General features: G+C 54.5%; 5 protein-coding genes across 5 annotated transcripts; 4 read left to right on the top strand and 1 right to left on the bottom strand.

Annotated features, from left to right (window-relative positions):
- Positions 1-22,331: 22,331 nt before the first annotated feature.
- ADAMTS10 (ADAM metallopeptidase with thrombospondin type 1 motif 10) lies at positions 22,332-67,074 on the top strand. Its single transcript, XM_082010802.1, has 24 exons — positions 22,332-22,443; positions 28,221-28,585; positions 33,400-33,559; positions 35,718-35,935; positions 37,198-37,281; positions 37,662-37,807; positions 40,822-40,865; positions 42,072-42,177; positions 42,344-42,490; positions 44,260-44,401; positions 47,967-48,074; positions 50,996-51,141; positions 51,557-51,620; positions 52,493-52,595; positions 59,115-59,248; positions 60,116-60,239; positions 60,790-60,870; positions 62,295-62,458; positions 62,876-63,002; positions 64,258-64,387; positions 65,050-65,254; positions 65,487-65,663; positions 66,363-66,519; positions 66,900-67,074. The coding sequence occupies exons 1-24, from the start codon at positions 22,356-22,358 to the stop codon at positions 67,007-67,009; spliced, it is 3,330 nt and encodes a 1,109-aa protein (XP_081866928.1). The 5' UTR covers positions 22,332-22,355; the 3' UTR covers positions 67,010-67,074.
- An 8,162-nt stretch (positions 67,075-75,236) lies between these two features.
- LOC309413699 (unconventional myosin-If-like) lies at positions 75,237-87,674 on the top strand (the record flags this gene model as incomplete). The annotated part of the gene is given in 31 exon segments (XM_082010895.1): positions 75,237-75,266; positions 76,321-76,458; positions 78,416-78,505; positions 78,974-79,068; positions 79,736-79,823; positions 80,024-80,113; positions 80,277-80,408; positions 80,484-80,618; positions 80,694-80,826; positions 81,177-81,373; positions 81,507-81,587; positions 81,813-81,899; positions 82,040-82,126; positions 82,406-82,573; positions 82,663-82,748; positions 83,142-83,223; positions 83,328-83,434; positions 83,764-83,862; positions 83,935-84,079; positions 84,227-84,341; positions 85,006-85,175; positions 85,298-85,443; positions 85,740-85,886; positions 85,966-86,118; positions 86,367-86,411; positions 86,413-86,444; positions 86,584-86,618; positions 86,620-86,792; positions 87,091-87,196; positions 87,198-87,258; positions 87,350-87,674. Coding segments are annotated over 31 exon segments (3,330 nt in total). The 3' UTR covers positions 87,427-87,674.
- Positions 87,675-94,127: 6,453 nt separating this feature from the next.
- LOC309413835 (zinc finger protein 414-like) lies at positions 94,128-97,787 on the top strand (the record flags this gene model as incomplete). The annotated part of the gene is made up of 8 exons (XM_082011053.1): positions 94,128-94,323; positions 94,756-94,857; positions 94,937-95,044; positions 95,290-95,395; positions 95,617-96,152; positions 96,514-96,564; positions 97,260-97,418; positions 97,711-97,787. Exons 1-8 carry the CDS (start codon positions 94,254-94,256, stop codon positions 97,785-97,787), a joined length of 1,209 nt encoding a protein of 402 aa, XP_081867179.1. The 5' UTR covers positions 94,128-94,253.
- A 3,996-nt stretch (positions 97,788-101,783) lies between these two features.
- Positions 101,784-108,452, bottom strand: LOC309413610 (acidic leucine-rich nuclear phosphoprotein 32 family member B; the record flags this gene model as incomplete). The annotated part of the gene is made up of 7 exons (XM_082010794.1): positions 101,784-102,164; positions 103,028-103,082; positions 103,506-103,627; positions 103,955-104,153; positions 105,168-105,290; positions 105,743-105,892; positions 108,399-108,452. The coding sequence occupies 7 exons, from the start codon at positions 108,450-108,452 to the stop codon at positions 102,076-102,078; spliced, it is 792 nt and encodes a 263-aa protein (XP_081866920.1). The 3' UTR covers positions 101,784-102,075.
- A 13,781-nt stretch (positions 108,453-122,233) lies between these two features.
- On the top strand, positions 122,234-131,944 carry ACER1 (alkaline ceramidase 1; the record flags this gene model as incomplete). Its single annotated transcript, XM_082010855.1, has 6 exons — positions 122,234-122,326; positions 128,311-128,425; positions 128,805-128,943; positions 130,102-130,239; positions 130,821-130,958; positions 131,776-131,944. 6 exons carry the CDS (start codon positions 122,234-122,236, stop codon positions 131,942-131,944), a joined length of 792 nt encoding a protein of 263 aa, XP_081866981.1.
- Between the last annotated feature and the right edge of the window lie 7,598 nt (positions 131,945-139,542).

The following is a 139,542-nucleotide window of genomic DNA, read 5'->3' on the forward strand; positions in this document are numbered from 1 at the left end:
GCTGCTCAGTCATTCCTGCTTTGCAGCTTGGCAGCTCGTCCAGCACTGCCCTACCTGGGACCCTTCCAGCAGCCCCAGGCAGAGTCCAACATGTCCCATCGACTCCATCCTGCTGCAGTGCTGGTGGAGATCTGAGCGGCCCTGCCAACAGCGGATGAACTAGAAGGCTCAATGTTCTGCTTCAGGCTTTTCACTCTTGTGACAGGATTTTCTCAGTCTGTGTCCAGGAAGGCTTTAAAATTGCTCTTGTCTGCTCTGTAACCTTGCTGTGCTTCAGTGCTCTCAGCTGGAAAACCTGGCAGGTAGGGAGCTATTCTCTTAAGAGCCAGGACTGTTCCCTGTCCCGTCAAAGGTTTTACCTCAGGTTTTGTCCAGGGTGAGGAGAACTTTGGGCCTTGAAAACGCCCAAAGGAGCGTGCCCTTGAGGGAGGCAGAAGAGCTCATGCCATGGTAATACCGTGGGCTGGAGTCTCCCAAGTAACATGCTTGCTTTAGCATTATGCTGCCTATCACGGTAAGCACACTGCATGTCTAGGTGATCTAGGATGGGCCTTGGAAAAATAGTCAGTTTGTCATCTTTATGTATGTTTTATTATGGCCAGTGAGGCTCAGAACTGAAGTTTCTTGTGCTGTTTTAAAATCCCATGGAATTTGCAGAAAAATACAGCATTATGTGAAGCCTCTTGCCCTTTATTGTACTAGACCCCTAAATCTGTTTGAGTTGCTGCAATAACTGTGTGTTGTCTCATCTCCTCAGGGGCACCCAGGAGATGAAGTGATTGTTTTCTGATGTACTTTAGGTTCATTCAGAATAAAGAGAGCTATATATATGTCCCAAGGTACAAGTGACAGGTCTTTCCTAAAGTTTCGACTTCTATAGCGTTCATACTGTGTGGCTTATGTGCATTTGCCCCTGCTGAAGTAATTCTGTCATCAGCTCAGAAGTTTATAAACCCTCCTGCCATCCCTTCAGGTCTGGATTAGCTACGCAGTTGCTCAGCTACACAGCTTCAGTCCTGTGAGGGTGGGTTTTTTGCATTCTCAGGAGCAGTGTCCAAGTACTGGGTTGCTGCGAAGGATCCCTGTGTTCTGATGCATCTGCAGAAGGTCTTGGGTAAATTGGCTGCTCAGCTCATGCAGGGTCTGGCTAATGGCATGGAGAAGTGTTTAGTAGCTGTTGCTGCCTTTAACGCTTAATGCCTGCAAAGATACTGCATTAGTATTGTACTGCGTGATGGCAGCCAGATATTTCCAGTCCCTAAGCCAGCCCAGATATCTCTGCATGGTGAACGTAGTGCGGAGGCCGGCATTGATCAGCAGAAATGCAGAAAGTCAGCCACCCCAACCCTGTTGGAAGCCAAAGGCTGTTATCCAGGCTGGCTTAAGAGGCTTCAGTCCTTTGTGAGTTATGAGAGAAGGTCTTTGGCTAAGCTGCCCTGGTATGAACTGGGAGATGATGGCAATTAGCAACCCTGTTCCTTTGAACAGTCAGAAGCAGTTTGAGGTCATGCTTCACCAGGGTCTTCTGAAAAATGCTCTGTTGGGTGATAAATTTAAGGTCCTCGCAGTTGTTCTTTTTGACACTTGCTACTCATTAAAGTAGCCACAGGGAAGTGGGAGATGGTTCTTGTAGTGCCAAGGGCATGTTTAACATCCCAGGAAGCAGAAAAGGGCCAGAGAAGCAGTAAGCTACACTGTCTGCTTGGAGCCAAGTGCACTGCACTGGCAGACCTGGCAGCTCCTGGCTTTAAGGTTATAAACGAGGCAAAAAAAGTAGAAAGACAGCTCAGAGCCTAATAGTCACCTGCAACTCAACAGCAAAGTTTATTGAGCATCAGTTGTTCTGTTTGGAGTTTTAAAAAACAAAAGATGGATCTGAGCTTGAAATCTAATCTGCAAGGAAGGGAATTCTGCAAGATCCAGCTGAGCTTCCAAAAACATGGGTGTAAAGTACTGTCCTCATGGTTAGTGACAGTCTTGATAGGTCTTCATCAGAGTGGGAGCGTGAAGTTTGCTTCATCGCTGTTGTTCAGGATTTCTTTGAACACTATTCCAAGCAGAGTGAGAATACTCCTTGTGTATGTTATGAGGATTAAACATAAACTTCAGACCGACAGGATTGACAGGGCAGTCATAGGAAATTCCTGAAGAGGAAATTCTGAAGAGGAAAATTAAAACAACTGGAGGCAGGGGAAGGTAAAGACTTGGATGTCAGCAGCTCTGCTCTTCTTGCAAAAGCTTAGTTGCTCTGAAGGGTAAGTATGTGTTTGCATGTGACCAGCATGTGTTTAGGCAAAGTGTGTGACTTGCAAGTGGTAGTGGAAGCTTGCACTCACAATCAGTCATTTCCTATGTGAAAAGGTCTGTTCTGAGTGTTGAAATGCTCCACTCGCAGGCAGCTTACTATCTTTATTTTCCAAGTATAAAAATGAGGCATGGAGAAATAATGGGCTAGATCTACACAGGGCTTTTTGTTTATTTTAAATAATAGCGGCAAAGGCTTTTTGTTCCAATATTTGTTCCAAATATTATTTTTGTTCCAATCCTAAATGAATAGGATTTAGGGAAGTAGCATTATCTACAACCTTAGTTCATGCTTCATCCTTACTACCTCCCTTACAGTGGCTATAACGTTGTTTGTGGCTCTGTATGGAGTTTGTAGAAAGCTGCCCATACTCTCCATGGCCCCTGGTATCTGTCTTACATTCTGGGCTCTCTTCAGCCTGGTCCTGGTCTCTGCTGTGCCCATTCAGTTCTATACCCAGCAGGGCCTTTCCTGGCACCTCTGGGGATATTGCAAGACTAAGTAAGAACATTCAGTGATCAAAACTATGTTTAAAAATGCATATTCCTGCACCTGTGAGGGAAGAACTACAGAAGTATTATACTTTAATTCCTAACCTAATCTGTTTGATATAGCCCACCTAATGCTACCGTATGAGTTAGCAGAGATTCCTGGGAAAGCAAGATTGTGGGACTTTAGATTACTTGGTAACAGCTATCTGTATTTCTGTATTTCCAACACTCCAGATTAATTTTCTGCATTGCCCCTTGATAGCACCTGGCCTACTAACAGCTGTTTCATGCTTCTTTCTGTTCCTGGTCATGTTACCAATTTCAGACCCACACAATTGTTAGGGGCGGGGGGAAATCATCACAGTGGCATCCTTTGCCATTGGCGTATTTGCTTTTGTGCTGCCGATCCTGCCTGTTTGGCGTTCGTGTGAGTCAAAGCTTGACTTAACTGACACATCTGTTGTCCTTTCTGACCACACTGGGCCTCTCAGACTCTTGCTGCTCAAGCCAAATTCTAGGTAGCTGGTTGAGTAGGCTTAGATCACGTACAGAGCCTTGTGCTTCAAAGTTTTTCTGCTCTTTGTGAAGCTGGTTGCCTTACAGTGCAGTACAGAGACTGTGACATAAGCCTCACTATCTGAGAGTTCTTGGGAAACCCTCTTTCTGGTTAAGGTCTTAATGGGAATTAACTTTTAAAGTCACTGAACACCCATATGCATATATGTGTGGATTCTAAATACTGCTGTGGCATCATCTATGTTTCTTTAGGAAACCTGTTCCCAGGAGCATCAGCAAGCTTTTCAGAGACTTGGTCCTTCCTCAAGAGGACAAAGGATGATAAAAGGTTGAAATATAAAAGTTGTAAATATATCAGAAAGCATAACTATGTAGATCAGTTTGTTCATCCCCCTGCCAGTGAAGGAGCCTTCTGCCTGATCCCTTCTCCAGTCCCCTCTCCAGTTCTGCCCATGTGATGGGTTTCCCTTGCGTCCCTGCGGCGTTTATTCCACAGTCTAATAGATCTGCCCATTAGGAAATGTTTTCTGAGGTTTAATCTCAACTTTCCTTTGTTCTAATTTATTCTGTAACACCAAGGACTGTGCTTGAATTGATGTGACTTAGAAATGTGCCTGTTTTCACTGAAAAGTGCAGAGCAATAACAGACAAGATGACAAAGAAATTAAAGGAAGGAAATGTGAGTTTGCCAGAGGCTTCAGTTTTTGGGTGTATTTGCTGTTGTATTTGTCAGTAGGAAATCTCTTAAGTCCTTCTCAAGTATTTGGAGTATTATTCAGCAGGTGCCAGTTAATCCTAAGTCTTCTCACATTGCCACTGAGGCTCACAATGCCGTTTAAAGAAACTTCCAGAGGAGAGAAGTTTTGATGGCATGTCCAGAGGTAAAGATGGCTGGTCCTGAATATTGGACTACAAGTCATCATTTCAGCATCTTCTGACCTATCTAAATCCCCCTCCAATTTCAAAAAGGATATGATGCTCCCTAACCGACACCATTTTTTTTCCCTGAACCAAAGGAGTAATTAGTAGGAAAGCTAGAGCGGTCGCAGGATGAATTAATCTGGGCCTATTAACACCAACGTTTAACAGGATCTCCCCTCCTGCCACAAAATCCCCAATGCTACTGGGGTTGTGCAGAAAGGTATGAGACAAGGAACAAAGCAGCCATGTTGTGTAACAGCTACTGAAGATACCGACTTCAAAAAAGTGCCTCTTACCTGGTCTGCAGATGGGCAGAATGTCTTGTCGAGGATTTGTTACACCAATTTTGAAGACAGAAAGGAAGGAAGGAAAATGTTCTTCAAGTGAAAAAGTGTTGATTTTGGAAGATGAGAGGAACAGACTGCCACCATCCAGTGAGCTGTCTGGCATTCACTAACCTCCGTCTACTGGTTTCTTTGAAATGTGACCTATTTCCGTGTTGCACAGGAAAGGAAAGAAGAGAAAATAAAAGCTGTGTAGTTCTGAAGAGTGAAAGAGCTCTGAGACCTCCTCAGTGCCAGGGCATGGGTCTTCTGTGGAAGAAAAACAGATCGGAGGAAGGTGGTGAAGAGCTGTTGTTATTTAAACAAATGTGTTGGGGGAAGACATTGCCTGAAGAGCAAAGTGCTCTTCCCCATTGTTCATGGAGCAGTAAGCCTTTTTGCACAGGTATCTCTGCCATGCCGTGGCGTGTCCCTTGGAAGTCACAGGGGTGTAAGGAGAGCTTAGTTTCTTTGGATTTGCCACATCCAGGCCAAGGCTGCTGAGAAAGGCCCTCTGATGTGTTGTGATGGTCAAGACTTATGGCTCAGTAATCCAAGAAGCCTCTCCTAGACTGTTTTTTCTGTTTTGCTTTCTGATTACCTTGTTGTAGTGCCAGAATGGCAAATAACACCAACAGCTGGCCTGGGAACCATTCAACACCAGTCCCACCAAATGGTGCTTATTTTTGGCAGGGTTTTTAGCTGCTCCTCATGGACATGTCTCCCTTTCCCTTTCCAGCAAGGAAAAATTTCCATGTTTCATCACCAGCTATGGTAGAGATCTCACTGCCACTTGACAGCTCATTAACCTGGAAGAGATGGGTAAAGGGTGAGTGTTCAGTGCCAGCTCTTGGTGACGGGGAGAAAGGATACACTGCTGTGACTTTTCTGCTGAATGAATGCAAAGAAGTGCCCCAGTGAGATGGATGGGGAATCCCACAGTGTCTTGCTGTTGCAGGCTTCTACTGTAGAAGTTGGGTCTAGGGCCCTGATCATGTTAGGCTGAGCTTGCTGATGTTCAAGACTGATTGGAATAAAAACATACAGTAACAGGGTCAGAGATGCAAAATGCAAGCTATCCTTGAGCATTACTCAACTGTATGGCATTTCATTGCCAAATCTCCCTTGAGGAGCTCTTTGTTTACATTTTGACATGGAGCTGTACATGATGCTTACTCAGAAATCCAGATTAAAGGTTTTTCCAAGGACCAGGTGAGATCCTGAGATAGAAGGGATGAGTCACTTAAGCAGTTTACAACAGTGAAAATGCAGCATCCCAACCTTGCAGTACAAGCAGCAAGCTCTCAATCCTGAGCCCTCAGCAAGGCTCACCTGCACATTTGTCCTTTGCCTAGATTTTGTTGGGATTTTGGGTGATGTACAGTGACCTTCATAACAGCTTTGATGGATGTCAAAGCTAGCAGTGGCTCTTTCAAGCTGGAGTTACCATTTGGGGGGACACCAACCCAATTTTATCTGACATCTGGGATTAATTAAACTGAGTTTTACATTTGGGCAATTAGCTTGCATGTGTCTACACTAGTGGAAAAACAAACATTTGTTTACAGCTGGTTTCACTTGCAGGTTCTCAACCTGCAGTATCTGGGCTACAAACAAAACAGTAGTTTGTTTATTACAGCAGTAGCTGAAAGACTGAATGGTGTGTTGTTGTGTTAGGTACTGTACAACCATAAAAAGGGTTAGTCAGTGGCTGAGTTAGCTAGTCCCAACATGGAATTGAGGCCAGGCTAGGACATAGAGCCAGAGCTGGGAACTTTGCCCAGGCCCTGCAGTTTAGACATAGCCAGAGAGGGTTTCTTTTCTTTTTTTATTCTATGCACAAAATGGTTATACAAAATTGCTGCATCAGTCCTCAGCATCGTTCCCTGTGTGTTTTAATGGCAACCAGGACAGAGTTTGCAGCCTTACAAGCCTTAAAATGAGCACTGGCCTCAGTGTCATGCAAGCTGGTGCTGCAGCTGGGCTTGCTGGATGCATTTTGAGCATCGGCCAGCATCACTGAGAAGTGATGGCTCCAAGTTTACGTGGAAGCATTGCTCTTTGTGCTTCCCCAGGGTTGGGTACATCATCCCTTTAGGGTTTCTAGCAGCCTGGTGCTGAGTGTGGACCTCGCAGGATCTGAGCGTGCAGCCTCTGCCATGTGTAGCCACAGGAGGGTGCAGTGTCACCAGGCTGCTGAGCTTCAGGGAGTGGGTCCTGGTGCTGTGCTAAGAACAGGGCTCCCCTCCATCCCAGGAGTGAGTGAGGATGCAGGGGAGCCGGAGGAAGAAGATTGCAAGCGTCGCCCAGAACTGCATCATCCTTTCTTCATCCTAGAAAGAGAGGAAGCAACTGGCTGGCACTGCTTGGTATTGGAGATGAATTGCCTATGAAAGCCTTTTTTTTTTTTCAGGCTGAGTCCAATACTGTCTGCCTCTCTTCTATGACTATCTGATCCTTTTACCTTTATCCATTTTCTGGGCTTTTGCGAAAGTGATGGAGACCTTGGCTTGAGAAGGTGTGTGCAGCGCTGAGGTGACTCCATGGCTGAGGTGACATGACACGGCCTGGTACATGTGTGAGAGGGTCCTCAGAGCAGTGCTGCTTTTGGGTTACAGGGCTTGGGAGGGTTGGCCCCAAGCACAGATTATGTGTCCTTGTATGTCAGGAATCTCTTAACACTATATTTACCATCCAGGAGGGACTGGAGACCCTGCACATCAGGGAAAAGCAAATTTCCCTGGGAAGGGAGAGGAGGAGGCAGCACTGAGCTGCTCGCTGCTGAGCGGGGAAGATGGGTGTCTGCAGCCTCCGTCCCTCTTCATTACAGGCCAAGTGTGTTTGGAGACAAGCTTCAGCAGACAGAAAGCCCCTGGTATGGCACTGGGCCATGCTTTGAGCAATTAGGTTTTTTTCCCTGGCCAGAAGCGGCACCATTCAATTAAACCCCAAATACTTTGTTTAGTTGCTCTTTTATGTATGTGCTTTGGGGTCTCAGACAATGGCTAGCACGGCCTGGGGAGGAAGGAAACTGCTCTTTCCACCCAGCCAGGGAACCAGCCAAAAATCCAGCCCAGCAATTGCAGTCCCTTTGAACTCTGTTTTCAAATGGAGAGCCAGGCCTTTCCAGTCTGAACGCCTGTAAGGACAAGTGGCCCTGTGCTTGCCTGGGGATGCCCCGGGGGCTGGACAGCACTGGGAGTGCAGCTGGGGGCTGTGAACTCTTACCATCAGGTATCTCCCTCTGGGAGCAAAGGATGTTTTCCCTTGTTTTCTCAGGGCTGTTAGGATGAGCAAGCCTACCAGGCAATAATGAATACTTTGAGACCAGTGGAGGCTCGCAAGGGTCCTCCTGGGCATCTCCTGCTCGGGTCATGCTGCTGCCCCATCTGAGGAGTGGAGTTCAGAGGGCTTCAATAAGGGTTTATGCAAATTCATGGAAGAAAATGAATTATGGCTGTTAAATACAAAGATAAAACTTCTGGCTTAGGTTCAGCCCTGCACTTAGTTTACTGGGAGCAGAGGATGTAGGAGGATATACTGCAAAAAGCACCATGGCTTCTTGCTTTTTTCTTAATCCCTTTTCTTAGGCATCCCGTGGCCAGCTTCTGGCCAGTCCTAAGTCCTAATCAGGCTTTTGTGGCTTTTCCTTTCTCCATTCCCATCTCAATGGTCAGATGGATACAGACTAGTGCTGGGTCAGCCTGGGTGGCACCAAGCACCATTGCCAAGAGCCCTGGCTGCTCAGGCCTGCCCCAGAGCCGGATCCTGTGGATTTGGCAATGTACGTACCTGGAAGGGCCACGGCAGGACACGCAGTCTGGAGAGGCTGGCTGTCCTGCAGGCTTGGCACCCATGCCACACTTCACAGGGCTGCAAACCCTCTAGCCCCCTCCCAAAGGCCCCTCTTGCAGTCTGTTCCTGGGCAGAGGGGTCTCATGTTCAGGGAGCTTGATCTAAGATTTAGCTTAACATCATCCCCTAGCAACTTTTCACACCCTTACTCTTCATTTAAGTCCCCTTATACTAAAAGGCTCCTTGGACACTATTTTGGGGTCCCTCTGTCCCCAGGGATGGGCTCAGGCTGGAGGTCCACTGGCTGCTGCTGCCATCCTTGCCCTGTGTCTTTCCCCAGGACCGCTGTCTGTACCCAGAGAGAAGCAGAGCAGCACGTGGCAATTTGGAGGGGTCTGTTGTTACAATATTTGCAGAATTGCCAGGTGATTTCTCTCTTTACCAAGACTCGCGTATTCAGCTTTCTAATCTCAAAAATGACTTACGAAGGAAATGAGTTCCTGCCTTTTGTTGTTGCTTATTGTTTTATGTGTCCTGAGAGGGCTTTGTTTTTAAACAAGCAGTATTTTATTATTTGCAATGTTTATTCTTTACTTTAGAAATGTATTGTCCTCTGTGGGACACTCCACAGTAGCAGCAGAACAGGAGATGTTACGGCATCACGAGAGCCAGCAGGGCAAAAATGATGTAACTAACTCGAGTGGGAAGGGACTTCTTAAAACATGGGCAAATTCTTGAGGGCTCTTTTAAATTTAAAGCCAATATCTAACATTACTGTGGAGCACAGATGCTGTTGTTAAGGCCATTTCATCAGACATGCACTGGCTTTTTAAAAGTATTTTGAAAGCTATGGTTAAAATGAAGGATGGGAGTGTTGTTCGTTGTTGGGACAAAACCCAAAAATCCTGGCTTGCTTTATCTGTTTTGTCTGCCGTCTGCCACTGTCAGCACGACCTTTGCTTTATCGCTTTTATTGGGATGTATCGCTTTTATTGGGATGTTTTATCAGCCAGGGAGCCGCCTGCGTTGCCTCTGGGGCTCTGCTTGCAGCCGGGGCTGCCCAGGGAGGATCGCTGCCTGCTCCTTTGCAGAAAGGCTTAGCTGATTAGTTTTATACTCTTGCAGGCAAGACCTGCCTTCTGCACTGATGTCAGCAGTCAGGGCGGGACTTTTACAGCCTTGTGGGTTTGAGGATTTTTTTTTTTTTTTGATAATCCTGGCAAAATTCCTGAGCAAAGTTTTTTTTTCTCTCTCTTTTTTTTTTTTTTTTTTTTTAGCAGCCCCTATACATGCTGCCTCCGAGCCGCTCTCTTATTACTGCTCACTTCCTGAAAGGAGACTTTTTAGCACAGCCTCTAGCTCCAGTGCTGCCTGGGTCTGACAGAAGAAGGTTATTGAGGAAAGCGACATAAAACCTCAGCCTGGAAACTTTCTGACACGGGCAGGACTGAGGGGGAAAGAGAAGCTTTTGGCTGCTGCTGGAAAAAAGAAAAAAAAAAAAAAAAAAGAAGCTCAAGGAATTAAAAGGGGAAAAAGAAGAAAGAAGGGAAAACACTAGAAAAGGTAAAACACTCTTTAAAATAATTTTTCCAGAGAAGATTCTTTGAGGTTGGAGTGGGGTGGTCTGGGGTGGAGGGAACGCGAATGTTCTTTGAAATCAGAACCGTCTCCCTGGAGAAGGAATGAGCCCGAAGAGCATTGCACGCTGGAAAAACATTTATGAGAATGAAAACCATGTTCACCCTTCTCCAACATTCAGAGTTTCCATAAAAACGCAGCGTTGTGTTTCAAAGTGTCTGCAGACAGCAGGAGTCAGGCATCTGCACTCGCGCGCTGTCTCCCTCACCTCCCCCATCCCCACACCGCTCCGCTTTTTTTATTAGATTAAGCCATCTGATCGCATGTTTGCTGCTGTGAAATACAGTTCTCTTACGCAGAGCTGCTGTGGGCGAAACCCTCAATTACAGAAAGCAACAGCTATAATCTCTATTTCAGAATTATATATTCTTTGCTGTCTTTATTCCCCAGAATAAACACATATTGTGCTCCCTCTCCCTCTTTCGCTGTCTCTTCATCTTCAGGAGCTGCCAATGCCTCTTTCCCTCCTGTATGATGTGGTCAGAGGATTATAAACTGTCTGCACTGAAAAAGTTGCAATGTCATTAACTTCATGTGCATGACCAGGCATTTGGCCCAGCTGCACTGGTCATATATTTCTTTGCTTTGATTATATTTTAATGTGGTTTTTTTTTTTTTAAAAAAAGATCAATTCCTCAGAACATGTTGTTTTAAACATCAAAGTAAATATTAGTGATGGTGAAATGCCAGAAGATTATCTCATTAGAGCTGAAGGAGCTGTACTATAAATAGAAAGGAGTTTATAAAATAACCTTGGCAAATATCTTCCGGAGGGGGAGAATCAAACCAAGAGGGAAGCGCAGAGCCGTGCTCCAGGGCAGGTACCCTGCTTCGGCGCTAGCCACGGCTGTGCGGCAAAATTTAAAATTGAGGCTTGTTTCTGGGGTCATTTTTGGTCAAGTGTACTCAGGCTGTAAACCTCAGGGGGCATTTGTTTTCCTGTTTCAGTCCATGCCAATGCCTATATTGGCTGGAGGTAGCTCAGCCACACCAGAGATCTGTTTCTTACTCTGTTCATTAATATTCCTGTTAGCAGAGCTCATATGGTGACAGTGTGCAATCTAGTGCATGACGGGTGATAGCAGGAAGATTTTTGAAGTTGTTGTTCATTTCTGGTCTCCCCCACATTGCGGATGGTAGGAGGGGAAATGCTTTGTCAGGCGCCCAGGTAATTCCCCAGCCGGCACAGGGGTGTTCCCTCTGCTCTGCTCACTATAGCTTTGCCCAGACTAGTCTGAAAATGCCTCCGTCAGTGAGGCTTCCTCCAGTTCTTGGGAGGTTGTTCCAGTGTCCCAAAGTTTCTCCATATATGGAACATGCCGAGTGCTCCGGTTGCTCCATCCTTGGCTTCACGTTGTTCCTGCTTCGCCCCAGGGCAGCACCCTCTCCTTTCCTGCTGCTCCTTGGATCCCTAAAACCTCCAGCGCTCATCGGTGCATCTCCAGTTGCATTCCCCGAGCAGCTGCTTGTTGGGTGGAATGGGAAAGGTCCTGTCATCTCCTGTAAATCATGCTTTTCCCAGATAAGACTCAGGGGCTGAACTGTTTCATTTGGCAGAGGAAGACCCTGATAAGCTGCGATTGAGCAAGCAGTCGGTGAGGTGAAGTATAGCCCTAAGGGGACATATTGCCTGTTCCACATAAACGGTGTCTGGTAGTCATGCAAAAGGCCTTTTAAGTACCAATGTGCAAACCTGTAACGTGAGAGGCTCTGTTATCACTGATGGCTCAAGGCCACCCAGAAACTGTTACGGGGAGGAGTAAGTGTGCTTATCACCACGTGAAGCCCTGGTCCAGAGACAGCTCTGGGCTCAGCTGCCCAGAGGAGCAGCAACGTGGAGAGCTTTTCAGCGCAGGTTGAATCGGGCCCACCCAGAGGATGATTCTGTTCTAGCACTTATCTAAAGCTTATCTGAAACCCCCAACTCCAAAAACCACTGTTCTTGCCAAGTTTCCAGCAATTAGTTCATTCTAAGCCAGAAGCACCGCAGGATGTGTTTGTCACGTCCTGTCCTGCCTAGATCTCAAGCTAACACAAATGAACTTAAAACAAACCGAATTTGGACCATATTTGTCAAGTTTTCAGAAACAATTTGCTAATGATTTGGATGATGTCAGCTCAGATATGCTGAATATATGCAAGTCAAAAAGATCTTCTCTTGACCCCACCACCATAGGAAATGTTTGCAGGGCGAGTAGTTACAAACATCCTGGGAATCTGTAGGCACATTGGATCTCATGCAGCGATTGAGGAGTGAGAAACATGGAAAACCACCAGCCTGAATACAGACTTACTTTTCAACACTGAAGGTGGTTTTAAAGGGACACCATCAAAGCAAACTTTCCCGTTTTGGTTACTGTGAGTGCCTTCAATTAAGTCTGCAACCAGTTCAAGAATTGGGAGATTCTCCACTGAGAAACTCTGCCAAAATATTTTAGCTCCATCTGACTTCAGCAGAGCAGTGTCAGTGGCATGTGTTAAGTGCAGGGTCTGCTACTCTCTTACCTTCTGCATTCTCCCAGGCTGGGAAAAGAATGCTTGGGGTGTGCCATTTCTGACTATTCAGTGTCTTTTACACTACTGTTTATCATCCCAACCCACTGTCACTGCTGTTTTGTTTCCTGCTCTTCCATTGTAGCTTCATTTTTAAAGGGAACATGAATTAAAATGAGTCTATTCCTGTGCAGTTCTGCAAATCCTTCTGAACTCTAACATTCATAAATGTTAGCTCCAGCTGAGCTGAACTCATGGGTGAAATCCTGGCCTCCTGCTGTGGGAGTTGTGCCACTGACCTCAACAGGATCAAGACTTCACCCTGAAGTAGCTTCGGTCAAAACTGCAGTGCAAACAATGAGTTCAGCCCTGTCGGGGTTAGAGACTCTCTGTTCTGTGGTCATGATCGAAGGCAGCTCCTCCACGGCCGAGCACAGAGAAACGTACTCAGTGGCCTTTGGGCTGCAGCTTCTTTGATAGGCAGCCATACATGCTTGTGAGTCAACATATTTTCTGTTGCACCCTGCCATACCCCATCAAATCCAAACCATCTGGGCCATCTGTTTCCCTGAACAGAGAACCTGCGCGGAGGGAAAAAGGGCCCATAAACTCTCTGCACGGCAGATCTCATGGAGTTCGCGTAAGGGAGCCGGAGCCTGGAAATGATCTGTAGATCTTCCAGATCTGTGAGCGCTGGAGGGAGTCCATAGCCCAATGCTGTCTGCAAGACTTCATCCCACTGCAGAGCTCCCCTGGCACATTCCTCTATTGTAGCATGTCTTGGGGTCTGTGGGTGCTTGCTGTCATGGCCACACTGCCTTGCACGAAGCAGGCCCCAAGGAAATTGCATGGGGGGCCCCCCATGCTCTCACACAGACTGCCTGCTTGGCTGTCACCAGATCACTTCTCCGCTTGTCTTGGTCTGCCCTGCTATGAAATGAAGCCCGTAGCATTCACCTGCTTGCAGGGAGACTTTGAAAGGTGGGGAGGCTAGGCTGTGTGTGCGCGTTATTGCGCTCTCAGTGCCCTGGGGGGCTGCAGGTTGCCTGCACATCTGCAGAGGGTGAGTCTCGGTCCCGAGGCGCTGGAAGCACACAGCCAAGCAGATAGAGCAGATCAGGACAAGCCACCTCTCTGGCCAGCCCTGAGAGGGCTCCTCTCCCTTTTTCTGTGTCAGCAGGATGCAGCCGCTTCTCTGAAAGGATGTTTCTGATTTCGTGGAAGGACAGCGTGGTTCAAACTGACTTTGCTGCTTTAGGGTCCCTCTCTACAGGTCACTGTGTTTCCTATAAGCCACTTCTGTATGTGATCCTCTGAGACAACATGGGTTTTGTGATCCAAACCTAATCTAATGTCAAAGTTAACCCTGTTCTGAGTGTAGGGTGGGACCAGAGATTTCCTCAAGTCCCTTCCAATCTCAGTTATTCTTTCGTTCAGTCTGGCAGGACCAAATCAGCAACGAGTGCTGGAGACAGGTAATGCTGTGGATCCCTTTCCCTATCCAGGACTGTGCTATTGCTGGGTGCAGCGTTAGACCCTGCTGTGCCATGGTGGTGATAGAAGGAGCTGCTGATCTCTGTGCTCACTGCAGGTCCCATGGTACTTCTCACAGCCCGTCTGGGTAACAGGAATCACCTCAGATGCTCTTCTTGGGAAGCTCAGAGGGGCTCTCTTATCCCTCCAGCTTCAGCATATGAGACTGTGTTGTACCGCGGATGCACGTGCTGTGTCAGGCGCTGAGAGGGGCTGTAGTGGGGCTCTGCCCTCTAGCATAGCATTTCCAGTCAGGTGGCCGGACATGTCTTTGTCGGAGGGTCCCAGCACAAGTACAGCACTACAGATGTGTGGGGTATGGCCCTGCCCTAAGGCCAGGTTGACAAAGGAGCCAAATTCAAGGTGCCACACTTGGTGTGTGAGCTGTGATATGTGTTTAAGGTATAATTGCATAAAACGTGAAGTGGGACAAACAGCACGTCCCTTTCTCAGACCAGATCCCTCCTGGAGAGAGCCCGTGGCAGTTATGCAGGTGAGCGGAGCTCAGCGTTGGCACAGGAAGGTGTTTGTTTTTATGGAACCCTAGGGCTTGGTGCCTTGTGTTGCTGTGTTGTGTAAGCACAAAGACTGCTGAAGGGCTGCTGCGGGAGCCAGCTCCACCGCGACGGAGATGGCTGCACCAGACTGTTGCAGTGGCTGCATCTGCTTCCCTGCCTGCTCAGAGGTGTGAGTGCTCCTGGCCTTTCCGAGAGCCTGGGGCAGTTTCCCGGCATCCCAAGCACACCAGAGCCGTGTTGCTTGCTGCATGCTGGTGCAGGGGGAGCAGTAAGAGCACAGGGGGGGAGCTGCTTGTGCAGAGGCCCAGGAGATCTAGATTCTCTCCCAGCTGCCCTGAACCCCGCAGAGACAAGGGGTGGTTTTATGAAGGCAGAAGGCAGTCACACAGACAAGGAGATGCCAGATACAAAAACAGCATTCGTGCATGGCATATCCAGAGGTATCAGCAGCGCATGATCGTATGTGGAGGGGCATGTGGGTACAGAACACAGACCTGCCTGCAGATAGTGTGTATCCTCATACAGGTAGTGTGTATCCTTGTGCACAGCCGCACACAAACCGCTGCAGTTGTGGTCTCCATGCATGTGGATGACGTGCATACATGGATGGTGCATGTGTGTAGTTGGCAGGGGCACTGTATGGTAGGCGAGTTGCAGTTTCTTTTAATAACTGCTTGATCGTCTTTTTAATTCTGCTGTTTTGTGTGTGGCTGAAGCCAGCAAGGAGAGTGGTGGCAGGGGGCCAGCAAGTCTGGGTCACATGGAGCGGCTCCAAACTATTGCATAAGTCCTGTCTGAAAGTGGACCTGCTTGGTGGAGTCATCTCCTTAAAGCAAAGGAAGTCCAAGGCTGGGAGCACTGGGTTACTTGGTAGGCACCTTATATCTGGCTGAAGTTGACTGGTCTAGCAGCTAGATCTGGGCTGAGCCCTGGGGCTTGCACTGCCCCGTGCCGAACACCCCTCCCTGATGATGATACAAGCTGGCACTTCTCTTGTGCTTTTCTGTTGAGGACCTCCGAGCATTTTACCACACTTGGAGAAATGCAATGACCCCAGCTTTCAGATAGGGCCAGATCCTTATGTAACAGAGAGATAGTATTTCCAGAAAGCAAAGCCAGTTGGTGTCAGAGAGAGGTCGGTGCTCCCAGCTCTCCACTCGTATGCCCTCGCTTTGTCATAGGTTTCTTTTGCCTCTTTGCTGGTGAAATTAAAGATCCCGCTGGATTTTGGAGAGGAGCAAGGGGGCAATTCAGTCCTTTCCTCACTAAGATTGCACTGAATAGACTTGACTGTAAAACAATTCTTGTGTTTAAAAAAAAAAAATACTCCCACACAGTACTGGAGTGAGCCCAAACCCCTGTGAAGCTTGCTTGTACAAAGGGATGGAGGGTGTGCCCAGCTAGAGCACAGCAGGACCCGGCGCAGAGTCCAGCAGCGAGCCTGTTGGAGGGAGCTGGTGGTCCGAAGGCAGCGAGGGTGTTCCCCTGCTCACCCGGGCTGGTACCAGGGTGCTGGCAGGGGCATGGAGACCTGGGCTCAGGCCCCTCACCTCTCAGGTTCAGGCTGGCACATCAGTCTGGATTTTCCACATTGCTTGTGAGCGCCTTTGGATGGGGTTAGATCTTTTTTAGCAGTTGTAAAAGCAGCATCTCTCCTCTGGGCAAACTCTACATTTGACCCTGCAGTCACTGGGATGGCTGTCTGCAAAGAACTGTTCTTTGGGCGAAATGAAACAGCCCTTACAAGCGAGGTGGGCTGCAGCGAGGGTTGCAGGTCCCCTCTCAGCCTGCTGGATGCCAGCAAGAAAGGGAAAGGCAAAAGCCCTTGTCCTTACTCCAGTGCGGGCTTGATAACAGGAGGAACCAGGGGGATGGCGAGGGGATCCTAAAGGGTTGCTGTGAGGAGTGTAGGCAGTAACCATCCCATGGCTGGAGGCTGCTGTTTTCTGGTGAACAGTGATAACTACATGCTTCTAATTCTTTGCTTGCTGTGCCCCCAGAGAGGCCAGGCTTGGAACAGCAAAGCAGATTACGGTTCAGGCTCTTGTTTTCAGTTCTGCAGACCTGTGATTTTAACCCATTTTTCATGTTCTGCAACCGATGCTCCTAGCAGTGAGCTGCTGATTAGTTAATGCTGATTTTTTCTGTTTTTAACCCATAACGCTAGTCTAGAGCTGAGAAATGACTTCCCAGTGGAAGTCCTGTCATACTGGCAGGATGACTGCAAAAAGACTTCTGCCATCTGCAACTCAGCATGTTTTCAACTTAGCATTCCAGCCAAGTATTTTGTTGGGAATATCAGGACAGTTTCTTGCTGAAAGCCAGGGAGGTCTCGGGAAGCTTTGCATCCACTCGCGTGCTCACCGCCCGCGCAGCCTCTCACCCCCTGCCGCAAGAGGTGCAGCATGGCCGGGAGGGAGCAGCGCTGTTTACTCTGTCCTCAGGAACGTGCAGGAACCTGCCGGGAGCTGGGGTGGTGACTGGGCACGTGTGAAACACCCACCGCCCCAGGGGAGCGCAGTGGGCCAGCAGCCCCCAGCCAGCAGCAAGCACACAGCTGCATTGGCAACCCAGCGCCCGGAGGGAGGGACCTGCCTGTTGCCATACCCCGGGATGCACAGAGCCGAGGTGGTGAGGAGGAGGAGGAGGTAGAAATGGTGAGAAGTGGTTCGGGAGCAGTTTCAAGGAACGGAGGCAGGAGTGTCGTCGGTGGATTTCCTCATCCCCCGCAGCCCTTCCCTTCCCCTCCTTATGCTGTGGATGGTGAGGAGAGGCCGGAGGTGCTGGTGGAGATGGGAGAGCTGGCGGTATGGAGAGTGGCTGGGTGCAGTGGTGGAAGAGGAAGGACATGTCCCCTTCGGCTGTGAACTGCAAACAGGTCCCGTCCATGCCTGGCTGGAAGAGCTGAGCTCTGATTTCTTGCTATGCTAGTGACTGGCTGACGTTGCCCCTTCCTCAGACCTGGACCAAGAAGCCTGCTAAATTAAGCATGCAGGTTGGCTGCATGGAAGTTGACGTTTGATGGGCTTGGTTAGAAGTGCAAAAAACCAACTAACTTTCCTTGAAGACACTGGTTTTGGTTTTGTTTTTTTTTTTTTTTATATGTGGCCAGAGTCATCTGGCTGTGTGTGTTCTTATGCCAAAAAGGCTGGCCTGGGTCACCAGGGGTGGCTTTCTGCTAGGAAGGCCTTAGTGCCAGAGGTGGCCACTGGCACATGCAGCTCCCTGCGAGGCTGATCACACAAAGGTGCCATTGAGTTGTCTCTGGAGACCCAGACAGGGCTGCCATCAGCCACTGCCTGGCAGAGCTCACCAGGGCTTTGGATTTTAAGATGTTCCAGGCCCCCATAGAATGATTTCCTCAGCCCTCATGCTTTTTGTGAGCCCTGCCACGTGCTCGTTCTCACAGAGGTGGAGATGGGGCTGGTGGTCTGGGTATCCCCTTGCTCTGACCCCGATGGCGCTCAACTCCACAGGTCAGGCAGTGACAGGCACATGGTGGTTTTCGGAGCATCCCCTGAGCAGAGCAGCATAGGCTGGAACCGGGACAATCCCCGGAGACCACGCGCAGGAGTTATCCTTCTGCTTTGCGGCAGTATTTGGGAAGTAGATTTCAGCCGAGGGTTTACAGCCAAAACTTGTGGGCCTCCATGAAGGAGCGAAGCAGGTGAGAAGGGGGCTGTTTTTTCAGAAAACACGGTGACTTTAGGATCAGCATCCGCGATCTACAGGCACTGTGAGGTTTGCCATGTGGCCGCAGTGGGCAGCTGTGATAACAGGTAAGAGCCCACTGTGCGGAGCAGGAGGCCCGAGCCGGGCCTGAAGCTGGCCAAGCTGTGGGACGTGGGTATCACAATAACCCTGGCATGGTTAGGAAGTGCTTGTACCCCGTTTTACAGAAGAAAGAAGTAGTAACTGTCAGGGCTGGTGACTTTCATTCGTTCATTAACGCTGTTGCTAATAACACAGCCCAGAAATGCTGTTTGGGGTGAAGCAGTGTGGCCGTGGGGCACTGCTCTCGCTGCTCGCAGGCGCTGCATGTCGGGAAGATGTCGGTGGAAGGGCTAGGGGGGGTTCGCTGCAAGTATTTCCTCCCACTGGGGAAAGCTGGAAGCAGAAATCTGTGTTTGTATTTATTTCTCTCAAAAAAGGGAAAAGGACACCTGAGCTCATAATTTGCAAAAGTTGGATGAGAAACCTGGAACTGCCAGGCCCTGCATCTTTAAAAGCAGTTAAATTCCTCTTCTCTGCACTAGGAGGCACCTTGAACCTTCCTCTTGGCCCCGAGCAGAGCCCATCTGCTTCCTATTACCTTCCCATAAAGCTGCCTCCCCGGCCAAAAAGCCGGGCTTTCAGGGAATTCTGTCTGCAGCCCCGATGTTGAAATTAGTAACAGTTGTCATCTGTTTTTCTTTTTTCTCTTCTCTTTTTGCTTTATTCCGGCTTGAATTTTAAACCCCTTCCCCAGCTCCCTGCTTCTCGCGTGTTTTTGGTGTGGGAAGAGGTGACCTCAAAGCCGCGATCAGCTCCAGCGGCATCGGCCCCCGATCCCCTCATCCCTGCTGCTGCTGCCTCCTCGCGCGGGCGGCCTGGCCAACGGGTTCACGCGGCGAAAGCCACCTTGGCGCGGGGAGCGGGGAGCGTCAGCCGCTCGCGGGGCGCCTGCCAAGGACAACGAATTCCTCGGGAAGGAGCAAATCAGAACCGGCCCAAGTGAGGGAGGCACGAGACCGGGGAGGTCACCCCGTGCCTCCCCGCAGCCCCTCCATTCCGACCCATGAGACCCCTGCGTCCCACCGCGCCCTGTGAGGGCCTGGGCTCCTCGGGCTTGTCCGCGGCTGCCAGTTGCTCTAGCTCAGAAAGCAAAATCTGAAAAGTGAGGTTATGGAAAACTTATATGTATTGAAGCAGCCACAGAGCCCGCGCGCCTCCCACTCTCCTCCTTGTTATGGGTCCTTCTCTTGCAGGAGATGGGCTCGTTGGGGTCTCGGAAGCGAAGTGCCGCTGGGAAGGGGCCATCTTTTCCTTGCTGTGTGTGGGGAGGAATCGAAGCTGTGCCCTTCCCCCAGCCTGGCTTACGGGAATTTTGCAGCTGTAATTCCTGACTTGTGCTGCTCCAAATGTGCTTCCTTCCCCCAGGGTCGGGGCTGCGGGGTCTTGGCGCCTGCAGCTCCCTCCTGGCCCCTGTTCCCGGGGATGCCGAGGAGCTGAGACTGAAGGAGAAGGGCAGAGGGGAGACGAGGGCACCAGTCATGACTGCTGCCGCTTAGGGTCGCGGAGAGGCGGAGGAAGGACAGGAAATAACGACAGCCTTAAGGAAGCGGGTTCAACAGCTGGAAAACAAGAAAAATTAGTAGTGTGAAGCCCAGGAGAAAATATACTTCAGCTGAGTGGCTTTCTGTCCGCAGACCTTGGAGCTGTGACAGGATTTAAAAGCTGGAATCTCGAGCTTTAATAGATGCTGAAAAATGCTGACTTAGGAGAGGGCCGCAGCACGCCCGGCTTTCGTTTTGCCTTCTCCCTTTTCCAGTTCACTTCCTGCAGCCCTGGGGGGAGCAGTCACAGAGTAGCTTACAGGATCCATGGCACTTGGCCCTGGCTCTGCCCTCTCTGTGCCCCCCTGGGGGGGCGACGCTACAGAGGATGCTGTCACCAGGGGGACATGGCCTCATGGACCAACGGTGCTGATCTCAGAGTCCTCATGTTGTGGTGGAAGAGGGAAGAAGAATTCCTACCCAACCCTCTTGCCTGTGCTGCCTCTTCCCTTTACCTGTCATGGGTGAGTGGAACAGCCCGAGACGAGATTTAGACAGTTTTTCCCCCATCAGGCAGTTTATTCTTATGGTTGCTGATGGAGTGCGCAGTCTTCGGGCTGCCATTGTGGGTGTTTTGTCTGAAACCAACCTGGCAAGTGGCATCAGATGTGACTGGGGAGGCCAGCCCGAGGCCTCGCTGATGGTCTTTGGCCAATTTTAACTGTAAATAAACAGTTAAAAATCTTAACATTTCAAATATGGAACTCCAAATTGTGATTTAAAGATGCATGATTAATTCTCCCAACATTTCTGTCTAGTAGGGGAAAATCATTAACTCATTTAGAGTAATTATTGGGGTAGGAATAATCTCTCTGATTTCTTCTTGCACTTCACCTGTGTAGTCTCTGGCCTGTGATGGTGGTTATTCCAAGCCCCCGCAGCACAAATAACATTAATTGCAGGGTAAAGATGGGAAAACAGAAGTAGAAATAAATTGCAGACTCCCCTGAGGACACGAGGTGAAGGGGAGCGTGGCAGACCGAGGAGGAACCGGGCTCTCCTGCCCCGCAGTCCAGCCAGTAGTTAGTCTTTGCTATTTAAAACACAGAAGAGCAGAGTGAGGCAAGGGTTAGCAACCTTATTTTCTTTACGGGGATGAGGACCGGACACATGCCGTGGCTATTGACACCTTTGCAAAGAGCACCATCCTCCCATCTCCAGCCAAGCCTCATCTTCCCAGCAGCTCAGGGGCATCTGTCCTGCCTTTCCCTGCCGTGCTCCAGCACCGTCCACTGCTGTGCAAGTTGTAGCTGCATCAACCAACCTGAAGTCAGATTTCAGTATGTATTTTATCTGTCACCTTCGCAGGAGCGTTTGCGTTTTGCTGTGGGACTGCTCTCGAGCAGAACATCACTGTTCAGATATTTGGGATTCTCCAGGCGGTAGTTAGGTATGTGCCATATTCATTGCGTACGTCATCTAATCGCTGGATAGAAACAAAAACCACAGGCTTTATGCAACTCTCCAGCACTATGTGAGTTTTGTATAATTGCCTCAGACTGAGTGGAAATTATCTGCAAGCCAAAAATCTTTCACTAAAGCAATTAGCAAATCATTTTAAATAACAAATACAATTGGAATCTCATGATCCATTTGTGGATAGAGCTGAGGGTAAGGGTGAGTTCACTGAATAGGTCCTTTGTTTTAAATCACTTTTTTAGGTTTAGCTAATACGGTGTGAGAGCAAGTGCTCTTCTCTCAGTGCAGCGACAGTCACTGAAGTGTATTTTGAAGCCAGGGAAACTGGAGTAGAGAGGATTTCTAGGTTGCTGCCCACTACCATCCTGCTAATGCTTTTATTTTGTGCTCTTCTTTAAGAGATCAGGTAACTGAGACCAGGTCACTCTTCGGTCTGCACTTTCTTGTGGGTGTTGCCAAAGGACAAAGGGTTCCCATTTATTCTGAGCTCTTTTCCTCGAGTCTAAGGTATATACCAGCTCTTTAGTGCTGCTGTCAGAGCAGTGCAGGGGCTGTGCTGGGAGCAGAGTTTGCCCCAGGGAGAGCACCCAGGTGTGGGGCGACCCCACAGCAGGCTTTCCAGTGCTGCAAATCGATGTGGTTAATTGCATTTGCATTCGCTTCCTATCCTTTTGTCCCCTCTTTCTTTCTTTCCATCTCACTCTTCCCTTCTGGAAGATGGGCTTTCCTCATTCACCCGGCATGCCTTTTTCTCCCTCCTGTCCTTCTCCTCCATTCTTTGTTTCCCTGCTACCCATCTCTCCAGTTCACTCATCCCCACCTTCTCCTTTGCAGGGGCGATGCCACCGAGCACCTGCAGTTCGAATTAGCCCATGCTGACCCCACTGCACCGGCCCGGGCACAGCACACGGCAAAGAGACCATCATCAGCCTCGCTGCTTTGGGGAGAGCATGGAGCAGCTGAGGATGCCTGCGGAGGGACCGAGGACTCCTGTCTCTACATAAGCAGTGGCCGAGGGAGAGACATGTTGGGACAGCGCCCTTTCAGCTGGCACAATACTCCCTGTACTGAGACAAGCATCGCTAGCCATGGCAATAGCTTGGAGGCTTCTCATATGGACTGTCATTTTCACTGCGGCTGTGTGCAACTTTCCTGGTTACACATTCCAGTCACAAGGTAGGTATCACTGTGGGGAAGGGAGCTGCATCCACCCGCCTCTGCTGGCAGAAACCCTATTGCTGGCCCCAGGGGAGCTATTAGGGTAATGTTGTGCTGAGGAGTAGGTGGAGACACCTCAAACTCTGCTCTGCTCGATGTACTGCAGCAGAGCTCCTCCTGCTGAATTTGCAGGTGTTTTCCATTGACCTCTGTGGAAAGGATATGTTTTGCTCTCAGATGTTATGCTCCTTGACTTTTTGCAGACTTCGGAGCAGTAGGGTCTGTGTGAGATGAGAGCCACATACAGGCTTAGAAAGTGAAGGAGATGTGGTAGCAGTAGAGGAAGCTCCCCTTCCACTTGGGTGGAGTGATGCATCCTCAGATGAATAGAGGCTTTGTGAAGAGGAGGGCAAGCTGAGCCTGGACAGACACATGCTGCTGGAGGAGCAGTTTTCGCTTGTACACACGTTTCTGTAAGTGCTACCATTAGTAAATGCTCAGACCTGCTCAGGTGTGAGCACTTTGTACCTGTCTTGTATGTCTGTGTTTCTAATGGTCTTGTATTTAAATACAGCGCCACAGATGCAAGTGATTGCAAAGAAAGCAAAATGTGGGTCTCTATGTACATAGATTTGTGCCTTTGTACATGATTTTATTCCAGGTTAGGAGTGAGGGACTGGAAATGAGGTGGGCTGCCTTGTACCCAGCCTAGAGTACAAATACAGCATGGGCAGGTAACACGGGGTAGTTAAATTGCTTAATACTAATTTGCTTTTGTGACCATTTCTTATGAAATGGCAATATGAACACTCCCATCAGGCATCAGAGGTAAGAAGAAAGAGTTCTGATGTTAGACAATTGTCTGTGCGAACCTCGGCAGCGTGCTTATGCAGCCATGATCCTGAAATACCATGTGTGCCCAGATTAATTGCAGCAGGGCCAAAGCTGGCGATGTACCCGGGCTGTTGAGTAGTGCAGTGCCATCGGACTGTAGTTATGGTGGCCGTGGGTTGTCTTACGAAGCAGAACTGGAAAGAGGAACAAAGGCGACCGAAAGCCATGTGCCATCCTGGGTCTGAGCATCATCTCCTTGCTAAACGTGGGGCACTGCTGTACTGCAGCTTGCGCTGGGTGAAAGGAGAGGCAGTCAGGCTCAGAACTGCGTGCTGTGCAGGCACTGTGCAAACGTGTAAGGTCACACAGGCGGATTTTCTTGAATCTGAAACAAACATGGTTTCTGGTCCTTTTCGCCAAAGCCTCTGGCAATGTCTGGGGTGACTGTTCTGGGCCTCCCGCGTCCATCAGTTCACACCTCCCTCCATCTGCGGCACCGCGTTCACGGCGGAGCAACGCTCTGATGAGGACTTCACTGCCAGATCACCTCCATCCTGACTCACAGCAGCTCATATCCTCCCTCGCTCATGAGTCCCCGCACAATTTGCTAATATACCTCGATCTAAAGCCAGGGCTCACCGAAATTACAGTTAATGCATTTGTGCTCTCTAGATGCTGCCTTCCCCTGAACAGGCCTGGGGGATGAGTCTCAGCCCGTGCTGTTGCTGGGAGCATGGTGCTGTGGGAGCACCAAACCAGGGACTGAAGCGTGTGCCTCACCAGTCCCTGTCCAGCCCCAAGGGTCAGGCTGCCCCATGGGTCCCTCTTGCTGTCAGAGTGCTTTTTTAAGCTCCCTGCATCCAGAATGGTTGGCATCAGGCTGTTGATATAACTCAACGCTTCTCTTCACCACGCTGCTGAGATAGTAAGTACATAATCCTCACAACACCCTTTCAAGAGGGTGAAATGCTGTTATCTCCTCTTAGCAGTTGGAGGCATGGAGAATAAAGGCCAATGTTTTCAACAAGCCACTGATTTTGACCAAGTGACTTGCTCCACTTAGCAGTGGAGCAGGATTCATGTGCCCTGTGTGCACAACTCAGATCAGTGTATTTGTTTTATGCAGGAAAAAGATTAAGGTATCATAGTCATAAGCTGTAATTATCTTTGTGGGAAATAGCAGCCCAGTGCTGAAGGCCAATTCAAGCCAGCAGAGATGTAACGAGATTCAGATGTAACGTGTACACTCAGGCTGCAGTTTTTAACGGTGCAGGGACCAGCAGCTGAAACAATTGACCAAGGATTCAGCACACACTCATCACTGCTGAATGGTTTTTAATCGAAAGAAAATTTTCTGCTAGCACCTTAGTTTAACTATAGTGATAGATCAGATACTCCCTGTTTTATAGAACGTTACATGAGGCTGATCTCGCTGCTCCTGGCTCACAGGTAAACCAATAGACCCTTGGAGGACGTAGTGAGACTTCCACAATGCCAGGTCAGCCTGGAGCCATGGGTTTCCATAGCATTTTCCGCAGCCATCTTTTAGGAATCATGTCTGGGCTGCAGCTGGGGCTCCTCTTTGCTCTGGTGACAAGACCAGAGCAAACATCTGCTTCCTTTTGATCCTTTAAGCATCTCTGTAATCAGAGAGGCAATGGTGAGCATACAAGGAGGGAAAAAAATCATCCCTCCTCCGCTTTCACCTTCCCTCTCTTCTTCATGTTGTTCAGCTTACCCCTCTGTCTCCCCTGTGCCCTGTCCCTTCCTCTGCTGTCCCTGCTCCTGCAGGTGTGTGCTCCCTTTCCACCAAAAATGGGGCAACGAGGTACCTCTCCCCACACCCCATCCCTCCTGCTTCCCAGCTTTCTCCCTTACCCTCTCCGGGGGGGTTTGTGGTCCTTCAGGGGTGCCCAGTGTCCTGCATAGCCATGGGCAGGTTTTCCTGGAGAAAGGCTTTTTATAGCACCTCTTCTGAAGCAGTTTGACAGCTCTCTGGAAACACCAGGCTGCTTATCACCAATGCAAGCCCTTCTGATACAGTGGGTGCAGCACTGCACATTTAAGGGCAAGATCTATTAATACAGCGTGAAGTGGCTGAGAGGTCAGAGGGCACATGATGGCTTTTCTGGAAGGAAGGGAGGAAGCGCCAGACAGTGCTGTTCTTGCTGTTGGTAGCTCCTAGTATGGTCTGTAATATGGGGAGCATGACCAAGGCAGGGTGAGCAAATGAGGGAACTGGGGAACGTCTGTGATGTTGGGTGGAGTACACAAGGTTAGGGAGAATCACAGAATCATTAAGGTTGGGAAAGACCTTTTAGATCAAGTCCAACCATCAACCTAACACCACCACGCCCACTAAACCATGTCCCCAAGTGCCACATCTGCACATTTTTTGAACACTTCCGGTGATGGTGCCTCCACCACCTCCCTGGGCAGCCTGTTCCAATGTTTCACCACTTAGTAAAGAAATCTTTCCTAATATCCAATCTAAACCTCCCCTGGTGCAACTTGAGGCCATTTCCTGTCATCCTATCGCTAGTTACCTGGGAGAAGAGACCAACATTCACCTCACTACAGCCCCCTTTCAGGTAGTTGTAGGGAGCGATAAGGTGTCCCCTCAGCCTCCTCTTCTCCAGACAGAACAGCCCCAGCTCCCTCAGCCCTCTTAAGACTTGTTCTCCAGACCCCTCACCAGCTTTGTTGTCCTCTTTTAAGTAAAAGTAAGTAGAAGAGAGTAAAAAAAGAGTAAAAAGAGTTTTTTTAAAAAAAAAAAGTAAAAGAGATCTTAATCTAACCTTTTACATTTTTAGAGGAGAGGAAGGAACCAGCTGTAACACTGCATGAAGACACTGCCTTCTTCCTTGTGTTGAAATTCTCCATTATTTTTTCTGTTTGTGGCATCTCTACCCTAAAGCATCACTTCCTAAAACATTGATGTGATGCAGGGCAGTGCTCTTAAGTCTTTCTTCCTGCGCCTTAGTTTCCAGAGTGCCATTCCTGAGGGGACGCGTGGTAACCAGCACTACACCAAAAGCAGGTTCTCACACACAACCTCACCCCCAGGCTCTGGACACATTTTTTCCTCCTGGACCGTACCTTCCAGGTCAGGATCAGAAACTGCAGCCCAGGGTCCCAGGCCCTTTCAAGCTGCTGTGTGCACAAACCTCTTTCCGATTCACTATTTTGTAAGCCCACGTGGACTGCAGAGGGGGAAAAAGAAAAACAAGACACTTCCAATAGCAAATTTTTCCAAGCCTGAGGTCATTGCTTAAGTACAAATAATCACTCTTGTTTGCCCGGCTGCATCACACGCAAGGCAGTGTGATATAGGAGAAGCTGGAGCACAGGAAGTTAAAAAACTAATAATTATTTCTGGCTTGTCGAGATAAGGGAGAAGTGCCAGAAGTGCTTATGGTTTGGAAGGATGGGAGCTAACCCCTAAACCCAGCTGGTGGGAAGGACTGTCCCATTACCGGTGGCCAAGGAAACCACTCTGTCAGGCTCCCATACTGGAAAACACACTAGAAGAAAAGGAAACTTTCCAGTTGCTGCCATGTGGTAAGAGTGTAATTTGGAGTCCAAATTTATGATGGCTGAGAAGGCTTTGAAGATGGGTGCTGTGGAGTCAGGCAAAATGCAGCCACCCTGGAGCAGCCTGGCCTCTCCTGTTTGTTTAGGAAACAACTACAGATAGAATGCAGAAAGCACAGTAGTAATCTTCCAGAGTGAAAAGAGGGCAAATCCTCTCCTACTCCATTAGCAAACCTCCAGCCACGAGAGATTCAGAAGAACACACTGTGATGGGGGGCAGCTGACCAGTGCATGAGTTTCTTACATCTTCTGCTGAAGCGTCTGATACTGAGGGCTGTCAGAGAGAACTAGACCTCCGGTTAGATCCAACCTGGTGGTGCCTGTGACATTTTGCTTGGAAAATGAGAAATTTCTGTCGCTGCAGAGTGCCAATTTCTTTGACAGATGGAAGTGTTGCATTACCATGTGAATGCAGGCAGACGTTTTGGACAGTGACCTTGTCAGAGCACATTTCCTAAGTGGTATGAGACAAGCTCAAAAACTCCAGTGCCCCAAAAGAAGGTGCTAAGCCAGGCTGATATGATAAAGAGCACCAAGCTGGTGAGCTGGGAAGGCAGGATGGTGTCATAGACAGAGACCTGGCTGGGGATTTGGGATGTCTGACTTCTTTTCTTGCTGCCTTTTCAGCACAGCTGGGGAATTCTGGTTACCCTCTTTCTTATTTTGTTTGCAAGATTGGCATTGCAAGGACATTGTCTTTGTGCCCCTTAGGAGGGTGCCCAGTACCTAATGCACTAATGCAGCTGTGATCAGGGAGACTGGTATGGTGCTGTTTATTACACGGGTTATCAAAGCAGTGTTAGGTGGTCCACATGGCAGCTGGAGTTCTGAAGAACTCCACAGTTCCTGAGCAAGACTGTCTTCTCCCGAGACATTGTCGCCCCAAGGCTCGTTCTGGCTCATTTTGAAGAGACCTTATTGTTAGCTTTGTTACTGAAAGGATCCCAGTTAAAATAACCCTCCAAACCACAGAGTATGACTCTGCACAGCCTGGAGTCCCTTTGTCCAGTGGAGATGCAGAGATAGGGGATAGTCCAGGTCTAGAGCCAGAATTTGGGTGTCCTGAATGGCCCCTTGGGCCAGTCTCTTTCTCTCCATCACCTGCAGAGGAAGAAGATTACGCTCCGTAGACTCAAGGCCTGTTGATACCCCAAGGCTCTGTAGGCTGAAGGCCTTTTGGAATACCCCAAGGATCCCGCAGCCTGGACAGAGCAGACCCTCTGTGTCAGGACCCTGTCCCTCCACCTTGTGCTGACTGCAGCTCAGTTGTGCTCAGGCGCAGCCAGCTCTGCGCTGAAGTCACTGGGTGTTTTACTCTGACTCTCTTTGCAGAATGTCATTCCCCCTGTGTTTGCTTTCCCCCCCAGAGGAGTTCCTCTCCAGCCTCGATCACTATGAAATTGCATTCCCCATCCAAGTGGACCAAAACGGGGACTTCCTCACCTTTGACGTGAGAAGCCAGCTGAAGCAACGTCCTCGGCGCAGTCTGGGCTCCTTGCCCTACGAGCCATCGGAGCAGCAGGTTTTCTACAAAGTCTCTGCCCACCGAACCCAGTTCCTCCTCAACCTGACACTGCACTCCAACCTGCTGGCTGAGCACTTCACTGTCGAATACTGGAAGCGAGATGGCGTGGACTGGCAACATGATTTCCACGAAGACTGCCACTATGCAGGCCACTTGCAGGATCAGTACCTGAACTCAAAGGTCGCCATCAGCAACTGCAATGGACTGGTGAGTCTCTGTATTTTTCCCAGCCAAGGGCAATACTAATAACTAGAGCTGACCATAAAGCAGAGCTGATTGCAGCCTTTTTGATCTTTGCTGTAGAAGTACAACCCGGTTGGAGTCCCAGCAGGTGGGTCCATGGTGGTGGGGAAGGAATGGGGTTGGTGTCAAGCTAGAATAGTGCACACTGGCATCAAAAGTCAGCTGAAGGTGAAGGCCACATCCCTTCATTACATCCATAGGCATTCCTGATCCGTGTTTGGCTTGTAGTTTAGTTTCTACCAAAGTCAGTGGGTATTTTTCCATTGATTTTAATAGGAATAAGATAATCTAGGCTCTAGACCATTATTCTGTCCCTCACGGAACTCTCCCTTCCACTTCCAGCAGCAACAGCAAAAGATGTTTCTCATGTGCTAGTGATGAAGAAGTGCAGGAGGGCAGGAATTTCACAGCACAACTGGGAATGTCAAAAATGCATTCAGATCCTTACAACCGCAGATACATTCCTGGGGTTCCCAGTCATTTCTATCCAGATTTCAGGGCTAAAAATGTGACTTCTGGGAGAAAAACTGAAATAATCAATTTTTTAATATGAAAAAGAGAACATCAAGAGGGGACAAGATGGCATTCCTCAAAAACAGCAAGGCTGCAAAGAGGGTGGGAATGATTGGTTTTGTGTATCCTAACAGCTAGGGCTAGACATCATGGTTTTAAATATCAGCAAGAAAGCTTAATGGTAGACATTAGTGGTAAGGATAGCTGAGCTCTGGATTAGATTGCTTGGAGAGTACGTGGCCCCTACATCATTGGAGATCTTTAAGAATAGGCCAGACAAATGCCTCTCAAAAATACTCCAGGTATGATTCATTAGCTCTTCCAGCACTGGGAATAGACTAAGGACTTCCATCCTTATTTTTCTGTGATTTTCTGATATTTCTGGCTCACAAAGCACATTTCATGACCTGCCAGATGGAGGGATGGAGCAAACATATCCGCTTAACGAATCCCAAGGATGATGGCTCGCTTGAAGGGGTAACATGTAGAAGACGACTCTGTAGGCCAGATTCATATTTATGCTACAGCCCCACCTCTTAGCAGTATTCTGGCAGTGTGGAAGAGCTTCCAAATGGGAATGAATTCACATTTGATTTATTGCTAAATTACACTGCCAGAACAGTGCTGTGGGTTATTAACAGAAATGAGAATCTGACTCATTTATATCATAGAGTCTAATGTTTCTATCTCACAGCCAAAAATCAGAGCTGCATAAACTCGTGGTTCCCTAGTTAGCCCTTTGTTTTGATATGGGAACTCTGCTGAAGTCCTAGATAGTTTACTGGTGTTCACAAAAGCACTGAAGAGTGAGCTGGACAGTGCTGGCTCAGAAGGGATCTGGCATTAGCCCACCTTCTCACTTCAGGGGGCATCAAGTCCAAGGCAAGCCATGGCCTGGCAGCACTTGGACCGGGATAATTTAGTCCACAGGCTGTGTTTAGCTCTGGAGAGATACCAGGGGCTGTCTGGAGGAAAATGCAGCCAGGCACAAAGAGGGACAGAGGGTCATCGAACAACCTCTCCTTTTCCTGAACTCTGTCCTTCTGCCCTCAGGAGCTATGGACATCAGCAAGGCGGGGGAAGGGGTTAGTGAGGATGATACGGTCAGGAATTTGGACAAGAGGAATCTGGCGTCTTTTTAGCTGGCAGAGTGGGGGCTGTACTTGCCACCGGAGAAGACCTGTTGCAGAGCTCTGGTCGATCCGTAACTGCTGATCCACTTGTGCCATCCCTCAGCTGCAGCACGCTCCCCTCCAGGCAGGCAGCAGTCTGCTTTGGAGGGACAGGTAGGGACAAAAGAGTGTGTCCAGTTGCTGAGGTCTCAAGGTTCAGGTTCATGCTGACACATGCTGGGCGGGGGACTACACACAGTGACTCACATTTGCGCAGACCTGACTCGCTAATGATACAGAGGGGGGTGTTTGTTTTGTTGCAGAATGGGTGCAAGCAGGGACCGGGTGCTGATTACGGGGTGAGCTGTGCGCAAGGTGGAAGGAAAGGGATGATGGGTGTCCACAGAAGCATCCAAAACAAAGCGGTGAAAATGGGTAACAAGCCCCAAGCCATCCTCCTGTCCTCAAACTCCCGCATTCCTAAGCAATTTCTGTGTCTGCATGGTGTACTGCTGTAAACAGCTTTGTTTTCAAACACCCACAACGAAACTCGTACTTTACATCACCCCAGCTTTGGACTGCCAATATCTGGGCACATTCCCATCGATTCACCTTCCTGGTCACATGTACTGTCACCCCGGCCTGAGTGCAGGCAGGCAGTGTGGCTCACCCCATGCATCTCCCATGGAGGGCGGGCACGCCGTGCTGCACTTCAGGCTAAGCAGGGGGAAGGTCACCCAGGCTTAAGTTGTCAGCAGCAAAGGGCAAAATGGTCCGTTTTCCAAAACAGTGGAGCCATGGCAGGTGGAGCCTGCAGGGAGCGGCCCAGGCAGCTTTGTCTCAGCCTGGCCAGAGGCTGAAATCCCTGTCTTAAGCAAAGACAGCAATTTCATCCACTGCATGAGTTCCTAAGGAGCCATGTCCTACCATCAAAAAAACCACAGTGAGGACAAAACAACTTTAGGAGAGAAATGACACTGTCTTATCTCTTGTCAGAGTTCATCAAAGGACAGTTTAAAGGCCAGGTTTTCAACCCTGTGTGTCTGTGCTGAAATTGTGCTTTCACCTGAAAAGCCCTCCTGAAGTCAGCATGAACATTAAATGCTTGGAGCAAGGCAGATGGTCCCGCTGCTGAGGCTAACATCGAGCTGCTCATGTGCATGTACGAGGAGGTGGAAGAGCTGAATTGCAGTATGTGGCTCTGCTTTTCTTAAGTGTGGTTATAATCTAATAGCATAAACCATCCTTGCTCTGCAGATGACCTGGATGAATCATAGGCAGGATATCCAGTTTAGCTCCCCCACAAACCACAGGGATCTCCCTAAGGGCTTCTCGTCACCCCTTTTCAACAGGCTTGTGTCACGTCCAGCGCCCAGACCTTAGAGCTTGGTCTTTGGGGTCAGCGATGGGGCAGTTTTCAGACTCGTGTGACAGCCGAGCGTCGTTGCCAAAGGATGCCAGGCAGGCGGTGGAGCCTCCTGCCTCTTGCACTGTGCACAGGCTCTGGGTTTAAGAACGGCCCTTTTCTAGCGGTACGTGGTTTTTCGGCAGGACGTGCTCTCCTCTCCTGCTGCTCTGCCCCAAGCCGGTGGTGACCTCCTTCTCCCCATCCCACAAAGCCAGCAGCCAGCTGGCTTTGCAGGCCGACACTCGGCTTTCCGCCGGAGCCCTCGCCAGGCTAACCTCACAGTACCTCGCTTGTGTTTGAAAAGGTGGAGCTGAGCCAAGAGCAACAGAGCCTGGTGCAGGAGGAAATCCCCCGGCACTCTGGAGATGGGGACTTCGCTATGCACACACTGCCCTGATTCAGCTTTCAGGACAGGGAGGAAGAGGGGGAGAGACCTATTACAGACGCAGCATCCACCCCAGAGAGGGCTCTCCCCTACGAACGCCCAGGCATAATGCTGTTACACGGGTAACAAGGACCTCAAGATGTTTTAGAGAGACCTGCTTCCCCACTCCGCATCCTCTCCCTCTTGCATAGAGGGGAGATGGTAAAGTGCTGTGACACTCAAAGGACACCATTGGTGCAGAGCTGATGTCAGGACAGGAGCATCTCTGCACCCAGAGCTATGCTTGCACACAGGGAGTGGGAGAACAGCCAGGTAACGTCAGGCTTTAGGCTTTTGGGATACTCCTTGTCCTGCTTGAGCAATGTTTCTGTGATGTTTCTGTGCCTCGGTTGCTTGCTGGTAAAGTTCAGCTGATAGCATACCCAGGTTTCTTGGAGTTAGGTGAGATTCAGTGCCAGGAGTTGGTACAAGCTTCTTACTTGGATCATGTTGGGCTGCCAGAAACTTTTTAGGTTGTTTAGAGCTTTTAGGTAGAGGGAAAGCTTGCTGTGAGCATAGGACCCAGCTGCAGAGGAGAGATCTTGCAAGCACCTGGTGGATTTGGTTGCTCATCTTGCTGGAGAGCAAAGTCTGGGCTCACAGCTGAGATTCATTCAGTCAAAGAATAAAATAAGGGAGAACAACAAAAAACAAATAAGGGACCAGAAACATCATCTGACTGAGGTGCCTAGTCAGAGGTGTAAAAGGGTTGGTGATGCTTACAGGGCACAACCCAGGCTTGAGGCTGCAGAGAAAGGTTGTGGCTCCTGTTGATTGCCTCACTGCTAATTGGACTTCAGATTTTAAAGATTTCAGTGCGTTTCTCAAAATCCTCTGAGCATCTACACTTCTCTGCAGCTCTGTGCCTGAGTTTCCCAGCTGGTGGTAATGGTCCTGATCTGCTTTCAAAGGTTCTTTGCTGAGGTTGAAAAGTGTAGGAGGCCTATCTCACTGCTGAGTTGTGCTGCTATTTGAAGGTGTGGTATTTAAGATCCCACAGACAGCTCTTAGTTAGGCTGAGTGGGTGGAATAGGAAACAACTTATTCATAATTTTGCAAGGAAAGACTGTGATTTCCAGAGGACTTTAGTGAACACAGATGTCTCAAGGCATCAAACCATCTGGCTTGGTTTTCTCTGATCTGTAGGTTCATATAGTTCAGTGTGCGTAAATGAAGGATTCCTTCACATTCTCAAAAGTATTTGTCAGTCCCCAGAAATTCAGTGTTTAATCATCAGAAAGCTCATTATGGGAAGCCACCAGTATGTCAGCCAGTTCTCTCTCTACCTCCTTTATTGCCTTCTGTCTCTTTCCTTCTGCAGCATGGGGTGATCGTTGCAGATGAGGAGGAATATTTCATTGAACCGCTGAGCCCAGGAGCCAATGTCAGCACAGGGAGCGAGGGCAAGGGCAGCCCCCACGTCGTGTACAAGCGATCGTCTCTCCAGTACCCACACATGGATGCAGCCTGCGGTGTGCTAGGTATCTGTACCCACCAACACATCCTCAGTCCATCCCAGTGCAGACTGGGAAAGTCCCGGGAGACCAGGCTTTGAAGGTCCACACTGATCTATATGGCAAAGAACCAAATTTATCTCCTGCATTGAAGAAAGTTTTCTGTATTTACTTTTACCCATCTTAAGGATTTCTGGTGGTCAGGTCTTCGGAAAGCTGTTGTACTCTCTTCTTCGCAGCAGGGCTTTTAAATTTGTAAATAGAGCATGGAATAGAAGAGAAAAAAACTGCCTTTTATTGTTCTTAAGAAAAATCCTCACAGATTTGGCCAATTTACAAGGTATTGAGAAATCATAACTTACACATGCTCAGCAGAGACTTGTCTTTGGGTTTAGTCACTGAAGATTGTGTCCACGTTGACATACATCTGCTACTGTTAGAGACCAGGTGAAAGGATGACTTGTAGGGTGGGATGTAGGATCTGGTTAGTCACAGTGGGCACTGAGGGACATTTATAGAGAATGCCAATTGCACAACTACCCCATTTCTACGCTTGCAGGCCTTTGACTTCCTGAAGGACTCACACAGGTCTTCCTTAGCTGCTCCCCACATGCCTGTGCCCTTCTTGCCCTTGCTAGCAGTCAGTCTGTGTCCCAGAGTCTGGCTGAAACCATTGCAAATGTGCAGAGTTTCTCCATGTACCCAAAATGTTGCATGCACACAGGATGCTGCTCCCTCAGTTTACAGAGGCTTCCCCTGGCTCTGTAAGGGTGAGAGGAGATGCCATCCCTGCAGAGAGGCCAGCTCGCATTTTATGGATTAGAGTTTGTGGATGCAGAAGCAGAGCTGTTCCCAGTTGCTTGTGGCAGGTTTGTGTGCCAGCTCGCATTTTATGGATTAGTTTGTGGATGCAGAAGCAGAGCTGTTCCCAGTTGCTTGTGTCAGGTTTGTGTGTCACTTCAGGATGTTCATCCAGTGCCCCAACGGTCACCAGATGAGGAGTCACTGCTGGAAGGGGCATTGCCTCTGGAGACACTGGGGCACTGTCAGCCTCCTCTGAGCAGGCTCTGAGTGTCCTCAGACCAGCCAGCATCTCTGGAGACAACCTGTGCTTCCCTGCCCTGGCTCTTCCTGTCCCAGCTCCCAAAGTCACGTTGCACAAAGCGCCAGCAGACTCCCCTTCTGCTGACTCTTTGCCACATTCCCCAGCTTCCAGACGAAAGTAAGCCTGTTCCTAATTGCTTCTTGGAATGCAAAGACCATGCAGTGGGAGCCACAGGCCAAATACAGTTCAGAACAACCGCAGCGCAACTGGCCCCAGCAGAGCCGCCCCGTCCCCTCGCCCTGCAGGCTGGACCTGTCCTGACCTTCCCGGCATAGCTGGGCCCTGAGCACCCCCGCAAGCTCCCTCTGATCAGCCAAGAGGGGCTGGAGCTAGTAGGCTGTGGGGCTGCCTGTGATCTGCTCACCTTCCCAGTCTTGCTGGATGTTTGATGATCCAGCATCAGAGCAGAGGAGGGGGATTCAGCCGCCTCTCCTGACAGGGCAGGAGAGTGGCTGTAATCTCCCGGTCAGCTCTCCTGCCCTGTGATGGTCTCCAGGCCATGGATGATGGAGCTGATGGCCCTGCTGGGGACGTCTGTAGGGTTGGGTCAGCAGCACTTGAAGCCTGGAGAAAGTTCTACAAATCTGCTGCTGCTGCTTTGGAGGCTGCAGCCATTTCTGTGGAGGAAAAGCCAAGTCCTAAATTCAGGTCCTGGCAGGAAAAGGAAAGAGGAAATGATCTGCAATGACTTTATTTTCAGATTATGTCTGTGTAGTTTCTAAATCCACGCCGCTCTTCCCTGCAACAGAGGTGAAGGCAGGCCTTTGCAGCACGGAGGCAGTGAAGTGCATGGGGCTGCTGCAGCAGGACGGGCACACACCTCTGTATGTGGGGGCAGGGGGGCAGGCAGGATGCCAGCGGGGCCCGCAGGAGCATGGGGACAGCCCTGGGCAGCAGTAGGAAGACCTCAGCAGATCCGGCTGACGGTGGTGGGAGCATTTGCTGGATCTGCGTGTGGTGCATGAAGAGCCTCACAATGGCCCTTCCTTCCCTGAAAGCAAGCTCAAGCTGCGCTCCCCTCACCTCTGTGTGCCGCTGAATTGCTGTGGGAAGGCAACAGAAAAATCTTTCCTTCCTCAGATGAAAAGCCCTGGAAAGGGAGACACTGGTGGCTGCGGACGCTGAAGCCCTCACCTCTGAAGCCGTCGGGCAACCACAGCCAGCGAGGCCAGCTGCCCCTGAAGAGATCCGTCAGCACGGAGCGCTATGTGGAGACCCTGGTGGTGGCTGACAAAATGATGGTGGGGTACCACGGGCGGCGGGACATAGAGCAGTACATCCTGGCCATCATGAATATTGTAAGTGTTATAACCACATCATGAACCTTGGGGGACCTGAGGGGCTCACACACCCAGCAGCAGGGAGCAAGCAGGAATAAATCCTGTTCATCACCTCACATGTCTGGGTTTGGCAGAGAGTGCCACGTGCTTTTCTTGCAAGAAGACAAGCAGGATGGGAACACAGTGGGGAAACCAGATCTGTTCCACGATGGCAGTGGCTTCTCCCCATCCCCAGAGCAAGACGTTTGGGTCAAAAATCCTGACACACTGCTGCTGCTTATGGAGCCTGCAGGGACTCTCTGTTGTATAGGGGAGGCACTGTAGGAGAGGTAAACTCTGGCCCGTCTGACCATGCTACAGGCCAGATCTGGACTGGGAGAACAAAGCCTTTTCTTTGAACAGCATCTCTCATCTCAAATTAGCATTGCAAATAGGGCCAGCCAAGCTGAGAAACACATGGGAAAGCATAAGGACGGTGAGCTCTCACGCCTGGGGCTGATCAGCATGAGGGGTAGAGAGCAATACCGTCCTTCCTCCATACCACGCTATCCGTGTCTCTGGGTTACTGCAGAGACCTTCCTCTGCAGCATCAGATTTGGGTCATTGCTGGCAGCAGGATACCAGGCTAGATGCATTAACCGCCTGAATTGGCCATGCTGAATCCTCCTGTGAGGTGAGATAGGCTTGGAAGTTATCCATCAAACTGCTGAAAGCCCCTCTGTGATGGTTCTTTGTCCTGTCCTCTGCAGGATCTCTTTTCATGGCTTGCTCTGTTTGCATTTCTAAAGCAAATGCCAGATTTTAAAACAATACCGTTTCTAACTGTTTCATCTGCTGTAAAACACCCCTCGTGTGACGGCAGATTTCTAAAAGATGCTGTGTTGTTCCCTGCCCCATGGGCAGTCAGCAGAGCTTCATCCCTGTGGCTGTGTGATGCCAGGACCGTGGGGCTTCCCCCCCCCTTCCCCACCGTGGAGCTTCCCCCACCCTTCCAGGCAAGGTGCAGGTGCCATGGGATGTCGGCTTCACTGCTTGAATCTCCCCAGAAGGAGACACTAAGGTCTGAACATGGCTCTGCAATCCAAGTGGTAACGTGGAGTCCATACCCATTTCTGATATCTAAAAAGATTGTGTTCAGACCCTGAAGCCCATACTGACCAGTCAGCCCTGTTTTCCTCCACTGGGTGCCCAGCACATGCCAGCTCACCTGCCGATTGCACCATCACCCAGCCAGCGAGCTCATTTTTAAGACTCGTCTTTTCTTGTTTCTTGGAGGTCAGGTTGCCAAACTTTTCCAGGACTCGAGTCTGGGCAATATTGTCAATATACTGGTGACCCGGCTGATTCTCCTCACTGAGGATCAGGTAAGGTGGGCTTTGCTGAGCCACTTCTGTCATGCATCTTCAGTTCCTTTGTGGGTCTGTGTGTTCCCCCTAGATACCAGCCCCGGAGGTCCCCCCAGTGCAGTCTGCTCAGCACACCATACCCTCTCAATGGCAGCTGAGGACTGGATTCAGGCTCTGGGCTGAGGAGACCTCTGGGACTCTGAGGACTGTTTCTATGATAAGATGGCTTTAGGGAGGTTTAAGTAACTTTAGTCCTCCTAAAGTCTTGCTTTCCTATGGCCTCCAAAAAAAGGTGGGGGCATCTGGGCTCGTGTCAGTGCCCTGCTGCCATGGGAATAGGCAGTGCCTTCGTATTAGAGCTTTCCTAGGAACACATTGTCGTATTGCTTCCATTCCAGCCCACACTGGAGATTAACCACCATGCCGGGAAATCCCTGGACAGCTTCTGCAAGTGGCAGAAATCCATTGTGAACAGGAATGGCAATGGGAATGCTATCCCTGAGAATGGCATAGCCAACCACGACACTGCAGTGCTGATCACCCGGTAAGGCTGAGCCTGGCCCTGGCAGTGCTGTCCTCACAGCAGGTGCAGATGTCCTCTATCTCTGTCCAAGTGGTTCATCCGAGGCTTCCTTCCCATGCACTCCCCCGCAAGCTGCCTGGCAGCGGCTGTCCCTTAGGCTGGCCACTTGCCAGTTCCCTTGCAGTGATGCAGATTATTGCTGTTCAGATAGTTGTGGTGTTATTATTATTGTATACAATTATATATCTATTATTGTATACGATTATTATATAATTGTATTACTATGTTATTGTGGTTCATATAGGTGCTGCTCAGATAGTCATCCTCCAGTGTTTTCCCTCAGTCTTTGTTGAGCTCTCAAGGAGCTTAGTTGGCATCCACAGATACTTGTGCACCGGAAGTCAGTGGCGCGGTGTGGACAGCAGTGTTGGGCATGTGTGGGAACCCACCCCAGAGTCATGGAGCATCGGGCATCCTACTGAAATAGAGAGCCCCATCTGCCCCTGCTGTGAAAGATGGATAAGAAGATACAAGTGGGACCTGAGCGTCATGATAGTGGCAAGAGTGCCCCCAGCCAGTATAGGATTTGGCTCACCTCTTTTTAGGTGCCTAAATGTAGGGCTGAATTCTCTCCTTGGTAGCAGGTGGACACCCTTGAGGTAACGACTTCATCCCAGCTCCCTTAGGACAAGAGCAGTCCTGCCCGGCCTGTGTCTCTGCACTCCTGTAACAACAGTCTATGTCAGCAGCTTAATCTGGATGCTGAATCAGACCTCTAGAGCTGGGTGAAGGGGTCTGACCCTTCACATGCAGGACAAATAACCCCTGTCAGAATAGATGCGGACCTGAGCTTGGAGCAGCAGAAGATACGGGAGGGATGGCTGGAAGGACAGGTGGATGGTCAGAAGTGAAGAAGGTGCAGCGAGGGTGACAGGGACAGTGGAAGGAACAGAGGGGCAGCCAGGTGGACAGAGGGTGCTGAAGGGAGAGCTGAAAGGACAGAAGGCACCCGGTGGTGCTGCCAGCTGTGCCTGGAACACTAGCTCTCCACTGCCTGCATAAACCCTGCTTGGGCAGAGGGGCAGGAGCCTGCGAGAAGCCAAAGGCAAACCCAGGATGTGTTTGTGCCTTTTTTTCCCCCTCTTGTGGAGTGGAAGAAAGTCATAAAATAAAAGCGTTGGAGAGGGGAGCCTCCAAGCGGGAGCTGGTTTCGTTGGCACCGTGCACCGCTCTCCTGCTCCAGTTCCCAGCGGCAGCCCATGTGCAGCCTGGTGCATCCCTTCCGGAGAGCTCATGAGATGAGGGCCATCAAGCACCAGGGGAACAGTGAGCAAAAGGCCCCTTGGCCCCAGCTTTTCATCCTCCCGTGGCTGCGGCATCTGCTTTTTCTTCCCTCCCACCACACATGTGGGATGCAAACTCCGGCTCCGAGTTCTTTGGCCTCCCACCAGATGTTTGAGCTAACCCGAAGCGACTCACCGGGCCGGCTGCGCCAGGCTTGGACAGCACCAGCGCATCCGTCTCTAATAAATTCCCCATCTCCCGATAACATCTTGCTGAGCTGTGGGCTTTTTTCTCTTGCAGGGATGTGTCAAACCAGAGCCTCCGAAGGCTTTAACGGTATTTGCTCAAAACAAAGCAACAAATGTTTTTCACTCACTCTGTTTCCTGCCAGGGGTGAGAGGTTTGGACACTTCCAGAGAGCACCAGGGGCCAAAGGGACAGGAGCCATCACCAGCAACACGTTACGCTTAACCCGTTGTGTGCTATCAGCTTGCTTCCTCCCACTCTCGTCCCCCGGGGCCACCGGGGTGAGCGGTATTGGATGGTCCTGCTCGCCGTGTGCGTGTCCCCCAAACCTGCACTGTGGTCATCATCCTCGGTGCTCCGAGCCCAGCTCGCATGCAGGTTGAAATGCACCTCGGGGCTAAGGAGCAGTACCCCAGCCCAGCTCTGGGGCATCCCAGCCTGGCTGCCGCCTGTCCCCCCGCCTGCCCGCCCTGTGCGGATTTCAGTGTTAGCCTTGCCCCTTTCAGCCTGGATTTTACAAAGACCTAAATGTCTGGGGAGTCTCACCTTCTGGAGAAGGTGTTTGAACAGAGATGGGAAGGGCATGCAGTTCGTCTCCACAATTAAATGGTATTATTCGCTCTCTGGCCCAAACTGGTCTCTTTTGGAGCTGCTGCTGCGTCCCATTGCAAGGGTGCTGCATTTCAATTTGGAGGAGATTTTACTTTGCTGTCCTTGTTTAGCTTTTCCTTGTACACCGCTAGCAGTGTGCAAACAGTGGATTCCTTGATGTAATGGCTGGAAGTCGAGGCCAGGAACGGAGGGAAGAGTCATCTTGAATCAACCCATATTGAATTTGTTTGGAAAATTCTCAGTAAAGAACTAAACTGAAAAAAAAAAAAAATCACTTTAGCATTTTAATGAAACCACAGTGGGTTTTGAAACGGAACACATTTTCAAACTGAAATGTTTTCCTTATTTTTTTTTTTTAATTCAGAATTACCTATTTGATTGATACAATTTGCTGCAAGGGACCTGAGTTTACAGACAGGAGGCTGGCCCTGTCCTTTTCCACCCTGCACTGGTGGGGCAGATCTCTGAGCCCAGTGCATCCCGGCAGAGAAGTGCCCGGCTCTCAGGAGTGCACTGGATGCTAGTAAGCAGAGCTGGATCACACGCCCAAAGCCAAAGAGCTTCAAGGCTGGAATAGCATTGTATCTGCTGATTTACCACATTTCATGAAAACCAAACCTCTGACCCTGTGCAGCACTGCCCTGTAGTTAAGAGACAGGAGCTGTCATTAAAAATCCACAGTGAGTCTCAGCCTGGGGAACATGAGTGTTGTACAATACAGATCAGAGGTGTCTTACCTGTTACAGTCAGTACTTCTCATTCTGGAAGTGTTGCATAAGCCATGGGCTGTTTGGAAGTGTTTTGGATGTGGACACATCAGTAAAATGAAGATGCTCAATTTTGGAGCCACCAAAATTGTAAGTGTGCTTAATGCTGCCTTCTCTTCTTTGCAGATACGACATTTGCATCTACAAGAATAAACCGTGTGGCACCCTGGGTAGGCAGGATTTCGCTATCTCTTCGGCAGCGCTTCTCACCAGCACATGCATCTTCGGGAGCGTGGCGAGGGTGGGCTGTGCCATCCGCCTTTCCTAGTGAGCAGGCTGAGGGAAAGTGCTCGCCCAATGCTGCTGCGAGCACTGGCAGTGGAGCCAGGAACAGGCCAGTGGTTTCCAGCCCAGTCGACTGTGTAGCCTCCTTACTTCTGTAAACACTAAAGCAGCAACCCAGAGGACAGATGGGCTCTGGAACGCTTCTCCATTACATCCCTGGGTCAGGTCCAGCCTGATGATTAAGAACCACTCGCATCTAGGGCTGGTCCATAGCCTAGTGGAGTATTCCTGGCTTAGCAGAGAGAAATAAGACTTTTTTGTGATGACTATAAAGGGAGTTCTTTATTTAAACTGCTAGACACAGACAGACCTTGCAGCTCTCTCTGGCCATAGCTCCTAATTTGTCTTGCCCTGGTCTAGACTAAGCAGGGAGGGATTACTGCTCTGAATCAGTGCAGTTAAAAAGGAAAAGTTGGTGGATAACTGACCTGATGCAGCTGCAGATGAGGTGCCTGGGAGGAAGGTTGAGGCTGGAGGTGCCATGACGGCTTAATTTGTTCCTTTAACAGAGACTGTTTCCTTCCCTGGGCCAGTGCAGCGGGCACAGCCTGTGGTGGTGGGACAGTGGGTTGGGGGAATCTGTTGCCATCATTCAGGGGCGATTTCTGCATGATCCAGCCCTCCAGGTGGAGTCAGGCTGGATTCCTGATCATGGTGACTGTCAGCCAGAACCAAGTGCGCATTATTCAGTTGTCCAGGCTGCCCTGGCCGCGTTCAGATGCCCAAGTGCTGGTGCAGCTGATCTAAGGTTCCCCCACCAGCAGTGCCGGTCTTGTGACAAGGACTGCTCCCCCTCTGCACACAGTCTGGGGTTTGGATATTTAGAGGATCTTGACCCACTCTTAGCATTTCCAAGCCTATCATCATTAATTTAGTCAACAGTGCTGAGTAACTATGTGCCCAAAGCCCGTAAGAGTCATGGGTCCGTCCCAAAGCCCAGTGCAACTGCTGTGAAGAAACTTGTTATTGACAGCAGGCTGTGCTCAGTGTCAGTGAGTGTGAAGCACATCAGTTAGTCCCCAGATACCACCCATGTCCCCTATAGATGCTTTGTGCTGACCCTGTGTGACAGCTCTATCTGGTTTCACTAGGCCTAGCCCCTGTTGGTGGGATGTGCGAACGAGAACGAAGCTGCAGCATCAATGAGGACATTGGCCTGGCCACAGCCTTCACCATTGCCCACGAGATTGGCCACACGTGAGTACTGTGCTAGAAGAGTCCGTAGGAGTGGCCATCACAGGGAAGGACCCCTGTTGGTTTGTTCCTGCCAACAGGAACTGAAAAATCCTTCCTGTGGAAGACTCAGATGGGTCAAAAATGCAGTAGCTGATCATCTCTCTATTGCCTTGGTGATGCTTTCTAGATTTGGCATGAATCATGATGGGGTCGGCAACAGCTGTGGCTCCCGTGGGCAAGAAACAGCCAAGCTTATGGCTGCTCACATCACCATGAAGACCAACCCGTTCGTATGGTCCACATGCAGCAGGGATTACATCACTAGCTTCCTGGAGTAAGGAATCATTCTTACCTTGACCTTCCTTCTACCTTGCAACCAATACACACCTCCAACCTCTCACAGTTGCTTGTGAGGAGTGGGTAAACCCAAAGCGCGCAGTCCATGCACCTTCTGTCTTGTCTCCCAGCACCTCATCCTATCCTGAAGCATGTGCTTTCCTTCATTCCTTTAGCCTTTCCCATGGTTTGCTTGCCTGATGAAGATACTAACCCCATTTTACTTTGCAGCTGTGAGACCTTTATTTAGGTTCCCCACTTCCAGAAACTTCACAAATAAATCAATAGCTTCTGGAGGCATTTGGATGTTTCTGAACTTTAGCCAGGAACTGCAGAGAAGGGTTGGTGTGGTGGGGAAGGAGGATCTGGAGTCAGGACTGGGTCTGGATGGTGTAGGCAGCTTCTCCAGACACTGAGGAGGAGAGTTTTCAGGTGTGAACAAGCAACATAGGAGAAAGGTTTTTGCTTTCTTTCCAAAGCACCTTTAGGATTCAGTAGAAGGGACTTAGGCTCCTAAGTCCCAGAGTTTCAATATTGTCACCTTGCCCAAGTCATGCCTCTGCAGCCTGAAAGAGCTTCTGGTCCAGGCATCAGGCAGTCCCCAGGGTTTCTATCACAAAATGAGCAGTCAGGATCAGTTTTGGTGAGGTTTTTGGTAGGATCCGGGTACTACCTAACAGAAGGACTGGGTAGGACTTGAGTCACAATTGACAGAAGCAGATGTGTGGGGTCACTGTGGAGGGAAGTCCCTGGGGAGTCTGAATACCAGACCTCTACCAGTGACACTGCTGTTGCTGTTACGCTGCGAGAAGAGCAGCAAAGGCGAGCCTCCCTGAGGGGCTACCGCCTGCCCCACTGGTCCGCAAAGCTTGGCCACACCGTGTGGCTCATCACCAAATCCCACATCTGGCGGCTCACGTTTGGCCACAGCAAAACCTGTCCCCCTCGCTCTTGACCCCTGGACATGCACTGCAGCGAGGCACGTTGCACGGACAGTGCCGAGAAAGCACCGTGGCAGAGGCTGCCTTGTCCTCCGGTAACCCCGAGGTCTCGGCGGGGCTGGCGGAGGATGGCGAGTTCATGTTGGCCCTCTCTGCGGTTCATGCTGGCTGCCCCCCCCGCCCCAGCCTGAGCATGGCCCCGGGAGCCTCTGCCAGGATGGGGCCGTGGTGCATGCAAGACCCCAGGATTCGGGGCTGGGGGAGTGGTGACAAGGGGCCTTGATTTAGGGAGCGCTCAGAGAGCAGCAAGGAAGGGGGAGGGAAAGGCATGTTTCTTGCAAAATTTGGACGCTCCTACAAAGCTCTGGCATGCAGAAGGACAGGCTTGGAGAGCAGGGGCTCTCCGTGCTTAGCACCTCCGGTTGCTCTCGGCTGAGGCTCTGCAGCCGTGGGGTGAGAGGGCAGCCCCTCCTCGTACCCGCTGCCCACACAAGGGTCCTGGACACATGCACTGTCTACTGGCCCCAGAACCTGTTGGGACAGCCCGGGGCTGGTGATAGCCTGCAAAACCCTCAGACTAAAACTTCTAGAGTTACTTAGGAACCAGCGTGTGCTTCTCGGACGCCAGGGCATAGATAGAAAGACTTCAGAGCACTTTCTCAGCAGTGATTTTGCCCACAGGAGGCTGGTAGAGTTCTCCCTGCAAGCAGCCAAGCATGTGAGAGCTCAGCCCTGTGTGGAGCCAGGGAGTGCCTGCTGCTGGTCCTCCCCTGTGATGCTCTCCTACAAGCCTTTCTGAGCTCTGATTCTCATCTCTTGTTTCCAGCTCTGGGATGGGATTATGCCTGAACAATGCTCCTCCCAAGCAAGACTTTATCTACCCAACGGTGGCTCCAGGACAAGCCTACGATGCAGATGAGCAGTGCCGTTTCCAGTACGGAGTTAAATCTCGCCAGTGTAAATACGGGGTAGAGAGCCTTCCTGCTTTACTATCGGTTCCCAGGGGGTGGAGGACGGGGGCTACAAGGGCAAAGGGCCATGGGGCTGTTCCTCTGCTGCCCACATCGCTTTGCTGTCCTGCTTCAAATGAAGGGCACTGGCATGTTCCCTGTGAGCTTTTTGCCTTGCTTCCCTGTGAGAGGACAGAGGAGGTTGTTTCCCATCCACAAAGGTTGACCCCATCTCAGTTTCGGTCAGATTAGTCTTGTGAGAAGAGATCTCTTGCTTCTGCCTGATACCTTGGCTGCTGCTGGTCCCCAAGGGTTGTAGCTGAAAGCCAAGCTGCAGTCCCCTCATCCAGACTCAGCAGGGCTTTGTACACAGACATACTTTTCATAATCCTTACTAGAAGTCATTCTGCTGCTTGCACAAACTTAGGAGGAGAAATGTCTTTCTTCCAGGTGAGGTGGGTTGATGTGGTACGTCTCAGGGACAGCTGCCCATCCAAGCTACCCCTGCCACCATGCTGTCATCCCCTGATCTTTGAATCCAGGAAACCACTGAAAGGAAAAGTTGTTTCAGGAGAAACGACTCTTCCTGGATCTCAGCCTGATGTTTTGCTGTTCTTAACATAGTGGACATTGCCAACTATCTGAGCATAGCGGTGAGGGGGAAGCATCTGCACTGAAGGGCTAATTGAACTCCTTAACACATCCATTTTCCTCTAGAGAACACAGAGGAGCCAGCAGTGGAGATCCGTGGGCAGCTGTGTTGTCTGATGGACACACATGTATGTGTACCCACCCTACTCTAAGCCCTGGAAAGCTGTGAAGGAGGGACCATATCAGATCAGGGTTTAGTTTCTCTTGCAACCATGTAAGTGCAAGCCCAACGCTGCCATTGAAGTGACCCAATGTGAACCAGTTTATCACTCTGAGTGTTCCATCTATTTAGTACAGTTAAACACTAAACCACCTCCTGGTGTGGTCTCATCAGCTCATCTTGGTGAACAAAAGGCGAAGTTTGGCTCTCCCTGGTCCAGTGCTGTCTTTGAGCATGGCACAGGGGCCCAGAGCCTGCTGGTTATGGGGCAGACGCAGTCTCGTGAGATGCCCAGAGCAGCAGGAGGAGAAGTCTGGGTCCGAATAATGTGGACATGCTATCTGATGTCAGGTGCTACCAACTGCGGTCTGTGCCCCTCTTCAGCTAAGCCAGAGGCAGTGGAATGGAAACTTTCCACGTTTACATGCTTGTTTCCCAGCTAATTTTTAACTTGGGCAGACACTTCCTGTATATATACAAGGCTCAGAAAAGCACAAGATGTCCTTGTGATGACCCCTCTATAGCCCAGCCTGTCTTGCGTCCAGTTTGGGAGAAACCCAAAGAGCGTAAGGGCTCGAGTGTGTGCAGATAAATCTGGGTAAATATTTAAGTCCACCCATCCTGTGCCCCATATAAACAAAGTCCAGGGTGATGGTGCAAACACGGCAGCATGCCTTCCTCCATGCGAGTACAGAGCGGATGATTAACAGGTATAATGTGGACAGAGCAAACAGATGGCACTGGTTGAAGCTGTGAAGTCCTCTCCCTTGGTGACACAGAGAGAAGAAACTATACAGGAGCTCCTACTTCCCGGTAGTCACACTGGCTCTGCAAGAGCAGTATGGAGGGGTAGATGCCTTTCAAAGACTGAGAGGCTTCCTCCTTTCACTGGTTAAAGCCAGCTGCATCTGGGCTTTGGCAAAGGAGTTGGGAACCAAAATCCCATTGCATCTTGGAGCTGCAGCCCTTAGCGCAGACTCCGCAGTATTTTCCTTTGCTGCTCGCCCTGTGGCACTCTGCTGTTACAACTCTGGAAACAGGAGGGAAGCAGAGAATTCCCAAGCTCACCTTTTCGCCCCTCTTGGTACCAGCACAGAGGATTCCCAGTTGCTCAGTCAGTTTGTCCTGCGGGGGTATCGGTTACTGTTAGAGCACAGCCCTTGGCAGGGTGGAGGAATGCCTTGCTGGAAGGCTGAACCAAGCCTGGAGGCATGATGAACAGGCTGCTACCTGACTGGAGGCAGGCGGCCTGTGGGAGCTGTCTTGTAGGTCACAGTGCCCTAGGGGCGGGCGGGCAGGCAGGCAGGAGGCCAGGCGGTCGCTGTGCCGGCACCGGAGCATGCCGCGCAGAGCACGCCGGGTCTTTCAGCCCATGCTGCGGCACTGGCGTGCGCTGACGGTGGCACCGGCCTGTGCTGGCAGTGCATTAGCAGCAGCCATGGCTGTTCAGGCTCTGTTCTCCATCTCGAGACAGTTTCCTTCATTGACAATGTGAACCTGTTTAATACTTTCAAGTGTAACCTAAGTCACAGCGAGCTGCGCTCTGAAAAGCAGCAAGTTTTCCATAGGCTTGTTTCAGTAGGAATAGGAGCAGGATGGTGACTTGGCAGGACACTCAGCTCTGGATTTTAGGTGTTGCTTTACAGTTTGCAGGTGTTGAAGTCCAGCCTGGTTGATTTAGTGGCAGAGCACATTCAAAGGGCCTGGACTTTCTGATTAGCAACTGTGACAACTTTGCAGAGTCTCTGTCATGGACCTAATTTTTGAGTGGGTTCTGGAACAGCCAAGTGAAGCTTTTTGTTTCCTGGCACTCTTGAGAGGTCAGGATGGGCTGAAGCTCAGGATCTGCTGCTCAGGAAACATCCTAGAAAGAGGTCTGGAGTCCTCAGCCCAGTATCACTCAGTGGACCCAACCGTACCGAGCAGACACAGAGAGCAGAAGTGCCCACTTCTGGAGCTGCTCAGTATCTAGCATTATTTTGATTATTCTGAAAATGGCTCTAAATCTTCCAGAGGAGTCTTCCCTTTAGCTTTAGGACTGTTAGGCTGGCTGGAGATTGCTGGTACACAAGGTAGTCACACTGTGATCTGCAGTGCGGTCCTATAGCAGGAGGTGACAGATATGCCGTGTTGATGCTCCCAGGCAGTCCCAGCTTCCCGCAGAAGCAGATCTGGATCCGGATGGCAGATCTGGATCCGGATGGCAGATCTGGACCCACGTGGCATACAGATGCTCATGGCAGGTGCTAGGAATGGGCCCTTGTGCCCAGCCTCCACTGCACAGACCCAAAAAAAGAGAACAACCCTCAGCCTTGGGGAGAGGGGTCAGGTGGAGCACAGCGGGATTAGCTCAGGACTCACCGGGATGTCCAAGGAGATGTGTCCTCTGTGGCACAAAGACCAGGTTTGGCTGTGGAGGCTGGCTGGGGAGCCGGCTCTGTCACCTGAGTGCAGTGGAACCTCCCAAATCCAGAGAACCGCAGCTGCAGGAGAAGTGCTTAGGCTTAGTTCAGAGAAGGAGGCGAGCTGTCAGTGGCCTTGGGGTGACTGACGCTGGCAACACCTTGCAAGATTTGATACCATTTTCCCCCCACCATGCTGAAAACACTCCTGTCCCTGTGTCCCAGCCCAGCTGGTTCTTCTCAAGCACACCGGCGTGCTGCTGCCCCAGCCTCACAGCCCCTAGCACAAGCAAATCGTAATCTTGGCTTTGTTTCTTTGTCTCTTTCTTCCTCCCTCCCCCTCTCTCCCCCAAAATCTCTCTCTTTCCAGGAAGTCTGCAGTGAGTTATGGTGTCTGAGTAAAAGCAACCGCTGCATAACAAACAGCATCCCTGCTGCTGAGGGGACCATATGCCAAACCAACACCATTGAAAAGGGGGTAAGGAAGCCCGGGGCACCGTAGCGAGTTGACAGTGAGTGGCTGAATCCCTCTTCCAGCAATAACTGGGATTCTTGTTTGTGTTGGTGAGCACGGAGTTGATTTAAGAGCACCCGCCATTCTGTCTTCCCCTGCCTCCCAGAGCCTGGAGCCACCCCCAGCCCTCCCCGCCGGCACGGAGGGAGTCTGGAATGTGCCAAGGAGCCCAGGGGCCCATGATCACCCCAAAGTACAGATCATCTTGCACATTGCTGGAAATGCAGAATATGAAGTCCTTGCTCCAGTGAGCTTCTTGGTCTTGCCTAGGAGGCACAGTAAGGTGACCACAAGCAGTGCCGTATGCTTCAGATGAACATCTTGTTCTCAGGTCTGCTGAGGTCTCCTGGCTGTCCTGAGAGAAGTTATTTTTGCCCCAGTTTTCCCAGGAGGAACAATGGGTTTGTAACATGCTTTCATAGGAATTTGTGAAAAACTGCCTTGCCAGGCTAGCTATGATGAAACCTTCATTTTTCAGACTCAGCTGAGAGGAGGGGTAGGATTTTTCATGACCATATGTTTTGAAAGTGAATTTTGACTTGATTGATCATATTGCTGCGTGCCCTGCACCTCCTACACCTATTTGCGCCAACATAAAGTGAACATGTAGCACTGATAAAACAAAGTGCCTTTGCAAACTGAATAATAATTGCGATAATGGAGAATCAGGGCTGGGACACTCTCCATTAAATGGACATGTGTTTTTCCACTAGAGGAAAAATAATTCCCAAGAAATTAAAGAATAATTTTGAATCCTTAAGAAGCTGGAGAAGCTGATGTGCAGAACAGAGGATACCTTTGACAAATGCATTATTCTTTGCAAACAGTCATCTTGGTTCTACTGGAAATTAGATTGAAAAGGAGTAGACAGTTTGTGGGGCTGAAACGATGATTTGATATCCTTGGGTGAAAGAAGATGCACCTTTGTATTAAATTTCTGCACCTTCACCAGCTGGAGCTCCTGGCCAGTGGCTCCTGTGGTCGCTGGCCACGTAAGCCCTCAGACCCTTGGCTGGAGCAGTTCTCTGAGGTCTGCCCTGGCTTCTCCCTTTCTAGCTGGGGAGAGCAGAGGGAAGGATCAGGGTGTAGAAGATATTTAAGGTATGCAAGATTAAAGGAGAGATAGGATGAGTTTCTGTGCTCTGCCACCTAACTGGGGAAACAGGGCAGAGGGAAGACTGAGCCAAGCTCTGCTGGATGGCTGCACCCACATCCCAGACCTCTGGTTGTTTCCTGCTCCTAAATTCTCCCTTTTTTTTTTTTTTTTTTAACTGATCCCCTGTGGTTGTTATGGCTTCACCTGTCTTACCCCAAGAACCCACAGTGGGTGACTTCAGGCCTAGATCTGGTGGTAGTTTCTGCTGCCTTAGGGGTGCCCCAAGCAGCCCAGCTGCTCAGACAGCGGGTCCACTGTCTTATTGCTCCTTTCTTGCCTGTTTTGGTTTTCTTTTACCTTTTTTTGAAAATTTCCATTAATCCAAGCACTTGTTGCACAGGTTATAGTCAGTGCACCCTGTGAGGATGCCTTTCATTACACATCCTCCCTCCCCACATGCCACCAACTCACATCTGGTCTCGCAGCCAGCACATGTCTGTGCTTGCCGCAGGAGAGCGAGCCAGCGTCTGCTCCCGGCAGCCAGGGTGCAAGGGCAGAGCCCACCACGGATGCTTTCGGGAGCCCTGTGTGCATGGTGGGGGGTTTGCAGGGTCTAGTCAGACTCTTCCTGCAGAAGCAGCAACCCCAGTACCTCCAGTCTGGAGCATCAGCAGGGATGCCAGAAAGGCTGTGCCTGCACAGCATCTTCTCTGCATGGGATCACACCTTTGGAAAGGTGCTGGTGTGGAAGGAGGTCGCTAGCTGAGTGTCGTGGGAGGCCATGGTTCATTTTTCCCTGCCGACTGTGCTGCCTGTGGAGAGCCTGGCTCAGAAGAAGCTGGGAGAGGCCATGCCAGCATCTCCAGGGTGGGTTATCGGCCCCTGGAAGGAGCGCATAGTGGTTTCTTCCTTCCTGTTATTATCTCAGCCCCCGAGGCGTGGTGTCCGGCACCGTGCCTGGAGAACGGCAGCAGGTCTGGCAGTGTCCCGCTCCTTACATCACTGTTGACTCCAGGGGGTGCAGGATGCTTTCCAGGTCCAAGGGAAATATTTCATAGGCAAGTTTCTGTGAGCAGGTCGGGGACAGGCAGCTTCTTTAAGGATGCTCAGCAGAACAATGACACAACAATGTTGTCGTTACAATCAAAACTTTATTTTAACCTGGACCCTTTGCAGATTGGATCATTTTAAAACATTGACCGCAACTTGAGCTCACAGAACACATACAAAACTGACTGCATCCTGGGAGGGAGCAGCTGGTGGTGGAGGTATCTGTGTCCCCCAGGGATCCTGGCCCTGTTGTCCAGCGGCAGTAGCTCCAGTCTGAGTCCCACCTGAGACTTGCTGCCACGTGGTTTTGTAGGCAGTGAGGTGTATGCTCTTACATGTTCCTGTTCGCAACGTGTGTCACCCTGTTTGATCCAGGTGCCTGGGACCCCTTTAGAGAAGTGGGGATGTGACCCACTTGCCCGTGGCTGCCTGCCCCACAGGATGGTGCACCAGGGATTGGGAGTGGGGGCACTGGTCCCAGCACCCTTATGAACCCTGGGTATGCAGCATGTGCAAATTGTTGACAGCGTGACTCGGAGGAGAGGGTGCCTGGGGAGAGGTGAATGCCCTCTGCAATGGAGAGCTCGGCTCCCAGGTCGGCACAGCAACGAGTTCAGATTTCACAGGATTAAACCAGATCCCAGCCCTGAACCCACTGCCATGTCCGGCTGAGGCTGGGGAGTGCTCTGGGAGGAGGAGACCTTGTGCTCAGGGTGATTGAAGTTCTGTCTTTCCACAGTGGTGCTACAAGAGGGAGTGTGTGCCTTTCGGCACCCGACCGGAGGGTGTGGATGGTGCTTGGGGAGCATGGTCGTCCTGGGGAGAGTGCAGCAGGACATGTGGCGGAGGCGTATCGTCATCCATTCGCCATTGCGACAGCCCGCGGTAGGTGTACAAGCGCGTGGCCATGCCAGCATGGCCCTGCCTTGTCCTGGCTGTACAGTGTTGCTGTTTGGGTCAGCAGAGGAGGCAACAACTAGGTGCCTGTGCAGCTCTGCGCTCAGTTCCCGGGAGGGTCTTGGCTCCTGCACACAAGTCCCATGTCCTGCTTTCACAGCAGCACAGTGCTCTTGCTTTGGTGTTGGGTCTGTAGCCACAGACCCAAAGCCACTTGTACAACTCCACTGTGCACTTACAGCTGAGCATGTGGGGTCTGCGGGGGCACTGTGCTTCTGCAATAGCCCCTCCAGGCAGTGGAGCAGGGGTGGGAAAAGCCATGGTGCTCCTGCAAACCTGGGGCAGCCACCTGCTGCAAATGCAGGTCACTGCCCTAAGCTGGTTCTCATCCCTGGTTTGGCAGGCCCACGATCGGAGGAAAGTACTGCCTGGGAGAGCGGAAGCGGTACCGGTCCTGCAACACCGACGTGAGTACTGCTGGGCTTGGGGCGAGGAGCAGCGGTGGGCTAGCAGGGCTTTGCCAGCGAGGCAGGCAGCTCTGTGTCTCAGCGAGGAGGTGGGGATGAGCCCTCTCCGCGCGGATGTGGGGTGTTAGGTGCAGCCATGGGACCCATGGAAGGAGGCAGCTGGGTGGGGGTGAGCCACATTGTGCCGGCAGCGATCCCGCAACGGGGAAAGCCGAGCAGGACGATGCACGCCTGCACCGGCTGCGAGCTGGCTCAGAGGGTGGGTGGGCGGTACATGCCTGTGGGGCTTCAGCATCAAGAAGGGGCCCGAAAAGATAACGAAGCAAAGGAGGAGAGATCAGAGGCTTCCAGCACCAACGTGACAGCGATTGCCTCTCGCATGCTGCAAGTGCAGGCCTGGTCAGGCTCATGAAAATGCGGTGTAGCACCCTGCTTCCCAGGGCTGAGGGTTAAACCTCAAGGGGAGCAGAGAAATAACTGTGCTGCACAGAAGCTTAATGAAGCTTTGGACCTGAGAAATGGTAGCTTTAACATCCACAGGCTGGTGATAAGGAAAATAGATGGCTCCCCATTGCTTCCCCTGGGCTCTGCACCTAGCTTTTAAAGGATTGCTCACAAGAGCAAGTGTTGCATCTGCAGACAGACCAGCTGGGGCCCAAGGGCTCGTGTCGTTAGTCTTCAAATAGTGTCTAGCTTAGCAAGAAGGATGCTCCTGCCATACTGTAGCAGTGTCCAGTTGTCATGGCTGATGTCCATCTCCTCAAAGGGCTGGTGTTAGTCGCAGCTGGGAGCCCTGTAGCAGCTCCTGCCCTCCTAGGAGATAAGACAGGCCGCTCCCGCCAACACGCTGACCACTGGCTGTGTGGCTGCAGGACTGCCCACCGGGCTCCCAGGACTTCCGAGAGCTGCAGTGTGCCGAATTTGACAACGTCCCCTTCCGAGGGAAGTACTACACCTGGAAAACATACCGTGGAGGTGAGTGCTGGGGCTGGGCTGAGCATCCCTGGGCTCAGGTGGAACTGGAGCAGGGACATGCAGGGCTTTGCTCTCCCTCACTCTCTGCAGCAACAGGTCTCGTGGTCCAAGTGGTCTGGTGGGCAATTAGTCACTGTCTCCGCTAGCCCAGATCCCACAGGCTGCCCGCTCCGAGCTCCTGGGGCGTGCTGCCTCGCCCTCACACGACTGCAGATCGATATGCATCCCTCCAGGCGGCTGTCCTCAGCGCTGGCCCACAACCGTCCTGCCGTGCCCCCCATCCTGAGTCACTTACCCCTGTGCAATTGCCCGTTGACTTTGTTACTCTGCCAGAAACAATACCAGCGGCTCAGCTTCTTTCCTCAAGTTTGTTTCCTTAACTGCTGAGGGAGCAAAGAGGAAGACAGACAAGAAAAGGCAGTTGTTTGTGTCTGGTACCTAATGGGGAGAAAACAGGGCAGTCCTCCCTGCACAGGCAGGTAAAGCTTCCAGCTTCTGCACAGGCAGAAGGGATGCGAGCTGGTCGATGCTCCAAAGAGCAGCACTCCCCTCTTCCCGAAGTCAGTCCTCCTGTGTCCTGCAGAAGTGTCTAGTGAGGACAGGGGGCAGGGGGAGGCCTCTGTGGCAGAAATCTCTTAATAATGAGAAAGAACAGCGCGTCTCCTTCATGTAGTTAATGAACTTGACTGGGGAAATCCTTCGCAGCTGTGTAAATAAGCACACCTCCCAGCGGGGCTCCTGCAGCTGGAGCAGATGTGCTGAGGCTGCAGGGGATGGATCAATAAAAATGTAATAAAATTGCAAAGCAGTAAGTCACACAAAGACCCCGAGGAATGCCAAGGTGGAAGACAGCCCCGCAGGCTGGATCTGCCCTCGCTTGGACCTCTCTCTTCCCCGGGCATGGCCCAGTGGTTTGAGTCCGAGGGACAGTTGGCCAGTTGAACATTGGCCCTTGAATCATAATCTGGCCCTGACACTGACTTTTGCCTTGGCTTTCCAAAAAAGCCCCTTCCTCTCTCCCTGCTTCAGCATCCTCTTCCATAAAATAAGGTGATGAAACCCATCCCCTACCCAGGCGGCTGTGAGCATTGGCACGATCATGTCGTGAAGGGATCCAGGAGCTCCCTGTCTCAGCTCTCCAGGTTGGCTGTGGGTAATGGTCACTAGGAGCCCTGTTGTTTACCAGTTCTGTTTTGTTTATTGAGCATCAAAGAGTATCACTGTCTTTCTCTGTGGTGGCCCAGATAGGGAAACTGAGGCATGTTCACATGAGTAGAGAGGTGCTGGATGCTGCAGCTCCTAAGCCTGTTCTGAGAGCCAAGCCCCTGGCCAGGAGAGCACCCATCTCCCAGCTCTCAAGAAATCATGTGTGCTGACATCCACCTGCCTGGGACCTGTCAGCACGTGACTCCTGCTGGGATTGGCAGGGTTGGCTCTTCATGGCATGGGCTGTTCACACCGGACCCTCAGATCAGTTGGGACCATGGAGGTGGTAAGGTGCCATCACTGTTCCCCCCACCTGCCAACTTTGCCTGAGTCTGGACTCTCTGGAAGGATGGGGGACACCTGATTGCAGCCGTTCAGTACATAAAGGGAGCTTATAAGAAAGACAGAGACTTTTTACCAAGGCCTATAGTGACGGGACAAGGGGCAACAGTCTTAAACGGAAAGAGAGTAGGTTTAGAGTGGATGTAAGGAAGAAACAGTGTACGAGGGTGGTGAGATGCTGGAACAGGGTGTCCAGAAAAGTGGTGGATGCCCCATCTCTGGAAATGTTCAAGGTCAGGTTGGACGGGGCTTTGAGCAACCTGATCTAGTGAAAGATGTCCCTGCCCACAGCAGGAGGGGTTGGACTAGATGGTCTTTGAAGGTCCCGTTCAACACAAACCCTTCTGTAATTCCGTGACTATGACTTCAGCAGCCCATCCTTGTTGGCGGCCTCCTCCCTGGGCAGTCAGCCCCCCAGGTGGTACCATATCTGCTCTTCAGGTTGCTTTTGGGAATGTGTCCATGCTGTGGGAGCCGTTCACCACCCTGGCCCTCTGCTGAGCGTCTTCCCCTGCTCAGCTCAGCCACTGCCTTTGGCACTGCACCCTTGAGCCACTCCCTTGCCAAAAGGTGCGGCGGTGCAGGGGTGCCTGTACCGTTTGCCCGTCAGGCACCAGCCTCACAGCAGTTCAGGGAAATATCCCAAGCATGAAGCAGCCCCTCCTTGAAGACAAGGAGTCCCCACTGGCTTGGATGGGGATCCCACAGGGAATTTGGGAAGGGAAGGAACCACCTGCTGAAAGCCTGACTCCAGCCGCTGGGTCACTGGCAAGTTGAGGTCGGGTTTTGCATAGTGCCGGTACGGCGTGTTTTCCTGGCGGTGATTTATAACAGTCCTGGAGCCCAGACCCCAGGATCGCAAGACACAGCCCCAGCGAGAAGCGCTGAGCTCAGCCTTTCGGAGCTCAACAGTCAGCAGATACCTTGTGGAATGCGGCTTTAATTGTTTGTTTATTTTGCTTTATTCGCTAAGTTATTCATTTTACTATTGGCGGATGCAAGTGCCAAGGGAGAGTGGAGTAGCTCACAGAGCTGGGAGAGGGATGGGGAGGAGCAGGGGCTTGCAGAAAACAGGAGATTGCTCATCATAAATTGTAATGCGCTTTAATTCCTCCATGGGACAGGACAGGCAGGAGGAACAAAACATCCTCTGAGGCACCACGTAGCCAACTGAAAATATTCTGTTCTATTTTAATAGCTTTATCGAATATTAAAACGAGTACCCGTGGCAGACCTGGCTCTCACTGACCTTGGACTGCTCAGTCCAAAGTGAAGGGTGGGCACCTCTCTGTGGTCAATGCATGGCCGGGAGGTTCGCCTCTTTGGGGGCAGGGGACCTGCCCGGCGTTTATGGCAGACCCTTGTGCTCTTCGGGGCTGTATGGTCTTACCTGCTGCTCGTTTCCCAGTCAGGCAGTAACATTCACCAGGCAGTGGGCAGGCTGAGGGGGTCCCACTCATTCTGTGGAGGTGGGCTCTTTTTCTGTGGTGGTGGACCCACCTTGCACAGGTGACAGTGGGCACTGCAGAGTCTCTCCTGTCCCACCACTGCCAAATGCTCTACGGGCTTGCCCTGGGGATCCCAGTTGTGTCCTGCAGATGCAGGTATCACTGGGCAGCAGTGAGCCAGCCTGGGAGGATGCTGGGCACTGCCTTGCTCTGCCAGGCGTAAGGCTCCCACCCCAAAAAGCACAGCTCCCACCGAACCGTTCACATGCTGGGAGACGATGGGCTGGATCCTGGTTGCTCATGAAAATACTGTCCTTAATTCCCATCTTCAGGAATGTCAAGGTGTGTCATGCTGTTTGAAAGGACCTTTCTGGGGTCTAAAACTCACCCTGGCCATGGTGCTGTGGTCAGTGTTGCTGCCATGGGGACACACAGTTGTCACTGGTGTCACTGTCACTGGTGTCACTGGCTTTAGAATGGTGTCTTTTTAAGGCATTATCAAGGACAATGGGATGCCCAGACCACCTGAGTACCTCTTGGCCAGCTGAGTGTCGAGGAGAGTCCAGCTCCCGACAGACACTGGGCAGTGGTACCAGCCTCCCTTTCCTCTGGTCAGCGGGAGGGTGACCTGGCTGCCAAGGGCAGATCCAGCCTGGAAATTGTCACCAGGGAGTGTGTGTTGGGGGCTGGTCCTGGGCTCAGGGGGCCCAGCTGGTTCACTGGAGCAGCCACAGTCTGCAGATACCAATGCAGGGTCATCCCTCTCTCTCCCCCTTCATCTTTCATTCTCTCTTTTCCCATTTCTCTTCCATAAGACTTTATCTTTCAAAGGCAGAAATTCCCCAGCTTTTCCAAAGGCTAGATGAGGAGAGCCAGCAGGGATTTGTCCCACATGGAGCAGCAGCCAGGTGGCAGCATGACCACAGGAGCCCCCTGTCCCAGCTCCATCCATGGTCCCCTAAGTCCAGAACCTGCTGTCAGCTCTTGCAGGCAGGAAGGCGATGGGCACTGAGCTCCCCCCTGCTCAGCCGCTGCTTCCCAGGGTCCTTCTGCTCACGTGAGACGCTCGGAGCCACCAGGGTACGGGGCCTCTGTCAGCAGCGGTGGGCTGGAACCAGGGCAACTGTCCCAGCATGGGGGGCTTGCCTCTCTTCCATGCGCCTTCCTCCATCTCTGCTGACCTCACTTTGAAAGGAGGTTAAATCATTAAGGATTTAAGCGTACTTGTACACTTGTGCGCGCACGCGACTCCTCCCAGGCTCCAGCAAGGGGAGGGCAATGAGGAAACCCCCATGAACAGCCCTGGCTCCGCGATGAGCTGAGTTTGTGCACTCACACCATTTTTGCAGCCCTGTGACAAAGTCAGGGCACTTAAGGCAAAGGAGAAAATTTGGCCTCCTGCCACTGATCCCCAATATTGTATTTTCCCTCCTTCCCCCACCCCGCTTGATATGGTTTTCATCCCTGTTTTCCCCATGGGCTCTTCCGAGGCTGTGATGAGAACGCTTGGGGCTGCTTGCCGCTGAAGGAGGCCAGGCACCAGCCTGGGCACGGGGCAGCAGTGGTGGGGAGTAATGATAGAAAAGGAGGATCCTGCAGCTGCCTGGGAGCTACTAAAATGGAGCCAGAGCTGGGAGCGAGGTGGAAACAGGCTGTGGCAGGGGTTAGCTGACACCAGGGAAGCACAGCAAGGTGTCTGTCTCTTTTCCTTGTAGCTGGAGACAAGGAAGGGAATAGGGAGCGCATGGGAATAGGTTAGCAAACCCATCTGAGCGCCCTGAAATGAAAGCCCGAGTTTCTGGCTGTTTCTCAGCTCTGCTTCGTTGCATAGTCTGCCCTGCACTCCAGTGACAGCAGGAGAGAGCGCGGCCTTAGAGAGCTGCACGCAGGCACGGCCGAAGGGTCCCGCGCGGCCGACGGAGCGCACCGCTGTGCTGCTAGGAGCGAGGCCACCGGCAGGAGAGATGCTCCCAAGCCAGCAAGAACTGGCTAGATCACAGGTACATCTCAGGAAGTGCCAGCACAAGCCTCTCCCAGGTTGGTGGGACAGTTGCATGCGCGGGGTGTGCTTTTGCTGGTGGGGCTTGGTGGCATGGCCTCTCCAAGCTGGGGGATCCCACAGCCAGCTTAGGTCCCTCATGACTCATGTTTTCTTACCTCGCTGGTGATGTTTTGCGCCTGAGGTCTGGCTGGACAGACCTGGGGTCCAGGCATGCCATGCCTCGATGGCTGGCATGCCATGCCTCGATGGCTGTCATGCCTGCGCTGTCCCCCTTGGTGGCCCTGGAGCTCCATCGTCAGGCAGGGGAGAGCCCGGGGTGCTGTGGAAGGGGATGGCTCTTCAGAAGGAGGGTTGATCGAGTGCCTTCTCTAGGGACTTGCCCAGGCATCCTGCTTGACAGCATGCCTGCAAGCTGCTGAATTCCCCTCTCCTGTCTCCTTCCGTTCCTCCCTCTCCTGACTTTGCTCTTTCTTCCCCCCCAACTGCGTTGGGATGCTCCCAGGCACCTCGGGGCCACCCCTCCCCTCCCTCTGCCCCTTTGATGTGCTGTATCAAGTTGCAAGTTTTGCAGATTTCAGTTGCTCTCCGCTGAGGTGCTTCCCAGCTCTGGCACACGGCTCCCGACTGTTGCTGGTGCCTGCAGGAGTGAACTGCCACAGCTCAGGCATACATCTCTCTGCCAGGGTCATGCAGACTGTTGAGTCTCCTTGGGATGCTCAGTAAAGGCAGCAAATGCTGCGATCTGCACCAGCATTTAATAAAATCCAGTAACAGGTGGGAAGAAACTGCTCTGCTCAGGTGTCTCCTTCTATAACCAGTCCCCACGCCCTGCTCCCAGGCACTGTAAGCCAATATTCAGATACCACAGAATCACAGCCTGTGTTCCTTAGATGGTGCTCTTGCAAGGGGTGTTGGGAAGCGGGTATTTTAGTTATAACTTGGGCATCCTTCCTCTTTGTCCTCGTGCTGCTGTCGTCATCTTTGCTGTGAAGGACTCAGTATCCACCAGCTTTGAACAGAAAGAAATGGTTGCTCTGGCCTAGTAACTGGTCTAAAAGCTGAAAATCTTGGTTGCCCTGGTCTAGTAGCTGAAAAACCTTGGACAAGTCACTTAAGAGCTGCTGCATCAGTTTCCTTAGCTGTAAAATAAGCTTGTTGACAGCCCTTGTAAAGTGCCAGGAGACCCAAAAGTGACCAACACTAAATAAGAACAAGTCAGGTGGTTTATTTCCCCATCACATACAGCCCATGTTTCCCAGGCTGTGCAGAAGGGAGTGTCTCACCATGCGCCTGTGTCTGGTTCAAGGGTCTTGACTCAGTGCTGATCAATAAGGAGGGTGGCTGGGTCTCTCCGGGTCCCTCCGCTCAGCAGGGACATCCTCCTGGGCACCTGAAGCTGTGCAGCGGGCCAGGTGCAGGATGGAGGTGTGGGGAGACTGAGGGTAAGGCAGCAGGTCTGGCTCTCCACGTCTTTCCTCTCTCTCCTTGGTGGCATCATTGGAGCCTCTGCTTCTTTCCCAGGGGGTGTGAAAGCCTGTTCCCTCAACTGCCTGGCTGAGGGCTTCAACTTCTACACAGAACGAGCTGCAGCCGTGGTGGACGGGACACCGTGCCGGCAGGACTCCAACGACATCTGTGTCAACGGGGAGTGCAAGGTGCTGCTGGGCTCTGGGACAGGCTGGGGATGGGGAGGCAAGGGCAGACGCCCGGGCAGAGGAGTGCTGTCCTCCACCTGCCCCCACGGACACGGGCATCCCTCTGCCTGGGCACCCAGTTCACCTGTGAGAGCAGGAGCACCTCAGCCTCTGGGCTCGTGCCCGTCTGCTCTCCGTGCACCAGGTGCCACGCTGGCCTGCACTGGCAATGGGTCTCTGCATTTACAGCCCATGTGGCCCCAGGCACTTGATATTCCCCTAGAAATGGGATCTGGAGGGCTATAAATGTTTAATTATAGGAAAGCACTGTGGGAGTGGTGAATGTCCCCCAATGGGCAGGCAGACAAGCTCCCTCTCTGTCTGTCTCCCTTCCTGTGTCTCTGGGACCTTTTTGCCTCTATGGGGCTGAATATACTGTGGAACAAAAGGGGGATTTCACCATAGGTAGTCACAGCGGTGCTGGTGACCCACTTGCTAGCCCACGTACTGTGGCAGCGGGGCAGAGCTGGAGGTTTCACGTGGCCTCGCTACCACGATGCTGGTGCAGCGAGGACACATCTCTCCCCAGGCTGCTGAAGCTCCCTCAGCTCAACACAGACACCTGAACCTCTGCCTTATCCTGCAGAGCCCTGGGCCCTGCTTGTGCCCCCCGAGCCTTGGACAGACACCCCGGGGCTGTCCCTGGAGGGGGGTGGCAGAAAGATGGGGTTGGGCAGAGTGGTGTTGCTGAGCACTGCCTGGTGTACAGTGCAATGGGGGGGAAGTGAGGCAGGGCGCAGGGCTGGGCTCCCTGGGATGCTGCAGGGCAGCTGTGGGGAGGACAAGGCCCCGCCAGGATGGCTAATTCCCTGCTGCTCCTTCCTCCAGCATGTAGGCTGTGACCGTGTCCTGGGCTCTGACTCAAAGGAGGACAAGTGTCGTGTGTGTGGGGGAGACGGCAGCTCCTGCGAGACCGTTGAGGGCGTCTTCAACCAGTCCCTGCCGGAGGGAGGTAGGGAGCAAGCAGCCTGGCCAGCGCAGCCAGTGAACCCACCCACAAGTCCCTTCTCGACTTCACCTGCTCCTGGGACGCGCAGGACAGGCAGGGACATATGAAGCACCCCAAAGGGTAGGACCAGGCTGCAAGCAGGGAGCAAATCTCTCCTGTTCACTAACCAAGCCATGCCCCAGCCACTGTTGGCACCCAAGTCCCTGATACAGAGTGCCAAGCTCCTTCCCTTCTTCCTAGCTCACGTCGCCCTCAAGCCAGGCTATGGAGATGCCCATGGAGATCCCAGCTCCACAGCACCTCGCCAGCATGGCTGGTCGCATCACGAGAGCCCACACTGCAAAGCAAGCAAGCCACTGTCCTGGCGAGCCGTAGTGTTTTTTCCATTTAATTGCAGCAGGTGGCTGAACGAACACCTCTGCACTGACAGCATGTCATTTAGTGTTTAACCCATGGGGAACAGGGTAGCACACACCCATCCAGCCCAGGGCAGGGTTGGCTCCGGGCTCGGAGGCTGAGCATCACTGCTCACCGGCCCCGGGATGTCTCACAGGTTACGAGGAGGTGATCCAGATTCCCAAGGGCTCCGTCCACATCGACATCCGGGAGCTGAACCTCTCCATCAACTACCTAGGTGAGATGGGGCTGGGGGATACTAAAATCCCAGCCAGACACCCCTTGGTCTGCCATTTCCCTGCAGTTAACAGGGCGTGGGAAAGGCCCAGCAAGGAAAATCTCCCACTGCAGCAGAGGATGAGGTTGGGGGTCCCAGCTTGCGATTGGGGGCAGAGGAAGGCAGCCGGGCCTGCTGGCAGAGCAGCCATGTCCCAGGCCAGCGTGGGTTGTATCAGTGTGGCCCACACAGTCCCTCTCTTGCTGTGGCACTGCCTCCGTCCTGTGCTCACTGTTCATCAGCATAACCCTGAGCAAACCCCACACCCCGCTGTTCCTGGCGCTGTCTGTGGCTCCTTGGCATCCCACCCTCTGCCAGCATGTTGGGCTGGGGATTAAAAATAGACCTGCTCACATTTTCCTTGGGCTTAATTTTCCAGCCAGGCTGTGGCTCGTTTTTACAACGGGCTTATTTCTTTCCCCTTGTCTTCTCTTTCTGTCTTCCAAGCAATGGGCAGAGGGGTGGGCAGCAGTGCTTGCTGCTGGCTTGCTGCCGGGTGCCTCCACAGCAGCTCTCTAGGAGCAGGAGCCTGCCCGGACGCCGGCAGCAGTGGGAGGTCGCAGCGGGGCTCTCCGCAGCATCCCTCCAGGCCAGCTCCCTTTGCTGGGTTCAGAGATGCCAACACCCCTCCCTGCCCAGCCCACCTGTATTGGGGACTCCTCATGTCCATCCAGACTGGGTATCTGTGCACTGGCAGCACAGCCCAAGCTTGTATCACTGCTGCCACCAGTCCCTCCTGCTCCCTGCACCCCAGTGGGAGTGGAGGGAACATCCTCCATCCTCGTTATCCTCTCCACCCCAAAGCATCATGGCAATGAGGTTGTTGCCAGCAGTGAGGGCAGGAGCGATGCAGAGCTAGGTGCCAGTGCAGTGTCGGTGGCAGAGAGCGAGCAGGAAGAGCGTGGGAATGCGAGTGGGAACAAGCAAGTGAGCCGATCCCCCTCTAGCGACTCGCTTGGGCAACCACAGCCAGGCTCCTGGGGACCCACCTCCTCCAGTAGCCCCAGCAGCCAAGACCCAATTTGCCCAGCTGGATTTGAGCCTGGCTTCATGGCCACAGCTTGTCACACTGCCAAGTGTCCCCATCACCACCCTGGGCAGCTGGCTGAGCGCCCCGCAGCATCCTCCTGCCACGGTGAGGTGGCAGGCAGGCTGAGACAAGACAGTGGGTACATTAGTCTCACCTCTGCTAGTGACTTTCTGTGACCCTGACCCAGGCACCTACTTTATTTGCCCCACCTGTTCCCTCCCTGTAAAACGAGGCTGGTGAGGTTTACACTCCATTATAGCGGTGCTCTGAGCCTGGCAAATGAGAAGCGCTTGGCCGAAGCTGGATAATGGTGCGTTCAGCCTTTCTGCTAACCCTTGCTCCCCTGTCCTTGCAGCGCTGAGAGGGGAGAGCGGCGAGTACTACATCAACGGGAAGCTCTCCATCGATCCCCCGCGGCGCTTTGACATCGCGGGCACAACATTCCACTACAGGAGATCCCCAGAGGAGCCTGAGTCCCTGGAGGCATTGGGACCCACCAACATCACCCTCTTTGTCATGGTTGGTATACATGGTTCCTTCATACCCCTTCCTGATCTGGTCTAAAGAGACCTTGCCATGACTACATGGGAAATGGAGCTAATCAGCCCCTGTCCTTGATGTCTGGAGTAAAGCGGCACAGAGATCAGAGTAAACTGAGCTAAATTCTCAGGTCTCCTTCCCTAATCTGGCAGGCTTTGGAACAGTTCAATCTTTAAGTGCATGGGAGCTTGTTCTCTGATGGTGTCACCTTCATGGCTGCACCAGTGTCATCACTGGTGGCTGCCATGTCAATGAGGGACTGGAAAGGGAAGAGGGGGATATTTCAGCTGCCCTGGATTTTAGAGAGCGTGCTGAGGTCGTGAGACACCATCCGGACGGTCACAACCATGCTGGACTTCGGTGGCACTGATGCCTCGGTGGTGCCTTTCTCCTCAGGTCCTTGTGCGGACAGAGCTGCAGGGGATCCGGTACAAGTTCAACGCACCCATCGGCAGGGATGCCTCAAACCAGTATTCCTGGCACTACACCCCGTGGACCAAATGCTCAGTGCTGTGTGCGGGGGGTGAGGTTTGACCCCATGTTGGCTGGAGGGGGGACATGTGTCTGCATTCCTGTGACTCCCACGCACTGTGTCTGGGCCACATGAGACAGCGCACAGATGTTAGCACCTGCTTTGCTCTAAAGGAGCTCTCAGGTTACTACATATTCCCACCCTGCACTCAGCCACAGGCAAGCTGGTGTCAGTCAGTATGACCTTATGGGCAGTGTAAGGGCAAACAACCTGGATGCCGTTCCCTGGCTCAACCGCAGGTGTAGGTGGTAGAGGTGATGGAAGTTGGAATGATATCCTTGAAATTCATTTACTTGTGTAATGCAGGACAGGTTAGCCAATTGCAGCAGCCCCTCTGGCCTTCAAATCTACATGTCTGTGAACTGAAATACTGCTGATGCTTCCCTGAACCCCTTGTGCTGGTTCCCGTGGGGATTGACACAAAGCTTTGTGCCGTGTCTCATGGCTCTGGAGAACCAGAGGACAGACTCTTTAGGACGGCCTGTAGCAACAGGACAAGGGGTGATGGTTTTAAACTAAAAGAGGGCAGATTTAGACCAGATATCGGGAAGAAATTTTTCACAATGAGGGTGGTGAAACCCTGGCCCAGGTTGCCCAGAGAGGTGATAGATGCCCCATCCCTGGAAACATTCCAGGTCAGGTTGGACAGGGCTCCGAGCAACCTACTCTAGTTGAAGATGTCCCTGCTTATGGCAGGGGATTGCACTAGATGACCTTTGAAGGTCCCTTCCAACCCAAACCGTTCCATGAGTCTATGAGTCGGGAATTCTAACCTGGCTGCGGGTGACTGAGCTGGTATTCAGAAGAAGAGAGAGGCAGTTTCAAAACCTCCGGGTGCTGACCTGGTCCTGTGTGCTAGACCTCGACAAAGTGTTGCGCCCTCCTGTTCCAGCAATCCCTCCTAGTGTGGCCCAGAAGGTCTCACAAGGCCAAGGTTAGAACAGGTTTACTGGAGGATGGGATCTTTGGAATGCTTTGATCCTCCATCCTCTACAGACTCAGCTGGGTCCTGCCCTGGCTGGTGTGTATTCACCCCATCCATTTATTTTCTGGAGATGTTAGAGGCAAAGGAGGCCTTGATTACGAATAGAGAAGTAGGTTCAGGCTTTGCGAGGCGCAGTGACATGTGGCTGGCCCCCCACATTGCCCATGTTGGAGCAGAGCTGTGGGGCTCGTACCTGCAGCCTGGCTCAGCGCTGGCCTCAGGATCCTCCTCTCTTTCCCCCTTGCCTCTTTTTCTTGGCAGGCAGCCAGATCCAGTCTGTGGTATGCAAGAAACTTTCTGATGGTTCCACTGTCTTCAGCCATTTCTGTAGCCCTGAAACCAAAATGCCGGAGCGTCAGAGACCATGCAATACCGAACCGTGCCCCCCAGCGTGAGTACCATAACTTGGAGCAGATCAAGGGAGTGTGGGTGTAAAAAGCCAGTGTGGAGGAAGGTGAAATTCCCCCCTCTCTGCCGTTCCCAAGTCAGAGTCCCCTGCCACAGTGCGCAGGGGTGACACTACCTGGCTGGAACAGCTCTGCTAGGGAAGGAAGACAGTTTTCTCCTCTGTGCCCCATCATGAGCACAATACAGTGCGCAGCCTGCACAGCTCATGTGCATCACTGCGGGGAAGGGGCAGTGGCGATGCAGGGAGCAGAAACCTGTCTCTACTGTGATGCTCTGTGCACAAAGCTACACCGTGCCTTGCTCGGTGAGAGATGTGCTGAGCCCATGGTGTGTTGACTGAGGATGGTCTCTGTAGTGTGACCCCTTCCCTGTGCTGCTGGGCTGCTGGCAGAAAGGAACCCTCCCCATCTGGTCCTTTGGTGCAGAGCAGATACTCAGTGCAGTCCTTCAGAAACTGTGCCAGCCCCTCCCTGGCTGGCCCTTGCTCCCTCTTGAAGGGGAAAGGGAGATGTGGAGGAACTGTGTGGTTCAGCCAGAGCTGCCGGGGAAGCTGTGGCCAGAGTAGGAATAGGGCTGTGTACAGGAGTATGGGGACAAGGATGGACCACCGTGCCCCTTGCAAGCTTTGTGTTTACATGTCTCCAGGTGGGTGATTGGGAACTGGTCTGAATGCAGCCGAAGTTGCAATGAAGGCGTCCGCACACGCAGCGTCTTCTGCAAGCGCAAGATCTCTGTCACTGAGGAGAAGACCTTGGATGATGCTTCTTGCACCCATCCACGGCCAAAGATGCTTGAGCCTTGCAATAACCAGACATGCCCTCCAGAGTGGGTCGCCCTGGACTGGTCTGAAGTAAGTGCTTAACATCAGCCCTCACCTCTCTGGTGGTGCTGATCCTTAGGAGGACAGTGTCAGTCACTAGGTCAGAGCATCGGTGATGGCCGCTGGCCCTGGAGAACGTAATGTGGGAAATGGTCTTGTAGCTCAGGAGACAGGCAAGCTGGGAGCACTGGTGGGGAGAGCTAGTGCTGCCTCTCTCTGCTCTTTGCCGTACATCCTGACTGCCTATGTTTTCTCTTTGCAGTGCACCCCAAGCTGCGGGCCAGGTTTCCGCCACCGCATTGTCCTCTGCAAGAGTGGTGACCACAGTGCAACTCTGCCCACCTCCCAGTGCTACGAAGGCTCCAAACCCCCGACCAGTATGAGGTGCAACCTGCGGCGCTGCCCACCGCCGCGCTGGGTGACTGGCGAGTGGGGAGAGGTAGGGACAATCCTTTCCATGGGGTTATTGAAGAAGGTTCTGCCTGCCCAGCACCTCAAATCCAAGTGCACTTGAGGCTTTTACCTGCCAGCAGAACCCAGTGGGGCCACCACAACTATCTGGGGGGCAGCAGGACTCCATGGGGTGTTCTTTGCCCCACTTTGGCTCAGGAGGCCATGGTGATGGTGGCCCAAGCACACAGCTGACCCAGGGAGTCTTCTGGGCCTAGCGGGGCCCCACAGGTATCTAGGGGGCAGCAGGGCAGTGAGCATGGGGAGCAGTGCAGTGGGAGCAATGGGCTGCAGAGGTGGGCTGGGCGGGCGGCAAGCGGGGCCACTTCTGGGCCACCTGCCACCGCCCAGCCTAGCATCTGCAGCAGGGCGATGCTGACAGTCCTCCCTTCCCTCTAACACCCCTCGACCTGCAGGGTGACATCAGGGTACAGGAGGCCTGGGAAAGGCGGGTGATTTAGGGCTGGATGGAGAGACCCTTGCTGAGTCCCAGAGGTTTGAGCCAAGCTTTTTGGGAAGCAGGGCTGCAACACTCAGCTGTGCCAGTGGGGTCCCTGCAGCTGCTGGTGAGGGAAGGGATGACTGCATCCACTCTTTGCACCTTCTAAGACCTGGCCGTACCCTCTCCCCTCATGTTATTAAAGCTGTGGCGGCTGCCACAGCTCTGTGCTGTGCTGTTTCCCGGCAGTGCTCTGCGCAGTGTGGCCTTGGCCAGCAAAGAAGATCCGTCCAGTGCCTGGCTCACACCGGGCAGCCGTCCAGCGACTGCGTGGAGACCCTGCAGCCGCCCAACATGCAGCAGTGCGAGACCAAGTGCGAGTCAGGACCTACAGACAACCCTGAAGGTGAGAGAGATGGGGGACTGGTGAGGGATTGCATTGCCAGCCTTGGGGGCTATGTGCTACAGGGACACCAGAGCCAGCACAGTCCGAGTTGGGCTCTAGGTGCTGTGCTGTGGGGTAAGGCTCTCATGGGGAGACCTGGTGCCGTCACGTCTGGCCCCAGGCCAAACTGGCATGCCATGACCCTGATAAATGAAGTATCTGCACCTTGGCAAAGAGAGGCTTTCAGTAGTGAAGTTCTCAGTAGCTTCTTCAGCGTGACTGCATCTTGCTGCTTCCTGGCAAAAAGCCCCCAGGAGCTGGGCAGCAGGGTGCAAAAAGAGCTCGCATTACTCCTCGCCCCTGAGGCAGCTGTAACTCTCTTCCCTCTGTCACCCATCCAGAGTGCAAGGATGTGAACAAGGTGGCCTACTGCCCACTCGTCCTGAAGTTCAAGTTCTGCAGCCGGACCTACTTCCGACAGATGTGCTGTAAAACATGCCAGGGGCACTAGGGACACCGAGTGACCCCCACGGGAAAACTGGAAGGCAAAAGCTACGCCGAAGGGCCACAGAGCCGTGCCCTTCCTCGCTGCCCTGGGAATCTCCCCTGGGTCCAACACAAGACGCTGGTCGTGCTTCCAGTGGGAGCTGGCGTCACCCAAACGCAACCCCAAAGACATGCACCCTTCGCCCCCAAGCTTCACAATCGCAGGTTCCCAGTTAAACCACTGCCAGCCGCTGCAGACACCACCACGGCCCAGTGTGACAGGAGCCGGTCGATGAGTGGTGTGAGAGGGAGAAGCTGGGCAGAGCGCGGCAGCAGGGACATGACTTGAAATTCTGACATTGTTATTTATTAGTAGCGGACCCAGGTCCTGCAGGCGCCGAGGCAGCCACCGAAACGGCACCACTCTCCCCGCTCCTGCCTCATCCCGTTCTGCGCCAGTGTCCCGAGGGCTTCACGGGGCATCACGGTCTGCAGTGGGGCGTCCCCGGGGAGGCTGAGCGAACTGGGGGCTTCTGCCTTTCCCTTGGGGATCCCAGGGGAGACAGGGAGGAGGTTTCAGGTGCCGCGTGTGACAAGTGTGGCTTGTGGCTTCTGGGCGATGGGTGAAGATGAGCTGCAGTGGGGAGTGGGGTTGGAGCAGGAATTTTGTTTCCTTGCTCTGCATCCTGTCACCTTGGGTCATGCAGCAGGAGACAAAGAGCAGGTGACTCAGTGAGCAGAGCGGTGACACCAGTTTAACTGGGAGAGGGGATGATTCAAATTCTCATAACAACCTACTTTGATGGGGGTGTCCCCCTATTTTTCCTTAAAGCCCTTGTCACTATTATGACCATTTTTTATTGCAGAGATACCTCGAAGCGCAAGCTGAGTTCAGGGCCGAGGTGTGCTCGGGGTTGCAGTCACTTAACGGGCATCAAGGACATGCCAGGCTGCAGGAAGCAAAGCAAAGGAGGATGCAGGACGAGAACTGTCTTGGTCACAGCATCCCCATTGCCGAGCCATGACTTGGGACCAGTCTGCCTGCTCTCGGCAGGGCCCTCCCCAGTGAATGCCACACGGCCTCCACAGCTACTTTGCCTCCAAAGGTGCTTTACTTCCAAAGGTGCTTTGCCTCTGAAAGGTGCTTGGCCTCCAAAAGGTGCTTTGCCTCCAAAGTCAGCCTTGTCACATGCCACTGTGGCTTTGGGGTGCTGGTCCCAGTGCCACCCGCTCCTCTGCCCCCAGGAGAGCGCCAGTCATGGGAAAAGAGCAGGCTTGGAATTCCTCCAGGTCACCTCCTGGCCAAATCTGGGCCGACACACGTCTTCTCCATGGGCCACCCGAGCCTATGGAGGAGACCTGAATTTTCAATCTACAAAGCATGTGGGTTTTGTACCATTACTGGTATTACTATTTTCAGGCCTTTTGCATCACAGAGATGGGAAAACTTGTCCAAAGCCATGTTCTCTTCCCCTTGGGGGTCATCCGTAGGGTGCAGGGAGGCGGACAGCCCTCTTTCCCCAGAGCAGACCTCTCTGCCCTGCCAGCCCTCATGTGTTACTCTACCATCTGTATTTTTACCTGCTCATCAGCCGATCGCAGCTTCTCTGGTGCTCAGCAAATCCTGTTTGGCTGTCGAGCGGGCCTTCATTTCTCTTCCTTCCTGGTGTCATGCTCCATTCTGATATGTTGGTGAGGGGAGGGGGTTTTCACCTTTTTATATAGATATACATATAATGAAAAATGTTTAACATACTAACTCTGAGGAGGAGCGACATAACGGCATGATTTATAATAAAGGAGTAGCTACGAGCCCGGGCACAGCTTCTGGTCCCAGTCTTGTTTCTCGAGTGCCAAGCCTGGGCTCTGGGCAGCCCCACACCACAATGCTCCTTGTGCTCATGCTGAAGCAGGGGATGGGGCAGCAGGGGAGGGTTTTCCCTGCAGCCTGAGTGACCGGAGCAGGTCGGAGAGGTGGAGACTCGCACCGAGCTGCTGTGTGGCACGTTAGGAAGAGGCTTCCCCTTGGCAGACCTGTCGCGGGTTGGCTGTGCACCCGAGGAGCACACAGAATCTGTATTGGCAATGCTGGTTTGGGATTTGGGGGGAAGGGAGTGTTTGAAGAACTACATGTCTGAAATACCACTGATGCTTCCCTGAACCCCTTGTGCTGGTTCCCGTGGGGATTGACACAAAGCTTTGTGCCGTGTCTCATGGCTCTGGAGAACCAGAGGACAGACTCTTTAGGACAGCCTGTAGCAACAGGACAAGGGGTGATGGTTTTAAACTAAAAGAGGGCAGATTTAGACCAGATATCGGGAAGAAATTTTTCACAATGAGGGTGGTGAAACCCTGGCCCAGGTTGCCCAGAGAGGTGATAGATGCCCCATCCCTGGAAACATTCCAGGTCAGGTTGGACAGGGCTCTGAGCAACCTACTCTAGTTGAAGATGTCCCTGCTCATGGCAGGGGATTGCACTAGACGACCTTTGAAGGTCCCTTCCAACCCAAACCGTTCCATGAGTCTATGAGTCAGGGATTCTAACCTGGCTGCGAGTGACTGAGCTGGTATTCAGAAGAAGAGAGAGGCAGTTTCAAAACCTCCGGGTGCTGACCTGGTCCTGTGTGCTAGACCTCGACAAAGTGTTGCGCTCTCCTGTTCCTGCGATTCCCCCCAGTGTGGCCCAGAAGGTCTCACAAGGCCAATGTTAGAACAGGTTTATCTGAGGAGGAGAGATCTCGGGAACGCTTTGATCCTCTGTCTTCTGCAAACTCAGCTGGTGAGAGATGTGCCCAGCACAGGGTGCGTATTCGCCACAGACGGTCTCTGTAGCGTGACTTCCTCCCGGCACTGCCATGCTACCTGCACGCTGGAAAGGGCAAGGGAGATGCTCTGTGAATATCTGGGGGCAGGGCAGTGCAGGGCGGGGAGGAAGAGCCCAACTAGCACTTGAAGCTCCACCATATTTCAAGGGAGATTGATGGATGGGTGGATGGAGATTAATTGATGGATTGCTTGATTGATGGCAGGGAGGCACGTGCAGGCTGACTGCACTACGGCCTCGGCTCCTCACCCACCGCATACCTGGCCACTGGTGAGGAGCTGGGCCCACACCCATAGCGTCTTGGGTGGGGCCAGACCCTCTCAGCACAATGGGCTCCGTTCTTCAAGCATAGCCTGGCATCAGTGTTGCAGTACCCAGCTAGGTCTGCTGCAACTGGATCAACCTCCATGGCTTCCTCCTGCTCTTCCAGTGGCTTTGACCTCCATGGACTTCTCATCTTCCAGTGGGTTGACCTCCACTGGTTCCATGTCATCCTCTGCAAAGAGTTTCCACACATCCTCCTTGGTTCAGCAGCTCTTGTAGTTGCCCTCAGACTGCATTTGGCCACTCACTGGACGCTGGGCTGCAGCACCCAGAAGCTGATCATCGCTGCCTGCGGCTTTCCTGCTCCCATCCTGCTCCGACTGCTGGCACTGCAGGCATGTGGTGGCCGGGCAAGGGCTGCCTTTTTATGGGCTGGGGGACAACGGGTGGTGAGAAGGCGGTATGTGACATCGAGAGGCTGTTGTGATGGTGGCCCAAGCGCATGGCTGACCATGGGTTGCTTTGGCTGCTGGGTGCCTGGCCTGAAAGAGGACCTGCTGGGGAAGAGCAGTGTGCCCAGGGCTGAGGCGCCCGGTCCCACCCGGGTGGGACCCACTCTCCACACCTCCCGCTGCCCCACACGTGCTTGGGGAGGAACTGCTGCTCTGGTCAATAGAAGGTGAAGCGGACGCTCGCTCTGACATGGCCAGTTTCCTTCTCTGGGCACGGCTGCTTGTGGTCAGAGCAATCCCTTACAGCCCTGCTGGCTCGCGGCCGGCTGGTGGGCCGCCCCAAGCCTGGCGTTTGCAGAATTGGCCATAAATTTCCCATCAGACCCCGCTGGCTGGCAATATCATCTCTCCTCCAGCCCTGGCCCTGGGGGAAGCTGAGCGCTCCAGCCAGCACCCTCTGCTCTGCAATGCAAAGGCCAATATGTGGTGGGAAAAGAACCACCAAAAACCAGTGGTTATGGGATGTCTGTGAGTAAAGCGGCCGAGCGCTGTCCCCACATGGCGTCAGACCTTTCCTTTCCCTGGAAACCTTTCCCCATGCTCCCTCACGTCTTGGACCTCAAACCTCTCCGATACCCAAGGAGGAGGAGTGTCCCAGCGGGGTGATGGGGCCGGATGGCTGCGCACCCTCCCAGTCACGGGGAACCGTACCAGGTGCCAGCAGGATGGGCAGAGGGGAGCGCAGCCCCGGGGCGGGCTGTGCAGCAGCTCGGCGCTCCCAGGCAGGGACAGCCCTTGCTCTGCGTGCGTGTGGAGCCAGCACGGACCCGCTGCAGCAGCGGCCGGCTGAGCCCTGTGGGTGCCGGTTCCCGAGTCTGTGGGCTCTGCCTGTGCCGTGTGGGGGGAGCGGAGGGGCCATCTCAGGACGGCAGGTCTGTAGGTGACAGCGGGGACATGGCAGTGGAGGACTGAGCTCGGGCCTCGGCTTCCCGCCGCAGCTCTCTTTGCCCCCTCTTGGCTGCCTGGGGGCCGACCACTGCCAAGGAGCTGGGCCCACACCGGCAGAGTCTTGGGTAGGGCCGGAACTGCTCAGCGCGATGGGCTGCCTCCTTCACACGTAGCCCGGGATCAGCGTTGTGCTACCGTCGCATCGAGCCGGGCCTTGCCCACCAGCGTTTGCACACCAGCGTTTGCACACCAGCGTTTGCACACCAGGGCTGCTGCGTGAAGGCGAGTCCATGCGTGCGCGGGGTTTGCAGGAGCGCCAGCTCTGCAGTCGCGGTGGGGACACCGCCGCAGCTGTCCCCCCGCAGCTCCAGCGATTGTCTTTCTGAAATGGGGTCGGCCCATTTGTAGCCAAAATGTTTCTTCAAGTGTGGCCTTATTTACTCAAAAAAACCCGAAAAAAAAAAGGAGCAACTAAAAACATCTTGCTCCTAAAACCACCTCAAAGCAGAGCATCCCCCAGCACTGCCCGGCTTCCCCTGACGGGGGCACATCGAACTGTCGCCTCAGGGCGGGGGAAAGGTTTGGTGAAGGAGGCTCTGAGCATCCCTGATGGTCTCCACCCAGCGTCCGCCCACTTACCCAGGTCGGTGACCCCGGCACCAGCAGCACCCGTCTGCAGCAGACATGGGGTCACCCTGGGCAGGGTCACCCTAAGGCAGCAGAGAGCCACCCTCATCCTCCCCACCCCCAGCAAACCAGCACGAAATGAGGAAGTGGGAGGAGAGAAAAAAAATTAGCTGCAGTTTGTAGTTGCAGCAGAAACACAAAAGCAAAGTGCTCCAGGATGGCCCTGGGCCCTTGGTGACAGGAGGCCCGAGCACCCCGTCCTCGGGGGCAAGACGCAGGGACACCATGGTGAGTGCAAGCAGAGCCCTTGCTGGGCTCCCCCCACCCCGTCTCCCTCGGGCACCCTGGGGATGTCGCCCTCCCGTCCTGCCACCTCAGGGCTGACCCAGCCCTGTTCCCTCCTGCACCCATCATGGTCCTTCGCTGCTTTCTGGGAGGTGCCAGGAGCCCGATGTCCCCGTTGGAGAGGGGATGGTGCTGCCCAGGCTTGGGGACAGGGAGCAGAGCCAGGGCTGGGTGAGGCGCTGGCGCAGAGCACACTGGTGGGGAGCAGCTGGGGATGGGTGCTGGGTGCTGGGTGCTGTGTCGGTGCCCCCAGGAGCACTGACCCGAGCAGGATGGAGGGCACTGGGCAGCGAGGCCTCACTGACACCAAGCAGTTTTGATTTTGCTGTTGCTGGTGTGGTACCCACAGGAGAACCCTTGTGTTCCTCTTGGCCCAACTTCCCACCAGCGCTTCTGGTTTCAGAGCTGCCGGTGCCGGCAGGGTGTGGGCAGAGCGTGGCGCAGGCAGCGGTGCAGGCAGCGGGGCTGCTGGGGGCAGCTCTACCCCCAGGACCCTCTGGGTGTCAGTGCCCAGGGTTGGGCCTTGCACCCTGGCACACGCAGGGAACGGGGGCTGCGGGCAGGACGCGGGGCTGCTGGAAGGGCAGCGGCCAGAGCTGGAAGTTGATCTGGAGTCAGAAGAGGAAGACAAAAGCTCTCAAAATCAGAGGGATGCTCAGGCAGGGAGTAAGGGTCTGCCCAGCGTAGCCACAGCCACGACCTTCAGCTGACAGCTCTGCTCCCTCCATGTCTCAGAGTGATGCTGGTCCCCAGACATTTCTGCGCAGCCAGGAAGGGGACAGTGGCCAAGCCGAAACAGCCTTCTCCCGCCCACGGTCATGGCTGCCTCCTCTGAGCGGCTGCCAGATACTGTCCCCCTCAAGACACAAACGCTGTCCCCGCCTCACCGCTGCCCAAAACCTGAAGATGTTTTGTGACTTCGCGAAGGGCCATGGGGCTGCGCAGCCACAACCCTGACTCCTGCCGGGGCCCAGCCAGCCCCTATCCCCAAAATGCTGGGGGAAACGCCCCATCCCCAAACCCTGCCTGCGCCTGGGAGCTGGCAGGGTTGTGACAGTGATGCAACACCCCGCGCTGCTCTTATCAAGGCTTCTGGTGGTTTTAAGGTGTTGCCTGCATCTGTCCTATCTCAAGTCAAAAGGTGCCACATTGGGCTGCATCCGCTCCCACCTGGGGCTTGCAGGGTTTTTTTGGTGGCTCAGACCTCAGCTTTGAAGAAAAACAGATAATGTTTTGCAATTGGTGCCGCTGGGCTGCTCCCCTCCCTGCCTCAGCGATCCTATCGTGAGCAGCGGGTGCATCAGCAGCACTGGCAGTGGCTGCGACAGTGACAGTCCCATCCCGCAGCCCTTGGCTGGACACTCCTGGGAGTCCTGATGGGGCTCCCCACACATGCGCCCGTCGTGCGTGGGACCACCGTCAGAGCAAAGTCCCTTGTGCAAAGTGGCTGCAAACTGCGCCTGGAAGCCCAGGCCAAGGGCTGCTGAAAGCTGCTCCCCGCTCGGCTTGAGGATGGAACAGGCTCACGGAGGTGTTTGTTCCAGATCCCCTTCCCTGGGGACCCCCCGCAGCGGCAGCATTCGAGCTGCCGCTCTCTGGCTTATTTCTTGCTTTGGCCTGGGACAGAGGAGAGGACTGAGGAAGCGCTGCCCCAGACCGCTGAAAACAGATTCAGTTTGTGCCCCACTCCCCGCAGGGATGCTGCCTGCAGCCCCTGCCCCGCAAGGGCTCGCTGGGTGCTGAGCTTGGGCAATGCCCCGGTTTTGAGGGAGCATCATTCCTCTTCATCCTCCCCACAAGACTTTTACCCAGCTTAGTGAGCCCTGGCCCTGCAAACGCCCTGTGCCGCCTCTCGGGACGTGCTGAGGAAAGCCAGGCAGGCTTTGTGCTCCCAGAAACAGGGCAGAAACACCCATGGCCTTGCAGATACCCAGGACAAAACCTTCATTTAAAGCAAGATGGTGTTTTCCCTGCAGCTGTGCTGCATCAGGTGCACCAGCGAGTCAGGAAAGCACCTAACCTGCACCCGGAGGAAGAGGAGCTGTCGCGAAGGCACGTGCTCGCCGCTGACAGCTCTGAGCAGTCATTTGACTGAAGGAGAAACTCCGGGTGTCAGCTCAAAAGCGCCAAGCTTGCAATACAGGAAATGCTCGTATTTGCCTTAATTTGGTGCCATAACCAGCCATGTGAGCCCAGGCTGCCTGTGCCAGAGGGCTCGGGGTGATGGAGGCAGGGAATGGGGAATCAAGGTGTTGGGCTCCCCACGGGCTGCTCCGGACCCGCTCTCTCCACCTGAAGCACAAGGTTTGGGCCAGGTTGGGTTGAAGCTGGGCACCTCCTGGGGTCACTGGCAGCTCCCTGGGTGACAGCACAGTGACCTGGAGTGGGTGACTGAGCCCGCCTGCATTTTTCCCGGTGGCTTTTCTAGGGGCTTATTAGGATGGAGGGGAGGAAGACGAGGGGAAGGCAAGAAAAGGCCCATAAGCAACAAACAGGAGGATGAGGAGAAGCTCCCCATGTGGTTTCGGGCTGCGTGAGCAGGTCCGATCCCCCCAGGCCCCCTGAGCTGGCCCAGGTCCATACATCCCATGGGAAGGTGGTAGGACAACAAAGACAAAAGCCCCTCCACTGGCTGTGGGGGCTTGAGTTGCACTTGGTGTTGGGGGAGGGCATGGATGGTATTTTGGGTTGCAAAGCCCAGCAGCCCAGCAGGGAGGGAGGCAGCCAGGGGAGCAGCGCGATGCTGCCGAGCTCCTCCGTGCTCCATGAGGTCCCTCCAATCCCCCATCGCGATGGTGCCGGGTGGTGCCGAGCACCCAAAGGTGGGTGCAGGGAACTGCGGGCAGCCCACGAAAATCAGGGGCAGACAGGAGGGTGCAAAGGCCTCAGAGTGTGGAGGTCTGAAAGCTCGAGAGCCAGCAGGAGAATGAAGCAAAAGGGGAAGAGAAGAAAAGGGAAATGGAAAGAGTAAGAGGCCAGGGACGACGCGGGGGGGAGAAGTGAAATCAGTGCCAGGAGCGCTGGAGTGAAAGCGGAACCACAGGGGCACGGAGCCATGGGCAGGTCCAGATGGGGTGTCCCCTCCTGGGCACCGCGCCGGGGGCCGCGCGGGCACCGTGGCTGCGTTCAGCAAGTTTCCTCTGCAGCACTGAGGACCAGGGGCCTTTGAGTAGTTTTCTTCTTACATGGTGAAATCTTTCACTCCCCTCCCAGCCCAGGGGAGCTTAGCAAGTTTAGCCCTGCGAGGGCTTAAATCACAGCCCACCGTTTTCCTGCTGCCCCACAGCCCCCGGAGGACAGAGCCGGGCGAGTTGGGGGGCAGCTGGCAAGTGGGTGCTGGCATCTCCCTTGGGCAGGGAGGAAAAGGTGATGGGGACACAGTCACATCTCTGCCCTGGTGCAGAGGGATGCAGGGGCACAGGGGATGCTCAGTGCTGGGGACCCCCCCGCACTGGCTGTGATTTTTGCCCTTCCTGGGTTATTTTTGCTGCCCCTTTGACTCATAAGCAGAGCCTGTGTAGCAATTGCTTCCTCAGTCCTTTGTTACCTCCGTAACGAGCAGGGGTGATGTTACAACATGCCTGCAGGCTGTCCGTGCCTGGTCTGCTCCTCTCCGGGTTGCCAGACCTGCGGTGAGGCAGGATGCGGCAAGAGGGATGGGGCGAGCCCAGGCGCAGCAGCACTGGGATTTTGAGCTTTGCAAGTTGCCCGTGTGGCTTTGCACCACCCAAAGGTGCCTGTTTTGGAGCCACGGCTGAGGTGGGGGCCAGTTATAGCTACCAGCAGCTCCGGGGGAGCCGGGGCCAGACCCAGGCCTGGAGCCCCGCTCCCACCGGCGGCGGCCCCGGAGCAGCCGCTGTGGTCCTTTCCCTGCAGGGCAGCAAGGAGCGCTTCCACTGGCAGAGCCACAATGTCAAGCAGAGCGGCGTGGATGACATGGTCCTGCTTGCCAAGATCTGCGAGGAGGCCATCGTGGAGAACCTCAAGAAGCGTTTTATGGACGATTATATCTTTGTATCCTTCCCAGGGCAGCGGGACAGGGCTGGGGAGCAGCAGGGCTCTGCTGCGAGGCTTTGCCAGGGTGTGGGCCAAACTGGGGCTGCCCCGATGCTTGCCGTGTGTCCCGTCCTCACACCATGGTGGGACGAGGTTGGGATCACTGGAGGAATGCCGCCATTCCCACGCCAAGTTGCACTCAGCAGAGACACTGCAGCCATGACCCCCACCCTGCCGTGCCCCGGGACACATTTGGTCCTTCCTTTGCAGCCACAAAGCCCCAGGCAGAGAACATGGAGCAAAACCTGCCACCTCCCACGGCTCCTGCGCGCTGGAGACGTGCCTGCCCGTGCCAAGAGGGCCGGACCGCAGTGGCGGTCGTGGCCATCGTCACCGTTGCTGTCACCCAACGCCCCTGATGCCCACGGCGTGCCCTGGATGCTCCGCGCCTGCGGCAAGTCCAGGCAAGCCCTGGCTGGAGCGGGAGCATCCCTGCAGACGCGGGGAGGAGGTGCCACCCCTCGCTCTCCCCCGGCATCGGGCTCCACGGGGCACCATCGAGCCAGCGCAGGGTGCAAAGCTCCCACCCTGCCCAGTGTCCCCCCCACACCAACCCCCAGCCCAGAGCCTTTCGCAGCCGCTGGCTCCCATTACAGAGCTGACGCTGCTGCGTGCCGTGCGCGAGCCTCGGCGGTTCTCGAGCCCCGCAGAACGGATGGGGAGGTGTCCCCGCGCCCACAATTCGAGGTGCTGAGCCCTGGCCTTGTTCGCCCAACATCCGCTTGGGAATGCAGCCAGCTCAGTGTGCCGGCACCATCGCACACGCTTTGCCTGCACCCCAGCGCCGGTGGGGACAAGGACAAAATCCCCGCCGTGCAGAGCAGGGCACGGCGGGGGCTCGGGTGGCAGCGGGGCTGAGCGTGGGGCCGAGCCGCTTGCTCACACTGCGGCGAGCCGCTGTGGTTTCCCTGAAGATGCGGCTCTGTCCTTACAAGGCGATGCTCTGTCCCGCGCCGCTGGTGACGCAGCCATCCTCCCTGCTCTTTTGGCAGCCCTGGGGCTTTAAATGCATTTAGGGGTTGGGTTTGGGGTTGGCTTTTTTTTTTTCGCAGCCTCTTTCTTCCTTTTTTTGTGCTGTTGCATGCCGGGCCCCCGTCTAGCCCTGACTCAACGCCTAGCGCTTCTGCATTTCCCAGAAAAGCTCCTCTCTTCCTGCCCTTCGGCTGCTCTTCCCCTGCCCCACTGTCAGATGGGCCGAAAATTGGACCTCAAGAGCTTGGGGTAACCCCGCTGGCACCGCTCCATCCCCGACCTTGATCTCCCCAGCACCTGCCCCGGGGCGCTGGGGGTTCACCCCCATCCTGCTGCTCTGTCACTTCCCGGCGCAATTCCCCGCTTCTCCATTCCCCTGCCCACGGCCACCCAGCCAGTCACCCGACTGGGGGATGCTGCTGGCGGGGCCTGAGGGCGGTGGAGTGGCTGGCTGGCCGGGGAAAGGCAGGAGCCAGGGGTTTCCCTCCTCTCTGTGCCTCAGTTTCCCTGATTGTAAAATGGAGATGGTCTCCTGCCTCAGAAGCTGCAGATGGAGCGTGAGCAGCTGAGCAGAGGCTGAATTCCAGGAGGCTGTGGGATGCTGGAAATGCCACTTTTGGAGCCAATCCTCAGGCAGAGGCCAGGGAGCTGAGGGGATGCTCCTGCTGTGCCCTGCACTGCTCACACTGCCAGGACACCCCAGAGCTACGGGAGTGAAGCACCGGGGTCCCGTGGCTGGGAGAGCACCGCGTCGTGGCAGCAGCTCTGCCTGCACCCGAGCTAAAAACCCTCGTGGTATTCCTGGTGCGGCTCCTAGGGTGAGGCAGGGATCCCCCAACCACCTTCCTGCCATCACTCTCACTGACGCTGCCCCCAGGGCAGGAAGGGGCAGCGGGAAGCGGGGACGTGGGGAGGGATGCTCAGACCTTAACCTGCCACTCAGACCTACATTGGGCCGGTGCTCATCTCCGTCAACCCCTTCAAGCAGATGCCGTACTTCACCGACCGGGAGATCGAGCTGTACCAGGGAGCGGTGAGGCTGCTGCGTGCCCGCTGGCGGGCTCGGCCAAGGGTTCATTAGGCTTAATTTAGTGCAGAACACCTGGGGGTGTCCCATGAGCATCCCCATCCCCCCCAGCCCTTTGGGTGCTGCAGGGATCAGTGCTCCCAAACACATTGATGGAGAGTCAGTAACGAAACTCAGAAGCTAATTCACATTCCTGGGAAATTCAGCACATAAATACACACCGAAGCAACCCAAACATGGTAAAATCCAGCCCGAGTGACTAGCTCTGCCACAACGAGCTTGCCAAGGGTGAGGGAAGAGTCGAAAAAACATCTGACAAGCTGCTGATCAGCTCACGTTTGCGGCAGGAGACTAATTCCCCACCCCTGCTGTGTGCCACAGCCTTGTGCCCCATGTGGGCAGAGTGAAGGGGCTTCGGGGAGGGGGCTGATGGCTGCTCTGTGCTCAGCTCTGCTGTCCTTCTCCCCCATTTAGGCTCAGTATGAAAATCCCCCCCATATCTACGCCCTGACTGACAACATGTACCGAAACATGCTGATCGACGGGGAGAACCAGTGCGTCATCATCAGGTAGGGGGTACGCGGGGCACAGCCGGGGACCCCATGCCGCCATTCCAGGGCCGGCTGCCACCATCACCCCTTCTCCCCATGCCCTGGGGGCGTCCCGGCTAAACAGAGCAGCCGGCGGCGGCAAGAGGTGGCTGAAGCCCCGTGGTGGGTCCTGGGGGACCCAGCGCGTGGGGATGCCTGCAGGGACCCCGGCATCCCGGGCCCTGAGCAGCAGCCGGGGCTGTCACCGGGTCATCCCAGGCAGGGACGGAGCCTTGTGCAATGCACCTTTCCGGCTGAGTGTTGCAAGGGAAATGGTCGGGGTGTGGGGCAAGGCCAGAGACTTCCCTCTGCGGCTCCCAAGTCTCCCTCCTCCCCTCCAAAACCCAACAACGAGAACATCGCCTCCTTATGGAGCAGCTCCTCGCCCAGCCTTGCTCCGGCGCACGCCCACGGCATGGGGAGAAGGGGTGATGGTGGCAGCCGGCCCCGGAATGGCGGCACGGGGTCCCCGGCTGCGCCCCGTGCCCAGCGTTAGCGCTGCCACGCGCTCAGAGCACGCGGCAGGAGGGAGGCCACAGCCCCCGTCACCTGCCATCACCCCCCGGCCCTGCTCCAGCATCCCACCCCAGGCCAGGTGACGCTGGTGGGGCCATTTCACCTCTCCTCTGCTTTGACATTTGCACAGCGGAGAAAGCGGGGCCGGGAAAACGGTGGCAGCGAAATACATCATGGGTTACGTCTCCAAAGTGTCCGGGGGCGGCGAGAAAGTGCAGGTATGGCTGCATGTGTCCCCCCCCAACTGCCACACATCGCTTCACCTCCCAACTGCGTCCCACAGCCCCGGCCCCCGCCCCTCGTCTGATGGTGGCACACGGAGCGGTCCCTGCCTGTCCCCAGCGCCGCGGCAGGGCTGCTGCAGCGGGACGCGGGCGTGCGGCTGCCCCGCTCAGCCCTCTGCCCCCTCCGCCCCCAGCACGTGAAGGACATCATCCTGCAGTCCAACCCACTGCTGGAAGCCTTCGGCAATGCCAAAACCGTCCGGAACAACAACTCCAGCCGCTTCGTAAGTCGCCAGGGCAGGTGCAGAGGGTCAGCGCCGCGGCCGGGAGCCGTCCCAGCGATGCTCCTTGCGTGGGGGGAGAAGGGGGGGAGAAGCCGGGGCCGGGGGGCGTGAGGAGTCCCGCCAGCCGGGACCACGGCTCTGAGTGGGAGCTGTGCCGGGGCAGGGGAAGTACTTCGAGATCCAGTTCAGCCGGGGCGGCGAACCTGACGGGGGGAAGATCTCCAACTTTCTGCTGGAGAAGTCGCGGGTGGTGAGCCAGAACGAGTGCGAGAGGAATTTCCACATCTACTATCAGGTACGGGGGGCACAGAGCCGGCCGGGCTGCCGGGGGTCAGGAGCCGGGTAACCGCAGCTCCTGTTTCTCTCCCAGCTCATCGAAGGGGCGTCCCAAGAGCAGCGGCAGAACCTGGGCATCATGAGCCCGGATTATTACTACTACCTGAACCAGTCGGACACGTACCAGGTGGAGGGCACGGACGACCGCACAGACTTCCATGAGACCATGGTGAGTGCCCGGGAGGGGAGCTTCCCAAAGCCAGCTGCGGCCGGGCAGGGGCTGATGGGCTCCCCGCGCCCCCAGAACGCCATGCAGGTCATCGGCATCCGTGGGGAGGACCAGCAGCTGGTGCTGCAGATTGTGGCGGGGATCCTCCACCTGGGAAACATCAGCTTTCGGGAGGAAGGCAACTACGCTCGGGTGGAAAATGCTGACTGTGAGTAGCCAACTCCTCCTGCTCCAGTGGGGCAAGTGGGAACACTCGCAGAGACCCTTGGCAATGAATTGCAAACTCTCCATAGCACAAATGCCCTGGCAGACAAGAGAGGCAGCGTCAGCACCTTCCCCACGTTAGACATGGGGAAACTGAGGCAGTGAGCAAATGGCACAACCAGAGCTTAATTAGCAAGGGAATGGAAGCCAGGAGTCGCTTGCTGTGATTTAACAGAGGGAGGACCACATCCCCCGTCCCCGGTGGCTGCACTGCTGCTGTCCTTTGCACTTGGATGGGGCTGGGGGTCCAGCAGCAGCTGCAGGCAGCCCTGACCGCCCCCCTACCCTGCCCAGCCCTGGCCTTCCCGGCCTACCTGCTGGGGATCGACCAGGACCGCCTCAACGAGAAGGTCACCAGCAGGAAAATGGACAGCAAGTGGGGCGGCCGCTCTGAGTCCATCACCGTCACCCTCAACGTGGAGCAGGCGGCTTACACGCGGGACGCCTTGGCCAAGGGGCTCTACGCGCGTGTCTTCGACTTCCTCGTGGAGGTGTGTGGTCCCAACAGGCTGGGCCGAGCGTGGCCGTGGCACAGAGGGGATGCTCACCATCCGCTCCCGCGTGCAGCCAGCGCCACTGCCCAATGCCCCTGATGAAGGTGGCTTGTCCCATCTCTCCCTGCAGTCTATCAACCGGGCTATGCAGAAGCCGCATGAGGAGTACAGCATCGGGGTGCTGGACATCTACGGCTTCGAAATATTCCAGGTGTGTGTTGCTTTGCTGTAGGAGCCCAGCTAGGGAATGTCCTTCCCTGCTTCCGCAGCAAGGGGAGTCCTGGAGCAGGGGGCTGTTAGCAGTCAATGCTAACAGTCAATTCCCAAGAAGCATCCCTGGGACAGCACCCACAGACTCTGCTGTTTGGGGTCCCCCCAATGTGGTGAGTGGAGCGGAAGCCAACTCAGCCCCATCTTCTCTTTTGTCCTTTTGCAGAAAAATGGCTTTGAGCAATTCTGCATTAACTTTGTGAACGAGAAGCTGCAGCAGATCTTCATAGAGCTGACCCTGAAGGCAGAGCAGGTATGGGGGGGCTGGGCAGGGGGGCTTGCAGGCCTATGCCAGCGCCCTGATTCCTGCACCCTGCACCACGGCCGGAGCAGGGGGGCTGCAGCGTATCCCATGGGCCAGGGGCCCACCCGGCTCTCCCTGTGCTTCCCCAGGAGGAATACGTGCAGGAGGGGATCAAGTGGACTCAGATCCAGTACTTCAACAACAAGGTGGTGTGTGACCTGATAGAGAACAAGCTGGTGAGTGGGGTCCCCTCCTCTGGGGGAGTCTTTCTCGGGGACCTGAGGCACCCAGGGAGGGGGGTGCCAGGTGGGCTGGGTGCTGTCAAGGATGGGTGGCAGAAGCTGGTCCTGCCGGGGAGCATCCCTGGGAGAGCAGCAGCTCTGTGTCCTTAGCCTAAGCTGCCGTTCAGCATGAAGCAGCTTCGAGCAGTGCGGGGCACTTGAGCACAGCCAGATGCAGGGTTGGGCCCTGTCCGCAGCCTTTGGACACCCATGGCTTCACCTTCCCTCTCCCAGAACCCCCCTGGGATCATGAGCGTCCTGGACGACGTCTGTGCCACCATGCATGCCACCGGCGAGGGCGCGGACCAGACCCTGCTGCAGAAGCTGCAGGCGGCCGTGGGCACCCACGAGCACTTCAACAGCTGGAGCTCGGGCTTCGTCATCCACCACTACGCAGGCAAGGTACGGCACCCCGCACCCCGCACCCCGCACCCCGCACCCCGCGGCCCTGGCCACTGCAGCACGGGGCTGAGCTCCCCTCCTGTCCCCAGGTCTCCTACGACGTGAACGGCTTCTGCGAGCGCAACCGGGACGTGCTTTTCACCGACCTGATTGAGCTCATGCAGAGCAGCGAATAGTGAGTCCTGGCAGCGCTCTGGTCCCAGGGGCCACCCCAAAAGGGCTGGGGCAGGGGGAAGCATCCTCAACATCCAGACCATAAAGCTGTGCTGGGCCTGCCTCTGCCAGAGCTCCAGCTCAGGGTGCTCAGCACTCTGCACCGCCCCACGAGCAGCAGCGGCATGGCCTCATCGAGCGCAGTGGCACCCAGGAGCTGCAGGGCTGGGCAGAGGGGTGCTCACCCACCGGCACCGATCCTGCTCGGCCTGAGAGCAGTCAGGGGGGACAGGCTGAGCTGTGGTGCAGGATTTCCCAGCAGCAGAAAGCAGAGCTGGAGCTGGTTCCAGCTCAGTGCATGCTGAGCCTGGGGAGCATGGCGGCTCTCACACGGGGACTGTCACCTGCCTTTCAGCGGTTTTATCCGGATGCTTTTCCCAGAAAAGCTTGATTCTGACAAAAAGGGACGACCAACCACCGCAGGCTCCAAAATCAAGGTACGTCCTGGAGGCTGCAGGACAGTAGCTCCCTCTGGGGCAGAGGCAGGGTGACGGGCTCCCACCAACGTCTTTAATGCTACAGAGGTCGATCCTTGCAACAGAAACAGGCTAACGACCTGGTGAACACGCTAATGAAGTGCACGCCACACTACATCCGCTGCATCAAGCCCAACGAGACCAAGAAACCCCGGGACTGGGAGGAGAGCAGGTAATAGATGCCCCTCGTGACCTATCAGGGAGCCCACAGAGCCCCACCTGGCCATGGACATGCAGCCAGGACCAGCTTTCCTCCAAAAACTGCACCCCTGGGCTGGTCTCTCTGTGCTGCCCACAGACCCCGTGGAGCACGAGGCGGGTGCTGCGGAGCGTGTGGGGACGCACACGCCCCTCTCCGTGCGTCACCCAGAGGCTCCATCTGAGCCCCGAGCAGCTCTCGCACGCGCGCAGCCACGGGCATCCCCGTGCAAAGCAGCGGCCAAAGGGCCCCGGGCAGGTACCTGCCATCCCACGGCAAGCGCGTCCCTGCCCACTCCACAGGGTGAAGCATCAAGTCGAGTACCTGGGGCTGAAGGAGAACATCCGTGTGCGCCGGGCAGGTTTCGCCTACCGCCGCCTCTTCCACAAATTCCTGCAACGGTGAGTGACCACCGGGATGGGGGATGGCAGTCCCCGCCACCCGGCCGCGACTCACGTCCCCTCTCCCCGCAGCTACGCCATCCTCACCCCCGAGACGTGGCCGTCCTGGCGCGGGGACGAACGGCAAGGGGTGCAGCACTTGCTGCGCTCCGTCAACATGGACCCAGACCAGTACCAGATGGGTCGGAGCAAGGTGTTTGTCAAAAACCCTGAATCGGTAGGTGGCCCGGCTCTGCCCCTCACCCCGCAGCCCTGCATCCCTGGGGGATGCTGCCCGCAGCTGGCCGTCGCTTTGGGCGACGCTGGGGAGAGTTTGGGGTGCCGACGTGCAGAAGCGATGCTCAGCACCCCGTGTCCCTCCCAGCTCTTCCTCCTCGAGGAGATGCGGGAGCGGAAATTCGACGGCTTCGCCCGAGTGATCCAGAAGGCCTGGCGCCGGCACATTGCCATCCGGAAGTACGAGCAGATGCGAGAGGAGGGTAAGGCTGGGCAAGGACAGGGACACTGGCACCCCAGCACCTCTTTTAGGGTGCCCTTCACTGGGGACAGCCCAGCCGCCAGAGTGGCAGGAGAACAGCAGCCCGGCTCTTAATTGTGGCATTAACGAGGAGGGGGGTGAGGAGGGACGGGACCATGAGGTGCCTGGGGGCTTTTCCTACATCTTAAAGGAGGGCGCAGATTTCTTGCTCCTATTTCCAGCCCTGGGAGGGGCCGTAGGACAGAAACCAGATCCTCGCGCTGTCTCGCTCCGCATTTCGTCGCCTGCAAAGGGACAGAGAGGAGTAGCTGGGAGTCAGCGTTTGCAGAGGGATGGGAAAGGCCAGTGGTCACCGCCCGACCCCATCACGGGTGTTTGCCCACCCACCCAAGCATGCAGTGAAAAAACAAGGAGGAAAACCCAGAAAGCAGCTGGGTCCCTCCCACAGCATAAGGGTTTTTGAAGGCAATTAATGGTTTCAAAGCCAGCCAAGCTCGAGCAGCCTGGATTCCTCCTGTGGCAATAAACGAGCCATGATCCGTGTGACGGGTCCCACAGCTCCCGCCGCCCCTTTGGGAGGGCAGGCGCTGGCCGGGCAGGGGCCAAGGGCTGAGCCGCCAGCACGGAGCCCTGTCCGACCGGCGTCGCTTCGGGGTCCCTCGCAGCCTCCAACATCCTCTACAACTTCAAGGAGAGGAGGAGGAACAGCATCAACAGGAATTTCGTGGGCGATTACCTGGGCATGGAGGAGCGGCCAGAGCTGCGCCAGTTCCTGGCCAAGCGGGAGCGGATAGATTTTGCAGACTCTATCACTAAGTACGACCGGAGGTTCAAGGTATGCGGACCCAGCCAGGGCTTGGGACAGACCGAGCTGTGGCTCATGGTGGCTGCCCTTGGGTGGGAGGTGGTGTGCCCCATGCAAACACCCGCTCACCCCCTGCTTCTGCCCTTTCCCAGCCCATCAAGCGGGACTTCATCCTCACCCCCAAGTACTTCTACCTGATCGGGCGGGAGAAGGTGAAGAAAGGTCCCGAGAAGGGGCAGATCAAGGAGGTGCTCAAGAAGAAGGTGGAGCTCCGGGCGGTGAGCGGCGTCTCACTGAGGTGTGTCCCTTAGCACGGGCGGGCCCATGGGCAGGCTTCTCCCATCAGCTCCACCAGCTCCTCCGTGCTCCAGGCCCAGCCCTGGGAGGCAGCAGGGCATCGGGCCGTGGGGAGGAGGCTCCGCACAGAGCGCTTTGCAGATGGGGCTTTGGAGGCCAGGGAGGTTTCCCGCTAAATCACTCTCCACATTTGCTCGGGGCGGACCCAGACCCAGTGGGGCTCCCACCTTCCCCCAGCGCTGGCTGGCACCAGCCTTGCCCTCCACTGATGCCCCTGCACCGGGGTTGCTCCCCCAGCACCAGGCAGGATGATTTCTTCATCCTCCATGAGAATGATGCCGACAATTTCTTGGAATCCATCTTCAAGACGGAACTGATCAGCCTGCTGTGCAAACGCTATGAGGAGCTCACCCGCACCAAGCTGTGCCTTTCCTTCAAGGACATGTAAGGATGGGGGCCGGGAGAGGTGACAAAGCAGGACAGGGTTCTGTCACCATGGCCTCACGGCCTCTCTCTCCCTTAGACTACAGTTTCGGGTGAAGAAGGAGGGCTGGGGTGGTGGCGGCACCCGCAACATCACTTTCGTCAGAGGACAGGGCGACATGGCCACCCTCAAAGCCGGAGGCAAAACCCTTACCGTCAGCATCGGGGATGGGCTGCCCAGGAATGCCAGTGAGTGCCAGGGCGCTGGAGGCGGGGACGGGAGTGTCGGGGCCGCAGGGCACAGCTGGAGGCCTGGGAGATTGGGTGAGCCGGGTGCCCCAGCCCTGTGGTTGGTGTTTCACCCAGGGGGTGACCCGTTCCTGCTCAGGTGAGGGGCAGCACTGGTGTTTCAGGGAAAGGGCAGCGGGGTACAAACTGCGGGGCAGCCCCCCCCGAGCCAGGCTCTGAGGACCTCCTACACCTAAGCGGGGCAGGCCCCAGAGCCCAGAAGGGGGCAACACAGAGCAGAGGTGGCAGCAGGTGTCCGGCCCTCCCGAAGCACCCCAGCGGCACCCAGAGGTGAGGAGGGCAGTGTCAAGGGCGGGGTGCCAGGGCGGGGGACCCCAGCCTGGATCCAGCCACGCGTGCGCTCCCAGGGGGGGGTGCAGGCTGCGTGTGGGCCCCCGCTAACACACCATCCCTGGGGGGGCTCTTCCAGGCGCCTGCAGGAATGGGGCACCCCAGTTCCCGCGCGGTGACGGCCGGGCCTCAGCGGGACACCTACACGGCGCCCCAGAAGCAGGCACGGGGGCCACCGGCTGCGCGCTGCGCGCTTCCCCTCCGAAACACTGGCCGCCAGGCGAAGACGCGGCCCCCGTCTGAGCAGAACATGGATTTCCTCAATGTGCCTGACCAGGGGGTGGCCGGGTAGGTCCTACCCCCTGTCCCGCTGTCCCAGGAGATGCTCGTTCCCCTCTGAGCAGCCCAGCTGGCGACCGAGCAACAGCCCGAGTAGATCCGGGCAATTGGGCCTTGCTGGCGGCACGGCACCTCCCAGGCTCTTGCACATCCCAGTTCTCCGGTCCCTGCCCTGGGGATGACCCACCTGAGCTGCAGGGACAGAGCACCCCATTGGTGGGGGTCAGCAGGATGGGAAGGGGGGTGCAGCGCAGCCCGCGCCCTCCCACCCTCCCTGGTGTGAACGCCGTTTCTCCCGGTCCCGCAGCATGCAGCGCCGGCGAAGCCTGAGCCAGCGGCCCCCCCCGGCCAGGCGCCCCAAGCCGCAGCCCAAGGCGGCCGTGCCGCGCTGCCAGGCGCTCTACCAGTACATCAGGGCAGGACGTGGACGAGCTCAGCTTCAACGTGGGGGACATCATCGATATCCTGCTGGAAGGTACCGCCGGGCTCCTGCCCTTGCCCAGCTTTCCCCTCTCTGTGCCCTGCGGCACCACGCCTGACCCGGCTCTTTTTTTCCCCCTTCCCAGATATCTCCGGCTGGTGGAAAGGCCGGCTGCACGGCAAGGAAGGGCTTTTCCCTGGGAACTATGTGCAGAAGATCTAAGCTGGGCATAGTGGCCGCATGGGCCTCTGCCGAGGCCACACCCAAGGGTCTGGCGGCGGCTCCGCGGCGGTTCTCTGCCGACGCTGGCGTTGAGCGAGCGCTTCCTCGGGAGTCCCCATGGCCTGCGCTGGCTGCCAGGCCCTGCCGGTGCCAAACACCGAATCCCACAGCTGCTTTTGACGGTGGCCTCCCTGCAGTAAGGACCGGCTTTTGCTGCTTGTTCGTACCCTGGGAGTGGAACAGCTCTGGTCGTTCTGGGGTATAAATAGGATTATTGTTAATAATTATGGCAAATAATCAGACTCAGCAAATCTGAGTCTGACTCAAAAATTGGGCCCGGAGTTTATATTTCACCCTGGTGCTGGCCCTGCATGTGGGGACGTGGGTGGACACGCATCGGAGGCAGCCCCGTTCCCTCCCCATTGAACCCTCCAGAAGATGCTGAATCCAGAAACCAATGTCCCCAGGAACTCGGCGCAGGTGTCGGCACAGCCCGGCGCGACGCTGGACCGCCCGGCACAGCCAGGAGCTGCCGGCGCAGCGGCAAGGCAAAGCAGGGCGACGGGGAGCAGCAGGCCCGGGGTGCCATCGCCGCTCCCCGATTTCCTGCAGCAAAAGCTGCGAGGACCACTTAGCCGAAGCCCACCGAGCTGTAGCAGCTTTTTTGGGCAGTGGTCAGGGGGCTGCTGGGCCCCCCCTGGTTTGCAGGGCAGAGGGGTGTCTCGCCTGATGACGTGGGGTGGAAACCGCCGACCCTGGCTGCACCAGCTCCGGGGTTTGGGGGACCCTCTCTGCCCGACCCTGGGCCAGAGGGGCAGCCGGGGCAGGGAGGGGCTGAGTCCGACCCGCAGCTCTTCTGAGGGGTTTGTGTCAGGGAGACGGACAAACGGTGCCGACATGTTGGGGCTCGTCCCTGCCTGCCCCCTGCTCCCCCCGCGGGGGCCCTGCGCCAGGCAGCGGAGGAAGTGACGACACGGCCCTGCCTCAGCCTCACATCCCAGCCCTCCTCTTCCTCCTTCCCGCAGCCCCCTGCAGGGCTGCCCCCCCGGCAGGCAGACAGCCTGCCCCAGAGACGGGGGGCTGTAGAGGGGTTCAGGGGACCCTGTTTTCTTCAGGGTGGGGGTGGCGCAGGGCAGGAGGCTGCTGGGATGTGAAGTCCTCCACGGCCCCACGCTGCAGGCTGTGGTTGGGCCTCCCCGTGACGGGTTTTTACAGCCCCTGTGGTCCTTGGGGTGATTTTTCCTGTAAATCACAGGTTTTTAGGAGTCCTTGCACTGCAGCGCTTGGGGGGGTAGGGGGGAGGAAGCAGGCAGAGCCTCTGTTTTTATTTTAATGAAAAAAATTGGCTGTGGAAGCCCTGGGGATTTAGCAAACTCCTTCCTGCACCTTCCAGCCCTTTCCTCGGGGCCATGGGGGGGCAGCACCCCCGCAGTGGGTGCTGTGTGAGTGGGTTGCTGCTGGCAGGTGGGATCTGGGCCAGCTCAGGCACTCACTGGGGTGCTCCGAGGGGCTCCGAGGGGCTTGGGGGTCTTTGAGGGCCTCCAGTTGCTCTGAGGGTCCCGGGAGGCTCCAAGGGGCTTGGGCTGCTCTTAGGGACCAGGGCGTGATCTGACGGGCTTGGGATGAGCCAAGGAGTCCGGGGTGCTCCATGGAACGTGGGGTGCTCAGAGGGCCCAGGGGTGCTCTAAGGGGTCCAGGGTGCTCTGAGGGGTTTGGGGAGCTCCAAAAGGCTTGGAGTGCCCCAGGATGCTCTGAGAGGTCCAGGACTTCCCAAGCGGCTCAGGGTGCTCCAAGGACTCTGGGGTGCTCCATGGAACGTGGGGTGCTCAGAGGGCCCAGGGGTGCTCTAAGGGGTCCAGGGTGCTCTGAGGGGTTTGGGGAGCTCCAAAAGGCTTGGAGTGCCCCGGGATGCTCTGAGAGGTCCAGGACTTCCCAAGCGGCTCAGGGTGCTCCAAGGACCCCGGGATGCTCCAATGACCCCGGGACGCTCCGGCCGCCCGCAGGCGCTGGGTGCGCAGCGCTCCCGCTGCCGGCAGCGGCGGGGGGGTGGCGGGGGCGGCACACGCAAAGCGCAGCCGGGGGTACCGGGGCGGGGCCGGGCCGCCCCCCCTTCCGCACCGCTCCTTCCTCCCCTCCGTCCTCCTCCTCCCCCCGCTCTCGCGACAGCTCCGCGCAGAAAATGGCCCCGCGGCCGCGCCGCCGCTGATGCGCGCTCCGGGCGGCGCCGGCCCCGCCGCAGCCCCGGTACGTGCGGGGACGGGCGGGGGGGGGAGCGCCGGCACCGGGGGCGGCGGCGGTACCGGAGGGGGTGTCGGGGCTTTGCAGCGGGGCTGGGACGTGCACCGGGGATTGCGGGGGGGGGGCGGCTCCGGGCAAAGCCGTCCTGCCCGTGGGGGGGCACCAGCTGTGGGGCTGCTGCCACTACCTGTGGGGTGATTAGCCATGGGGGGTGCTAGCCATGGCTGTGTTACTACCCACAGGGGCTAGTAGCCATCGGTGTATTACCCATGTGTGGGCTACTAGCCACAGAAATCACGAGCCATGGGGGTGCTACCCATGGGGGGCTGCTAGCTATGGGGGTTACTACCCGTGGGGCTAGTAGCACAGGGACAGCTAGCCATGGGAGCCGTTAGCATCTGGTCTTTGCAGGTGTGTGTGGCCCGTGGGAGCACCGGGACCTGCTTTGCCACCCTGAGCATCCCAGGGCTGTGCCCGCCGGGGTCTCCCCACAGTCTCTCCATCTTCCCACACGCGTGGGAGCCGCTTTGTTGCTGTCAGGTGCTGGGGGATGCAGCTGCCGGAGCGAGTGGGCTCCCGCACCTCGGCCACGGTGTGAACTTGACCTCAGCCAGGGCAGCCCACTCGGGGGGCAGCTTTGTCAGCTCAGGGAGGAGGGTCCATCCTCCCCAGATGGCTCCTGAAAGGAAAGAGGGTTTTTTTTTTTCCAGCTGAAGAGCTGATAGAGCCCAGTGGATCAGCTGGCCACAGGCAGGCAGGTAAAGGTGGGCACCAAGATGGTGCGGGGACATGGGGGAATGGCAGCATGGCTCTTCCCCGTTCGCACGTCACCCGGGTCACCGATGGCTTGGAGCAAGAGCGGGGGATGGCAGAGACCTCCAGGCTGCTGAGGATGGCTCTGCAGGGAAGGCCAAAAGAAGACATGATTTCCAAGGAATCGACAAAGGGCCTCAGCCGAGCTGTCCCCGTGGGGGCGTGGCATGGTGGCTGTGCGCGGGGCTCAGCGCTCATCTCCTTGGATGCCCACACTGTCACCGGCAGCAGCTGTGGCACGGTTTGGGGTGGGCTCTGCCGGGCTCTCTGGGTGGATTTTCTGAGCTGGAAAGCAGGGAGCCTGCCCTCGGAGCGAGGTGGAGGGGTAAAACATGGAGGGAGCAGCTTTGCTCCAGCCCAAGTTGGGATTAGGGCCCCCAAGTTGTGGTGGGCATCGTGAAGCCCAGGGCTGCCGCGCGGCAGAGATGTCTGGAGCCTCTTCCCCGCCTTCCCAGCTCTCGCAGGGCTCCCTGTGATGTCTGAAGGCAACAGGAGAATTTACAACATGCATTTTAATTTACAACATGCATTTTCACCCCGTGACCAGTGGCCAGAGTGTGTGCCGGGGCAGGCAGGAGGCTCAGTGTGCCGGCAGAAGCCGTGCTGCTGTGACAGCCCTTGCTTCCTCCCTCTGCGCCGCTCGGCGCTCACCGGCTGAGCGATCACATGAGCCCCTCGTTCGCAGCCTTTGTTTCTCATCTCCTACGCTGAGGAGCTGCGTTTCGGGAAGCCTCTGCAACCTCTGGCCGTAGGACCACGTGGAGATGCTCAATAGCATTATTTGTCCCATTTATCCTCCCAGGGTGGGTTTGTAAAAGTCATCTGTGCTTGGCAGTATGTATAAACCCCCAGTTCGTTTGAGGGAGATGAGCTGTATTAATTATTAACTGAATCAGCACCGGCAGCTGGTCTGGGTGACCAGTAGCTGCAAGCCCTCCTGTTCACCCCGTTGCCATCAGCCACCCAAAAGGATTTTTCCGAGGTCTCCGTTCACCGCAGGGGCTGAAGCGAGGGAGTTTGGTGTCAGCAGGTTTTCAGGGAGACTGAACCTGTGGCAGGAAAACCCTGTGAAAAGTGACAGTGGATTTGTGGTGGCTCCAGGATTTGGGTTTCCAGCACAGGGTCTGCACCGGCGCTGGGGGAGTCACATCTCCGGTGTTCATGCGGCGTCACTGGGGATGGGGATGGTGGCAGGTCAGCGGCACCTGGGTCGGAGCATCGTGCTCAGGGTTGCGGAACCGAGGGTCCTGGAGAATGGAAAGTGTTGGACGCCATCCATGGGAGGTGACAAATGATGGCAAAATGATACAGGTGCCATCAGGTCCCCAAAAACCCGGGCCTAGGCTGAGCACACGGTGATGGTGCTGCCATCATGTCCACTGCCGAAAGCTCACCCGCGTTGAATGACTTTGCTCCGGCGGGACATTGGCAGGGCCTCGAGCTGGGTGCAGGCGTGCTGGCTGCGACGAGGTGCACCCGCATCTGTCTGCCTGCCCTCACCGGAGCTGCCCGTTAGAATTCACTCCAAGAGGCATTTTCACAGGTTTCCTGAAGAAAAATCAGCTTAAAACACATCGCTGGGGGTTGCATCACCTGCGACTGGGAAATGGAGAGCGGCATCAGACAGTGCATCCGCGAGGGAGCACAAGCCACAACATCCGAAGGCGCCGCTGGGTTTGACCCTGGAGCACTGGGAGGTCCCCGCCCCACGATCCGACAGCTGTGATGCTGCCAAGGAAGAATTTCCTGGTTTCTTGAAAAAAAGACTTGAAAAAACCTGCTTGTGCTCCTGCTGAACTCTTGGTGCAGCGGGCGCAGGCATCCAGCTCCCTTATGGCCTCATCTGGAGACCATCGGTCCCTGGGGGACCGTCAGCAGGCCCCAGGGACAGGCGGTGGCACCGAGCGTTGATCCGGAGTTGGCGTTTCCCGCCGGGAAGCAGGGACCTGGAGGCGGTTCACTACAGTCTGGAGGACTCGCGCTACCCGGCAACGCTCCGGCAGCACCGAAGCTTCACGGCTTCAGCGGCGGCCACCGAAACGTGGCGGTGCTACACAGACGCAGCACAAGGGGCTGAGCAGGAAGACGCAGCCCTGCCTCGACCCTTTTAGTGCTTTCTCCCTCCAGAGAAGATTCCTGAGACTTTTTTTACCAGCAAAACTGCGTTTCGCCCTCCTGATAAAACAAAGCTCCAGCAAAGCTGCTGTGAACTTTCTGCCCGGTGTTTACCCCAGCCTGGCCACGCTGCTTCGTGCAGACCGAGCAAACCAACCCCTCCAGCCAGGGCTGCGTTTCCTCTCCCGGGTCACGATCAGCCCCCCGGCGCTGCCCCAAACCCCCCCGCTCTGGGGCTACCCCCCCCGCAGCCGGCCCTGGCCTCGGCACAGGTTGCATCCCGCAGCGCCAGCAGAAGCCGCCAAGCTGAGAAAACAACAACAAAAAAGCAATGCAACCCCCAAACAAAGCTGTAAGCCTGGGGGCAGGCAGGGAAATAATCCTGCACGGATTTCCGCTGCCCCCCCCACCCCCCCCCGATTTATTGCCCGCTGGGTTGCAATCCCACCGCCGCCGGTTGCTGCAGTAATGCAGTAACAGCCGCTGAGCCCGACTTTGCCGAGCTAAAGCCCCACTGTGCGTGGCCAGCCGGGAGCAGAGCTGGGTCGGAAAAACTGGGAAAACACCTCCTGAGCAGATGCTAAGGGGCAGGTGGGTGAGGCCAGGATGGATGTGGCCGACCCCCGGGACGTGTGTGTTGGGAGTCGGTGAGCTCTTGGGGAAGCATTAACCCTCTAACCAGCTGCAGATGTACATGTTGCAGCCACTCCACAGCCCCAGCATTGATCATTAATTATCATTATTGTTGTTGTTGTTGTTAATTATTTAATTATTGTCATCATTACAATTATTATCATTATTATTATATTCTTTTTAACTTTGATGCTAAGACATTATTGAGAAATCTCCCAAAATGAGGGATTTTTCAGATGCTTTTTACTGGGAGAGAGCATTTGGCTTTTGCCTCCATGAGGCCGAGCCAGTGTAATTTTAGGGACCATCTGATGCAGCTGGTGTGAAGGAACCAACCCCACGCACCCGTCAGCTGGGCTGTGCCAATGCTCCTGCTCATGCACTGGGACCTTGGCTGGAAACCCTTCGAAGCTGTGGGTGGGGGGAGCATCCAGCGAGACCCCCGGCGCGGCCGGGAGCAGGAGAGGCCGGCGCAACTCCCGCAGTCCCTGCTTCGGTGGCGCCGGGGCTGCGGCGCCTTTGGCAGGGAGGGGGGTCCTGTGGTTTTGGGAGGGTTCTTTGACTGTAGATGCTGTGAGATGGACCTTATCACCAAGTGGGAGCCTGGCGATGTGTGGGGCAGGCTGTGCTGGATGGCAGCTGGTGAGGGACCTTTCAGGGGCTTTGTGGACCACCCCTGGGGCGGGAGAAGCGGGAAGGGACGACGGCAGCTCTGGCTTCAAAGCCCAGCCACTGCTCCCCATGGGGGGCCCACGCTCAAAGCCCCTGGGGCAGAGCGCTGCCTTTGCAGCGTGTCCCCCCGAGAGATGCTGCAAAGCCCTTGTGAAGCCGGGACCTCCTGCCAGCTTGGCCCTGGAGGTCCCCGGGCGGGAGGGTTGGTCCCACTGCCACCGGGCACCGAGGAGGAGGCAGTCGACGTTGCTCCGTGACAGGCTTTAACCTCTCGCCCTTGTGCTCGGTGTAGCATCGCCAGGAGAGGACGCCGGCGGCGGCGTGTGCCTCGCCCCTTGCCCACCACTGGCCAGGCCATGAAGACGGAGAAGGATGAGGCTGTGCCCACCTTCTCCCTGGGGGGTAAATACGCCGGAGAGGGGGCAGGTGAGTCCCTTGTGCCACGGGGCGGGTGGTGAGATGAGTCAGGGCAGGACAAGGGGGAGAAGCCTTCGCTCCTGTTGCTGTGAGGTCCCTTTGGCCAAATCCCACCCCAGAGGGGTGGCTGGGAGCACCCTGGGCGCGCACGGGTGCGCACGTGGCATCGCCCGGCGTGTTCAAGACGCCAGCAGGCTTTGCCTTCATACCAGCAGCTCCTTCCAGAACAAACACCCTCCCGTCTCTAACGTCCCCGGAGAGCTCCTGCCTCTCCATCCTCTTCCAAGCCAGACCCCAGCGGACGCCCTGCAATTGCCTGTGCCCCTGTTAGTACAGGGGGGGAAGGAGGGCAGAGAGGGCTTAGGCAGGGGCTGAGGCCTGTCGCTGCCCGCTCTGCCCGCGGCAGCTTGTGCCCGCTGCCCAACGGCCTCTCCCCGGCAGGTTGCAGCGAAGCGGCTCTGCCCGGTGGCCCGGCGCCGGTGGCTGGGAACGGAGGGACCCCAGCCCAGGACCTGCGGCTGCTGAAGCGCAGACCTGTCCCAGGTGAGCCGAGCCCCAGCCCCGGGGAGGTGCCAGCAACAGCCAGGGCAGGGATGAGACTAATGGATCCGTCTCCTTCCAGGGAAGCACTACCAGTGCTCAAGCTACGGCTGCAAACTGGCCTTCCCCAGCATGCAGGAGCTGATGGACCACCTGAAGGTCCACTACAGACCCACACAGTCCCTTGAGGGTAAGGCTGGGACAGCCTGCATGGCTCCAGGGTGCCCTTTTTGGGGCTGGGAGGTGACAATGCGGGGCTTGAAGCTGAGGCAGCGCTGGTGGTGGTGCCAGCACCTCCAGGAGATGCTGCCCAGCACTGGTCGGGAGCGGGGAGAGCGTGCGAGGTGCTGGAGACCCACCGGTGGGGCTACCCCCAGCCCCGGGGGTGCAGCGCAGCCAGGCTGTTGCTGAATCTCTGTCCCATTTTTTGCTCAGGCAAAACCTTCCAGTGCCCCACGCTGGGCTGCACAGAGACCTTCCCCAGCATGCAGGACCTCATGGCCCACATGAAGGTGCACTACAAGCCAAACCGCTACTTCAAGTGAGTCCCGCTGGTCCCCGTCCCGCGCCACCCTGCCATCTCCCTGCAGCCACCTCCCACGGCACGTCCTATCTGGGGGCACCCAGCAGCTCCCAAACAGCCCCGAGCACACGGGCTCCCACCTTTGCAGACCCCCCGCCTCAGCAGCAGACCCCGGGGCCGGGGTGGGGGGTGATGCGGAGGGGAGCACTGCCGCTGACGCCGCCTCCCCGGCCCCGCAGGTGTGAGAACTGCATGCTGCGCTTCCGGACACACCGCTCGCTCTTCAAGCACCTGCACGTCTGCTCCGACAGCACCAGCAGCCCCGCGCCGCCCCCCAAAGCCGACAAGCCCGGCCTGCCTGCTACCTCTGCCCTGGAGAAGGAGCCCCCGGCCAAGCCACCCGAGGGGCTGCCCAAGCTCCCGAGCGTTATCCGGCCCCCGGAGAAAGAAGCCATCCTCCCCGGCGCGGACACTGCCCCGGCGGCCCCCGCCGCGCTCCCCACCAGCCTTCCTGAGCTGCCCGGCTCGCTGGAGGCGCTGCCACTGGTCTCGCCGGCCCCCCACCCCTTCCCGCTGCTGGAGCCCAGCCTTTTCGGGCCGTCGTCCTTGACTCGGTTCTCGGGGCCAGCCCCTTCCTCGGTGCCGGGGCCGTTCCTGTCCTACGTGCACCCCTCGCCCTACAGCTTGCCCCAGCCCCCGGCGCAGCATCGCCTCCGGCCCTACGTGCCGGGCCACGGTCCCCCCGTCTCCAACGCCGTCTGGAAGAAAAGCCAAGGTGAGCGCGCGGGGCCGTTCGGGCAAACTTTCTTCTGCTCCCACCTCAACCAGCAGCTCCCGGAGGACCTGCCGTTGGCCAGCTGAGGATCGCCCTCCTCCCGGCCCCGCGCGGGGCCACCCTGGCCCCCCCCAGCCCCATCCCACTTCTGCCCCCCCCACTCCATCCCAGCTGCAGGGATGCTCAATTGGAGAAAGCACCAGCAACCACCAGAAACAAGCCTCCAAATTTTCCCAGCCCTGCCGCTCCCCGGCGTGCTGGGGGTGCGAGGCGGGGGCCCGGGCCAGGCTTGCCCTCCCACGTGTCCCCCCCAGGGAGGGGAAGACCTAATGCTTGTCTTGCCCCTCGATTCCCTCCGCAGGTGTGAGTGTCAGCCCACTCCTCCCATGCTTTGGCTCAGGAGTGACTCCAGGTTAGTTTGGCACCTACTGGTTGGGGGCTGCTTTCTGTCACTGGGGGGGTGGGGGGGGGTGGGGGGGCCACAGGGGATGGGAGAGGCACCACAGGGTGCTGCGATGCTCCCTGGAGAGCAGAGGGGGAGGGCAGGCTCCCTTGTTTTTGGGAGCCACGCGGCAAGGGAATGTCACCCAGGAAGGCTCAGAGACAGGGGGGTCACCGGCTGTGCCCTCCCCCCCGGGACCCATCCAGTCTGGTTCCTCCGGTGCCCGCGGGCAGAAGCAGCAGGAGAAGGAGCTGCAGCAGCTGCCTGGGCTCGAGCCCCCGCAATCGCCCCAGCCCCAAGGCCGGGCTGGAAACCGCTGCCCTTTGCTCCATGGGGTGCTGAGAGGCGATGGGCAAAGGGAGGTCAGGGCTGGGGGGCACAGCCTTGCTCCCCGCTCCCAGATTTGGGGTTCCTCCCTTGGGAAGGGGACCTCTGTGCATGTGGGGCTCGGAGCGGGGGGCTCCTGCCCCCGTAGCACCGGCCGATCTGAGCCCCACGGCACCCAGCACGATACAGCCGGCACCCGGGGCCGCCTGCCCTGCACCCTGCGCTGCCGCTTCGCGTGGCTCCTGCCGGCGGGGGGGGCTCCTGGGCGCAGCCCCCCCCGGCCGTGGCGGGGGGCCGGCGGGCGAGCACTGTGCTTCCCTCCTCGCCCGTCCTTGCAGGGCACTCCTCCAACAGCCGCATCGTGTGGGAGCACACGCGGGGCCGCTACACCTGCATGCAGTGCCCCTACTCCACCGCCTCGCGGGAGGAGATGACCCTGCACATCGAGGACCACCGCAAGAACCCCCCGCCGCCCGGGCGCCTGGACGCCGAGATGGGTATGGCCTGGGAGGGACCCCGACTGCCGGGATGCTCGCGCGGAGCGGGCTCGGCCTGCCCCGCACGGCCAACGCGTCCCCGCTCCCTCGGCCCTGGAGGGGGGTGACGGGCCGCTGGTGTGGGCACTGGGCTCCAGCTCCTGGCTCCCCAGCCTGCAGCGGTGCTGGGGGGGGGTCTGTGTGCCCTCCCCCCATGCCCCCCAGGTGCCAGGCCCAGAGCAGCCCCCCTGTGGGAGCCAGGGTGCGAGGGGCTTGGCTGCAGGGCTGACGGTTCTCTTCCCTCTCCCTCCAGATTTCGGGGTGGGCCTCGCCTCCTTCCACACCAAGCTGACGCCGGACATGGAGAACTCCCTGTACTCCCAGCTCTGATGCCCCCGGCTCCCATCGGACTGCTCCTGCACCCCCCATCCCTCCCCGCCAGCGGGGCAGGGGGGCACCACGCAGCCCCATGCCATGGCGCTGGGACAGGGCCCCCTTCCTGAGTACCGGGAGCATGGCCCAACCCCATCACGGGGTGCCGGAGGGGCGGATGGTTTTTTTCTCTTGAATTTCTACCCTCTCTTTTCTTTTTGGAAACTAAGCACCCGGAACCTCGCGTCTCCCTCCCCTGAAGTTTTCTTTGCTTCAGCTCCCGAGGCTCTGGGGGGAAGCCTGGTAGGTTGCTCAGGGGTTAGTGGACTTCTCTGGAATGAGGTCTTGAAATAATAAATGGGAATTGTACAGGAGCGGTGGCCGGGAGAGCCTCTGTTGGTCCCCGCCGCCGCTGGGGGCGATGGGGGAGGCATGCCGCCCCTAAGGCTGCCCCCCCCACCCAAAGGAGGGGGCAGGTGTGGGGGGGTGCAGGGTGTGTGTCAACACATCCCAAACCATGCAGGGCTCTCGAGAAGCAGAGCTGGAGGCTCTGCCAGCTCCCAGATTGGGCTCTCAGACCAGAGAGGGCCTCAGCCCCATTCCCCGCACCTGGCCCGCTGGGGTGCGTGTCCCGGTGCGTGTCCCCACCATGTCACAGGCAGAGGGGCCAGGACCAGGCACCTCAGCACTAGGCAGCAAGTGGAGAACAGGGCCCCTGCTCCACCCTGACGGCTCTTCCATGCCCGGGTCCCCAGCCCTGGGGGCTGCACTCCCCCTTGCACTCCCCTGGGAGCTGAGTGGCAGCCCGTTCTCACCCCGGGGCTCCCCAGCTCCTGCTTTGCCTGTGCAGGTGCCAGCCCCATCCCAGCGAGGTGAAAAGTTTGCTCCAGACTGGTTTGGGCGAAGGCGTGCCGCCACACGCTGGTGCCCACGCCGCCCCGCTGGCCGGGCGCCAGCCACCGCTGGAGCAAGGGACGGGAGCCCCGGCACCCGCTGCTCCGCACCCCAGGGTCGGGTGCTGCCGCCAGCTCCAGGAGGGGACACAAACCCCTGGGCATTTTTTTTTTTCCCCCCAGCTCATGGTTCTCCCCTGCGGAGCTGCCCCTTTCCCAGACACATTCACCCCAGAACACAGATCCTGGGGGGGCTCCACCTCCCCTGCCCGCCCTGCCTGTTGCCGGCAGTGATCCTGCAGACCCACCATGGGTACGCCAAGCAGGGGCCCGAGCAGAGCCCCTGCGTCCGCAGCTCGGCCCTGTGATGGGGGCTCAGGAGGGGCCGACGGCAGCCTGGCGGGGCGACACGGGCCTTCATCCCGCTGCAAACCCTGCACGCAGGCGAGCAGCAGCGCAGACCACCACGGTTCCCTCCCACGTGCACCCCTGTGCTGGGCAGCCTCCCCGTGAGGCCTTCCCCAGCCCGCCGGGGCTGTGTCCCGGGGAGTCACCGGCCAGAGGCAGCATCAGCCCCTGATGACGATTACAAGGATGGAGAGAAAAGGGGGAGCAGAGAGCCCAGCTGGATGGATAGACTGGGCTGGACAGACAGCAGCAGCTCCCACACCACAGCCACCCGTCTGGGGAGGGGGCAGCGAGGCTGTATTTGAAAGGGGGGCCCTCACCTGAGAGGAGAGGGCTGGGCGGGCACGGGAGCTGCACGGACAGCACCGGAGCCGCAGCAGCCCCCCGAGCCAGCAGCAAGGAGCGGAGCTGGTCCACACAGGGCCTGGGCTGCCCTGCCCCGTCCAGCACAGCCCCCCCCTCTTGCCCCAGGCCCGGAGCAGGATGACGGATGCACTGAAGCGAGAAGCCTGAGCTGAAGCCCTCAGCTGCGGAGACCTGATGAAACAGCAACTCGTTACAGAGTACGAGCAGGACCACGTAGCCCCAGCAAGGTGAGGGACCCCTCCAGCAGTCCCCCAACGAGGCGGGGGGCACCGTGGCAGCCACAGGCAGCTGCCGTGACCCCCCCCCAGCCCAGCCTGCCATGGGATTCCTCCTCCCTGGCTCGAGGTCGTACCCAAACACCCAGTTTCATCCTCCAGGGCAGAACACAGACGCCCACCCCAAAACCCCGCAGCAGGACCCTTCACCAACCTCCCCCTGACCCTGCGAGCCCAGCTGCGGCTGCCTCCAAAGGCGCAGCACAGCAGAACTGCACCGTCCCACGCAGGTCCTGCAAACACATTCGTGCCAGGCCTGCGGATGCTCTGTGCCACCCCACACCAGAGCCCCTGCTCCGTCCCCAGCCCCACCCCACGAGCAGCCCCGTTGTGCCCCACCAGCCAAGCTGCACTTACCGAGCATCCACCCAGCTGGGGCTCAGAGCAAAACCGGGCCATGCCACGGGCACAGGACAGTCACCGCTCCAAGAGACTCAAGAAAAACTGTCCCAAAAGTTCCACCCAGTGTTCCTGCAGGCTGGCTGCAGCTCAGGTGTTCCTAGAGCAGAGGCAGCAAAGACAACATTCATTGCAATGGATTTTTAAAAACTGAAGTCTTTATTAAAAGTTTTATCCAAATTTTGTAACAAAAGATACAAAAGGGCTGGAGATCCTTATTTCTGGGACTAGTCTGACCAATCAAAACCTGACAGTTACTAGGCTAATATAAAATCCATACAATCTGCTAAAAATGCAGGGAAAAATTAGAAGTAACTGCTGCTCTGAAATTTCTTTTAAAAATTCCTTTAACATTTATAAGTTACTCAGTTTGCATTTTACAGGACTAGTTCTTCTCTGAATGGTTACAGCTACTGTACAATGCAAGAGACAACAGCAAGAACAGAACAAAGCAACAGAAACTCAGATGTGCTGCAACACACACCACTCCTCTGAAGGAACCGCTGCGAGTCTCGCCTCCGAGCGCCGGGTGCCAACAGATCGCCCAGAGCAACCACCAGGAACGCCACAAAGTGCCAGTGCGCCTGCACCCATGGAGAGCCTCGACAGCAGGAGGAACAGCAGTTACTCCCGCCCCGGCATGGCTCTCCGGCACCCAGCACTGAGCAGTCACCACCCCTTGGACACCACGGGGCCAGTTCTCCCCAGAAGCTAACGGATGTGCTGGCTGAACACCTCCAGGTAAAGGGCGAGCAAGGGGTCAGAAACCCCCCGGCAGAAGACTACACCTGGCCGAATCCCCCCTTTCCTCCTTTCAGCCACCGTAGGGTGGGCAGACGCGGGCTCTGCCACACCATCTGTGCTCCCGCAGAGCATAAACACGAGTGGGAGAGCGCTGGATTTCTGATCATGCACTTCTCTTCATACTAAAAAGAGGAGGATGCGTACACCAGGCTAGCGCTGAGGCAACTGTCCAGAGCTGGTACTGGCTAGCAGAAGGACCCTGAGAATATATAGGCTAACACGGTCTCCCGGGGAACGCCGAGTTAGGTGCATCACAGTGATACTGGTTGAACATGTTCTGTACAGTGCGAAATGGAGTTTGACAGAAGTGCAGTATCCCTTAACCTGCTATTTCCTATCTCTTCCTAAGGGCAGAGGCTGCTATGGGGTGATGAGAAGCCTCATCACAGCAAAGATGCTCACAGCCACAAAAATCAGACTTACTTGGACCTCCAGGTGAAAGTTATTAGGTGGCCACTGGGAAAAATATTCCAGTTTATAAAAAAAAAAAGAATAGGAAAGCAAGTGCAGGGCTACTGCAAGGTGCATCGTCAGAGGTACCAGGTCTTGTAAGCAGCCAACCCCCCCTCCCCAAGACCCCAGGCACCCCACATCCCCAGCACTAAAGTATCTTCAAGCATCTCCAGAGATCACATCATGATTATTTCCGACCAGAGAGACCTCAGTGATCATTCGCTTTCAGTCCATTTAGATGAACTAGATTTGCACCCACGGCTCAAGATGGCTCAAGCATCTTCAGAAAGCTGGTCTGAGGGCATGCGGATAGCAAACACGCCTTCTTTGCTGTCAGGCAGGGTGGCGAGCTGGAGCTCTGGGTCCAGTGTGGCAAGGCTGATTTCAGACACGAAAGATACCCTAGGAGGAAAATGTTTCTTTTTTTTTTTTTTTCTTTTTTTTTTTTTTTTTTTTTGCAAACTGCTGCACAAACCACAGAACGGAGAAAGCCTTTGGTCATGAGATACTTGTGAGAAAGTGAGCCTTGTATGGAAGATTCCCCTGAATGCCTACAGTATTCTACATCTTAAAAAAATATATTGTGGATGCTGCAGCCATACAAAGGGGGGAGGAGTGGGAGACAGGGATTTACAGTCTCACATAGACACAACAGGGAGGTTAAGACAAGCACAGTCATAGTCTGTAAAACTGATTGGCTCGCTTGGATCAGTCATCCTCATCGTCCTCTTCGTCTTCTGGATCTTCCTCTCCTTCATCCTCTACATTTCGTTTTCTCTTTTCCCCTCGCGGAAGGTCTGCAAAAAGAGGTGAAGCGTGAAGCTCTGTTCAGTCTTGCGGAACAGCATTTGAACTGTGGCTTCAAGCCGCGTCAGCCACAGCTCGCTGGTGAACAAGCACAGACTAGACTGGCACCATTACGGAGCGGAGATCCACCCTGCCCAGTTTCTCATGGCACCCAAAAGAGCCTGGACTATCATGAGACATTAACTATTTTCTATGTCCACCAAGCATCCCACATTTCAACAGCCGCTTGAGAAGGGGCTTTTTTTGTTGAGCACCCCCAAAAACACAGCATCTGCAGAATTCAGTCACTTCTGGCCAAGCTCATGCAGGATCATTTGAAGTCATGCCAGGCACTATATTCTGTCAACGCTCATTCAGGTGTTTATAGTTTTATTATAACCAGAGGAGTCTGGACTCAAGTCAAGAAGCTCAGGTCTATCCTCCTCTCTACAGCTGAGAGGAGAGAGGAACGTGTCTCCAAGAGTGTTACCTCGCGCACACTGCTAACATGAGCTTCTGTGACAGAAGCCCTGCTCCTGCATGGACTATCAGTTCAAGCTCCTTCGAACTGTTTTACTAGGCAATTTGCCTCTAATACTTGGCAGACTCACCCAGCTTGGTTGGTATTGGGAGGTACTCTTCCCCACCTCTCACTGCGTGACCCTCTGGTTATAACCACTGTTCAATAGTCAGCTTAGGCATACGCAGCAGCTTCAGCGGTGCCCGAAAGCAGAAACGCTGAGCTTTCTATCAGGGAAAAGCTGCAGGCAACAACAGCACTGCACTGAAGCTTGGGAAGCTCTACAAAACCAGCAAATGTGTGAGACTGTTGAGGCACCTTTGCAAGCACTTAGATTGTTAGGATTCAACTCACCATCATCAGCTTCATCTTCTTCATCATCCTCACCATCTTCCTCCTCATCTTCCTCCTGGAGTCAAAACAAGACACTGTGTCGCAAGAACCACAATCCCATGAGCAAGGTCTAATTCAACAATTCTTCCTTCACCTCTGCTCCCGCCTTTCTCTAACCTCAGGGTGGCAGGTACAAGCCGAGCAGGGAGAAGCTGCCAATAACTTCTTGCACCCCTACGAAGGGGGCTGTACAACTTTATCACTTGAAGCCACGGGAAGTACCAGACGGAGCAATAAACAAGCCTGAAGTGGCAAGCTCTGTGGATCACGAGCCAAAAGGTGTACAGGAAAAGCCAGAGCGCGCGGCGGCACTCCTCAGATCTGCCCACAAAGAGGCATCTGTGATGTGGTCAGATGGGTCACTGGATTAAGGGACAAACGCACTACCAAACATAGCAAAGTGGTGCTGCAGATTTGTACTGATGACAGAAAGCCTCACCTCATCATCTACTCCATCCTCCTCCTCTTCACCTTCCAGATCATCATCTTCATCTTCTTCATCATCAATGACTTCTTCATCTAAATCATCTTCCTCATCATCATCATCCTCTTCCTCACCTTCTACCAAAAGGAGAGGAGATAAGCATGACAGTTCCCAAATACTCGCTACTCACAGACAATATGCTCCCACGTCCAACATCGGCACTACGCAAGCAACGGGCAGGAATCGCACCGAACAAGCATGCACAAGGAGTGCCCACAGCAAGTCCTGTCAGCTTGCAGCAAGTCTCATTTCTTACACAGCCTGCCGAAGGAGAGAGTGGGGTTCCCCAGACAGCCCCTACTTCAGTGGCAAGTTATAATCACCATTTATTTAGCAACATGACCATGCAGAAGAGGAAAAGGGGTTCTTCCCCAGCAAGAAAACCAAGAGGAGAAAATCCTCACCTTCCCCATTCTCATATTCATCTTCCAGTCCATCCCCATCTGCTTCAGGGTCTGAGTCAGGGGCTTCCTGGTCATCAGCATCAAATCCGTCTAGGTAGGTGAGCTGGGGCAGAAGGGTGAACACGCTCTCCCGGTAGTTGATGAGCATCGTCACCTCACAGTTGAAGAGGTCCAGACTATGGAGGTTTGGCAACTTTTTCTGCAAAGATCAATTCGTTAGATTATTTACAAGTTGACACTGTCTGAAGATCAGGCAGCCATCAGAGGACAGCTGGTTTGCTACCCAGATCTAGTACAGAAGTGTCCTTGCATGCATTATTTGCACCATGTGCTCCTCAGATGGAGAGCAGCTATTGCTCTTGCTAACTGTAGGCAAAGATTTCTTTTCAGCTCCTCTGTCCAAGTTTCCCCTCCTTGGAGCCAGCTCCCTGTGAAACCATTTGCAAATCCTACTCCCTTCTGAATGGGGTGGGCAACAAGCACCGAAAGCTCAGCTCCCCCAGCAGGAAGAATCACTGGGCTGGCCTCATCCTGCCCCAAACATCAGACAAAACACCCAACAGCACAGCACAGGAAGACCTGCAGACTGCATCCGCGTGCCTTTCGACACAGCCACAGCGGCTCTGCCGCTCAGGCCAGCGCACCGTGCACCAGGTCAAGCAAAGGAGGAGTAAATGTTTCAAGCTCTTTCTAAATGCCCCAGATCAGACCTTTCAGCTACAGAGTCAGGATCACAAGGCGAGAGCCTTCTCTGGAGCGGTTCAGATGCCACGGGAACCCCCTGCAATGCATGCTGTGACAGCACCCAGGGCGAGAAGGTCCCAGCCCAGCACAACAGCGCCTTTGGACTGATGCAATGGACACCCTCACTGGTGTCCAAGCAACTCATTTCCATGACACTCCAGGTGCCACCTACCTCAAACTGCATCCGACCCATTAACGGTCCTTTCTCAGATGGACACTGAGCACTGCATCCACAGTGTTACTCATCCAGCCCAATTTCATGCTTCTTTTAGCAACTGGCTGCTGGTTTTCCAGACAGAGGAGCCATTAACTATTAGCCCAGCCTCAAATTGGACCCACTCATCTGTTCCCATCAGAACCACGAAGTGCTGTTGGAACAGTTACCAAGACGTTGGACTTCTGCTGCACAGACACGCTCCCCAAAGGAAACAACGTCATCCCTTAGATTCCACCACAGCCTTCCACTCACCAAGGGCTCCAGGGTATTGATGTCTTTGATCTTGTTGCCGCTTAGATTCAAGTGTGTCAGGTTAGGAGTTCTCTCTGCTAGAACTTCAAGGCCACCAGAAATCCTGTTATCACTCAGCTCCAGCTGCCAGGAGGGAATATCACATGGTCACAAAGTGTCTCAGCTTGCAAGGCGGGGAATAAAGTTGCCCCAAGAACCGGACTCCGGCTGAGCACCCAAGTTCCAGACTCCGAAGTTTTCACCTGAAACCCCTTTCCCATGATAACACAGCACTCCCAGCTATAACCGCATGTCCTAAAATCCAAAATATTTATGAAGTTACTGAGGCTTCTGACAATAGCACAACAGCAAAAGCAAGAGAGAAAGGACACTAAACATATAATGAGCTCAAAAGCATTTTGTTGCATACTAAAAAAACACCTCTCTCACTTGCTCAGGTTGTAGGCTGCAGAGGAAAGAGCAAAATCAAATGGCCATTTTCTGGCAAATGCAAGAAAAACTACTGTCACCAGGGACAGGGCAGCAGAAGTCTCGGAGCAAGGACTGCAGGAGATGGGACCACAGGTCTGACTCACCTTCCGGAGTTTGTTAAGTTTGGGGAGATTGGAGACAGACAGCAAGTTGATGTTGATCATGCTGAGGAACTCCAGGTTCTCGAAATCTGAAGAAAGACCAACGATCTTTCCATCGTCCGAACGGCAGTTATCAAGAACCAGCTCCTTCACCTGCCAACAGAGACACCCAGCAAGCTGTCATCATACCCGGCTACGTCTCACCTCGAGTCTGTTAAGCTGACATCAGGTGGCGTGACCGACCCTTCAAAGCAGCAGCTGTGTCTGAAGGTCTTCCTTACTCACATTAAGGGACATGCAAGATCTTAAAGCCAAATAACTTTTGCAACGGCACAAGGTGAGAATCCCTCGTGGTTGTTAGAGCTTCAGCCTGTAAGCACAAGCTGTGCAACGTGTGACCACTGCACCACCCCACACCCTGTGGCTCCAGCCAAGGTCCACCTTCTCCACTGAGAAGCACTTCGGGGTTGAACCATGAGGTTGCATCAAAACGTTCCACGCACAAGGCATGAAAAAAAAACTTTCAGAGAGTCACACTTCAGGTTTCACTAACAAGAGGCCAAACAAGGTCACCTGGTTTTGTCCCCTTTGACTTTCTCCCCCATGCCACTGGGGTGCTGGAAAACTTGCCTCCAGAGGACTCGTTTCCCTGAGACAGTCTCCACGCAGAGAGACACCTCTGCCTAGGCAGGTCTCTAAGCAGACGAGCTCAACCTCAGGCTCGCAGTTCAGGACCACTGACGGCATCCAGTATTTTGCCCAGCACAGACTACACACGCACAGAAGCCATCACTGCCCAGAAATTCAGCACAAAAATCTTACCCCCCTCTGGCACTAGGACCATGAAGCACCAGCACAGAACTGCTCCCTCCCAAACACCTGGAGGGTGAACATATCTGGTAGCCCCCCCACCCCCAAAGCACAGGACCACTCAAGCCCCAGCTCTCACAGGCCACTTCCAGAGCTTGTTTTTGCCCCCCACATTCCTCACAGCAAGATGCAAAAATCAGCCTTGGCCAGAAGGCTCTCATGATGTTCTCCGCACTCCTCCTTCACAGCACTCCCATTTTACCTCTCGTGCTCAGATCAGCTAACTATTAGGGCATCGGTTTAAAATCACTTTGCCTTACTGGCAGCAGAGTTCTAGGGCTGCCGTGCCACCTTCGCAGCACAAGCTCCAAACAAATCGCTTAAAACTCCAGAATTGGCATCGCTGGTCAGGGCTCTGAGTTGAGCAGCAAACAGGCTCTACCAGGAGTTTTGTAGCTGAGCTCGTTTTGCTCCCAACACCCCAGGACAAGCCTCCAACTTAACAGAGGCTCTGTCCTCACGGTGGGTGTAGAAGGGCCCAAAGCCAGCCCTCCACTGCTGTCGCTTTGTTGGTGCGAGCACAGAGCCAAGCCTGAACGTTCTCAGGCTGAGACCAGCTTTAACCTAGCGCCGACCCCTGCCCGGCACGGCAGAGCAAGCACTGCAGCAGGAGGAAGCAGCCAGAACGCCGGCTCTGGCCCTGCTCGGCCCTGCAGCCTGCCACTCGCTCAAATTCCTGGTGTCAAACCAGAGGAGACCCGCAGCGTGCAGCCCCAAAGAGACGCTTGCAACTCCTCAAATCGTCCTCGTCCCGCAAGGCCCTTCGCCATCCGCCAAGCACCTTTAATCTCTACCGAAAGCTCCACTTACAGCACACTGCCCTCACGGTCCCAACTTGATTTTAAGCTGCCCCCGGCCGCACGCTGCTGCGACACAGCGACCTGTCGCCGAGCCGGCTGACAGCCGCCAGCTACCTCACTGCGGGGCGGCGAGCGAGGCTGCCGGCCGGGCCCAGACAAGAGCCCGCCGCCGCTCCGAAGCCCAGCCGGCGCCGGGAGCGCAGGCCTAAAGCGAGGAGGGGCGAAGCCCCGGGCCCGGCCCTGCGGCTGCCAGCCGAGGGGAGCGGGCGGCTCCGCTTGCCCCGCCGGGCGGGCCGGCCTCGCCGGGAGGCGGCGACCTGAGCCGAGGCCCGGGCGGCGGAGGCGGCTCGGCTACCGCCTCCCCCCGCTTCCCCAGGCGAGGGGGTGCCGCGGCTCCGCTCTGCGTGCCCGGCACCCAGCTCCCCCCCCGGGGACGGCCCCGCGCCGCCGCTGCCCGCCGGGACACCCGGTGCCCGCCCGGTGCTGAAGCGTCTCAGACAGCAGGGCCCCGGAGCCCCCCGAGGCAGGGCGGGGAGTAGCCCCGGGCCCGGCCCGCCGCCCCCGGCCCGAGCGCGCCCCACGGGGAGCCCGGGCCCCGGCGGGGCGGGCCGGGGCAGGCCCGGGCGGCCGCTAACATGGCCGAGCCGCCATGGCTGTGCGGGGCCGCACCGGCCTCGCTCGGCGGCCCCGGCGCGGCGGGAGCCAGCGCGGCCCGGCCCGGCCGCCTCCGCAGCCGTCCTCCTCCCCCCGCCGCGGGCCGAGACAGGCCGGGACCGGCCGCCGCCGCCCCGGGCCGGGCCCCGCCGCGCACGTGCGCGCCGCCATGCCGGGGGGAGGGGGCTCCCCGCCACCGCGCTGCGCACCCCCCACCCGCCAACCGCCCTCACCCTTCCCCCCCCGCCGCGGGGGACCCTCGCCACCGCCACCCCTCCCCAACACATGCCCGGCCGGTCCCCCCGCCGCCGCCACGCGCTCCGCGGCCGCGGTACCTCGCCCGGCTTCTTGTTGCGCAGCTCCAGCGTCAACCGCTTCTTCATCTCCATCCTCCCGCCGCCCCAAGCAGAGCCCGCCGCGCCGCCCCGAGCTCCCCGCGCCGCGCCGCTCCCGCCGCCCCGCCCCGCTCCGCTCCACTCCCGCCGCCTCCCGCCCGAGCCCGCGCGCGCCGCCGCCGCCCCGGCAGAGGAAGGCGCCAACGGCAACAAAGGCGGCGCGCGCCGCGACCCCTGCCGGCCGCGCGCAGCGGCGCGACACCAGCCCCCCCCCCCCCGCCTCCCCGCGGCAGCGCCCCCTGCCGGCAGCGCCCCGCCGCGGCCGCTCTGAGCGGGGCGAGGCCGCGCCCCGGGAGGTCCCGCGCACGCAGCCCCCGGCCCGGCGCAACGGTCCCACCCCTGGGTGCCACCGTCCCACCCCTGGGTGCCATCTTCCCATCCCCTGGCGCCATCATCCCATCCCTGGCACCGCGGTCCCACCCCCTGGTGCCATGTTCCCATCCTTGGGCACCGCGTTCCCATCCCCACACCAGCCCTCCTCTTTTGGCCGCGGCTGAGGCTACACCCGCCAGCGCTGCCGCAGCTGGGGAGGCTGATAAAGCCGGGGTGTCGGTCGGGCTTTCTGCTAAAGGAAGGACGAGATAACCGCGGGAACTCCCTCATTACTATGAGGGTTACGGTGATGTTTTTCCCTTCTCTCATCCGATGGGCCGCCCACAGAGGCCAGTGGCTCGCCCTGGCCAGGGCTGCGCTCCGGCTGCGAACACGGCGAGCCGCGAATCCTGCCGTCATGAGACGGGCGAGGCGAGGGTTGGCGGGGCGGCCGCAGCCCAGGCGGTGCGGGCCGGGCCCAGCTGCACTTAAAGGGTGCAACAGAACTGGTGGGACTCGCTGCTCGGGGCTCGGGAAGGTCCCCCGCTGCGACATGGTGCCACCGTTCCCAGGGTACGCGGTGCAGGAGGAGTATTCCTGTAGGATGTGGGCACTGCCGCTGATGATTTAATTAAAAAAATCTTAAAAAATATCCAGAGAAATCCCTCTGATCAACGACCAAGCCTCCAAGTAAACAGGAACACGAGGGCTGGCAGGACCAGCCTCGTAGTCCCTCATTGTCCCCGTTGGCAGCAGGCCACTGGCTTCCCTTGTATGGGAGGAAACGGCTTTCTGGTACATTGCAGTTAATTTGTGCCAGTTGGCTCGAACATGAACCTTATTTTATTAGGAGTAGCTAAACGAAGCGGCGATGTTCAGCAGAGGGGTTTAAGCTCCAAAGGGGCCAAACCCAGGGTTTTTTTTAAGAGCAGATAAGGGACATCTGCATTTAACTTTGGTGCATTTTTTGCATCTCTCTGATCTCCCTGCTCCCTCGCTGACTGCAGCTCAGTTTCTCCAGCCCAGCTGCATGCCAGAGAGCTCCCGGTGCTCAGCCGTGGTGCAGCCCGCGGGGCACTGCACGTCCCCCCTTCTCTCAAAGCCCCTAAGGAGCTCCTCCCGAAACGCCCAGCACTGAGGCTGCGTGGAGGTGGGCAGATGCTGTGGGGGACAAGATGTGTGGTGGGTGCACTCAAGGAGCCGGGAGAGCCACCCAGAGCTGGGATGGGCCTCGCTGCAAGGCCCGAAGGACCCTCTTACTGCCCTGTCTGGGTTAATTACATCCCCATGGGTGAAGCAGCAAACGGTCATAGAATCACGTAGGTTGGAAAAGACCTTTAAGATCATTGAGTCCAACCATAACATCACCGAGTTCAACCGTAACCAGGTCCCTCCATTGCAGGGTGAACCCAGGCTCGTCTGGCCCTTTTTGGCTTCACCGAGACCTCCCTCTGCGGGAGGGCAGAGCAGGTCCCAGCACCCGAGGGGTCCCCGGATCTCCCCACTCCGAGCCCCCACCCCAGCTGGCCACAGCAGCAGCTTCTGCAGGCTGCCCTGGGCAGAGCAGCTGGGAGATGAGCCGAGAGGTCCCCCCTTGCTGATCTGCATTTGTTTTAAGGTCTCTTTCATGTACTTCTTTGAGGCTCGTTTCCTGTTCTTTGTAGAAAACAATGCTTCCCACCACTCCCCCCCACCCCCCCCCCAGGATGGCTTTATCTCCCTCCCGTGGGCTGCACTCCCTCGGGAGCTGAGCTTTATGTTTGTCTTAAAATACAAAACCCTGCTTCTGATTTAACTGAATTGATTTTAAAGCTGCGTCTGGTATTTGATGTCTGGTAGATGCATTTAAACTGATCTAGATTTTCTATGTTTGGGCAGATTAACATGAAGCTGGTAATTTACTGTGCAAGTGACAGCAACTGGAAGGCTGGACCGTAAATGCTGACATGGGTTGAAATTCAGGGCTGGAGCTTTTCACGCAAGCTGGAGCACAGATGCTCGGAATAACGTATTATCCGTCTATTATACAACACAATATCTGCTTGCGTTTTGCACTGCTTTAACTACTTCATTCCTAGCCCAGTGCCTCCTGAGAGTGAATCCTGTATAAACGGGCTGTTACTGCTGTCTTCTCAACACGCTGCACTTTCCTGTCCTCAAAACAGGGATGAGATTCCCTCAGATTTCCCAGCGGCCACAGATCCCCAGCAGCTTGTCCTGCTGGGATCTACTGGGATCTACTGGGATCCAGCCACAGGAGAGCGATGGGTAAACCGAATCAGCTGCAACAGCTTCTCCTGAGGGGAGCCAGGAGCTGCACAAGCCCCCAGCAAGAGCTGGTCCCTGCATGGCTGAGCTGTTCCACCAAGGTGCCTTGCTCCAGAGAGACTTTCGGGGCAGTTTGGGGATCTCCAGTGATCTCCTAGAAGGCAATTTCACTGAAGATTTACAAGCCAGTAAGGCATCGGCTGAGAGACCAAAAAACCAGTGCCCTCATGCACTGAAACTGTGTGTCCCCCCCCAGGAGGAGGCAAATAAGGTTAACACGGTCCTCTGTAGCCTTTAGAAGAAATTCCCGTGATTTGTGTTTGTTTGTTCGTCTCGCTGGTGGAAACCGAGGATCTAAAACTTGCAGGGCCTGATGTGCTGGCCCCCCCCCCGGGTCCTCCATCTCCCCCTGCCTGCCCGCCGGGCCGAGCCCCGCCGGCGCTCCCCGCTGCAGAGCGGCGCCGGAGCCGGCAGAGGGAAGCATCCCCCCGGCGATGCGGGCAGCGGCGCCCCGCAGCCCGGCTGAGCCCCTCGGGGGCTGGAGCCCGGCCCTGAAGGGTCCTGGGGAGGACCCGGGCGCGGAGGGAGTGGGAGCAGGAGCAAACACCTCTGCAGAAGGAGAGCCTGAGCGCGGCTGGAGTCCCGGGCAAAGCGGTCCTGATCTGGGGTAAAGCGAGTGCTGGTGCCTCCCGCCTGGGTGCTGCCACCCTCGTCCACCGCACACGCGATGGCCAGGCAGTTTTCCATATTTTGGGGCAAGACGGAGGTGCCTGAAGGGTTTGGATGCCACCAGCCTCCCTCCAGGCTCTTAGCAGAAGTGCCTGAAACGGGAGGTGTTGTCTGGGGGCTCCCGAAAGGCAGAAGGGAGAAGGAGGCACTTCCAGAAAGAGATGTGCCTGAGAGCGTGCAGGAGTAGTACCCAAGCAGAGAGGTGGGCATGGGGCTGGCTCTCCAATTTACACACAGAATTTCCCCAGCATAAGATACAGTCACGATTCTCTCATATTTGCAGTGTTTCTCCTCTATTGGTGATTCTCTTAATGGTGCGGCGGGGATATCTTGACTTTCTGCACAGCAAGGGCCTTGCAAGCTGTGTAGTTTGCGCCTTAATATTTTATCAGCCAGTCAGTGATTGAAAAAGAAAATCCAACCATTCTTCCCAGAAGTTACCTGTCATGTCCTGTCCCTCACGACAGTCTGTAGCTGGTTTGAAACACCCAGGCGGCAGGCAGGTTCCTTCAGACTCTCTGAATATGGGGTTCATTATCCCAGTCCAGGGGCTCCTCAGCCCAGGATGGCTTGTGCTCTCTGCTCTGCAGTAATTAGCTTTGCCCTGCAGTAATTAGCTGTGGATACTGGCATCTTTATGCAGCGTAACCATATAATAACACCCAGCTCCTATCTCAAAGCAGATCTGGAGGCACCTTGCAGATCGCTGTTTGAACTTTCTGATAGGGAAGCTGAGCCGTGTAACGGGGAAGGTGTTTATCCACCATCACTCTGTAGAGAGCCGGTGCCCTTCGGACCAGCTTTGCCCAGCAAATACACTCAGCATCATTTCCATTGCAATCAGTGCTTTGGAAACACAGGGTGGGAATGGTTCTGGCTAAAGCCCCAGGGAGAAGAGAGGGAGGCAGCGGGCATGTACCTGGGGTGGGATTTGGGGAGACGGGGCTGTCTTCGGCCAGGCAAGCACTGTCCCCACCTGACCCCGCACGAGGGGTTATCACCTCCGAGCTGCCCTAGCACCTCCCAGGCTGTTTGCAATACTTGGTAAAAAAGAAGGAGCGTGGTGGATAATTACTGTTTTTACCGACTCTGCAATGTCTCTCAGCTCAGCTGGACCAGGCAACGACAACGTCAGGAACTATCATCATGGATATTACTGCGGTAGCAGGATTTTGGATCTTCTGTAAAGGAGCCAACACCCAGAGAGACCACAGAGAAAACCTGTCCCAAAGAGCTTGCAAAAGGTATGCGACATGGGCGGGAAATGGACGTCAGGTGCCTCAGGCCCCAAGATGCACCCCTGATGTGAGGGTTAAGTAATGCTGTGTCTGCTGGGATGGACACCTCCAGGGAACCCACAAAACACCCCTCATCCCCCTCCAAGAGCTGCAGTGGACACTTCAGTCCGGAAAGACTTACAACACATGCAAGCAAACAGGCATGAATTCTGTGTGTAGGACTCTCAAATGCCACCACTTGCTGTTTTATATCTCAAAAATACACAGTTGAAAGAATATCCAACCTCCCCCTTTGGAATATCACCAAGACCATGACCTGTCCCTGCACCATTTTCCTGCCACCTGGATTATCCTTCAACTGCATCAGATTTCAGCCAGCTCATGACACTTCTGTGCAGCGTGGGCATCGATGGGTGAACCCTGAGGTCTTTCCCTTCTCTGGCCGGGGCTTATATACCTTGCTAGCTCCCAGCTCCAGTGCTGCAAAACTTTCTGCTTCCAGGCTTAAAAATCCTGCTCTTGTCTTGAGAATTTCTGTGAACAGGTAGGAAAAATCAGGATTTCTCTGTTATCACACCGCCACTCAGTCAGAGCTGCACTTGCCCCTAATTTGCAAAGTTTGTGCTAATATTCTGGTTACTTGCAGGAGTATCATCACAATAAGGGCATCCCCAGACAAACTGGAGCTCCCCCTCATCACCTCCACGACGCCAGAGCATGTGGGGGGCTGCTGTGCTCTGCTCCCTGTCTGCAGTGAGATTTCAGGACATAAAAATAGGATTTGGAAAACTCTGCTCTTTGGGAAATAGTCCCACAGGTGCCACAGGAAAAGGCATGCTGTGGGTGGGATGGCTCCGTCTCCCAGTTCCCATCCCAGTTTCCCAGTTTCAACAACGGGGCTGCTCTGGGGAGATAGGCAAGGACCTAGCCTGGAGGCTGGCTTCCCAGAGCTGCCGCCGCCTCCATCACCAGCCGTTGTGCAACCCTCTCGCCCTCCCTGCAGAGGGTGTGGGCAGGAACCCTCGCAGGTGGGTGCTGCTCGGGGTGCAGCTGAGCTTGGGAAACAGCTCCGCGCCGGCACCAAAGCACGGGAGAGCCCTGCAGGCTCGCTCCTTCACGCCACGCCGCACGGCACACGCTCCAGCCTCACGTGCCACAGCTGCACGATGGCACGGCGTCGGCCCTCCGCATGCCCCGCGTGCCTTCGGAGACTGGACGGGGCGGCCGCATCAGGCCAGAGGCAGGCAGGGCCGATTTTACACCTCAGAGCTATGTCACAGCCGAACTCAGCCCTGATGCAAGCAGGAAGTCAAGTGAATTGCACCAACCTGGGGTTACTTTGGGCCCTTCAGATTTACCTCTGAGTTGCCTGCAGACTCTTAAACTCTCAGGAGTAGTTGGTTTTATTATTTTGAAATGTTTTTTAGTCCCTCTGTATTTCCAGGGAAAGCAGAAAGTTACAAAAATGAACAACATAATCAAGAAACGGGGAGTAATTAAATGAATAAAGGAAGCGTTTATGCTGGTGAGGGCCGGCGTGGGAAGGGATGGATGTTCAACAGAAGGCGCATTCCCAACCACCTTCCCCCCAGTTTGGCCGATCGGTTGCCCGTGTTTGGTGACTGCCAGCAGAGCCCCTGGGGCAGCCGTGGGGAGAAAGGCACACGCTTGCCAACAGATCAGCTCTGGCATGACCCAGCAAATGGCATCAGGAGCTTCCTATGGAACGTGCACAGAGCCAGAGCCGTCTTCAGGGATGCATCCAGCTCTGCATTAAGGCCACCAGGAATGGGATCTGCGGGAGAGTGGCATGGGTCTTGACGTGAACATGTTTTATTGTGCAGGCAGCTGCACTCAGACCGCTGCCTGGGCACGGGCAGGCAGGCAGAGCCTGTTAAACAGCTCACAGGAGGACCCAAGCATTGCTTGTTATCTGTCAGGGTCGAGTTTGAATCACAAGGGATGCTCTCTGCTATGAGGGGATCTCATCCGGTTCGGAAAGAAGAGGGAGATTTGTGCCAGGCAGTGGTTGCAGGAGGGTGGAGAGGGTTTTCCTTGTTGTCTCAGAGCCCAGGCACCAAACCAAGAAAGAAGAGGGTGGGACACGGCCCCTGCAGGGATCAGGCTTTGCTGTCCAAGTGACAAACTCTTCCAAGAGGTTTTTCTAGTGGTGCTTTTAAGTGTCACCGTGTCCTTGTTCTAACAACCCCTTGTCTGCCCATGAGGCACTCACACCAAATTTCTGTTTTCAAAATAATGCACAAAGAGCAACTGTGTTAAGTGTTAGTCTCCCTTTATTTTTGTAGGCAGATAGAGGTTTCAAAGCATCTGGGATGGGATGTGCTTCTTTGAACAGAGACGGGAAACTGGAGAAGGCACGGGGATGTGCACCAGGAACAACCGGGGTGGGACGGTTGCAGGGAGATGCAGCGAAGGAGCCTGGAGGATGGGAGCAAGGAACAGCTACATGTGATTTCCCATGCCAGAAGTGACCCAGCTGGAGGGCACCCGATGCAGCCATCAGGCCGAAGATAGGCAAAAGGAGGTACTTTTTCACCCAGCACCTCATTAAACTGGACCTCGTTGCCATAGGATATGACCTTAAAAAATAACCTTTAAAAGCTTGAGATAAACGTATGCAGGGTTGGTCTGTTCTGACTGGTTAAACTCGATGGTCGAGGACCTCCAGCTAAGGAAGTATTAAGTCACTGACCACCAGAAGATTGTGCAGGATTATTTCCTGCTTACCTGTTTTATATTCCTTCCAACAGACCAATACTGCCACTGACAGGGTCAGAGCCAAACCTGTGATCTGCCTCCTTAGGCACTTACAGCGTTTTAACGAAGGCACTAATTCCCCAGGTTTTACTGGGGAAAAAGCTCCTGCTCTCTGCCCAGCAGGGAGCAGAGAGTAAAAAGGGGCTGGGGGGGTCTCCCCTTGAGTACTCACAGACAGCCCTGGATAAAGAAGCCTCTGGTTCCCAGGGCTTGTTGCAGACTCTGCTATTAGTCTCTCGCAGAACTTGCACAAACCATCGCTGTGTCCTGCCAAAGCTTTGCGCCACTCTGAGAAAGGATTGCAATGTTAGATAAACACATCTACCTGGGTGCAAGGCACTGCCAAGCTTCTGCCAGCTGTGATGTAAAGCTGGAGGCTCAGCCCAAGCAAAAAGGAATTTTCTCTTCGTCTCCTTCCATTTTCACATCTCTTTAGAGTCAAAATTCCTGAAAGCAAGAAAGGGTGAAAAGTTGCTCGATGCAGGGGTTTGGTTTGGCAAGAGGTGCCTCCCTGCTCTGTGTCTGCTAAATCCAAAACCTTCCGGGACACGAGGCAGTCATCGCTGTGTCTGTGGCCCGCACCTAAGTGGGAGAGCCGGGGTTGTGCTGTTACAGCACTGCCGAGCATCAGGTGATTTGTCTCTCTCCTGAGTTAGATAGCTTATATTTTCATGTACAAGAAGGGGAGAATGCGAAAAGTCTCTGCTTAGCCCCTGCACATCCAGCAGCTCCTGCTGAGTTACATAAGCCAAAGTCTCTGCAGCGTATACACAACTGCACCGAGAAGCACATGTGACAGATGACAGCACTGGGAGAACTTCCTTTAATTATTACTGTTATTGCTGTTACTATTAGCAATTAAGGCATTTGTTTTAAACCTGTCTGTATTTCAAAACAAGCACGGGGTGGTCAGATTGGCAAAGACTGTTGGGTTAACTGGTATGGCATCCTGCCTGGAGTAAAGATAATAGAGTGCCTGGGTGATTGCTCAATGATGATGGATTGGTGGGGAATTTCTCTTGGACCCCGAGACCAACCCTCTGGGGCCTGACAAGGCTTGTGCTCTTCTCCTCTGGAGGCTGACTTGCACAAGTACCAGGGCCATGATGTTGTAAAGAGCAGGTGTTTCAGACATTTGAGACTTTAAAGCCACACCTCGCGTGGGGTGCAATCTGTCCTTGCTGTTGCTACTGATGCTTTTTGGTTGCCTGGAGCCCCTGCCCTACCTGGTGAAGAAATAGATATTTACAGCTCTGCAGATGTAAGAATGGGTACATTGCTCCCGGTAGGCTATACAGCAGCAATGGAGACAAATGCTTTCATTTGGCTGTGTAAAGCACATCCAGCTTTAGCATGTCTCCTGCTGCTGTTATTATTTCTTCCAGACCGCGATTTGCTAAACAGCTTCCAAACCAAGCGGAGGACACGATTCTTGCCCTGTGGAGCCACGAATGACAGGGATTATCTGACTGTTCAGTGTTCGGGAGGCTTCCAGGTCACCTGCCGGTGTTTTTATACCTGGAAGCATGAAATTGCAGCCCTGGAGCTAAAGCCATGTACCAGAGGCAAAGGAGCTAGCAGCGGGTTGGAGCCTGTCCAGGCTGCTTCGGGGCCTTCCTGGACACAGGCAGAGTGATGCAGCAGGACAACAGCGAACCAAACTGCCTGCGTTCCCTTCCCAACTCACCCACGGCCGCACTGTCAGAATGGAGCGAAGTCGTTTTGTCTCCTTCCACCCCAGGGCTCTGACTCACGCTTGCTGAGCAAACGGCAGCGGGGATGAGGGACGCAGCACTCCCACCTCACCCTCCCTGCGCTGGCAGTTTGCTACTGCCCCTCTGCTGACACTCACAGCCCCACACCAGCCAAGGCGATACAGACGGGCACGTGCCTTTGAGCCGCAGCTTCTCCAAATGGGCTTTAAAAAAAAAAAATACCCCGTCACCAGCAGTTCAGGTGGAAGCCTCCATCTGACGTGCCTTAGGACAAGGCAGGGTAGCCTTGTCTTAACAACCTGAAGTTAAATGACTGGATTCTCCCAAACTTGCTGGCCAGAGTCCCCACTTCCCTGTTTCGGGGGCACCAGCAGCAGAACTGCTTCCTCACCACGGCGTGTGAGTATGCAGTTCTATAACGCTTGCAGTTGGGCCCTGAGGCTGCAGGCTCAGCCCTGGTGAGAGCCCCTGCCCCTTCCACTGCTTAGGCTCAGTGCAATCCCCTCGGACCCCGCTGCCTGCCCAAGGGATGACAGAGAGGCAGAGGAGCTGGGGTGAGGCTATCCAGATTAAAGCATGTGCCATATCACAAAGCCGGGGATGCTGCCTCGGATGTGGGCTCTTGCAAGACGGCATCAGTCCCAGGGAGCAGGAAGGGAAGAAGCTAAGGGAACAGGATGACGAACAAACCTTGTCCTTGGCGTTTCTCTGCAGAAGAGACACATCTGAGTGAGCCGAGATGCCATGTGTTAGAAGAAAGGTGGAGGGGAGACAGCAAGTCTTAGCAATGAGGTGAGTGAGGACTCTGGGTGAAGCTTTGTGAGAAAGAAGTCTCAAACACAGGGAAGATTAGGGCAGCCTCTGTGTAAGTCTCACACGAGACCCAGAAAGCTTCACCCCCATGGTCCCCAGGCACCCCCACCTCCCCAGCCCACTCCCATGTCAGCATCTTCAGCACCCCAGACCCTTCTGACCACAGGCAGGAGGATGTAACCATGAGGAGGAGCTGGGAAGGAGGACTCACCAGGAAATCAGCCTCTCTATGACCTGAATGCTACTTATTGATGAATCAGGGAAGATGCAGATTCATGACAGCCTCCCCAGTTATTTATTCACTGTGTGGCACAGGATATATCAGCGATGCTTGGGTGCTTTGCTCATGCCAAGGATGCCAGAGGTTTTGGGGTGGGAACAGTCATTCTTTTCAAAGATGTTCATATAGGCCAGGCATCACGTGTCTGGGCAACAATCAGGCTTATTTTCAATTCCACCTCTGCCACCTTCCCTGGCCAGCACTGTACCTCACCTGCCTCCCTTCGCCGTGGGATGGGCAAGTCACCACTTGCTTCTCACTGAGATCCCCTGGGGAGCTGTGTACCTTCTTTCAGCATGGGAGCTCAGTCTCCTACTCACATGGTCCATCGAGGAGTTACAAGTGAATAAGAAGCAAATTCATTCCAGACTTCCTCAACCACGGTCCAGCCATCCAGGGGGTGAGAGCAGCTCGCTGGGGATTGCCTCTGGTCTTCTGCTTCAAGCCGCATCCTCTGTCCTTGAAAGACACCCAGCCTTGACTTAGTGGTATGTAACGGAGGCTCCACCATGTTGTAATATAAGCTGCTTCAGTGGTTAATTATGCTCTCATTTCAAAATGCATGTGGATTTGTGAGGCTTTTGTAAGCCCTGGCATCTTTAGGAGGTGTTGCACAGCTCAGGTCTCCCAGGTACACTCCTTTTTATAGAATTATCAAAATAAATGGCTAAGCTTCCCAAAGAGCCAGTCCCCAGGGCAAATCTGAAGTGTAACAGCAAAGGCTGCTGTTTGATCCCTACTCTTCAGGGAGCACATGGACAGGGACACCTTGGATCTTGGTCTGACCCTGCCCTGTGATGCTGAACGTGGTGACGACTCTGCTCCAGCAGGAAGAGTTGACCAAATAATAAGATTTAATGTTCAAGAGAGCAACATATTTCTTCTTTTCCCAACCCTAAATGGAGGAAAAAATGTTGATTTTTAGGAAAAGTTTAATTGCTGCCAATTTTCTTGACATCTTGAACAGGATTCAGGAAGAAAATGTTTGCAAAGCAGTCACCCAAAAGTGTCCTATTCCGCCAACTCTTTAACTAAGTAACAAAATAAACTAGCTAGAAGAACTGTGATTTATTCTTTATGATAAAATTACTTTTGACAATAAATCAGTAGTTGGGGACAAGTTGAAAAGTGGTTGGAAAATGAGGCAGCATCAGCTTGCTGCGTGTTTTTTGGGGAAAACTGTTCTATTGGTTTTTAAGCAGCTCTGTAAGGGAGGCTGTATGGATCGGTCCCTCCCCTGGGAAAAACAGGGTTAGGATTGGGGTGTGTGCGCGTGCGCAGGTAACCTGCCTAGGGGCACACTGATGATTTCAGACTGCATTTCTACCTGCTCTTCCAACCTTTCCAGCTCACGCTTCTCTGCCCTCCCTCTCTGCCCCTGCCCATTTGGGTGCACAGATATAAACCCTCCAGCCAATATGTTTCCTCTGGGGGACTGGAAGGTTTGCCTGGAGGGTGCACATGGCTCTCGTCTCATCCCAACGCTTTCCCTAGAGACGGAGCAAGGGTATTTCCTGGCGGCTGCTCCTGGTGAGCTCACACCGTGGGCACTCCTTCAGAGCTAGAGCGGCAGGGCAGGTTACTGCTCCAGCTTTGCTAGAAACCTTGGAGCTCCTGACGCTTTGCCTCACCGCGTGGAAGCAGTGCTGGTCTATCTCAAGGGAACGCAGGTAAGCCAGGCTGGGATGAGTGGCGAGCTGCAAGCCAGCAGCCACTGGGCACTCTGGTCATTGCTTCCATTTTTCTGTTCCCTTTTTCTTCTTCTGTTTCATGTCTCCTCCATCCCTTCACCACCTCTCGACTGACATCTGTTCAGCTAGGAGATGGGACTTACCATCTTGGGTCTGATTCTTTTTTTACCCTATGCAACCACTTGCATCGCTGTAGAAGTGTAATGCAGAGCACCAGGGATCAGGAGTCACTGTGGTGTGAATGAGCACATGGAAACCCAAGATCATGAAGAAGCAGACCTCAAACCAATCTGCCTGCCATCTATTTTATTTTTCTTCTGTAGCTGTGATCTCATCTGCTCTGGGGAACCAGCCAGGCAGGAATAAAGAGAGGGCATCATTAACTTGCAATTGTAAAAGAACAGTGGAGGTTTATCCACAAGTCAGTTTATCTGGTTGGAGCAGGAGGTTACAGAAGAGCTTGTTCGTATTAGTGTTACACTCCTGTGTTTTCTCCCTTTGAACTTCTTCTTAGGAAGAGAAGCAGAGGAAGCTGTGGTAGGTTCACACCACTGCACACCTACAGTAACTGCCGAACTCAGTGGTGTTGCTCAGCTGACATTGGTGTAAACAGGGACTTGACTGTTTCTCCGCAAGAATGTGATCAACTGATGAGTGGTTTTATGATAAACTTCCCTTCCCTGTGTTAGGCTCAAAGCTGAAAAGATTTTCAAAGAAAACAGAGCTGTTTTCCATCAGTGCCTTGGGAGCTCAGAGATGTTACTGAAGTGCTTGGTGTCACCCTGGTACCTGCTTGTTCTGCAGAGCTAGAGAAGCACAGCCGGATGGGTTAGTTCAACACTGCATCCAGGGACTCAGCTGCTCAGCTCCAGGGAATTTCTGTGGCTCTTGTGTACCAAATACCCAGCTGCTAGGGTTTGGATGGTGCTTCCACACACCTCTAAGGTTGGCACCCCTCTTTCAGCTTCTAAAATAGCTCCAAAGTCTCAAGGATCTGAAACAAAATATGATCAATAGGAAACTTGATCAGAACTTTTACCTTTTCAAATTAATAAGAGAGGGATGAGAAATGACGCTCACACTGAGGACAGGAAAGTCTTCAGCATGGGGAAGAAAAACAAGCAAAAGGTTAGATTTTTTTTTTTAGAATCCCACTTGTAACTGAAGCTTCTGCCACTATGAGGGGCCAGGCTGGAGGAACTGGCAGTGGAAAGCCCACTCAAGGTGAAGCTCTGATGCCTTTCACTGGGAAACCGGGACGGAGCTTGCATGGGAGCACATTCAAAGTGAAATCACTGCCACTGAAGAGACACCTCCCAGCGCCTTTGCTCTGCACCCCCAGGACTCCGGCAATACCCTGGTGCTCCAGGGCTGAGCTTGCATAAGATGAGCTCCAGCCCTCAAGAAGATGCTGAGAAACGACTAAGGAGAACAGAGCCAATGAGCAATAAACTCTGTAGAGTTGTCCACTCCCAAAAGGTAGCTGACAGCCTACAAAGTACAGGGAAGTCCTCTTGGCAGAAAGATCTGAGTCATAAAGAAAGTGAAGAGAAGGGAGAAGACAGGGTGACAAGGACAGGGCTGAAATGGGGAAGCATCGCGTGGCAGCAATGAACCCTGATGAGAGATGTTAATGCCATGGATGGGGCTGTGGTGACCATTCCCAGGCTCAGAGTTCAAGAACATTTCCTAGGCTGATTTGTCACTCCTGCATCGTGGGGAGAGAGAAGCAAATACTCTGCAATATGATGCGTGCTGCGAAGAGGATGAGCCTTTCATAGCAGGGTAAGGATGCTGTGCTTGAGCAGGCTGGTGCAACGTGCGCGCGCGTGTGAGCAAGCGGCAGGCAGGCAGAGCGCGCTTCTCCCCTTTCCATGTGGGTGCGCAGCACACTCCTTCTCCCTGTGCAAAACTAACCCACTCCTCTCCTTTTTGCAAAGGTGGCCCAACAATGCCGAGCATATTTTCCTACCAGAGCGCTGAAGTCGACTGGTGTGAAGGCAACTTTGAGCGCTCGACGATCATTGCGGAGTACTATAACACCGTGAGTGTGGGCGCATCCGAAGGGCAGGCTGGGGCGCGAAGGCAGCCGGCTCCAGGCACCCAGGAGCTGCTTTTGGGAGACAAGACGGGACAACCTTGTTTTCTCTCCTCCTGCTCACTCCTTTGAACTTCCTGGTGTTGGAGGGTGCTGGTATGGGGAACACTTTCTGAGCTTCAGGTAAATCATGGGACTTTTATTGCTTACAACAGCCAGTTGCTCACAAAACGAGCTGGGGTCAGGGGTACTTCTGGCACGTGTGGGGCTGAGTTCCCAGTGAGAAAACTCTGGCGGTGCTCCTTAGCCCAGATTTGTGAGATCCTGTTATACCAGTCCTGCAGCTCTCCTGCCAACTGGGGTAAGTCCCACACAGGGCTCATCTATTCCAGCTAAATGTACAGGAGTGGCAAAATGAGAGACAGCACTTGCATGAACCATGTCAGGCAGGTTGGAAATCCGGAACTCGAGACAGAGGAAAGCTGGTGCGTGAGCCAGTTTCACCTCCTATGATCCTTTATAATTCAGACTCCATCCAGCGCCAGTCCCTTAAATGCAGCCTCCTGGCTTAAGCGCGGCTTAGAAGCATCCGTATCTGTCTGCAGAGGACTCGGTAGATAACCAGTCTCTGCAAGCATGTCCTTCTACCTCAGTGCAATTACAGGCTAGCAGGGGTGCGAGGCATGTGGATTTACAACCTTCCAAAGGCCTTGTTTACAACTTTTAGCAATTACTGTCTAACACTAGAAGTTCTTGCTCTCATGGAAATGTCTCTTCCTCTTTTTTTAAAGCATTTCCTGCTTTTAATAAATTGCCTATAATAACGACAATTTCCCCACCCGAGTCCCTCAGCTCCCCAGCTCTAATTGCCCGGCCAGGGTCTCGGAGGAGGGGAGCTCAGGCTGTGTATAGTCACTTCTCTTTGAGGGAGTTAACAAATAAAGATCTGCCAGTCCAGAGCAAATCCTGCTTCCCTCTGGCATCCAACTGAATGTGTTGTGCTGTTGCCTGTTTACCGGCACTGCATCTCTGCCGGATGAGCTCAGAGCAAGGCATAACTAGCAAGGAGATACAGAAATCACTTATACTTACATCAGTATTTCAAATGTAGCTGGAGACGCCAAAGAGCTCTGTGTTTTGGAGCGTTGCTGGCAACGCTGAAGAGGGGCTGATTTCTACACAGAGCAGGAAATCGGAAAGTTATGTTTTTAATCAGAATTCACTCTGGGAGATAAATTTGCCTCACCTTCTAGTTTAGCACATAGGCAGCATTTTTAAAATTTGTCTTTGGAGCTGAGACCCCATTTTCACAAGGATCCTGATTTACACCCAGACTGTCAAAGTGGTTCAGGATCCTTAACACACCCTGCAGGATTTTTTCCAGTGATTAAATTAGACCCTGTTCCTCTCTATATGGGAACACAGGGCACCTCCTCCCCAGCAGAGAAAGAGCTTTTTTTGGTCTCTGCACTGATCTCCTTCTTGCCTTTTGGCTCGCTTTTACCAGTCCACGGAGCTCAGCAGAATTCCTGTGCAGATGGAGGGTACCACTTCTGCAGTTTCTGCCTTAAGATGTGATTTCCACTTAGAGAAAGCAGAAGAGATTTAAACCTGCCTTGATAGCTGCCTACATCAGGGCTGGCATGTGATCTCCTGTCCAAACAAGGGGAGGCAAAAGAGCAAACCCTCCTAAAAACTGCTGCTGTCTGAGCATCTGACCACAGCCCCAAAGGCTGCACCATGCTCAGGGCCAGACCTTGTAACCAAAAGCAGGCAGGAGCATCACCCCTTCATCAGTCTGCACACACTGGCTGGCATTGCCTGGCTCTCACCCCTTGCAGCAGCACCAGGGGAGCCCTCTTCATGCCCCAAGGATCAGGCTCCTTGCGATGTGTCCTAAAGAGGACATAGAAATCTGAACGGGCTGAGATCCCTAGCTATCCCTGCTGGCTGGCAGCACGCTGCAGATCCAGGTGGGGTTCAGAGAACTATCCCAAATGTGATCCTAACAGCCCAGATCTTCTCTTCGCTCCTCCATTCATTTGTTCCCCATCTTCAGATTGCTTCCTCCCTGCGGCAAGCTTTATGGGCCTTATCTCACTGGTCTGTCCTGAGATAATTATATCAATATTGACTTTCAGAGTTTGCCAGAGTTTTAGACTAGCTGGGAATCCAGCCAGCTCCTACCCAAGGCTCCTGCCCCACTAAATCAGCAGGGCTTCCTAATGGAGCATCCTCTTCAACATCTTCCCAACACTGCCCATGGCTCAAGCAGAGTAGTTTTGTGCCAGCAGCAGCAGTGTGCTGCTGAGAATTGCTCTGTGCCAGCCTCACTCTCAGGTCTGCTTGGGTTGGATGCTTTTTCTTAGAAATAAGCACCAAAGGTATGAGCAAAGAATGTAAACAGTATCTTTAAGTACCTAATAATACATGGTGGCTCGTGATTGGATGCAGTTCAGCAACAAAGCACTAACTATTTATAGTGACTCAGTGACCCAGAAATGTATTGTCTTCTGCCTGTTCGTAGGAGAACAGTATTGTGCTACATGAGGGTCATCAGTCAGGGACTTGTCTTTCTACCCTCATTTCTTTCCTGAAATGACTGATCCAGGATGCTGGTAATGACACCCAAATCCTCAGCAGTCTCCCTGGCAAAGCAGCAAGAGCTCTGACACTGCCGTATGTTCAGAGCTCTCAGATGCTTCATCGAACGGTGGAGATAAGATCAACTGCAGGTGCAAATTACCTAGATATGCCCAGAGAAGCACTCACTTTCAGAATGTGTCTGAGCCGTGGTGTGCGCCCCAGCCCTTCGCACAGGCTCAGTAACACCGCGGCACCGCAGACGCGTCGCTCTTTTGCCTGCCCAGAAAGTCCCGGGCAGGAGTACGGCAGGTCCTTGCCCGGCACTCTGCAAACACTAGACAAACAGCTGTTTCCTGCCCCAAAGCACCGGCATGACATTGCGATGTCAGGACACGCAGCCTCATCTTCTGCTACACAGGTCTGGCTATTAGGAACTTGCTATACAGGTCTGGAGAGCCTCTGAGGTATTCACTTCTGTCTTTGGCCCCGTGGGCTCTTCTGTCAGCTAAAGCTGGTTTGCTGGCCTTTAAGTGAATGAACGCACTCCAGTGAGTCTTGCAGGAATCTTCTTTCACTACAGAAAATTCCTGCCTTGAGTAAGGACCAGCACATGCCTTGGCTGCTCTAGCGCTGCTGCCATGCTCACAGAGCCAGGCAGATCTCTGCAAACCAGCATCTCCTGTCCCAATTTGTATTGGAGGCTTGTCCTCACCCTGACATGGATGGAGATGCAAACAGGTTCTCTGCAGGTCTCTCCCTCCATCTGAGGTTGCAAAGTGCAACAAGAGTTGCACAAGCCTTGGGGCCTGTCCCATGATCCTGCTAATGCACCATGATTAGAGCCATGTCGCTGATCCCAGTCTCACTTTTCTCCCAGTGAAAGAAGCAAATACCAGTATAGGCGGGCTTGGCTCAGGCACCTGGACGAGTAACTCACACTTGTTAGGAAGTGGGACATCGCTGTGAGCTCACACAATGGAACACCACGGGGCTGAGTCCCTCTCACAGGTCAAATTCACACCTCGTCTCCATCACCACTCTCTTATCTCCCTGGCATCCCAGGCAGAGGGAGCTGGTGCCTCCTGGCCAGTACGTCCCAGCTAGGTATAAGGAGAAGCCATGCTGGGGGGAGCAGCATGAGCAGACTCTGGAAAAACTAATGAGAGGGTTTTTTTACTGGGAGCAAAACCCTCCTAACCACGGTTGAAATGGAGCTGGCCACATCCTAAAGGGAAGCTATAAGACAGCACTTGCGCATCAGGGCTTGGACCCGATGGCTGATGAATACCACATCAGCCCATGTGTGTCCCCACAGATGCAGTTTCGTAGCAGCTCTCCCCTAAGCTCTGAGTTTGGCTGCTCTGCAAGGAATCACTCTATCTTTTTAGCACTATTGGCACAGTTCCCCTGATTATCCCTCCCGTCTGATATCTGATCTTGCACATCTCATTCTGAATTAATGAAGCGATAACATTGCTATCATGTAATTAATGGCACTGTCGCAATGCCCACTGCAGCAGGGATTCAGACCTTTCTATACGTAATCTCAAACTCCTGCATTTCTTCACTTTGACCTGCATGCTGGCACTTGCATACTGCTGCCTTTTCTACAAGCATTTTCTCTCTCCTTGCTACCCCTGCTTGTCTTCCAAAAGCCTCTTTAACCATTTCACAGGAAAAGAAATGTTTGCAACACAGTTGTTACTTTAACACATGGTTTGGTTTCTCGATCATTTCCGAACAGTTTGACCTCAAGTGTGCAAGTGGGACCAGCACTTCTCTTTTCATAGCTGGAACGGGAACAGGCCTGGATTTGGCTCTAAGCACCTACAGAAAACCAATACACTTGGCCTGAGAATTGCTGTTAATGGGAGCATCAACTTGTTTCATGAAAGCCTTAGTGAAATTCAAGATTAATCTCCAGGTGTTAAAGGGAATAGAGACCTTACATTAACTGTGAATTGTGTTTCCCTCTGGAATATGAGAGGGTGTGTTTCATATGTATGACAACAACCCTGTGATTTGCAGCCCTGTTACCATAAACTTAGATCCCATGGGACATCACAAGCCAAGCATCGATTTTGCAGTTTACCTGGTGCATGTAAGGGCTGCTGAGGGGTGAGACTCCAGCTGTGGAGGTCAGATTCCAGGGTTGGGGTCTGGGTCAGCATCTATCTGAAAGATGAAAGGAAAAGGATTGTCAGGGTGAGATAAAAGTCACCCTGGTGGCTTGCCAAATGGCATTTTAGCAGATGGCTTTTCCCTGCTCTTCCAAAGCCCCAAAGAGCTGTCTGGCAGGTAAAACATGGCACCACGGTCCCAACCTTTCATGAGCTAGAAACACTTTCCCTGTGGAGGCTGTGCTTCCCTGTGATATCCCTTTACTGAGTTTGCAAGATCTGGTGAAAAAGCCCAGGTAAGAACCCAGAGAGGGTAAGGATTATTTCAGACTTCATTCCCAGGTAGCTGCAGGGTGGAGCGGGCCTGATCCAGAAGACAGGTCCAGGCTTTGGGCACTCACTGCTCCTCCCCAGCTCCCACACTTTGCCCATCAGCATCTGCTATTCCCCAAAGCACTGGCACCTTCAGCCAGCCCAGGCAGCAGCAACAGGTTGAGCCCCAGTACCATCCCCTCCGTCCCAGACAAATCAAAGTCTGTCCATGAAGCAATTTTGCAGAGTTGGAAATCAGGGCAGAATAATTTCACTGCATTCATTTGCTAGGTATGTTTAAAGGAGGTTTATGACTTCATGTAATTACTAGTGTCCAGAATACCTCTCCCCCAGGCCAGGTGGCTTCACACATGACACTACAGGATGTCACCTCAGTCCTGTTCCCACCTACCAATGTCCTGCTTGTCCTGCTGCTCTCCACCTCACTTAACACCCACTCCCAGTTAACAATGGTTTCCCTGACTGCGGCTTGTGGTGGTGGCCTAGCTCCTCGCACCCACCTAGCCCCTCACAGGGCGCTGGCTGCTGGCCAAAAGGGGCAGAAGCCACCCAGAGAGTTTTTGGCAGGTCTGGGTTGACAGGAGAGGGGGGTGGCTGCAAAGAGAAAGGCTTTGTCAGCTTGCTTGAAGACACTGGGCAGCTGAAGCTAAACCATCACCTGCAAGGGGCACACCAGCTTACCCTGGGCTTGCTGGCCCCAGAGGTGCCTGCGGGGAGAAGACAGATGTCTGCAGCCATTGCTGTCACAGCAATAGCTGTCCTTCCAGTTCCAGCCTGGCTTCTCGAGAAACGCCTCTGCCCTCTCCTTGTGCCAAGAGTAATACCTGCCTCTACGCGATGCTTTCCACGAGAGATCAGTATCCTCTTTGCACATAGAGATACTGAGGCACATGGTGGGATGGGACTTGCCCAAGATCATGCAATAAGCTGAACGTGCCTCTTGTTTTTCAGATCAGCAATGTAAGCTTCTTTGTCCTTTCTCCTGCCCTGCTCTACCTGAACCGGCAGTACCGTCAGCAGCGTGCCTTGCCCTTGTATTTCTTCTCTGGCCTGCTCTTCTGTGTAGGTGGGTACCAAGGTTGTAAGAAGACCAGACGCATTGCCAGAGTACACAACTGTTCATTCATGATAACTTTGGCTTTGGAGGCTGGTTCTTAGTGGCCCAAAGCACAGGGGCAAGCTCAGGTGGGAAACCGAACAGCCGTGTCTGTCTGAAGCCCTGCAGCTCATGGTTCCTGCTGGCTGTGGATGCACAGTTTCCAGCTCAGTAAATCCCCACAGTGCTGTGTGGACTGACTCACTCAAGTCTCCATTAATGCCAAGGTCCATGCCCTGCCCTTCAGGAATGGTGTGTCTTTAGGAATGCCCCCCAAGAACTTTCCAGGCCACACAGGCTTGTGTGAAGATGGAGCTTTGCTGACACAAGCTGCCCTTGCTCCTTGCAGGTATCTTCTCCATGTACTTTCACATGACCCTGAGCTATGTGGGACAACTCTTGGATGAGCTCTCCATCCTCTGGACGCTGGCTGTGGCATATTCTTTTTGGTACCCAAGGGTTTACTTCCCCAGGTGCATCAAGAGCAGGTATGACTTAGAGGATCATAGGGTTGCAGGCCCAGAGGGGAGGGATGGGACATTGACATTGATGTGTGTGACCCACAGATCCCCCCCAGCCCACAGCCAGCTCCCCTGTAAGGGGTCAGTGTTGAGGTTACTGCAGTTTGCTTTGGGACAGTCCTTCCATCACTCAGTGGTGGATGTGCTGACAGAGGAAGAGTAAGAAACCCTCCCACAGGGAAGGGCTGTGCTGGGCTCCTGTCGACTGGACCTGCTTGTCTTTTTGAAGTCGCAGAGGAAATTTTGCATGGAGAATTTAAAAATTAATTAGGAAATTAAATGTTCCTGAGCACTGCCATTCAATTACCCAAGCTGTAAAAATGTTATAGTATTCCCTGCCACCCACAGAGAGCTTTCCCTGGAGGCTGGTGGGGTTTCCCACAGGACAAGTTGATCCAAGTTAACACCCCACTTTTCAAAGGTTGTTTGCAGGAGGGCTGGCTGGCCTAGAGGAGCTCAGCAGAAAGGATGGGGCGTCTAGGTGAGCATGGATCAGCAGAAACAGGAACCCATCAGGGCTTTGCTCAAAGGATGGTCCCATCCTGGTAGGCTTGCTGGAGCCCTCTGAGCCAGCGCAGTTAGAAGCCTTGCAAAGGCCTGCTCCAGTTCTGCTCTTCCCATGCCAAAGAGGGGGTCACCAGGAGTTCACTGTGGAGACATAGTTGGGGGAGAGGGGAAGGGACTTGGGAAGGGATTTGCATGTGAAAGGCCCCTCTGAGCCCTATTGTTGTTCAGTCAGCCCAAATCTGCATGTTTGCAAGGCTCAAGCCTCTTCCCACCACTGCTGGGACTCCTGCTTTGCAGCCCTTCCTGGGGAAAGCTCCCAAAGCCTTTGCCTCTCGAAGCTCGTCTCTGGCATCACCATGAAAGTGCACAAGTTACATTCTGGGCTATGTTCCCTGCTCTGTCACGGACTAACTGGGGTGCTTTGGGCAAAGCACAGATATAAACAGGTACCTCAGCCTTCCTGCCAGGACTACTGCAGAGGTTGAGGTCAGCCACGTGCAGACTGGAGGTGCTGGAGAAGGGTTTCCTCTCTCAGGCCATGAGCATAACTTCTTGCGTCCTTATCCTTCCATACTGTGATCCCTGGGGGCACTGACACTTACTCCCAACTCCCTTTAGGAAGCACTTCTTCTGGTTGAGTGGTGTCACCACAGTGATCAGTACCTTGATGTCCTTCATCAAACCAGCATTCAATGCCTATGTGCTCAACTGCATCGCCTTCCACCTGCTGTACCTGACATGGTGTGAGCTGAAAAAGTAAGGAGGGGGCTGAGAGGGGTTATCTTCAGGTCCATTGCATGTTCCTGGTAGGATCACACGTGGCAGGGACTCTGTGCACAACAGTGAATTGAGCCCAAGTCTTCATCAGTCACATGTTGGACTATCAGCTCTGCAAAGAATTGGGGCTGCCTGGGAGGGACCAGGAAGTGGCAGAGGCAGGACTGTGGGCAGAAGGATACAAGAAGGCCATCTGGCCCAGGTGCCATGCAGAATGGGGACAATCCATGGGACAAGTGTATCTTCTCCTCCCCAGCTGCCATCTCTGCAGCTTTTTCCCCTTTGTGGGGGATTCGGGAACCAGTGTGGGGTTGGGAGACCCCACGAGGATCTGGGGAGAAAGACGAGAGTGCCTTGGCATCTCCTACCATCATCCTCACCCACAGAAAGTCAGAAACCCCTCTACAGAGCCACACTTCTCTGGTTCTTGTGGTCTGATGAATACTCTCCAGAAGAAACTGTGATTTGCTCTGCACTTGCAGACAGGAACCAGCTCTCTTTAAAACTCTCTTTCCTTCTAACACGATACTCTGCTCCCTCACCCTCACTGTGTCTTCCAGGTGCAATGACAAAAGGGTTCATCGGATGGCCGCAGCCATGGTCGTGTGGTGGGTACTGGCCATCAGCAGCTGGATAAGTGACAGGTGGCTCTGTGGGCTCTGGCAGGCTGTCAACTTCCCCTACTTCCACAGCTTCTGGTAAGGGCTCCAGCACAGAGGCAGGAACCCCAGACCAAACATTTCAGGGGCTGAAGGGCCGCAGCTAAGGAGAGGTGGCAGCAGGGATGTGATATCTGACCAGGGAGCAGCCACATCTCTGCCCAACCTTCTGCCTCTTTCCTGTGTCACTATTAATGTTGCTCCTCACCCTGGCCCCAGCCCAAGGATTTGGTCCTAATCACTGCTTAATATCCCCTACCTCCTCTGCAACAGCCAAATGGTGTTTTGCAAGTGAAATTGTTCTAAAAGTCCCTCCAGGTAAGCAGCTCGCTTTCAAAAGGCTGCATCTGCTCCCAGGAAGCTGCATGAAGTGCAATGTTCCTTGAGTTATTTTAATAGCCAAACTGAGAGTGATTTGCTTGGGCAAGACATTTCGGTGCCTGGCCAAATGTGGCTGTAAGTGCTGCACACAGTGCGCATTCTCAGATTCATCCTCAAAAATCACTGGGGTGACTGGGACAGATACCCAGTGCTGTTGGGCTAGGCCAGGCAAGGTGGAATGGGTGGTTTTGCTTGCGGCGTAAGGCCCTATATCACTCCATCCCCTCTGCGCACAGAATTGTCCCAGCCCCAGCTCACAGACCTCTTCTAAGATTTCCCTGTAGACACAAACCCTGCAGGACCCGCACTCCCTGCAGCCCTCGCGCATCATGAGATTGGGACCTTTGCCTGCCATCGCTGCACCCCTTGGCTCTAGCCTCACGGTGGCAATGACAGCCACACACCGCTACAAAGTGCAGGAGGAGAGGATGGAGTTACCCCTGTCCAACACATGTTTTTTTGGTTTCCTTGCCAGGCATGTGCTGATTGCCATGTCCCTCCTATACTGCTGCCCACTGGTCATCTACTTTGACGTCAACTATGAGATGCCGTCGTTCAAGCCAAAGCTAGGATATTGGCCCAGCGACTCTTGGCCTATTGTGGTGCCTTACATTGCCCTGGAGGAACCCCACAAGCAGTGCTAGAGCTGGTTGCCCTCAGGCATCCCTCGGGCACAGAGTGCATGATGCACACGTGTGCGTCCGCATGGGCAACACCTTGGCTATGTGCCTCTTCCTTGGATAACGGCAATGTGGCTAGCGGATGGGGCAGGGAGCAGCTGAGGCCTCGTGATGCCTGGCATGAAGCAGAGTGGGAGCCCACAGGTGCCTTGGAAGACTCTGCCCAGACTGGTGTCCGGGGAACCGAAGATCTCCTCCTCCAGCAGATCCCGACTGAGAAGCGGAGGGAGACGGTGCTTCTTCTGTGTCTTCTGCATTAGTCAAGCGGCAGCACCCCTTGCTGACAAGGGCACAGCGGAGAACACAGAAGCCGAACTGGTGACAGCTGGGTTTGTTGGGGCTGCTTTAATTATTATTATTAATTTTATTTATTGATGTATGTGGTCTTGCTCAGGAGAGCTATGCATTAAAGCTATGGACACTGACTTGCACTGAGCCCCTTTCCTTCCCCTGACTGCACCACAGCCCCTGTTATCTGCCAGTCACTCCCACAGACAGGGTGGCCCAAGCTCTCTCTATAAAGAGAAATCCTCCTGGGTCACAGCCCGGAAGAGGCTCTGCTGACCCAGGTCCTGGGGTGCTCTACCCCAGGCTCTACCCCTTCTTCAGCCCCCCGTGGCCCTTGTTCCTCCCCAGCTCTGACAGTCTCCAATGGCCATGTGTAACTTGGAGACTCCTCTGCTTGCTGAAAGGGATGGCTAGTGGCAGAGCACGAGGTAAGGAAAGGAGCCAATACATTAGATAAACATGTCAGTACCTTTGCAAGAACAAAGACAAGATGTAAAGCCTCAGAGAAAGACCACTGCTGTGCCACGGGTATGAAGAAATGCGTTCCAGGTGCTCCCCACAGCATAACAGTGAAGAAGTTGCTCTCGCGGCCACGGGACATGCTCCTGTTCTCCGAGCCTTGCTGCTTTACAGTGACGAGTTGAACCATGTCGTGGGTCTGGGCCCTCGCACAACCAGCGGGAGCCATCTCTGGAGAACACCAAGAGTGGCTGAGGTTGGCTCCCTGCAACGCAGCCAGAACAAGGCAATGTCACTCCAGGGACCACAGGATTCTTGGGCCCTGTCAGTAAAGCAAAAGCAGAAGCACTCTGGGCTTAGCCCCCGAGGCCGAAGGCGCTGCGCAGCCTGCCACGCAGCGCCTGTGCCGTGGGTGGCCCTCCTGTGGCCACTGCTGCCTCGTGGGTCCCTCTGCAATGGTCCCCAGAGCCGCTAGATGGCAAATTTGGCTCATGAAGCCCGAGCAATATTTCATCTTGGGAAAAGGATGTCTTGCGCAAGGACTGAACCCTCAGGCCGGGTCCCCGGCCCTCTCCATCCCTCGGCACCGGGGTCAGACACCCCTCCGCCAGCATGGCCACCGATGAGACACCTGCACAAGGTGGAGGACAAGGGGGACTCTGAGCCCCTTGCCTCTCCATGCCGGTGCCCACCTCCTCCTCTCTTTGCCTCTTTGTCTCCCCTGCGTGCCATCACTCTTGCTTCTCCTCCCATCACTCCGTCTCCCTTTCGCTGACCCTCCCCATTTCGCTCCCTCTTGCTCTCCCTGCTGCCTCACCCCTTCCCCAGCCCATCGCATTCTTCTACAGCCTATTAATAACTTCTGGGCAATTGCACCGGGTCCCTGCTGGGCTCGGCCCCTCCGTCGGCACGGCCCTGCGCAGCCACTGAGCGCGTCGGCAGCAAGTTCAAAAGTGCAGCGGGGCTTTCACAGCCCCTCTCCTCGTCAGGGGGTGGAGGAGGCCGCTGGAAAAGAAAGGCGGCGTTGCCAGGGAGCCTGGCACAGGAAAAGGGGGTCACCTTCACCTCTGACGGGACCTCCGGAGATGGACAGGCGCCAGCAGCCCTGCGGGCCGGAGATGCTGAGAGCGCCACGAAGGGATGGAGGCCAGGGCGTGGGCAAGGAGGGCTAATTGGTCGCCTCCGGACATGGAGCTGGTGTGATGCTCGGCGGAGAAACCCAGCGGCAAAATCCCCCGTGCAGTATGGTAATAAAGGAGGTGTCCCGGGCGCTGCTGCCTTGAGAACAATGTTGCTGCAGTTGAGTGACTGTAACAGGCCCTGATGACAGCCGGGGCCGCGTTAAAAATGCCTATTCAAGCAGATCAAGACATTGAGAGGCCTCGTGGGGATCTGAAACCCTCAGGGATTTCTGGATGAAGCCAGAAGCTGAATCCCCAGCCCTGGGAACCTGGAGGGGGGGAGAAAGAGAGAAAAGAAAAGAAACCCACAAAGCAGCTTTAAAAGGACTGCAGTGCCCGACGCAGGGCCTCCTGCTCCAAGCGGGGCTGTAGCCTGAGAGAGCAAAGCAGCCCTGACACCGGTGTGTGACTGTGGTCCAGGCGTCCCCGGGGCTGCACGGGGTTATCCAAAGCTGGGGTCACACCTCCGCAAGGTCCCTGAGCTGCTGGGGACGCTCCATCCTTCCTGCCAGCGAGCCACGGCTCCAGCTTGTGGGGTGCTGCCCGCACCGCAGAGCTGCCAGACGCCCCACAGAAACAAGTGGGGCTGTCAAAGGGGTGAGTCAGGGCTTTTTTGCAATGAGCTGAAAGGGGTCCTGCAGGCATAACCAGCACACCAAATGGGTAAAGCTGGGAGCGCTCAGAGGGCAAAAGGCAACAGTGGCCCCTTCTCAACCCCCCAGGTCACGGGGAGCTCTGACGGTACCTCCTGCACTGGGACCCTCGGCCACGGGAGTGCCTCTGCGGGTGCAGCCAGCCTCAGCGGAGCAACACAGGAAAACAGGCAGGGCAGGAAGAGCTGCAAACCCGCGCACTCGGGGATCTGAGTTAGGACTGGTCAAAATCAAACTTTTCCGTATTTCTGCCAGATGAGCCTTAACCCGGATCGTTTCCCTGATTTGGTTCGCCATGTGGCTGCCTAAACCACAAGAAAAGAGTCAAGAGAAGGAGCAGGAATGAGGAAGAGGATAGAGGCTGCTCCTTTCAACTGATGCCAGACTAAAGACGTTGTGAAACAACAGCATCAGTTGAATCTATTTGGTGCAATTGCAACACAAATGAAATAATAATGTTGATAACGCACCAGTCCTGCAGCATCGAGGATTAACACTTACCTGTTCTGCTGCACCAAATTGGCTCCTGCTGTTATAGATTTACACTGCACGATTCGGCTTTGCAGACTGGAAACTTTTCAAGGCAGAGTGATTTATCTATAAAGGACATTGCACATTCATAGGCCTGCATAAATAATGCAAAAGTAATTAATAATAACCCGGTCTCTGCTCTTAACAATGCCAGGAGAAGAAATTACTTCACTGGAGTGTCTCTCATGCCTTTTGCAAAAAATCTTTATTTGTTAACTGTCTCAAAGAAAAAGGAAGATAATAGTTTTGAAACGCGGAATGGATGTTGCTAGGTCCTGGGATTTTATTGCCAGCTTGGCAAACTTTACGATTGATTTAAAGAACCCTCTGCTGTGGAGTCATGTTAAAACAACATTCATTCAGCTTTGATTTCTTTTTTTAGTTTTAATTTCCTAGGTCTGCTGTCAAAAGTTTGCAACCATGAACGCAAAGGGCTAGCAAACCCAGGAAGGAAAGAGATAAACTGCAAGAATTATTACCTCTAAAAGTCTTGTGCTTTCAGCTTGTGCTACATCTGAGGTTTGACACAGGATTTCCAACTCAGGGGCTGGCCATTCTGTTTACACCCACCTCACAACTGCTAGGAAAGCTGTTTCTCCATCCCTACCCCCCGTTTTACCTACATTCTTACTTTTCATAGAAGACAAAATTAGCCATAAGGACATAAACAAATGCCAGGATTTTCCAGATATTGATGGCTGTTCTGGACAGATTAAAGGTGTCAGGTCCTGATTAGCTGAAAGTCGTATTTCAGCAAATACTCCATCACCGTGTTTGCTGCAGTCAGGATCTTGATGTCCCCTGCCTATGTCTTTCTGTATTAGCTCACACGGTGGCTGCACACATAAGGGGGCTGGTTTTGACCAGTGATCATAGAGGAGATGTGGGTAGAAGTCGCTTCTCAGTAAGGAGAAGCACAGCCATTACATGGCCAAATAAATCAGTTGATAAAAAATGATTTTTGATCAAAAGATCCAATGATTCTCTTCAGCCATTTCTAGAAAACCCCATGATTTGTTTCTATTTAGTAAGACATTCTCACTTGCTGTTTTCAGAAGAAAAACAAGCAGTTCACATTTGTCTGACAAAGACGTTCAAATAACTTCAATTATCTAGTAATGGCTGCTATCAAAATACCTAAAATGGAAGGATTAATTTTTCTGTGTCTTCACATTACAGCTCAGAACGTGGTTTCAATTAGGACTGTTCTCCACTTTTTATTTATTCACTTTCTACGAACATTCAGTCATTTGGGTCCTGATTCATGAACTCACTTAAGCACATGGGTTTTTTTATAAATGTGTTTAAACATAAAACCGAATCGGGTTGTTCTTCTGAAATGGTGCATTTAGTTTCAGTGTCTCAAATATTTAACAAAAGGTAAAGATTTATCTCAAATGCTCAAGTATTCACCAAAAGCAACATTCAGTTGTGCATCCAGTTATAAAATTCACAATCTGCAATCGATGCTGCATTGATTTAGACAGGCCTTCCATAAGAGACCAGCTGTCTCAGTTCACTAAAATGCTTAAGCATATGTTTAATTTTAAGAATATGAATAATTCCACTGATATCAATGGCACTTGCTTACACTTAAGAATATATTTTGCTGGGCTGGAGCCAGAAATAGTGCCATGTAATGCCAATAAAGTACAAACTGCAATATTTCTCTAAGTGCTTGCTGGGACCAATTTAAAAATTAATCAATGAAGAACTGTAATGTGAAAATGCAAAAATTAATATATGTGAGATTTTGCTGTTTACTATACTTATATTGCCAAGTATTAACATCCACTAGAGCACTGCCAAGTGAAATCAAAATCAAATCTGTGAAACAGAGCAAAAATGGCAACAAGTTGAATTTGTTATGCATTGTGAATCATCCGATCAGACTTAAAGATCTACTCGTGTAACATTGAATAACATTTACCATCCTTATAGAGAGACATACATATAGATTAAGACAGGATCTGACCCTATTTGTACCATCCCCAATGCATACTAACTCTATTCAGCCCAGAGAGCCACTCCAGTCCGAAGTGGCTGCTTGAAAGAGAGAAGGATCTGCTCTGTAGCAACAGCAAAGTGCCATGAACAAGGATGACTTTTAATGATCAAAATATGATGCAGCAAAGGGTCACTAAAAACTTCATCTTGCTCTGCTGCTTACTGTGCCTTACCTTTCACAAAACTCTATGAATTTCTCTGCTATGAGGAAAGGATGAAAATTTCCAGGCACCAAACACTTTAGCTATTTGTATTTGTTCTCTTAACTTTACTCATCACAAGTCCAGCACTGACATTGCCAGTCATCTACACAGACCTGGGACATACCCTTTATTCCCCGATGTCGGTATCATCATATAAACAGCTATATATCCATATGCAAATGATTGCTGTTTTCAAGCTGTTCATGAGTGACCTTATACACTGCCCATACGGTACAGTAATATGTTTTCCACATATGTCAGATGCTTCATGACACATTTCACGCATATATTTAAAGTAGATTTATAGCATGTAAAAATGCACAGGCAATGGAAGGTAATGGCCTGCATCCACAATGTTTACGTACTGCATTTCAAAATTGCATGGAATGTGTCCAAATTGATTGTATTCTTCATCTATCTAAAATATTGATGGCAATATAAAATGTATGTGTAATGGATTCACTCATGAGCATGTATTACTTGCTTTATTTTGATGCCTGAGTAATAAAGGGAAAGAATTTGTTATAGCTCTGCCTCCACAGCGTAGCTACAGAGGCAACTCTCAATGCTCAATTCTCGCTGTGTTGGTTGAAACGGTATTTGTCGCATGTTTATGTCACTTTATATTCCAACCTGACTCCCTTGAAACTGTACTAGCTGGGCCTTTATGCAACAAAATCAAGCTCCAAGGCACCTGAGACGTGCCACACAGCTAAGATATGACTTTGCTGCAATCAGGTGCACTATTGTCTCATGGGTAGAGGCATCAGCGATAATGATTGTTTCAGTGGGACACATTTCAGCATGGTAGGGCCAGCCAAATGCCCTGAGTCACAGGCAAGTTTGCATAGCCCATACTGCAGCATGGGGAATTATCTGAACTGCTATCGTACCTGAGCTAGCTAGATTAGAGGTGGTTTGCATACATTTACATATGTGGCAACCCCACCTCCAGTTGCTGTGTAGACAGGTGAAAGCTCATTTCGTATGATTCCAGCAAAACATCTTACTTTTGCTGGAATCTGTCATGAGAACAGCTGACCCAGAATCCACAAAAATCAGAAATTCATACTAATTTGAATATTACAGGCTCTGAAACACAGCTCTGCCAGCGCTGGGATGTCTCACAATCTGCTCTGAGTATAGAGAGGATCAAACCACCAGGCTGGGTATCTGCTGATGGCCAGTTGCTCTGAAAACCACCAAGCTGACTTACCGGGGCTGGAAACAGCAGAAAGTCCCAAGAGGAAAAGGCACCATAGAATGTGAGCTAGAGCTCAGGATGCTCAGAAATGTGGCAAGCATGAGTGTGCGGCCACCGGACTGCTGCATTAGAGCCCTAGGAAGCTCCAAACGCTGGGAATGCCTTGGGAGAGGTTATATCTCAGATTGTGTATTTGCCTGGGATAGTAATTCCTACTCCCTTTTTGGACTCTTCCATCCAGAAGACAATTCAGAACAGGCTTTTTTGTGCCGGTCAGATTCCCCTGCTGAACTCCTCCTGTCATGCCCCATTTTTCAAGCTATTTTTTCCTCCATCTGGTATTTTTCAGTGGCCTAAAGGTTATCCCATCTACAGTGACAGTCACCCGTCAGAAGGTGGCCTCTCTCTGACCATGCAGATGAGCACCTTTCAATGACTTTGGCATCAACCAAAAGAAGCCCCGTGCAAAGCAGACACAAATTTCAGCAGTGAATCGCATTCCCTCCTATTGTACCGTGATTGTGTTTGCTCCAACGAGCACATAAGGTGCCTGGGCCCGTCTTCTCCAGCCTGCACTTCTGCCAGCAGCTCGTATTCAGTGTTGGACAAATCCAGCCTGTGAAACGCTCTTCGTGGCAGGTCCAGCCGGCTGGCGGGTTTGGCACAACACAGACCGTTACATCACTTGGCCAAAGCTGACCTCTGTCTGTAGAGTACAAGAGAAAGGCACCGTCATCCGACGGCTGCTCAATAGCCAGGCGAAAGGAACTGATAGGTGTCAATTCAGCCTGCAGTGGGCCAGTAGCTACATTATAATGCCAACCTCACCTTTGGTGTTAATGAGGCCCCTTCATTAACAGCCTTGAGCAGAGGGGTCAGGGACTGAATAGAGACAGTCTCCTTTCTCACCCAGAAAGCTGGTCCTTCTCATTCAGAATTGAAGCACGTTGGCGGGGCAGTTTGAGGATGCTTGTGCTGCCCATGTTGCATCTGCAAGGGACATGACGTTATTTGTGACTATTCATCTGTCTCTTTT

This window comes from Phaethon aethereus (genome assembly GCF_964289735.1).
Source record: "Phaethon aethereus genome assembly, chromosome: 26".
Classification (NCBI taxonomy): domain Eukaryota; kingdom Metazoa; phylum Chordata; class Aves; order Phaethontiformes; family Phaethontidae; genus Phaethon; species Phaethon aethereus.

Excerpts from the sequence above, each read along its gene's own strand:
- ADAMTS10 (XM_082010802.1), top strand. The coding sequence starts at position 22,356 with ATGGCAATAGCTTGGAGGCTTCTCATATGGACTGTCATTTTCACTGCG. Across the intron at positions 22,444-28,220 it reads TTACACATTCCAGTCACAAG|AGGAGTTCCTCTCCAGCCTC; the intron begins GTAGGTATCACT and ends TTTCCCCCCCAG. Across the intron at positions 65,664-66,362 it reads TGACTGGCGAGTGGGGAGAG|TGCTCTGCGCAGTGTGGCCT; the intron begins GTAGGGACAATC and ends GTTTCCCGGCAG.